General features: G+C 44.7%; 5 protein-coding genes across 6 annotated transcripts; 4 read left to right on the top strand and 1 right to left on the bottom strand.

Moving 5' to 3' along the window:
* The first annotated feature begins 864 nt into the window (after positions 1-864).
* adam12a (ADAM metallopeptidase domain 12a) lies at positions 865-82029 on the top strand. Its single transcript, XM_084566856.1, has 23 exons — positions 865-1240; positions 14873-14994; positions 17181-17254; positions 40629-40707; positions 43828-43904; positions 46396-46582; positions 52377-52442; positions 52928-52999; positions 53399-53568; positions 54451-54535; positions 56308-56456; positions 66206-66383; positions 68912-69001; positions 69109-69304; positions 69385-69493; positions 69933-70131; positions 72712-72789; positions 74887-74995; positions 75202-75337; positions 76046-76157; positions 77199-77465; positions 79706-79869; positions 79954-82029. The coding sequence occupies exons 1-23, from the start codon at positions 1135-1137 to the stop codon at positions 80021-80023; spliced, it is 2895 nt and encodes a 964-aa protein (XP_084422982.1). The 5' UTR covers positions 865-1134; the 3' UTR covers positions 80024-82029.
* Positions 82030-83285: 1256 nt separating this feature from the next.
* dhx32a (DEAH (Asp-Glu-Ala-His) box polypeptide 32a) lies at positions 83286-89747 on the top strand. Of its 2 annotated transcripts, XM_084567049.1 has the most exons (11): positions 83286-83786; positions 84560-84753; positions 85479-85851; positions 85954-86193; positions 86268-86361; positions 86639-86788; positions 87380-87571; positions 87656-87796; positions 88734-88924; positions 89017-89207; positions 89391-89747. In XM_084567049.1, the coding sequence occupies exons 1-11, from the start codon at positions 83532-83534 to the stop codon at positions 89587-89589; spliced, it is 2220 nt and encodes a 739-aa protein (XP_084423175.1). In that variant the 5' UTR covers positions 83286-83531; the 3' UTR covers positions 89590-89747. The 2 variants fall into 2 exon arrangements, with proteins under 2 accessions (XP_084423175.1, XP_084423176.1); XM_084567050.1 differs by lacking the exons at positions 87380-87571; positions 87656-87796.
* Positions 89748-90484: 737 nt separating this feature from the next.
* Positions 90485-93660, bottom strand: bccip (BRCA2 and CDKN1A interacting protein). The gene is made up of 7 exons (XM_084567053.1): positions 93500-93660; positions 93157-93231; positions 92993-93073; positions 92808-92894; positions 92523-92710; positions 91237-91405; positions 90485-91148 (listed from the first exon to the last, which is right to left on the bottom strand). The coding sequence occupies exons 1-7, from the start codon at positions 93641-93643 to the stop codon at positions 90978-90980; spliced, it is 915 nt and encodes a 304-aa protein (XP_084423179.1). The 5' UTR covers positions 93644-93660; the 3' UTR covers positions 90485-90977.
* A 200-nt stretch (positions 93661-93860) lies between these two features.
* On the top strand, positions 93861-97210 carry uros (uroporphyrinogen III synthase). Its single transcript, XM_084568017.1, has 9 exons — positions 93861-94630; positions 94710-94793; positions 94881-94977; positions 95105-95179; positions 96155-96229; positions 96340-96423; positions 96558-96643; positions 96715-96813; positions 96900-97210. Exons 1-9 carry the CDS (start codon positions 94472-94474, stop codon positions 97020-97022), a joined length of 882 nt encoding a protein of 293 aa, XP_084424143.1. The 5' UTR covers positions 93861-94471; the 3' UTR covers positions 97023-97210.
* A 183-nt stretch (positions 97211-97393) lies between these two features.
* On the top strand, positions 97394-101469 carry mmp21 (matrix metallopeptidase 21; the record flags this gene model as incomplete). The annotated part of the gene is made up of 7 exons (XM_084567151.1): positions 97394-97742; positions 97833-98712; positions 99409-99548; positions 99664-99805; positions 99925-100182; positions 100269-100441; positions 101164-101469. Exons 1-7 carry the CDS (start codon positions 97590-97592, stop codon positions 101467-101469), a joined length of 2052 nt encoding a protein of 683 aa, XP_084423277.1. The 5' UTR covers positions 97394-97589.
* Between the last annotated feature and the right edge of the window lie 10206 nt (positions 101470-111675).

The following is a 111675-nucleotide window of genomic DNA, read 5'->3' as shown; positions in this document are numbered from 1 at the left end:
AGTGTGCATAACTGTCACGCAGCGCTGCTCCCAGCTCACTCCGGCTGAATAACAACACGTAGCCTATCCATATTAACATCTGCGCGCGTTATTATGGATACAAATTGGCGAGGCAGCCACAGTGTGCTCCTAGATTGGTTCTCCGGGTGAAGCTGAGCACTGGATGGCGAGAAGAAAGGCGGAAGTTTGGTAGTTTGCCTTCAAAATAAAACGTCGACGCTAGTTCCCTGCACGTTGAAGACCTTTTTGAAGACAACAAACGCTGTCAACAAACACATTGGGTACATTAGCCATACGTAAGGTTGCAGGCGTTTGTGCAGACGTCCATATACAATCAAAAAAAAAATAATGTTTTATGTGAAGTTCTTACGCAAATAAGGTAAATGTGTGTTCAGAATCCAAAAGCATATGAGTTGTTTTGTTTTAGGCAACATAAAGCCTTAATTAAAAAAAACCGGAAGTCCTCATCATAGCTTTCCCCATGAGCCATCAAATGCATCGCAGTGCATCAATATTATTATTATTTTGCAAAAAATGCTTTAAAAAAACATAAAAATTGAAACCAGATGATGTAATTTAATGTTTCTGATTTCATACCCAGGTAATTTGTTTTAGGTTTCTGTCAAAACTCTCAATTTTATTTTGAAAGCTCGCACCGGAAGTCGCGCCTTTCTTCGCCTCTAACTTGACAGTTTCTCTCGGCTCGCTCAGGGCGCTGCGGGCGTCTTTAGGACCTCGCGGAGCGTTCGGTGGAAGCACATGTTCTCCACTCATAAGACAACACTTCTCGGAGGTAATTGCCCTGGAATTGATGTCATTCCAACGGGCGGCTGAGACAAGCAGCAGCTTTGTGCGCCTGTCACCGTTTTCCTCCTCGACCTCCTCCACATTTCTCACTTTTTTTTTTTGCTTTCTCCCGCACGAGGAAGCCCCTTCGCTTCTTTGAATGGGAGTTGGATCAGCTGTCACCGGTGGGATTTCCTAGCGCGCCGCTCGTGTGCTTGATCGCATTTCAGGAAGTCGTTCCTGCGCATCGGCTGCAGCGGGGCCGCCGTTGGTCGTGCGATGGTCGGCGGCGTAGCGCTGCAGTGAACGACGGTCGGCCGGTCCCGTCCGCGCTTCAGCCGAGGCATCATGAATCCCGAGAGCCGGAGCCTGAAGTTTGTTATTCTGACAGCACTTCAGGCTTTGACTGTCTCTTTGTCCGTGTGTGACAGCGCGCTCTCCGGATCTGCTGGAGGTAAGAGGTGCTTTTCCTCATCCATGTGTGCGTAAAGGGCAGATTCCTTGGTGGTTTCTATCCCTGGATGACACCTGTGTCACCAGGATGCATGGAGGAAGCTTTCATATCAACTGCTATTCTATTCCACTCTATTCTATTCTATTCTATTCTTTATTTTGGCTGTTTTGAGTGAATCATGTTTTATGAAAGCCTTTGTTACCATGCCAGACTTTCAGATCTGTAACACATGTTTGGGGGCTGAACAATGCATCTCCAGTGCAATTTTGCAAATTCAATAGATCCGTGTGAAAACAGCAAAGAGAATTTACTTTATTTATTTATTTTTGTATTTTTAGCTGGTAGTCCACAACCAGCATGCACCTCAGAGAAGAGAGGAGAAGCTGTATAATTGATGACTCCGCTGAAACTCTCTCTGGTAATCAGTGGTAGCACTTGAGGCGTTTTGCTGGTGCTTCAAACATGTTTCAGGGTTCCCAGGGTTACTTCAGTGTCATACGTGACACGAAAAGAAAAGAAAAAGAAAGTCTCATTGTCGGTTTGCCCGACATCTAAAAGGGATGAATGAAAAAGTGTTCAAATGTGTCTGCGTTGTTCCCCCGGCGTTGGGATTCTAACCCCTTTTGCTGGTGCTCGTGACACGACTGAGTCACCAGCATCCAGCTCAGGTCCCCCCCTCAGGTGAGATCCAACAACTGCAACGTGCTATTTGAAGCGGAGTCTGAGCCTGTACCAAAAAAAGAAAAGAGAAAGAGGGGAAAACACACTCGCTGTGGAATCCTGGGAATTAATTACCAGCGAGGGCGAATGTGTAAAAATAAAAAAACGGGACTGGAGCGTGAGGAAGTTGTTCATTTATTCATCAACAGTTCATCGCCATCAGACGTTCGCCTTGATGTGCCTGTCCCCGTGGGTTGAGGCTTGTCAAAAAAAAACCTTCGTTGCAGAGTTCATTGGTGCGTTTTTGCCGGGGTAGTCTGAGGCTATGTATACTGGCGGCATGTTTACCTGCTTCAGGGTCATCTGGATTGATAAATGCATGGTGTGAATGCATTTAATAATCATTAAAAACCCCCCCAAAAAATAGAGAAATACTAGGGATGGACCAAAAATTTGCTGCGGTTGTTGCTTGCACATGTTGTTTCGGCCGAAAATTTATCGCCGAAACAACACGGCCGAAACAACACGGCCGAAACAGGATGTTGTGTTGATGCAAGTAACAACCACAGCAATTTTCGGCCAAAAATTGCCCAAAAGTGCATTTTCGCTTTTTCGGCCGAAAATTTTTGGCGCATCCCTAAGAAATACCATGCATTTAGCGTTCAGCCAATCAAATGTGTGGCTTTGCAGCACAGTAGACCATTTCAAATTGAACACATTTGGGACTAGTATGGATATCACCTTGGAAGAGAGACTGTTTAAACATTTACTTGAGCATAATGAGTGGGAGTCAATAGTGCCCCCTTTTTTTTTTTTTCTTTTTTTTTCTCGAGTCTCTACTTTTGTCCACAGACTGTGCACTTCCATTGCTGCAGAGAAAAGTTGCAGCACTTCAGACCCGTGCAATGTCATGTTTGCATACATATTTCACGCCGCCGCCCTTTGAGCTTTCCCGACAGTTTCCCGCCCCTGTCTGTCCTGTGCGTGTCTCCGTCCTAGCCGGGGAATCATCTGTTGAATGATCCTCCCCCCGTGCTTGAGCTTGACACACTCGGTGTCAGCCAGCATGAGCCGTGAGCAGTGCGTGCCTCTTGCGTGCTGCACCCTCAGACAAATGAAAGTTGAGCTGCTGAATATATTTTTGGACTACAGTAAAACATTCCTTCGGCAAACAGTGTCCTCCCCTGGAGGGACATTATCAGCACGATGTGACCCATCTCAAGTCGGAGGCATTTAGTGTCTTTTCGCTATGAATGGATTCATATCTTCCAGATGAGTTGTTCGGGATATTTAAGACCCGGGGGACTGGTAAGAAGAGTTGGCTGGTGTGTGGCTGCGATTCAGGACAGATTGATCAACCAGTTGCTGTTGCGCAGTGGGGATATTTATATACAAGAAGGGAAGTAACTGGACTGTGCTGATGTTGCCTGACCCTACATGTGCTGCATTACTTTTTCTTTTTTTTCTTTTTTCCTAAAAATCTGCTTTCGACTTATTTGACCTCCCACCCTACAAAAGTTTAAATGAAACCCGAAGCTGGCTCTGGACTTTCTCACTGGGCTTTCACACCCAGACAGGTCAGAGTTGAGCTCGGCGCGTCCCTCCCCCGGCCAAGTTGACTCGGATATCTGTTGTCGGTATCAGATCTGTTTTGGGTTAAGGAATAGTTTCAGTCCACCAAATGATCAATTCTGCAGAGCATTTGACAATCAATAAGGTTCTACTTTTCACAAGTGAGGGTTCTAGTTTTTATTTATCAGTCGTCTTTACATATAGAGTAAATGAACTTCAGTTACATGCAAGCTCCTTCCATCAAGTTGACAGACTTGAGTTTTTAATCTGTTTTCCGTAGCAACAGTCCCAAACTACTATTGCAAAATAAAAAATTTAAAAAAAAGCAGACATATCTTACATCAACCAACAATGATTTGTTTGCTTCAGAGGGGAGCAACTGTAGCAATAGAAATGGAGTAGTTATGGATGTAACTCAAGTTCTATGAATTCCCCCTTATCTGGTTGTCAGGGAGAATGATACGGAGACTTGGAAGCTTTTAATGCTCTAAATAAGAATACAAAAAAGACACTCAGAGGAAGGATTACAGCCTTAAAGAGGCGATCAATGACGAGAACAAAAACAGATTACAACTGGTGTGGCTATTCGTCACTGGAGAGACCTGAAGGAGGAGAAGGGTTTTAAGGGCTGTGGGCGTACATCATTCACACGTGTCGTTGCCAGAAGACAAGGACAAAAGTTCTGCTCCGGAGCTTTAATGCAAATTGCACTCACAAAAAAAAATCTAATTATAATTTGGTATGACCGACCTTTGCTTTCAAAACAGCACCAGTTCTCCAATATACACTTGTGCACAGCTTTTCAACGTACCTGCCAGGCTTCGAGCACCTTGGAGAACTCGGCGTCCCCTCATGTAGTCTGAGACTGACTTAATGATGTTTTAGATCAGTCATGTTTTGGTCATAACATCTGGTGCAGCACTCCTTGTTCTGAGTGTAGGTGAACGTACACATCAGCCACAACATAATGACCACTGAATAACATCGACCATCTTGTGACAATGCAGCGTTCGACTGGGAAACTTTTGGACCTGGCATTAGCGTGGATGTTACTTAGACATGTACCATCCACCTAGACCAGACCAGACCACACCAGGCACCCCCACCCCATACCAATGACACAGCAGGATGCAGCCTGACACACACACAAAAACGTTTTAGGAACAACTCAAAAAAACAAGAAGAACAGCACAAGGTGTTGACCTGGCCTCCAAATTCTAGATCCCAAACTCATCAAGTGTGTGTGTGTGTGGGAACCACTGGAGCAAGCCTGATCCACAGAGCCCCCCCCCCCCCCCCCCCCCCCCCCCCCCCAACCCACTAACAACATTCTGTTGCCAGACACCACAGGACACCCTCAGAAGGCCCATGTCCATTCACTGATGGGTCAGAACTGTTTTAGAGGCACAAGGGAGACCTACACAATATTAGGAAGGTGGTCATAATGTTATGCCTGATCGGTGTAGTCCATTGCGACTCTGGCTGTATTATTAGCGGTCATTGTCTTGCCGCAGAAGAAGGAATCTGGGGCCGATCACTTGTCTCCCTCGTGGTGTTGCACAACGGATAAGAATCCAAACACGAAGAGCCTGAAGCGTTTTCACAGTGTACAGTGACAGCGCACTCAAACAATTGCATTACACTTCAGTTTGCATAATTTCCCAATGTATTGTTTTTATTAAAAGAGTCAGACAGTTCCTCGCTACACGAGAAGACGAAAAACAAACCCAAATCCATAATAAATATCTTTCACGACAGGAAAAGTGCGGCTGGTGAACAGTTTTGACTAGCGGTTCCAGGGTTTTCCTAGTCTGCATACCGGTTCACTGGACTCTTACTGGTACACTAAAGCATGGGTTGCACAAGTTTTGTTGGAAATTCATTGCCAAAACAACTGTCACTGGAACTTGGAGGTCATACCTGCATATACCTTTTTATATTGCTTGTAGCTTTTAGAAATACCAGCGAAAGGCTTTGAGCACTAATCGTTTCAAGAGAGCAGGACGCACTTCCAAGATGAACAAACTACACTGTAGGTGTTTAGGGGAACATGCCACAGCCTCAATAGATTCAATATGAATTCGCTGCCACCTTCCACTGTGATTTGAAACACAGATTTTTATATCTCAGGCCCAGATAATTTCACCTTCCAGCCTGACATCCTGCAGCCCGTTCAGATTCGACTCGACTATTCTGTGAGGAGAAGAAACTAGCCGCAATAAGGTTCCTAATGGGTACATGTGTTAACATTAACAAGACAGGTCGCCTCCCACCTGGGTGAGTTTCTAGCAAATTGGCCCCACTGAAGTTCCTCCGCTGAAAGTTCACTTTCTTTGTCCGTGTCTTTCTGTTTTTACGGCGACGAGCCCGTGATGTGTTTTATTTTTAGGTGAAGCGCATCAAATGGCTGAGGAGCCTTCGTTAAAAGTTTGGCTCAAGCTGACGCCTTAGACTTGTTTTCTCTGCCCACGGTTCAAAAACCAAAAAGATGAAAACCAAAAAATGAAGAAAAAGACAAGTAAAATTGTAATCTAAGCGCACCGCTCAACACTGTACTCATTACCACGAATTACTAACTCAAAAGCTTCCGTGACACCTCCCAGGTATGATGGACAGATGCAAAAAAGGTAAAAAGTTTAGATTAAAACAGCAATATTAATTCATGGCAGATAAATTAGATGAATTTCACGTTCCTTTTTTGGTGCATTTAATGCCCTATCCATTTATTTAGTGTGTCATTAATCTGCAAAGTGAGAAAAACCAATTAACACAATTTATATTAATTTCACAACTAGCTGTATATGAAAATTAAGTAACAGATGAGAGTGTCGGAGCTTTTTCAGCTTCATCAAACTCTCATATCAGGCTTTTGTTGATGTAATGCTCAACTTCTTTCGTGGGCTTTGAGCGTGTGCCAGGCATGTGTTTCCCATGACGGAGAGAACTTCCAGAGAGCTGGAAAAAAATAAAATAAAATAAAAAAATAAATCCATCATAGGAACCACATTAATGAGCTTTCGCACAGCTCTGCTTCTTTCTGACCTCCGTCGCTAAGGCGCGCAGGATCCAGGAGGGGCTGGGTGGGGAGGGCGTAACGGCGGTCGGTCACCCAGCCGGGGGGCGGGGGCGTAACGGCACCAGCCTCTCCGACGACGTTAACCTCCTGCTGAGCCAAGTGGAATTTGTGCTGCAGGACCATCTATTTCCCATTGAGTAATTATGTGCTGACATCAGGCTGGTGTGACAGTAAATGAGTTCAGTGTATGAGAGAGAGGGAGAGCACACAAAAGAGCTATTTACCAGTAGAGGGAGCCCAGTGTTAAACGGTTTGATTATGACCTTAAATCCCCCCCCCCCCCCACCCCGGCACCCCCCACAAAAAAAAATCCAACCATTAACAACTCAGTGTGGCTTTTGACACACAGCTACCTTATTAGATTTAATTTAAGGAGGCCTCGTTTCCAGTGCGCGCAGATTCCTATTACCATGATGTCACCTACAGGTTTCTGCGTTTCCTAATGCATCCCTCAGGGTGTTGACATAATGTCCCCCAGCTGGGTCAGATGTTGACGGTGGAGTCGAGCCAAGATTACCGGGCACTTTTCACCTCTGCACCTCCTTGTGAATCCTGCACCGGTGGCTCCAGTGACAAACTGCAGGTAATAAGGCGAGAATCAGTCAGCGAGGTGATCGATACGCCATTAGGACCCGCTTTTGAAATATGCTGCCTTTTGCTGTTTCGTGTCACTTGAGGCCACGAGTAATAATTATTTTCATTGTCGATCAATCTGAGGGTTACTTACTGGGGTGTTAGTTCTAATACTGATTATGCCCAGTTGCAGGAGCCCAAGGAGGAGCGCTTCTCTGCCTGACCTGTAGCTCCTGGCTTTGTCTTTTTGCACTGAAAAAGACAAACAGTCCTCACATTTGAAATGCTGGAATCTGCAAACTTTAAATCCATTAACTGAATACTTATACCTACACAGATTCCTTCTTCTGTAGAAGGACAATGACCCCTAAAAATACAGCCAGAGTCGCAATGGACTACACAGATCAGGCATAACATTATGACCGCCTTCCTGATATTGTGTAGGTCTCCCCTGTGCCTCCAAAACAGTTGTGACTCATCAGAGAATGGACATGGGCCTTGTGAGGGTGTCCTGTGTTGAATGTTGTTAGTGGGGGCCTTTGGGTCCTATGGGTTGAGGGGAGGGGCCTCTGTAGATCATCCCACAGATACTTGATCAGTTTGGGATCTAGTGAATTTGGAGGCCAGGTCAACACCTTGTGCTGTTCTTCATGTTTTTTTTTTTTTTTCATGTGTGTGCCTGTGTCAGGCTGCTGCCACCAAGGAGTGTCTTTGCTACAGGGTGGGGGGTGTCTGGTCTGGTCTCGGTGGTTGGTACATGTCTGGACCTGGCATTCGTGTACATCCACACGAATGCCAGGTCCAAAAGTTTCCGAGCAGAACATTGAATGGTCACAAGATGGTCAATGTTATTCACTTCTCCTGTCATAATGTTATGGCTGATCACTGTACTTGGATATGTTTGGATATCACGCTGTTAAAGGCAATTTGACGACGTCATCCTCAACCCTTGGAACATCAGATGGGCAATTGTCTATATGCTTTCACGTGATGCAGAATAAGTAATATTTAAGTTAAACAACTAAAAACCATCCTCCACAGAGCCATCAGTGATACACCAATGATTGATCACAGGTCTAGAGAATATTATTGAGCAGAAAAGAGATAAGGAAAGGCAGCCGAGTTCATTGCTTTTGTCTCCAAGGTCACATATGAAAGAGGATCTGCATGATGGGTCTTCCTCCCTATGTGTCATTCATCATTCTGTTCCCAATCACCATTCTCTTTGAATTAGCTTAATTTGCCCCCTCTGATTGGGGATAAATTGAGTTCGTGATACGCCTGCCAATCACTCATTAATAAATGAACAATAGCCATAAACATTAACCAAGTTTTCCCCCCCCTCGCCCCTCGTGGGCTAATGTCACAGCCAACTTATCTGGACTTCAAAACTTTTCTGGATCGTGTCTCCCGCCCCGGTCAGTGCTCTGATTAAAGCCATTAGGACACATGCTTGCCATGCGGATAAAGTCATCGTTTTATTAGATTTTCTTTATTAAAAACACTCGTCCATATGGAACCGATGAGATATTTTCTATTTCATGTGCCTTTTTTGTTACGTTGTGTCATAGCTCCGCTCGAAGCATAGGCCAACAAACTCATCACTCTCCTCTAATTAATTCCACATGCTCTAAGTTCACATCCATTTTGATTTAGAGGTTTGACTAGTAGCCTAAGTAACAGGGGTGGAAGACGCATTTAGGTCCTTTAAGTACCAATGGAGCTGCGTAAATCTACTCGGAGTCCGGCATTTTTAAATTACCGTACAAATTGCATAATTCAATCCCATTGCATCAACTGATAAGTCGCATTTTTGTCCAGTAGCTTCAAGTCGGAGTTCATTTTTAACCACCGATATACTGTTATGTACTTTAGCCTGGCAATTCCCTAACTAGGGCTTGCCCTCCATGACAAATTTAATGTTTAGACTCACGAATTGATTAATGAGGTAGGAAAGAATCATAGAGCATGTGAGCTGCTAATGGCGAGCTTAACCCTACGCAGACTCTACCCTCGTAGCCTGACGTGCACATCCCCAGATATGTAGCTATGCACCACGGCGACACAGACTGCGAGAGCTGTGATTGGTCCTGGGTGATAGCTTCTTTCCGACAACAGATTTAGTTTCAGATCGTTAAAGGTAACTACTGTTTTTTTACAACCATGACCTTATTTCTGGCATACAATATGATCGTTTACTCACCCATATAACTTTTGCGTAATTTGTAGTCGTTCGGGAGATATTTAGATCTATGTATATCCATATAGTGGGAGTGACTGGGGCACCGAAACGCGAAACTCGTTCATTTCACCAATATTTTGTTATCGTATACTAGTGCTATTCCCCGTTCAGTCCGGAGTTACCTGTTATCATCATCCAGGGTCTGTAGATTGACCGGGGAATAGCACTAGCGTACGATAACAAAATATTGGTGAAATGAACGAGTTTTGCGGCAGATATTGCATTATTTAGAGGCTGCGTTTCGGTGCCCCAGTCACTCCCACTATATGGATATACGCAGATCTAAATATCTCCCAAACGACTTCAAATGTCACAAAAGTTATATGGGTGAGTAAACGATTGTATTTTATGCCAGAAATAAGGTCCAGGTTGTAAAAAACACAAAAAACAAAAAAAACAGTAGTTCCCCTTTAAGTGTGACAGGTTTGATAGAGTTTAGCTGGCCACAGTTCAAAAAACAGGTATTAAAATGGACACAGGACACTATTTCCCAGTTTAAATTATTTGAATTGGTTACTGCTACGTGGTATAGCGGTTAGCAATGATGCCTCAAAACAAGAAGGTTCTGGGTTTGGACCCACTGGCCGACTAGGACCTTTCTGTGTAGAGTTTGCAAGTCTGCATGCTCTGCCTGTGCCTGTGTGGGTTCTCCTTGTCCAAAGACATGCTCATTAGGTTAATTGTTGATTCTAAATTGGCCGTAGGTGTGTCTCTTTGTATTTGACCCATCTGCGGTAATACCCCGCCTCTTCCCCAGTGACAGCTGGGATAGGCTCCAGCACACCCACGACCCTCTTGAGGACAAGAGGTCAAGGAAAATGAATCAATCAATCAATCAATCAATGCTGCTACATACACCTATAGGGGGATGTTGCGTTATCTTGCACAGTCACATGTTTCTTTGCTCAGTACAACACAATCTCATGGCAGCTAACATTGATTCGATTGTGTATCCGGCATGACACTGGCTATGAGTTGCGTGGGATGTCTCTAGTCAAACTCAGGACTTTATAAACGTAGGTTTTTACACATCATTTCACTTCATTTTTTTTGTCAGTTATGTCTCTTCAGTTGCTGCTGGGTTACGTTTAGTCAACAAAAACCCTGTATGGTTTAGGAAAAGATCACGGTTTGGGTTAACACACCTTCCAAAGGCATGCTCTGTGTCATTGAAAACATTTTTTAAAAAAGGGGAAAACTTGTGTCAAAGGACATGGATCACTTTATATTTTTTTTCCTGTGACTATTTCACAAAGTCTCTTGACACTGGGCTGGTCGGTAACAGGAAATCATAGACATTTGAAACATGACAAGAGACTGCAGCTAGTAACAAGTGACTATAACTGCCAGGTGTGCACTGGCATTAAGTGCAGCCCAAAAAAAAAAGTGGAGTGAACCTATAATATCCTTTATAATGTTGCAGAAAAAGCAAATAGTCAAGCAGAGTACTTGAAGGCAAAGCGTTCTTAGTTACTATCCATCCCCGGTTAACAGTGTCCACTTGTCTAAATCAATGCTCGAGGCATGTGTCCTCCGCACATGTTTTTATACTGTTCAAAGGATTTTACTTGTCAAAGAGTCTCCTTCACACTGCCAAAGGCGTTGTTTTTCATTTTGAATTCAACATCTTCGAGATCGGAGAGAATTGCCAGTAAAGTGACTTTGGAGGGTGTCCTTGCATGTCAATCATCAGGGTAAGAGTGACTGTCACTTGGAGTGCTATTCACTTCACTGATGCGTGCATCTGATGCCTGTATCTCACAGCGACAAATCATCAAACGTGCACATGAAAAGAACATAACGCTGTTTGTGCTGGGGGAAAAAAAGCAAAGATTATTGTGAATACATTATTATATGGCCGCCTGTCAAGGGGGGAGTTGTGGCTGGTTTGCGACAGAGAAGGCTCTGAGGTTATTAAAGGTTAGGCAGATGTTGATTTGTTGTGGTGGAACAGAATGAGGGGGAAAGGGGAAAGACTGTAGTTGGGAAAGGGCAGAGAGAAAAGACATCTTGAGGTCTGCAAATAACTGAGGAAGCTCAGCTGCTCCATGGGACCAACAGTTCATAAGCTTTGGAGAAGCATTGATTCAAGAGCGCTGGAAAAACCAGGAAGTATTTCTAAATGCCATGAGGAAACTGTAGTTTACCCAGCTAAACAGCCAGATGTTAAGGTTAAAGCTGAATCAAAAAGCATCTTTTTACCTCCATATCACCCAAAGAAGTACTTTCTGTGAGTGTTTGTGTGCTACAAAATCAAAATCAAACCCCGCGAGTTGCGACTCCCAAGGGACTCCAGGATTATCAACAGAGAATATTAGGAGAGCAAACAAAATTCTACTAAATTTTTGTAGTGAAGCATGACTTGGGGGATGAGAATGTAGGTCGGTGTGCTTATTGGATAGTCCGTTGGAATATGTCATTCACTGAGTTGATTATGCCTGTGATAGACTGGCGACCTGTCCGGGATGTGGCCATTGTATAACCGGCCTTTCGTACACCGTGACCCCTCTCCATGTACTTCAAGCAATTGGCGATGTCAAATGGTGATCAACTCATGTTGGCTTTGGAGCTAATAGATATTGAAATCATTGCATTCCCAGAGAAAAGTGAAAAGACATTTGAGTAGATGCGTTGGCCTGTCCAGCCAGTGACGTACATTGGCGGGTCATGGACGCGCCATAGCCTATGGTGCAAAGTACGGAGCTAAGCCATAACCCTAACCCTAACCCACATAGTCCGATGCAAGGTTGTCACCGATCCTGCAAGATATCTTAAAATCTATTGGATTGATTTGGTTTCTAGATGAAATATCCTACAGACTTTACAGATCCCATAAACTTTCTTTTAGCACTCCTACGACACTGACGCACTCAAAGTCCCAATAACATGGACTGGCAAAAACCAGTCCAAGGTGTTTTACTTCTTCTGAACTAATCATCCCTTGACAATTTTGCAACTGTCTACAAAAACCCTACTGGTTGAATTTTGCCCACTTTAGAAGCCGAGATGCCTTTTGACCTACAAATCACTTAATCCAGTGTCAAGCGAAGTCATAAAATTTAATTTTCTTAACAATGCTGCTAAAGAAAGCCAGAATTATCCGGTCACGGGTCTGGTATCACGTTTCCATCACTCACAAGCAAATACACAAAATCACATTTCAACACACACACATACACACAGAGACATACAATCCTCCCACCTAGCCTTTATTGGGGCAATATAAATGGCACAAGCTCTCCTTGTGTACATAGGAACATAAAGGGAGGTGATCATGACCAGAACACTGCTTTATTAAGACCTCTGTTTACACTCTCCTTTATTGGACATATAAATAAGACTTGGTGCCACTTTTTACCGCTCCCTCAATGCTTCTGGTGGTTCTTATAACATTCCAGCTAACAAAAGCCACTTACATGCTGCCTCGCGCCGCCGCGCTGCCACGTTCCAACTTTACCAAATGTTCCTCCCAGAGCATGTGGAAAAGAAATGAGCCTGCAGACTATTTCCACTAATATAACGCAATTTATAAGCAGGAATCAAACCTCATGGCGGACCACATTAACAAAATGGTTATTCGGTTGCAGACTTTGAAGTCAAGGAACCAAACTCTGCATGGCTGCGAACCCCATCTTCAAAGTTTGATGTGGAGCTCGCCACAGAAAAGGGGCGAAGGCCGTTCCGTCTGTGTGTTTTTTTGCCTCATAAACCACAACGTGAACTCGACCTTTCTCTGTCGAAAACCTCCCTCTGTTTTCCCCTCGTCTTTGTGTTGTGCTTATCCATCCGCGCTTTTCTCAGAGGTTGTCATGCATTCCCTTACTCAGCATGCCCACCTCCCCCGGACGGTGTGGTTTTCTGGGACTAATGAGGGCAGAAATCTTCTCCCCCGTTGTTGTGTGTTTCGATGCCGTCCCGTCCTTGTCAGAGAGCCTGCTTCTCATCATCAACCTGAAGCTGGAGATGAGGACTGCTGAGCTGGTCACCTCTGACTCTCTCCGCTATCAGCTGGAAAAGCTCTGTGATGAACCCCAGAGTGGTGGTTTCCTCGGAGGATAACCAGAACAAAGCTCAGCTGGGGAGCGTTGTGCCTGACTGGGGTTTTTAATGCTGGAGAATAAGCAGACTCAGCAATTTAAGTGGGTGAGTCACGTATAAAGAGACGGAGGCGATGTGAACCCTCGAAGGAAGAACCTCAAAGCTGCTGGTAATGATAATCAGCGATGAGCGCATTCCCTAGAGTGCGTTTTGTGTTTATCCGAGTGTAAACGCAAATCAGAAAATAAGATGGAGAAAAGTTTCAAGTTCAAAACGTGCCGTAAATTAAGCTCAGACCACACGCACGACTTCTCACAAGTTCACTGGCATCGCCCTCAAACTAAATCTGTTTCCCTGCTGTGTGGAAACGCTCGATGGAGCATCGGTGGGGGGAGGGGGGAAAAAAACTGAAAAAACAAGCAAACGTTTGATTTAGGATGTTTGCGCTGGAACAAATGGTGCTAACAACCCCTGCTGCTTTAGTAAGCTACAAAATAACTTCCCCACTGCGAGGAGCTGATTACTGCGTGAACCCTGTTAGCAACGTCCTCCAGCGACTCTTTGTTCGCTCATCATGCACCATTTAGAGAGATTGTCTGCGGCTGAAAGTAGCAAGTTTTGCCTGCTTTCCATTTTCCCGGCACCAGCACTCTCAGTATTGGATTCGGGGACGGATATGTTCTTTAAATGACTGGCAGCGCAGCAGAGCAGTAGCCATTCAGAGGCTCAGTTAACACCCTGTCAGAACAGAGAGAGAAGAGATAAAAGCGTGCTGGGAACAATGCCCCAAAGCTACGTCTAATCCCCGCACTGCATCCTGGACGCTAGCCTTGTGTTAGGAGTTATCGCAGCAGCGGCAGCAGCAAACCCCAAGCTCCTCTTTGCCCAAAACTCTCCACTCCTCAAGAACTGTGGAGATTTGTGCAGCTTGAGTGTCAGAGGGGGTGGTTACAGTTTAGCCACAGGCTAACGGTTCTCAAGTGTTTTGATGTCTGAGGGTGCTATTTACTGTGTTGTGCTCATGTTTTTATGGCAGGCCCCATTCTACTGATAGCCCCATAAAAAAAGGATAGAAACATATGCTCGGGAGCAGCTAGGATGTAATGCAAACGGCGTTTTGTCAAGAGAGATAGTTGTTAGCTGCGACGAAAAAATACATTCGGAGGGCATATTTTGTGCGATGTGACAGAAAAAAAGCCGTCATGTATACGAATGTTCTCTTTAAGTGACACTTTAGATCACAAGGCAGCACTTGTCGGGCTGATGTGCACAAGGCTCAGGATTTAAAAGCAGGGAGGGATTCATTATCAGAAATGTTAAAAAGAAAAACTGTTATTGTTTCTGTCCACAGTGGATGAATGGATGGATGGACATCGTCTGGTTTTTCAGATTCTGGGAGACTTAAAAGAGAAGAGCACTTTGAAGTTGGCCTCGTATCCTCACATGGTATTTATATTTCCTTTTTTTGCAGGCAATCTTTTGAATACAGCCTTTGGAGACAGACCAACGGCAAAGCAGAAACACTATGGGACGACGGTACCTCTGCAGCTTGTTGGGCAAGACTGGAGAACAATCGACGAGCTCAAATACCAGGTGGAGGACAATATTTTGCTCAGTTTATTTCATTTTGACATTAATTTCACCTTTGGTCTAGTGATGTCAAAATGTGCTTTAGCTAGGTGCAACCTTAAGGTTAAGACTTCCAGCACAAGAAACGTATAAATCTAGATGTGAGAGGTCTCTTCTCTCCAGTGGATGAAAGCCTCTTATTGTGGACCTTCTTGCACCAGAACTTTGCACATACAATACGACACTGGTAGGTGGTCCCCAGCCTCCCACTTGCTGTAGTTGCCTGCATATACACCAATCAGCCTTATCATTACGACCACTTTCAGGAGAAGCAAATAACATTGACCATCCTGTAACAATTGAAAGTTCTGCTGGGAAACTTTTGGACCTGGCATTCATTCAAGTGGATGTTACTTATTTCCCACCTCAAATGTTGAAGTAAGCAGAGCGTAAAAATATGGACAGAGCCATCTCTTCTTGCCGCCACCACTCTCTATTTGAAAAGCAAAACACTTCTCAACGCTCCTTCTGGGTTCACCCAACACTCCGCAGCGCGGTGAAAACTCTATGTTTGCATTATAAGTCTTGCATCATGTTAATCAGTAATCACTTAATCGCTACAAGTGTCCTCCTGTGTGTACAATATTCAGCTCCATCACTGGGAAGGTTGTAGGAATAACAAACAAGGCAGTTTCATTGTGCATTTTATCTTGGGCAGCTGCAGTAGCAGTACAGTTCAGAATTTATATTTGCACCTGGATTAAATGCTCAAGATTTCAAGTTTTATTTTCCATCTTGAATTTACAGCTAACCTACAGCATATCTAATCTCCAGCATTAGCCGTGAAAATGCAAGAATGTTGAGCCTTGTATTCATTAATTCAGTAACTTTTTCTGCAGCTATCCTGACTGCTGTGCTCATATTCTCTATTCATTATAACACCGCTGAAGCATTTCATGAATTTTTTCTTTAATGCAAACTGAAGTTAAAATCTTGCACCAAAAAATTTCACATTAGTCTTGCGGCTCACATATCAGGAGTTCGTCGGAGCACATGCGGCCATGCAGGAATGGCAGTCATTGTTTCTTTACTCCGAGTTCACATTTAAAGAGCAGGCAGCTGCACAATATCATCATCTCAGAGAGGAAGGAAACACTGGAACGTTAATGAAATGTAATTCATTAATGGGATCCTTGGCTCTCTTCTGTGTTATAATCCCAGACTTTATGAAAGCAAAACACAGGGCTGCCAGGCAGACATAAAAACGCAGCTTGAGCTTCCCGGTCGCGTTATTGACGAACTTCATTTCTCAATTAATTCGTTCTGGCTTAACCAAACAGACAAGGTGCCACGCGGGTCTGATACACTCAATAAACAAAAACAGACATGGGATCAGTAAATCAAGGAACAGTCACATGAAGGTGAAATTAATGCGGTGCATACATCTTAAGTTAATGGTTATAAACATGAAAACGGCAGAGAGTTGAATCCCACATGGCGGGCAATGATACCGCCTAAAACCTTAAGTGTCCCGCTGCCATATCCTCTTATGATCCTCACTTCTTCACAGGGGGGCGATGGATGACTTAACCCAGAGCGGTGCTTTTTGCCGCAGCTGACCCGGATTGAACTGCATGTGTCGAATGTGTTTGTGTGTGTGTTTGTGGTTGCCCAGCGATACGGAGAAAGTGAGACGGAGGAGGAGGAGGAGGAGGAGGAGGAGGATTTCTTTTTTGTGTGTGTGTGTGTTTGTGTGTGTTTCTCTGCCAGAGTGAGAGCACCGCGTGTTTGCGTGTGCAGATGTGTTTGTTGCACAGCATGTTTGACTGCAGTGATATATGAATATATATATGAATATATGACCCCGGTGTCACTTCATCTCACTAGAAGAGACGTACGGCCCCTGCGAACACTCATGGCTTTCTGCAGGATGAATGTCAAACGGAATAGAAACATAAAGCTAATCCTCTCAGCTCTTGTTCTGAGATACAAAGTAGCTTCATGAGTTTTTTTTTTTTCCAACTGTTCTCTTCATTTGAAAGCAGCGCTGGGTGGCTCAGTCTCTTATTGCCACACGCAGCAAATTAAATCGATTAGTTACAAAACGCTGCGACATTCGAACAACGGCCGTCTTTCCTCAATCACTGTCCCGTGCGACTTCTACGGGGATCTTTCTCACCTCTTCTCCTCTTTTTTTTTGTCTCCTCCAGAGTCACCCTGCATCTCTGAAGCTCCTGATTGAAGCGGAAGGTGAGCAGCTGCTCCTGTCCCTGGAGAAAAACGAGTAAGTGGCCCTCCTCTCTCTGCTTATACCTGAGCTCTTTCTCGAGTACAAATAGGTGACATATGCGGCGCCCAGGAGCCGGAGCTGGGGGATGTAGATGGGGATGGGGATGGAGGAAGGGAGGAAGTGTTTCTCTCTTTGGACTGTTACTGTGGGCATGGCCGTGCATCTCTGCTCTTTGTCTTTCTGCGCGCCGAAACAAAGGGCTTGAGAGACAGACTCCCCTGAATACATCAGCCAGACGTTGATGAAAACCGACATCTTCCTCCTTCTTCTTCTCTCCCCCCATCTTTTCATTTCATCTACTGGCATAACAAGGGGGAGATGAAGGATTTGTTTGAACTCAGCAGACACTCAGCACTCGGTGTATTAAGACACTGTCATCACATTGTCAGTCAGGAGGCTGGCGGGGAGGGGAGGACATCATTCGAAAGAGATCAGGTCATCAGCGTGGGTACAGTTTGACAGAGATGTACAGTAGCTCCGGACGCGTTCGGAGGAATATTTGTCATCTCTGCATTTTTACACGCGAGCGCCGGTTCAACGCGGGCCCCAGCCTCAGACAGTCTCGGCGTTGAGCGAGCTGCTGCTGCTGCTGCTGCTGAGAAGAATGGGCCGTGATTGATGGAGCAATATGTTTTCCATCCAGCTCCGCTGCCACACATGAGCAACCAGGAACACGCAGAGCTGTCTGTGTGATAGAGGGAAAGCAAAAGGGAGAGAGAGCAAATGTGTTTTTATGCTCCCGTCAGCCATGAATCTCACTTGTTTTCCCAGACTTAATATATGCAAATTCCACCTGCAAACCGTGGGACAAAGCTTTCAACACTGGCAATTTTATGGATTACTTACTCTGAAAATATTTTCATGGCAAATCACATTCATTCTTTCTGTTGAATATTCCTTCTTTGCACAGGTGGGGATTTCGCAAAGCTGACTTTGCAGATCGTCGTGCCGTATTCATGGCAGGGAATTACATTTTCTTGTCATTTCGGAACGGGGAGCTGAACTTTTTTCCCCCCGTAGTCGGCTGCGGTGGAAAACACCTTGCATTCCCACGCACGTAATCCTCACCCGGCGCGTCTGTCGTCGCCGTCCCGTAGCTTTAAATGTAAAGTCCACAGTTGAGCTCGGGAGCCCACGGCCAAGAGGAACAAACAGAGATGATGGAGAGGTGCAATCTACATCTGTCTTAATGAGCTTGACTATGATGGAAAGACTTTTTACTCAAACAAACCTCCACGCATTCCAAGTGCCAATATGTTAGAACGTACTGTCAACACGTGCAGCGAGTCTGCAGAATACGGCTTAATTGCAGGCAAAGTCTGCTCTGTAATGAGTCCAAATAACACTTCATCAGCATCGGAATAGATGCTACTTCATGCCATGTATGTTTGACATGATGAGACACGTGAAGGATGTGGATCGGAGGAGGATGTGCGCTGATGAGCGCGTCTGGCTCAGATCTTCGTCCCACAGCCAGAACTGAACCTGCTGTGCTGACATTCAGCGAAGGCTCTGGTCTGAGGTCGCTGGCAGACTGGCTGCGTGCCGCTGATGAAATCCAGTTGTTCAAACACGGCCGGCATCCGTACAGGAGGAGAGAGAGGGGGAGAGGAGAAAAAAAAAAAAAAAAAACGTCCCAGAGCGATATGATTGGGATTAAACGCACAGATTTGTTTTTGTTTTCTCAGGTCTCCTTTAATAAATATCGTTGGCAACGAAACATGCGGGAGGGAGGCGTGCTGCACGGCTGAACATGATTGCTTCAGTTGTACTGAGAGGTGAACATGGGAGCAGTAGACGCTGCATCAGAACGTCGAGGTGCTGGAAACAATTTTTGACAGTCTGCTTGAAAGGATTACATTTTTCATTTCTGTTTCCCAGAGAGGACTATTGCCTATTACTTGCCAAACTTAAGCCATATCTATTAAACTCATTGAACTCAAACTTTGTTAAATGTCTAGACTGAAATCCAGCCAAAACCACAAGAATCTAATGAGAACACAAAAGTTTAAAACCACAATCTTGAATATATTTGTCTTGTTCTCTTTGGCGACACCTATGGCGGTATGGGGTATTGCAGGCGTGTCACTTGGTGGAAATCGCAGACATGGCTGTAGGTCATTCTGGTTCTCAGTCTGCGTTTCTGCAATGCAAAGTAAGCTATCCCCAACTGCCTGATTAAGAAATGAACAGCTGTGCGGTGTCTGTGAAATCCGTGCTCTCATCACATGCAATCGGCAATTCTTCAATTCGCCGCACAGCTGCGTTTCTGGTCCTGCTAACGTTCTTGAATGTGTGCGTTTTTTCCAGACACATTAATCCTACAACTTTAGTGGGGCTCTGTTTTATGGAGTCACCATCTGAGAAAGGTTTCCCATTTTGGGCAATGAGTTGAGAACCTCAAAAAGTGGTTATTATACCAGTTTTTGTCATTATGTATAAGGGCGTATTGACCTTTGATACTGTTTTAAGGTAAATCAATGCATTTAGGAAAAATAGTCCAAAAATCGGACTTTACGTTCATCATATTTCTCCGTGGCTTTCCTTTGACCAACAAGTTCAATTTCAAAAGTAACGGGCGCTTTGTATTGCAAAAGTACTTTGAACCAATATGTGACCATTTCAGATGTCTGCGTTAAATAAATTCCTTTCTGTGATGGCAGCCTGTGTGGAGTCAGTGATGACATTTGGAAAGCCTGGAACATGATGAAAACTGTTTGCCATTCTTGAAATGTGAGCCGGCACGGAGCATTCTTCGGTGCGTCTTGCCATTAAGGCTCGGGGAAGCGGGAAACATAGGTTTCAGATATTCCTTCAACGCCCTCGCTGACAAAGCACCCCGTTGTCAGAATGGAAAGGGCGCCTGCAGCCTGGGGCAAAAAAAAAAAAAAAAAAAAAAAAGTCACTGTGTGTCAATGTGTGAACTGGCACTTCTAACTTTAGTTCAAAAAATGTCTGTTCTGAAAGAACTTCATGTAATCGTATAATAATGCGTCTCCAGATTAAAGTATTGCAATAGAAGCACTGCTTTGCTCTGGACGGCCACCCGGTCCCCTTAAATTAAATATTTTTTGTATCATCGTCATCATTTTTTATGGTGATCTAGGGGTGGGGGTGCATGGTCTGGTCTAGGTGGGTGCTACATGTCTAAGTAACATCCACATGAATGAATACCAGGTCCAAAAGCTTCCCAGCAGAACACTGAATTGTCACAAGATGGTCAATGTTATTTACTTCTCCCGTCAGTGGTTTTATTGTTGTGGCTGATTGATGTATACACTTATACAATCACAGTAAAGATTCAGATTCTTCAGAGTCAAGTCAGCTCGACAGTCGACAGTCGACAGTCGATGAAAACATCCTCCAGGTGTTGTTATGGGATACACACAGAAAATTGATTGCAGAATTGATTAGCGTGTGAACATCGCTGACTACAAATTACATTCCATACATCTTGTGAGATGCTGATATTAACATGAAAATGCTTATGACATGGAAACTGATTATGAAGACCCATGTATTTTGGTTGTTCGTCTTAAAGTGCACGTCTAGCACTTTACTTGAGGTGTGAATTTCAAGCCTCCTTGTATTCCAGTGTTTTCCTGGCTGGCAGTCCTGCTTACAGACTCGACGACGGTTTCAAACCAGAACCATCAATGCTAACCACCACACCAGTGTGCCGCCCCACTTGAGTTTCTTGTGAAGTATAAAAAGTCATTCGGATGATATTTAGATCCGTGTATATCCATATAGTGGGAGTGACTGGGGCACCGAAACGCAGCCTCTAAATAACGCATTATCTGCCGCGAAACTCGTTCATTTCACCAATATCTATCTATAGTCCCCAGATGATGATAATAGGTAACTCCGGGCTCAACGGGGAATGGCACTAGCGTATCATAGCAAAATATTGGTGAAAACAAGTTTTGCGGCAGAGAATGCGTTATTTAGAGTTTGCGTTTCGGTGCCCCACTCACTCCCACTATGTGGATATACGCGGATCTAAATATCATCCGAATGACTCCAAATGACACCAAAGCAGAAAATACGATCGTTTACTCACCCATATAAGTGAGTAAACGATCGTATTTTATGCCAAAAATAAGGTCCAGGTTGTAAAAATTGGTAATTCCCCTTTAACATTGTCGCTTGCAGTGTGAACATAGCACTAGATATACATGATGTACGTGATGTTGGAGCATTTACCATGAACAGGATAAAGTAACTCTGATCACTATCATTACCTGTGTTTCGTCTGAGGTCTAACGTGGCTCGTCTTGGATGAATTCGATTAGTAGATGACTGAAACTTCATGCGTGTTTTTATTACTTGAATGCGCTTTTCTTATGTGTTGAGCCAAAACCCATATGCCCTCAATGTGCAGGCTTCTGTAAACACTACATCGTTCTTCTTAGGTGAAGATATGCTATATACAGTATCCATTTACCATCGAATGCGCTGTAAGTGCATTAATTTCCTTCAACGCCAGTGGATGTATTCATTTAATCAGCTTCCTGCCTCTGTTAGGGTAGAGAGCCCTCAAGGCTTGGGCACATGTAGACGAGTGGGGACAGTTGCAGAGCTTTGACAACGGGCCATGGAGCCACTGCTCGCCAAGCTGTTGTAGCAATTCTCGCTGCCTTGTGGCTTTGAATGTGAAGCCTCCAGGCACATCTAGATGAGTCCCAAGCTAAGCAGGCAGCACGCTCTCCATCCGGATTTCCCTTTGTAATGGACTGCAGGATCACTGAAAGGAGGCCTGGGGCTAATCAGCTGGGTGGAGGATGTTTTTGGTTGCTTGCACTCGGGGTTTCTCCGTGCTCATCATGATGTTTGGCCTTAAGCATATGGCGCTCTGAGGGTCGTTATCCATCTTGTGTAGTCCTTTGTGCTGTGAGACAAACAGACACAAATGAGCGCACGCAGATGTATGTTTGCAAACTTTAATCTGGACAGAGGGCAGGCAGAGGAAGTGTTTCCTGGCTGCAGAAAGTCCTCTATCTGTCTGGTGTTTAGAAGAACAATAAAATTCAGCCTGGACAGAATCCAGACGCGGTTTGTCCCTGTTTGCATATTGGGTTTCTCAGACTGGACCGTGACCTGTTGATTCCTCTCAATGAAGATGTCCTCATGCCTGACTGAAAACACGCAGAGGAAGCAGCCTCTCCCGGGGAAGTGAACAAACACGAGGCTGAAGACACCGCACAAATAAGCAATCCTTTATGGAAAAAACACATCTCGGTGACCTCCTTTTTGGAGTTATTGTTCTCGGCTGCTGAGCCACACACAGATTGTTTAAGGAACATCAAACCTAAATACAGCCACGTCTAACAAATCCTTCCTCTTGTCATTAAGTCAGACATGAAGTTGGATCTTTGCTTCCATCGGGGCTTCTGCAGTATTCTACTTTTCTTGATGGTGATTTTTAGTTGTCGTCATTTGTTTTGTCTTTGGGAGCAATTTGTTAACTTAGCATTTCATTGTAGCATTGATATTCGGGCGACCATAGTTGGCTCTGACCCTGCTAGCTTTTCAGTTGTAGTCAGTTTTTGGTATTTATGTTAAATGAGTAATCACAGAGCAGATTTTAAAAATGTAAAATGCTTCTGTTTAAAGTTTTATACCAGTGTGACAAAGCCAACAATACATAGAACATTGTAGCACAAATACGTTTGAAACCCAGTAATTACCTTTCTTTGTGATCAGCGTGGAAGCTGAAACCTTCTCGTCAAAAACCCATTACTACGTTCCCATAGTTACCTACTACCCTTGTAATCAGTTTGAGCCAATCTAGGCTGTATCCTTCATGAAAACAGGTACGTTAGAAAGCCGTTCAGCTGTACCATCTTTCAATTGAACCCACTTTTCCAAACAAATACGAACAGATAACATTTAGCATGAAAAACAACACATTCTTCTTCTTCCCCCTCAAACATGATCGTTACCAGTGACGTTACTGCTTGAACGCATTTCTTCTCAATATGTTTTTTTCTTGTGTTCTCGTATTCTTGTGAAACGTCATCAGCTGCAGCCCAAGTACTGTTTCAGGCCAAAAATACGCATTGGACCAAGTGTAGTCGTAATGCAAGGATGTGCTCCTGCTTTACCCATTTTAATAGGGGACGCACTGGGAGGTAACTTGTGTTGTCTAGGGATAGCCAGGTTTTAAAGGCGATGCTAAAAATACACTATTGACATGCATACTTACACCAGTCAGCCACAACATTAAAAGCACTGACGGGAGCTGACCATCTTGAGACAATACAATGTTCTGTGTACCACCCACCTTGACCAGGCACCCCGACCGCATAGTAATGACACTCATTGATGGCAGCAGCCATCGCCAGCAGGACACACCTGACCTGATCAAGTATCTGTGGGATGCACTGGAACAAGCCTGATCCACAGAGGCCCCTCCCCTCAGTCCCAGTGGTCTATTAGGAAGGTGGTCATAATGTTATGCCAGATTAGAGTATATTACTATGTACATGGTAATGGTCTTGTATTCATATAGCGTCTTTCTACCTGTAGAATATGGCAATGTGAGGAAAAAAGGTGGACACACGGCATGCGTTGGCCTCCTCTCAAAGGAAGGACGAGAAGTTCAAGCTTCCAGGAGGGGGTGGAGATAAAGCTGGATTTGAAGTCTCCATCTACTAAGCCGTTACAGCTGAAAATGTGTGTGCCCTGTCTCTGCTGTGTGCTCCTGTAATCACCGTGGAGATGACATCTAATTACAGCCTCGCTCCACATGATCTTATCTGCAGCCAAGCGGTCACATCCAGCATCTGAAACCCATCGGTGCATAATCAAGCCCGTCCTCCGACCTATTAGCCGATCGTTCCCGGGGAAAAAGAGACACGTGGACAGGTAGATAGTGAGTGAATGAGCAGTTGGCTGGTGTTATAGTGAAAGTAGCTGAGCACACAAACAGTCACATGAACCAGCATACACGCAAAATTGGGTACGCTTTTGTAGGAATTCTCATTTATTCTCTTTCTTTTGTGGACAAACACACGTGAAGTTTCTTTCATCTGCAAAATTCAAACACACAAACACGTCGGTTGAAAATTCATTCCGAACCGCCGAACCTTATTTCCCGGCGAAGGATGCACTGCAGCTTAACTCTAGCCTTTGTACCTTTCTAGTTACCCTCACGCCTGCAAGGCCGTGATATACAGTGATTCATTAGTTTCAAAGACAAGCCTTGGAAATGTGCTCATCTCGTCCAGAGCCTGCACCTTTTAACTACTTCCTTCAAAAGGGAATTTTTTGGATGGAGCATTCCTCTTTTTGAATTACCTTCTCCGAGGCTCCAATTATTTTCGAGCTTAGAGCTGTAATTAATAAGTTGGACTCCGTGTGCCTAATTAATAAGGAGGGTTACGGTGGAAAAGGGCTCAGAACGGCGCGTCCCTCCTTTCAGGATGGAGAACGTTGACATGCATGGAAACCGTCCCGTGTTTGTGTTTCTTCATACATGACCATCCGTCAGCTCGCTTCAAAGCCCAGAGTGCAACAACTGGAACGATTTACCTGACGTAACTTTCTCTCTCATGTAGTTTTTTCTGCTCAGACGTAGCTGTAGTCAATTAGATTAATTCACTCTGAAATCATCTCATCTCATGTTTTCTCTTAAAGTTTCCTGACGTCTTTTTTTTTTTTTTTTTTTTTAAGAATACTCGCCTCTTAATGTCTCCAAGAGTTTTTCTTCAGCTTATTAAAAGAATAAAAGTTCGTTTCCAGTGTGTACATGGTGGAAGTTTCAAGTTTCCATATCCTTCCTGCATCCCATAAGATGCATTTCCACCAGTATTGGCTTCCAAGCTAATTCACATCTCATCGTCTTGAACTCGAATATAAGGGTAACATTCCTCCTGTAGAACTCTGCACACATCATTCAGTTGTATGCAGCTCATATATCCTTATGAACAACAATCAAACGCATTTAGAAGGGTAAAGTAAAAAAAAAAAAAAAAACAGGATTATGCTATCTAAGTTTGTTAAACACCATTTATTTTATTTTTTTTTAAGTGATAAGGGTCTTCTCCTCTCCAGCTTAAACCGTTTTCCAGACAGACCGCAGGGGTCTCAGGGCTGCAGCCGGTAGATCTATTCCACGGGCCTTCCTCCCTTCACCACACGGCCAACTGAAACCTGCAGAAAGCAGCAGGACAAGCAATCACTCACTACGTCCCTAAAGAGGTTGTGAAAGCTCCGTCAGAATTGAGATGCTCTCGATTTGCAATAATTGTTTTAATTTACAGTAGCTGGGTTTAATGTTTGCGCTTTTAGCGACAATGCATGTGCATTTGAAGATGCATATTCTGCAACTACTGGATGCATTTCATTACTTTTCTCTTTTAATAATCAATCAAACCCATCCCAGACTTTATCCAGTCGATCCAGTTATACTTTTAAAGCCCAGACTCACCAGTATCACAAAATAAGCAACTGTGGCGTCGTCGCATGTTGCCTGTATCTGGGCCAAAAAGTTGCATTTTGACCATAGACTGTATGTAAATATGGACTATGCGTCGCCACTTCCTTGCATTGGCCAAACTGACGCTATTATGCCGAGGATACGGGCGGCGCCATCTTGCAGCTTTGGAGCCAGAGTCTGCGCTGTACGGTCCGAGAGTGGAGCCACGATGTCGATGACCTGACCTCTCTTCCGCCAGACTCACTCGCATTTTAGTTTAATTAACACTGCTCTACCTCCACCAGTTACAAGGAAATGTCGGATTATACACTTTACTTATTTTATTTTACAATTATCACAGTCCCGCAGGATTGCCTTATGGAGTGGTTGGCGTGGCAACTGGTAGTCGCCATTATGTCACATCCTGTTTCTATATCGTATAACTAAATAACTAACCAAAACGAAACTTATCCAGACAAACGGCACTTGACCATGCATCAACATTATATTAACTACCTGAAATGACTGAAACCATCCTTGAAAAAAAAAATTTGATGTGTTTTTTAGTAGGGATGTCCCGATCAGGTTTTTTTGCCCCCGAGTCCGAGTCCGAGTCATTTGATTTTGAGTATCTGCCGATACCGAGTCCCGATCCGATACTTCTACAGTACATTAAAAAAAATGAAGAACAGCGAAGAAACAGATCAAGGATATCCCTGATTTTTTATTTTATCCTTCTATGATATCAACAATCGCGACATTTCTTTCATCAACTTTAAAATATCTCCACACCGCAGACATATTCGCGCCACTAGCTTGAAGTTGCTGCCGTGTTCTGCTTCCTTTACAGCACGCAGCAAAGTGACGTCATGCCGCATACGTTGTTTCTGTGTGGAGTTGAGACGGTCTGACTCTGTACCACCACATAACAGCAAATACTAAGCTGTTATTTTTCCCATTTGTTTTGAAATATTATAGATCTGATAAAAAAAAATAATGAGAATAAATATAAATATATATATATATATTCGATCCCTGATCGGGATGTAACGTCCGATTCCGATCGAGTCTGAAACCACGTGATCGGCCCCGATTTCCGATCACGTGATCGGATCGGGACATCCCTATTTTTTAGTGTTTTAGTTTGTCGCAGTTCCCGCCCACTAACATAGAGGGGGTGGAGCTTATGACCTATACTGCAGCCAGCCACCAGGGGGAGCTCTACTTGCTTTAGCTTCACTTTTGAGGAGTGTCCATCTTTATACACAGTCTATGCTTTTGAGACTCATGCTAAGACAGACATTGGCCAACTAGTAGGTACGCTATGTGCTTGTGTGAGAGGAAATACCCCTCCATATCAGCTGGTGGCAGCAGTTTTTATCGACTGCCGATTAAAAAAACGCTCAGTTGGCTGAAAACAGTCAAGAGCCACAGATGCTCACCACAAATTGTCAAATTTAGGAATAAATCGACTGCTTATTCTGTTTTTTTATGACTCATTTCTTAAAAGCTCTTTCTTCCATTGTTTGGTCTTAAACCTTGCATGCAAGATTTCAGAATTAAGAATTCAAAGCCTGAACAATATCCCATTATATTTTACCCTGTAAATGCCAACGTGCCTTTTTAAACAGGCTTCGGTTCCTCTGTTGGGATAAGAATGCATTAAAAGTTATGAGCGGAGGCGATTATAAAGGCATGTGTTTCATTTTCAGACACTTACGTGAATGCTGTCCAACGTTTAAGAGAGTATAATGTAATTTTGAACCTTTTCCAGGAAACTGATAAAGCATCCAACTCTTTATTTTATCTCGCATATGTGTGACGAGAAATACGATCGCCAAAATACGATCGCCCCCCCCCCCCCCCTTCCCATTTATTTTATTCCATGTCTAACTCAACCACAATAGTGTCTTTCTGGTTCCCTTAGAAAATAAGGGAAAAATCAAAGTTCTGCAGTTTCAGCGTGCCGTGGATTTGTTCATAATGTGTGATATCAATAACCAAACGTGGAGACCGTGAATCTATAACTACGCTTTCTGCCCAAAATGCCTACAATAATGCCACTGTTGTTTTATGCAGACATGGGGGAAATAAGCAACAAAATAAAACTGAATGCCTCTGGGCGCCTGTGAAATGCAGCTATGAAAGTGGAGCGTAAACATGAACCCTGTCTGTAGATATTTGATTTGTGTGCATAATGCATGTTTCTACACTCGGTAAACAGTAGCTAAAGTCTGAACCGCCCTATTAAAATATATTGAGCATTCTGTTGTGCAAAAGTTAGTATTTTTCTCAGCTAGCCGAGGCCCTCTCTGTCGTTTTTTCTCAGTTTTTCTGTCTTTTTCTGGCTCACAGTTTTTGCCTTTCACCCATTTAAGCAAACACTCTCCATAAATTCAAGTGAAATCTCATTTTCTCAAGGCTCTGGGGGTGCCAAAGAGAATAAACAAAAGCAGCCAAAGTTTTTGACCTCTGTGTCTGAAGACCGTGACGATAATCAGCCCAGACTCGTAGTCCTGGCTTCCATCCTCCCTCTGACAGACGGACAAATAGATTTTGCCGGAGTTACGGCGTGAGTCAATGTCAGCCGGGAGGGAATGCTCGCTCGTCGATTTGTCCTCCATCCTGTTCTGTGCGTTCCCACAGTCCGGTGACCTTCGTATGACCGGGCCTCACTTGTGTGTGGGGTCGCTGACTGAGCGAAGAAGCCGCGCGTGGTCACCAGTCAGGGCGCTCGGATTTGGGCTGAAGGAAGCCTGTCTCGTTTCGGCTGATCCGGGAGATGTTTTCCCCCTTCTGCTGCCCTACGCGTGCTTACGCAGAGCGCTGTCCTTGTGAAAAATGAATGCTGAAGGCGAAGCAAAAACGGCATCCGTTCCAGTTGACTAGCGCTGCAAAAAAACACCAACGGCAGTTTCCCCTCTTGTGTTTTTTTTCCCAAGCAAGTAGCACCTCTGCTGATGAACCTCTCCAGCGGAGATTTCATTGTCATAGTTTTTCCATTTTCTGTTGCTGCTTTTGACTCATTTAAAGCTTGAGATCTGCACAAGGTTCAATGGGAAAACCTGTGTAGGAGTTTAGAGTTCAGATGGCTCTTTCATCGCTAAATTTAACTTAGTGATAAAAGGAAATGGTGCAGAGAAAGTCAGGGACCTGGAGCACAGACTCTTCCCCTGCATACATGTCATGCAGAAAGCAGATGCTTTTGGTTTCCACTTCCCACTGGTCACTGAGGATATGACTCTGAGGCCCCGCATTGCTGAGATGGACACACAGGGAGTTAAAGAAGGTGGTGTGAGTGGATCGGAGGTTTCTGGTGTTTTTGCTTTGTCAAACTATGAAAGCAGTCACTCCCTCTCTCCTGTATACCAGCCTCCGCATCTCTCCCTCTGCACTTACTTTCTTGTCGTCAGCAACTTCTTTTAATTCCCCGGTGGGTTAAAGAACACGGTAGGGTCTCCTCTGGTTGGCCCCTGTACTCCTCCTCACTCACTCACACCTAATCCCTCCAGCACTGAGGACAGCAGTGAGCTGCCAACAACAATAGGAGCTGCCAGGGTTTGATAAAGAGGCTGTGGACTGCTGTGGGGTGAAGAGACCCAACGGAATCAAAGTCCGACTCCATGACACCGTTTCCTTAAAATCATAAAGCGAAGGGGTCACGGGCAGGTTTTAAATTCACAATCGGTTGAGCAGGAAGCCGCGCTTGGTTACTGATGTAGGAACATGTCTGCCACTGAGGACACTGAAAGGTTAAAGATTCAATCCATGCTCCGTGCTGGGACTTCCGCAATATGTTGATGAAAACATACAGAGGTATGAAATGCTGTTTCCCCCAGCCCCCCTCCCCCATGCTACATTAAAGCAGACATGACACAGACAACAAGTACTTCTTCTTCTTCTACTACCAAAACTACTACCACACTACTTGCACTAAAACATACACCGATCAGGCTTAACATTACGACCACTGACAGGAGAAGTGAATAACGTTGACCATCTTGTGATCAATTCAGTGTTCTGCTGAAACTTTTGGACCTGGCATTCATTCATGCGGATGTTACTTAGACATGTAGCACCCACCTAGACCAGACCAGGTACCACCACCCCATATCAATGACACTCCTTGATGGCAGGATGCAGCCTGACACAGGCCCACACACAAAAACAGTTTAGGAACAACTCAAAAAACATGAAGAACAGCAGAAGGTGTTGACCTGATCTCCAGATTCACTAGATCCCAAACTGATCAAGTATCTGTGGGATGATCCGCAGAGGCCCCTCATCTCAAAGGCCCCCACCAACAACATCCTGTTGCCAGACACCACAGGACACCCTCAGAAGGCCCATGTCCATTCTCTGATGAGTCACAACTGTTTTGGAGGCACAAGGGAGACCTGCACGATATTAGGAAGGTGGTCATAATGTTATGCCTGATTGATGTACACTGTACATCCCTCCTACAGTTAGTGGGGGTTTAGCAACATAGAGGGAGGTAAAACAATATATTTGCATTCAAGACATTACAGAACATCCAATACATTAACTGAAATAATGTAATATGAAAATTCTCATTATTAAATCCAATCTGAGGCATTTCATTGTGACTCCCGACCAGAATTTCTGCAAACCTTCCCGGCACAAAATGCAGATGAAAATCAATGAATGGATGTTTTGCATGCGGAGGCAGATCAGCTGCTCTCACCTTTTCTTTGTGCTCGGCCGGGGTCACCGGAGCTGTAAAAATGATGATTGAGGCCCAGCTGTGCGTTTCCATCTGCACGCTCTGATGCGCCGCGTGATGTTTGCAACCAGTCTCTTAGAGAAAGCCGATCGCGTTCCACTTCCACGGGTGCGTCGGCGGTACAAGAGGAGTTACATTCGCGGATGATCGATGACGGTGCATTATTATATAATCGGTCACCGGCTTTACAAACAGGGTGAACTGGTATTGAAAGCTGATTTTAAGGTCCGTGACACAGCAGAATGTTTTGTCGGTGGCTACTGCAGAAATCAGTTTGAAAGTGCTTAATAATTCCTTGTCTTGGAGGCCACACTCATCACAAATCATACTTTGACCTTGCACTTTACAAAATATTCATTTCATTTAAAGCATTCATTTTGTTATTTCGCCAACTTTTAATCTTGCGGCTTTTGCTTCTTGTCAGTCATCTCCTCAAGGAAACCGGGGGCTCGGGAAGCGTAACCAAACCTGCCTTAATACATCAAAGTCAGACTCTTACCAGAAGCAGTGAGGACATCTTCCTCACCGAAACAATCAGAGGGGCAAAGGGAGGGAGAGTACATTTGTATTCAGCTCTTAATTGTTTGATTTCCCTAAGGGAATAAAGGCAGGGGGAAGAGGGGCAGGAGAGGGATAGTGGGGAGGGTACAAGTACCGACAGGTTTAATTAATTGAAATGCTGCTTTTTTTTTATTACCTTGCACTTTTACCTCGTGAAAAGAATGATAGGCTTGATTGTTTGAAGTCCCCTCGTCGCTCATTAGTTAAAGCACAAGGCTGCGGTGAATATAGATGCATAAGCTTCGGGCCTTGGGCCAGTTCTTCGCAGAGCATTTGAATTAATGGGGGGGTGCAGAAAGCTGCTGCATTCGCGCGGGCCCGTCCTGAAAATGACTTGGCGTTACCTCCTCTCCTTCTCAGCCTTAACCCACATAATAAATAAATCTAAATAAAACAAAGCAAAGCAAAAATAAAAAAAACTGTATGACGCAATTAATTTTTCAAAGCTGCACATTAAGGTTTTGGTTTCCACTTGAATCCACAGAGGGAAATATGTATTAAATTTAGTCAATTTCCATCTGTGGGTGTTTAATTTTCCCTGATTTTGCAAAAGGCTGCAGGGCATGAATAGCGAAATATGTCTAAAGGGTTGTTTCACCTAAATTACAAAGCAGACATTTTCTTGTAGGGGTATCTACACACAGGGTTTTGAGATTGCAATTTCCCCCTCAATACAAAGAAGCCGAACAAGATCTTGTTTGTGGTTACCACGATATTGCAGAAAAACACATTTAAATTCGGCATTCTGTTTCTATGAATGTAGAAATGTAGTTTCAGTGAAAAGGTTTCACTGTAATTTCTGGCCCTTCTCAAATGTTGTTTCACAGAGTTTTGCAGAAACATTAAACTCCTTGTCTGATTTTTCTTTCAATGCAGGATGCACTGAGGGTTGATTAAGTGGTTTAGGATATCAGCCGGGGGAGTGTTGCGGTTTGCTGATAGCGTTGAGAGAAAAGAATGTGTTGCATGATCTATAAGCCATGAGCTCGCTCGGCGTGGAATACAAAACACAGTTCGTAGCTATGCATGAGTGCACACATAGACGCGTATAAATCGTCCTGAGCTACCAGCACATGCCGCACAAGCGGAGACGCGCTCTCTATCCCAGAATCCTGCACGCAGACGCGGCAACCGCATGCCGCCCTGGGGGAAATGAAGAGGCAGAGCAGGGGCCCCGCTTTCTACCACAGAGGAACAGAAGCCCCCGGGCAGATAGGAGTAGAAAGCAGGAGGATGAAGGATCTCCCCTCCAGTAATCCACAGCGACAAAGGCGATTGGAAAGGTTGCTGCTTTGGCAGCCGGAGTAATTAGTTTCAAATAACAATGTCACTGGACTTTGCTGGAGGGAAGAAACATCCCCCTTATGTTTTTGTTTTTTTTTTGTTAATTATTATTATTTTTTTGTCCTTGATGGTTATCGCTTTTTTTAATTGGAATCAGAAATGCTTCATATTTCTCTCGACCCGAAGTGCAGCATTTAAAGTTTGCACTGCGGAGATCGACTGCCTTTAATTACTCACATGTGATTACTTTTCCCAGGCCCTTGGGGATCAGTGATATCATTAGCAATAAAATGACTGTTTATGTCTCCTCAGAAGAAATAAGACGGGGCCCGCCTCGTTGTAAATCGCGAGTGAGCGGGCGATCGTAACGGCCGGGGTGACTGTTGTCATGGGCAACGTTTGTTCCATTTCAACGCGTGCATTGTGTACCTTTGGGCGACAGGCACCGTGGTGTAAGCGAAACAAATGAGAGCCAGATGAGATGTGATGGTACATGTCATCAGGTGACAACAAAGAAGAAAAAAGGTGTAAAAAAACATCCGCCTTTGTCTGAGTTGAAGCTTGAGAGTGGTTGTCCGTTAGTGGTTATGCTTTGGTTCTCTTTCTCTATTAGATTACAATTGAAATTGCTTTTTTTGTGCATCCACTCTGACTTCCTGTCCAAAAGCTTTGTAACACCTCTACCTCACTCTAATATTGTAGTCTTGCATAGCTTGACACACCTCCACAGCGCTGGAGAAAGGTCTAGCTGCACTCCTTATCATTCTGATACGCAGGAATTCACAATCAACTTGGGTGGCGTAAAACCCAGGTTGCAGCGCTTGAAGAAAAGTGTTGGGGATTTCCATTTCTAGATGAGCGCTATCATTAAAATGACCTAATTCTTTGCAAAAGAATCACAAAAACGGTAAAAGTACTGATATAAATGACAATCTGCGCCCTAGACGTGAAGCCTGCCTGGACATTAACTGTAGAGAAGCTCACTGCAATCGATGAAACCAAAGAAGATTTACCAGCTGCGGTGAACCCGAGCGTGGAAGTGGAACGGATCGATAAATTGGTGACGCGTGGCGCCCGCCAGAGTGAAAAGACGTGGCAAAACGACTGCGCCTGACAATGGATCATGCAAGAACGTCGCAGTTGGACAGCCAACATCGAGAAAGATATTCTCCGTGGAAGCATTTGCCAACGGAACCAAATGTTCTTGTCATTTTATTTTAGAATCCGAATCTCCAAGAAAGCTTGCTGTTTTCAGTGCAAAGGTTGCTAAATCAGTGGCTGTTGTAGTAGATTTGTATTACTGGGGGCGAGTTTAGGAAGGGTAAGCAAATGTAGACAGTGGAAGGGGCCCCACATGCCCCATGCGTACACCTCCTTTTGGAAAGCAGTGTTACCCACTTTAGCACTTAGAGAGTCATTATCCTCACAACTGCAAGAGCTCTCTTAATGGGAAACCATAAACACAATGTTTCTAAGCTTTTAAACAACTGGTCCACACAAGATGATTCCTGGTTATGCAAGGTCTATCTGTTCCCTCTTTGGGCTTTCTCTGTTTCTTAGTCTGGTGACCGCCTTGTGTGTGTTTAGCTGCATACTATGAGGCAAATGTACAGAGGGCTAGCTTCTTATTCTAGCCTCTAACTGCATGAGAAACAAGGCACATTTTGCACTGAGAATACCTTTTCTACGTTTACGAACAGACTTGTGGATCTCGGGTTTGGTCTGCATTGCTACTGTCACACTTTGTCAAAGATTAGTGTTGCATCTCTGTCCTAATTCCAATTATCTTATCCATTGTTGTGGTGGTATTCATCACCCCGTCGCTGTAATTGGGATCCTGTGGAGTAATCCATCATGCAGACATTGCTCATGGATGACACTTTATTGATTTCACGGGGCATGCCTGCGCTTAACCACATCAATCTCTCGGTGACAGTGACTGCAATAATTGCGTGCCACAGCTGCTAATGGCTATTCTGTTTGACCATCCTGCTGACCAATTAACCACTCCGCGATGCCACACAAGTGTATAGAATTATAATGAGGCTGTTATGAGTTGAAACCACCATAAAGACCTTATCAGTGTAAAACTTTGTATTTCTATTTGCCGTGTTTGCCGCCGCAGGAGTGTTTGGTTTTGAAGCCAAGGGCGCCACCGAGCTGCATGTCAGCTCGCTACTGAACATGGCAGCCTATATAAATAAAGTCAAAACCATCTGCTTTCCCCTTCCTCACTCCTCCTTTTGCAGGAGTCATTGGCTGGCATGCTCTAGCGGTTCTGTTCATGACATGCTTCATGAAGACTGGGAGTTGCATTGAGCGCAGGGTAAGCAGGGGGAATTCTGCTTCCCTGCTCTACTTGGCACTGGCCCGCAACTCTGCCTGATGTCAGACAGATCACAGCCAGAACGACTGGCCCTCTTCCCTCTCGCTCTTGGAAAAAACCTGTTTCTAACACTGGGACAAGGTTTTTTTTTTGGTTGTTTTTTTGGCTCGGATGGTTTTTCTGCACTACTGTAGGTTTTCATGCGCAGAATCCCACTTTTCCCTTCGCTTTTTCCAAGCGAAACTGGGTTCTTGCCACTTGCCACATAAAAGCAGAGGGACGTTATTACTACCACATTGCCTCACGAGTCTCCCAGTTGAAATGTAATGTACTAATTGGAACTCCTTGATTAAGTTTTACGAGAACCGTGTTTCTTTGATGATGATTTCATCTGCTCTAAATGTTTATCTTGACATCTGTTCTAAATAACTTTCCGTTAGAATACGGTAGAGAGCTACTTGCTCTTCGGAGACTTAGCATCCCATTTATCATAGTTAACTCCAGGATTTATCCAGAGATCCCTTATTAGGTTGTCTAAGCTTAATGAGGAGCCTTTGAGTCCAGATCCAGCTTGTGTTCCGACAATGGTAATGAAGGCTGCAGTGCAGTGGTCGCAGCTGTCAAGACGTGCAACGAGGAGAAGGGGAGCACCCAATTGCAAGACGAGGGAGAAGCCAGGAAAAGAAAACGAAACCCGTTTATTGGAACTCACTAAAAAGATAACAAGAAGCACTGCAGTCCAACAACACAAGTCCAACAAACGTTCCAATCTACAAAAGATAATCCAGCAGAGGAAGCGAAGTAATCCAAAAACCAAAGGGAGTCAAAAGGCATGAGAAGCAGAGGAACACAGGAAATAGCTGAAAAGCACAACAGGTACATCCAGAGTAATTGAACAGAACAACTGACAAGAGACAAAGAGTGAGGAAGGACTATATACACACACACATGCAGAACTAATCGCGAAACAAAACACACAAGGCAAGACAGTTGGGTGTAATCAAAGGGGCGGGAAAAGTCAAAGACCAGAAGTAAAACCGAAACAAACTGAATAGCAAAAAGGCACCGCACTAAAAGTCAATTGTGCATTCTGAAACAACCACTCAGAAAGTCCAAGAACATTGTGGTGCACAACTTGTGGAGCTGTTGATGCTATACATGTATATATGCAGTAACATGGCGGATGTGAGTAACCATAATCTAAACTTGGCGCGTGTTACGGTTCTGTCACTTGCAAGCTCCCTATCCATCCCTCAAATGCGCCTAACAAGCAAATACAGATGTTTTTATGGCATGCATATGTTTGAAATCATACATCATCCATTTCCTTTGTTCTTTGTTGTCTTGCAAGAGCTAGGAACAGCTACGAATGTCTTGTTTAAGTGCTTCAGGCAAAGAAATACCACTTGCATCCATGTTGCTTCCACATTGCAACTTCGGAGCACATGAAACACGGCAAAGTCGGAGAAGCAACTTCCCAACTTGGGGGAATGAGACCATCCGAGGAGTAGGACTAAAACTGACATTAATATATTCGACTCGTGACAAAATGCTTTCTGCACACATAGACATAGTGAGTGTCGGGATCCCACCGTTTTGCCCGTTCTTTGCTGTGATGCTTCACGTCTTATTGCCTGCATCCATATTGTCTCTTGCTCTCAGTTTTCCGATTCGGCAGTTTAATAAAACCTCTGGGTTCATTACCTTGTTGGTATTGCATCCCACCACACTCCAGCTTTTAGGCAATTTTTTGCTAGCCAACAAAAGTAACAACAATCCACTTTCATGCAAATACCTTTGCTCTACTATTGTGTAACTTTACTTCTTTGTCTTTAAGACACCTGATACCAGTTTTGCAGGGAAACCTTTCTTTCTCACAGTATTGTTTCTTTTTCCTCTCTGACTGTAGTCACACAATGAATTCTGCAATTGTTTGTCGTTCCTTCAAAATTTGATCAAAAGTGTCCCAAACAGTTTAAACTTTCCTCTTTGCTGCTCAGAATGTGTTCTTGCAGTTTGTGCATGAATTCAGCTCGACTCTCTTTGTGCCTGCTTACGTCTGTATTTGGGTATTACCATAAATGCCGTTCAATCGCGTTTCGTTAATGCAGACAGAAAACTGCTATTTAATTAGCATATAAAGGCTCAAAAACACTTTCTCCTGCATGATTGCCAGGTGGACTATTTGACATTCAGGACCTTTCTCTTTGGGTCATTTTCATCAATCACCTGCAAACGAGACTCCCCTCTTGCTGTTGACTGATTAGACTCTTATTCTCCAATTAATCAAGCCTGTTTCAGTTAATATATGTCGCACTCCTCTCCATTTACACCCCTCGCGTATGAGCAGAACAAACACTAACAATGAAGACCACATGCAAAACGATATTCCGTGATGAATAGAAGAAAAAGATAGATTTCCCGGGGTTAGCCCGGCCGTGTTTTCGCCATTAGAGCATTCACAACAGGGAGTGTGTTTGAACAGATAGCCCTGACATTTATTTCTCTTTGTGAATATATTCCATTTAGATAAGGCTTAGTTTAAATCCTGGTGTTTGCCCGTACAAAGACGGACAAGAAGTGGCTGACAATGCCGAACAGAGATACAGCAGGACAAATATGACAATTTAATGCGGGAAGAACAGAAGTGACATTTAGTTGTCGCCATTCAGGATTAGCTTGAAGTGATTTCATTGTCATTCTGTCTGCTTTGTCAAATCCACTGACAAGCAAATCCGCCACTTCCCTCACCTAATATATTTTCTTTCAGAAAGTTCTTCTGGAGGCAGAATGACAAGATGTAAACAATGAAACTGTGTGTACCTGTCTAACAGATGCAGAGAAGTTAACAAATAATCCTCGGTTTTCAGTGTATTGTATTGTGCAGCACTTGCACAAACTCGGTGAGATACTTTATCTTGTGTCACATTTGCAGCTTTCGTGGTTGTTGTTGGTGTCAGGCTGCCTACACTATCGGACCGAATCTGTGGCTTTAATAGCCATAACATTGTTGACTTATAGTGCCTCTCCTCCCAGTGCCACCTCCCTGTCAGTCAGACAGAGCCCCGCTCGAGGCCCGTCCTGTGGGTAATGCATTTTAAATGTGGGGGACACGACCCTCCGCCCCCTCCCTTTCCTATGCCTCATTAACTTCCCACTGATTGATAAACAGTGAGCTGCTGCAGCCTTGCGAGGCGAGCGGCTTGTGGAATTAGACACATGATGTAGCTGGCTGGTGGTTCGTTGCTCGGCACGGATGAGCTGCGCCCGTAAGTGTTGTCAGCTGGGTGACACGCAGTGGAAGATGTGTTTCTGCACTTTGATGACTCACTGCCGCAAATGGCATTCGTGTTTTCTTTTGTGTTCTCTTTTTTTTTTTATTTCATTATGTTCTGGTACGTTTGGATAGGTTTTTAAGTTGGCCTTAAAACAACATTCACATGCTCATGCTGAAACAGATTTCGCTTGTAATTATTAGTGATGCACCGAAATTTTTCGGCCGAAAACCGAAAATGCACTTTCGGGCCATTTTCGGCCAAGAATTTATCACCGAAACAACACAGCCGAAACAGGATGTTGTGATGATGCAAGCAACAACCGCAGTAATTTTCGGCCAAGAATTTATCGCCGAAACAACACGGCCGAAACAACACGGCTGAAACAGGATGTTATGATGGTGCAAGCAACAACCGCAGCAATTTTCTGCCAAGAATTTTTCGCCGAAACAACACTGCCGAAACAACACGGCCGAAACAAGATGTTGTGATGATGCAAGCAACAACCGCAGCAATTTTCGGCCAAGAATTTATCGCCGAAACAACGCGGCCGAAACAGGATGTTGTGATGATGCAAGCAACAACCGCAGCAATTTTCGGCCGAAAATGGCCCAAAAGTGCATTTTCGGTTTTCGGCTGAAAATTTTCGGTGCATCCCTACTAATTATTCCTCTTGTTTGTGGTTGCCATTAAAAATACCTTTATTGTTCTTTCACTCTCAGTGATGAGGGACAAGTAATCCATAGTCCTTGTTCATGCAGTAAACCTTTTTGCTTTCATTCCATCTTTGCCATCATTCCAGTTTTATGAACATCAGTTTATGTCAGCTGTTTTTCATTCATACCATAAACTGTTCAATAGTTTAGCTGAACTGCTAATGTGCAATTCATGGGACAGAGAGTTGCTGAGTTACCTTTTTTTTAGTCAAATGCCCATTAACTTGAATCAATCTACTGTATATCTAAATGGAACTGTGAGCAAGACCTCTTTTGAAGACTGTCCTTGCTGGTGTAGTCAAGCAGCCTCAGTCTTTGGAAGAGTCAGCTGAAATGAGCTGAGGTGCTGCCTCGAAAGCAAAAAAACTCTGGTAAAGAGATTTGTGACCTTGCTTAATATATTTCCTGTAATCCACTAAGATTTGATCAGACTCCCTGCAGGGACTGAAATTTTATAGGTTTTTATCCCTGCGTCTTTCTCTCTGTGTCCTTGAAGGAGACACTAAACCCTTCATGCTCGTTCGGTGACGGCCACAAGAAAGTAGCATATGGATGACACATGGGTGCCCACGCTCTAAAAGGCAAGCAGTGATGCAGACACACACTCACCACACTGGATTGTCTATTGTGGGCAGATGTTGAATCTCTGTGTCCAGCCGAGAGAGAGCAGACCTAATTAAGACTGAAGAAACACATCATTTTATTTGGCTCTCTCCACTTTTTGGCCTCGCTTTGATCCAATGATTATTACCAGCTCTTTGGCTCTGTAGAGGACTGGAGGGAGGGGAAGCATTGTGTCTCATGCTGACAGCTCCCAAACAAAATAACCCCCCTCCCCGGGTTGTTACAGCTGAAACTCCCAGCTGGGTTGTCAGCGGTGAGGTCAGTAAGAGAATCCAGCTGCCTGCTGAGGTTTGTTCCTCTGCTGTGGATTTGCACCAGTCAGCCATCTGCTGATGTCCTATTGTGTATAATGTACATGTGCTCGCTGTTTGTACAGTACACGGACACAAAAAGGAAAGTTACTGTCATTCTTGCTTGCACAAACCGTGCACACAAACACACATGCTGTAATAATCAACCCGTAGCTTTTCCGGATCATTTGTTGATTTCTTTCTGCTGTTGATTTACTGTCCCTCCAGCTGAGCGTCCTTCACTCCTCCAGAGAAAAGTGCAGCTCTGTTGCCGAGAAAGGCAGTTAAGTACATACACTGTCATGGTATAGAGGTTTTTGTCTTTGCAGTGACAGGACATCACAGGAAAACACAACTCAGAGGTTATTTGGTGTACCATAATTGTCCACTGTTGGCCAGCAGCCTGAAAGGTTTGCATGTTGCTGTTTCATGGAGCACTTAGACAATGGTTCTAGTGGATTCCAGCAATGACCGCCAGACCACAAACCCCCTCAAAACCAAATATTTTGCTTTGTTTCGAACATTTGTAGTTCAAACTGAATATAGCAAAAATCCTACAACATTGCCACCTGCAAGACAGTGCTTCTTTGAGCTAAATGCTAATAGCACTTCCAGAAAGTGTTGTCTTTGCTTACCTCGTTGTTTTTGCTTTCCCACAATGACTTCTGGGTGGATCAGGTCTCCAGGGTCTTGTGGTCCACCCACATCTCCAGGTCTCTGAGAACTCTACTGGCTGGCTCGCCAAAAACCATGACAATGCCAGACTAACTAAATACTAAGTCTCTACACTGTTTGCTATTTTAAGATGTGCAAGCTAATTTTCATTCAATTCTATCACATGGGACAAGTTATAGATTTATATTGAGTGGTTCTGCATGGTGCATTTAAGGGGTTTCTAAGAAAGAATCACTGCAGCCTGGTTTTAATCAGTTTTCTTTCTTTGTGCTTCGTTCAATTCATGTTAGTCTAAGAAAGAAAATATTTAAATTGCATCAGACTGTTTATCTTCCTCCGCAGGTCTAGCTTGGATGGAATGGCTGAAGACATTGTGATTGATTTTCTTTTTTTGGACGAAGGCCCTTAGGGTCACTCCTGACCATTTTCCGTCTTTGTTTATCCTCTCTAGGGGGCTGTTTGCAAGTAACTATACTGAAACCCATTACCTGGACGATGGCACTGCCGTGACAGGCCTTCACAACTTCACGGTAAGTTTCTGTTTTTTTATTTAAGGTGACACAGTAAACGGATGGTCTTGGACTTTTTTTTATGTTTTATTCTGTATTACCTACCCAGCAGCTCTTACAAACATTGGCCTTTTGTGACACTCTTCCTCTGGACGGGTCCTACTAATATTTGGGTCTGCAAAGAAAAAGTGATGTTGCAGTTAAACCCACTTTTAAAACATCACCTCCACATAAGGAAGGTTGTGTAGGTGAGCAAACCTATTTTGAGCCCACAGATTCATATTTTATGAACTAAAAGGCAGACAGAGGTCAGTGAATAGGCTCAGTTTTAGGAAGCGAGTCCTTTATAATGTATAAGCTTAAAACCATCTTCAAAAATGGTCTGTTACGCAGGTCTGCAGGAAAATATTGAGTTAGAGAACATCTAAGTGCACTTCCGACGTCACACTGTGAAATATTCAGCACCTATTATTACATTTATGGGCCTCATAAAGAGATAGCACATTTCCCTAAAATACATCTGTGACGTCTATCAAATTTTTCATCAACATCAAATCAAGATTGATGAACAGGGTTAACATAGAAAATTTGTTTTGGGGGCAAATTCAGCTCCACTTGCTTCATGTATTATATTATTCTTCCTTATATCTGCTTTATTTCTGTGATAAATGCTGCTCCTAAGCTTATGAGCCTATGCTTTTAAAACTTCTCTTTGAAAACACATCTTCCGCTGATCCATATATATCCCACAAATGGAGCATATCTATTTTGAGGTTCGGGGGGGGAAAGAAATGGCTATTATAATATGAAGTTTACCGTAATGAATGAGTTTGACGCGGCTGAACCATATGGAGCGTTTGCCTCATTTCAGGGATTTCATCATCCGCAGTTTGGAAAGCAATTAAACGCCAAATATCCCAAGAAAGCATAACAATCGACAGTCTTTGAGGGCAGTGTACAGAACGCCTAGCCGATTTATAGCACAAGAGAGGAGATTAATGTAATTCAATATTGTCCAAACCCACACAATAAAATGAACGATATTTTCCACTTGAGATTGCTGTCACACCAGAGCTGGGCCATCACTGGTGGGGCTTGGCCAGCTCATAATAACGGCCTCTTTTTCAGAGCATAAAGACAATGAAGGAGTTATAGCATCTCAGCTCAGGGTGGATCCTGAGATGCACAATAGCCACAGATATTTCATAAATAATTGAGGACATGTAATGTTTATTAAGAGATAACAATGACAGACAAAGCACTTCAAATTGATTATTCGAATTGAAATTATATAAAACGTCTCATCCTCACATGCGGAGGAACCATTTTGCTTCAAAGTTTCTCTGTAGCACCTAGGTGATTAACAGACTACAACATAAGGAGATCTTTAGACCTCCGTTCCTCCTCTCATTCCTCTCTCTTGGCCACAGCCAGCTCTTCATGGGAGGATCTTTTTACTGGAAACAACCAGATCTTTTGAGACTGATCCTTTAATTTATTTGTCCTGCCGGCAGGGAGGAGACTGATATAGTGATCTGGGCAAGGGATCTTGCGGGTTCAGTTCTGTGTCAAAAGGCAAGGTACTGCTGGGAGCGACTTCAGCATGAGTCAGCCCTCCCTCCGTTCCCTCTATCTCTTTAACACTCTCGGCTGTTTTCACTAAATCCACAATTGCACATACATTACGATAAATAAGTACCATGTGCTGTAACAAAAGCTATCTATTGGGAATATGAATCACTTCCATGGATATTAATATAAAATAATAAATGCATACTCATAATAAACAATGGTAACTTTCACACCCAGAGTCGCCTTCCACAATAATCCGAGTATTAGTTATTAATCTCCTACACACATATGAATGCATAAGCACTTTCCTTTCTCATTTCTTTCCGCAGAAACCTTAGAAACAAATCGTCTATTCATATCCCTTATATCGATGCATCACCGCCGTCATGATCTCATCAAAGAAACATGAGGTGGTAGCATTAACTCAGTGTACTAAATCCAGCACCGCTCCTCCGCACCAAACTAAAATTTCATATTTCATCTAATGTGCTGTTCCGTCTTTGTACCTTTTCTTTTTTTTCTCCCCCCACTGTAATGGATTGTTCTCGTTTAGTACACGGCCAGAAAGTGTCCAAAGCTTTCAAGAGTCCACTTCTTTGAATCTCGTGTCAAATATCTCTTCTCGGCTCTTTCATTATCAAACGGGAAAGATTTATTTTTTTTGGGCACTTTAAATGCTGCAGAACAACTTGCATTTGCATTAAGTCAAAGCGGTGTTTCTTGCTATTAATTCATTGGTGAGGCAATGAAACATGTAAGGTGCTAAGTGCGTTGTGTTTTTTTTCTCACATTTTCAATCACTCAGTCCATTTTACACCTTAAGAATATTCATAAATGCAGCTATTTTAACTTGATTCATAAGTTTGACCAAAGTTGATCAAACAAAGGGATTTTTAACAGTGTTAAATAGCTTGTCTCAGAAGTGAGAAAACCGTAACGTTACGAAATCACAGTAAAAAAAGTGCTGTGGTGCAAGATTAAGCAAGAAGCGTGTTGAGACATTGGACAAAATCAACAACCTCTGGAGGTTAGCCACCCTGAAGGAGGCCAGACATTTAAATTTACTGCCTGCACACTATATTTAGAGGCACTCAATGTGGAGTGGAAAACTCACATTTCCTTGCTTTCCAAGACAAGGTGGCTGAGAGGCTGCTGGTCGGACCTCACCTGAGCGAGGGCTAACTGTAGCAGAAGGCCTGTTTTCACTCTAAACCAGACACTTCCTCCCCGCCCTCTTGCTGCCAGGCCTCGTTCAATAAACACGAGCCTGACTCGCTTTCTTCACTCCCCGCTGCAGCTTGACAGGTGGTCCATGAAAGAGGGTACCTGGGAAAGCAAAGCCAGCGCTGGGAAATGTGAACTCATATTTCAGCCATCATTAGCCCGTGGTGATGGGCGGGAATGGCTTCTGCTCAGCTGGCTAAAGTCTGCTTCCCTTATAGTTAATTTATCCATATTTCACAGATTTGACCTGGAACTGATGCGGCTGAACTGTGCTCGTATTTTGCTCTACACTCACCCAATTCTTCCTGTTCTGAATTTTAAATCTTTTGATTTGTGCTCCCACAGGCAAATTGCTACTATCACGGCGAAGTGGAGGGTCATGTCAACTCAGATGTCAGCCTCAGTACTTGTGCTGGGATCAAGTAAGTATGTCAGAGGCTGTTTTCCATTTTATTCAGGGTCATGCTGCTGTTGTAAAGCCTGGCTGTCCCTGTACTTGGTGGAATTAATGCAGTAATACCAGATGTGTCTTTTGGGACAAGTCTATGTCAGCTAAAATCTCTTGTTATTGAAGAGAATTTTGGTACAACTACAAGTCTTTTGTTAAGACCACAATCTTTCAATGTTCAGACCTAGTAACTAAATATTACAATCAGCCTGGTTCTGCAATAACTGTGGCTGAAGGTATAGAAATCTGTCGTTAAAGGTCACTGTGACCTCGCAAAACACATTTTTCCGACATATTTAAAGAATCCTTATACTTATTATGACAAAATTTCACACAAATGAGAGAAAGAGGTACCGTAGGGTTGAAGTGCTTCGGTGGTATGCAAACTCTATTATTTTGCACAATTTGCACAAAAACTCATCAGTCCTAGCAACACGCTTTCATCCGATTCCTCCATTTTGGTAGCTGTTATATGTCTATGGTTAGCCGAGCTCTGACGTGTGCATCAGTGTAACCGGTGTACCAGGAAATCGTGCACTGATAAAAGTTCCGCGATGTTTGGAATGCAAACTGTGATTAGAGACAAGAGCCAATTAATAAAGTCACTCGCCACCAAGTGGTGAGGGGTGTGAATTGCAATCTGTCAAAATGACAGATGGCCTTCAGATTTTCCCGTCACAGTTTTAAAAAAAACGGTCAGTGACGGAAAATATTCGGTTAACGCGACCCCTGGTTATATGTATTGAGTGCCATAAACAAGTTACAGCCGTGGAAGCACTACAAATCGTTTTCACCACATAAAACAGTGGCACAAACTGCAGTACGAAGAGTGTGTGAAACTGTGGGCTGCAGAAGCCCCAGTCACAAGCCATCCACGACCCGAAAAAGCTCAATATCGGGAGCCTAAATCTATCGGGATATGACTGGATATGGCCCAGCCCTACCTTTAATGCAAGTACATACGTTTCTGGACAGAGAAGGGTGTAAACTGGCGCTTGACTAGGTTGGCATACAACCACTAGGCAGTAGCTGTTCTAGGATATTACCACGCGAACACTTGAGACTTGATTGTTTTGATTCTGTCGTGTCTCAACTGAGTCAAATGTCACAGCTGTCAGGTCCAAAGCTAAATTTATGCCTTCACTCTCTGCGTCAGATCTAGTTGCGTGTGCACCTCCCCAGAAATGTAACCGCACATCGTGGTGGTGCAGACGGCAACAGCTGCGATAAGTCCAAAAAGCATTTCCTTGTCCAAATTCTCTCAGTGGCTGGACGAGCATGGAAAATCTCTGTCTTTCCTTTTTTCTGCATTGCAGTAATTTCAGTAAAACTAAAAAAACTGTTAATTATCAGGTTTGGTCCAACTCCACCATGAGCAGCTTAGTTCCAATCACCATTGGCTGAAGTACACAGAGAAACTCAACACATCTGACTTGCCACCAAGTACCATTTTAGTGGTGTAATTACAGAACGATGCCAACCTACCAGTGGAATTGCAAGTGCAAATCCTTGCAACTGCTTAGGTCAGTAGTGTAGGTCACAACATAGCAACTGGATCTGCTGCAAGACTATAAACTCATCCTTTTCAGTCAGTCACAACTTCCTGGCTAATCTTTTTGCAATAGATAGATTGTTTCTTTGCCTTTGTTTTGATGTTTCAGATTATGGCTGACCAGTTTGCTTAAACCTTCTCTGGTTAGTAGAGCATGAGTCAGTGAATTGTGCTACGTATGTTGAGGAAGGGTTAGGGTTAGGGTTAGGGTTAAGATGACACCATAAAAATTTGTTAAACTGTACGGCTTCAGGCAAGAGAAATGTCAGTATTGGAAGCAGTTGGTTTGTAACTGTCAAAGAGGAGAAATGATTGGAGTGATTTCATTGGACACCATCAGGAATGTTTCCCTGAAACAGCCAAAAGTCTACGTACACCCTCTGCAGAATGATTTGCCCGTTTGTCTTAGTATTTATTTATTTCAGAAGATTAATTTATTGCACAAGGACAGATCAGCAGAGGTTTTTTTTTTTTTGATGGCGAACTAAACATTGTTTGACCTGCTCTCTGAGACAAATAGCGCCTGGTTTGGGTTGGCAGCGCTCAGGCTTGTGGGGGTGATTTAGTGGGAGTTCATGTGAATGTTGTGCAATGTTTAAGAGAATCTCACAGTTTTATCCACTCTTAACTCCATGAGAATGTCGGTTTTAATCACTGAGATTTCTGTCAAAAGGCGTGAGAAAAGTTGAAGAAGAAGAAAAAGGCTGCATCACTGGGAAAATAATAAATGTTAGTTGCCATGGGTGATGGGTACACTCATTACAAATGAGAACCTCCTTTTTCACTCAGCCAATTTTAAATCCACATTCTCGGTTGTTGCTGCTAATTATTTTCAGTTTTTTGTTTTTTTGTTTGTTTTTAAGACTCATAAACTACACTTCATACCCCTGAGAACCTCTTCCTCTTTTCGCAGGGGTTTTATATCTCTTGGAGGGAGATCATATGTACTGGAACCATGTGCTGATCACTCTAATGGGACTCACTGGATCTACTCAGCTGAACACCTCAATTTCACTCCTGGCAGCTGTGGCCATGGTTTCAACATCTCCTATCCCACTGCACACGAAGACAGCAGTCCGTTCAGGGCCTTCAGCACCAGGGTAAGGGCTTAAACTGTCTACATTTCACCTACAGCATCAAGTAAAGAGTCTATATTTACAATGCAATTAAAATATATACTTTTCTTTAAGAGAAGACTTCTTCTTTTGTGTCTTACTTTTCTTTCAGTACAACATCGTGCATCATGGTTAGGATCTTAAAGAATAATTCTGGTGCTATTTATCTTCTTGGGTGTAAATTGTTAATAGGGACAGAAATGTTTAGAATCAGTCCAGTATTGATCGAGGACAATTCATCTGGATCTGCAAAATAGCTGCAGTGTAATTAAACAGTGCATTTTTTTGGTTTGTTTTTGGATTTATCCTACTATGCATTTGTGTATGCTGATGCCACAAAAAAATTTTAGCCGATAAAATTCTGCAGCAGGTTTCTCCGCCCTTTGAACAGCATTTTTATTCAGGGAAAAGTGATTTAGCGTCGGATCTCTCCTCCTATTTTATTAATGGTAGTCATCCAGTTACAACTGGTCCCCAAACACGATGGTCTGCAAGGCGCATTACCCGGGCAGGGCTGTTTCATTCATTTCATGTCAATGAATAGTGTACGCTATTCAGATCTGCTCAAGCACAAACCAATCTTTTAGATTTCAGTAAGATTAGCTTTGTGTACTCCCACTCTGTAACCTTACTACGCTCTTTTTTCCGAATGGCTCTGTTTAACTAACAACTAACATCCCAAGAGATTTCATGGCGAGACTCCTCAATGAGCGAGGCTTCTGTTACACGTTAGACACGCTTATCTTTGTCTCGCCACTTGATTACGTTGCAGCTGTTTGGCAGTAGCTGGATATAGTGTTCTCCCTCAGTGTTGGACCCATCACAAACATTTTTATTATTTATGTCCGAAAAGGCATAAAAATAGGACAGAGGTTTAAAAATTATCCTCCGAGATGCCGACCTCGGCCCTCTGCATCGATCAGCCACAACATTAAAAACCACTGACAGGATAAGTAAGTAATATTGAGCATCTTGTGATAATCGCATGTTCTGCTGGGAAACTTTTGGACCTGGCATTCACATGGATGTTACTTAGACATGTAGCACCCACCTAGACCAGACCAGGCACCCCCACCCCATAGCAATGACACTCCTTGATGGCAGCAGCCGTCCCCAGCAGGATGCAGCCTGACACAGACACACACACAAAAACGGTTTAGGGACAACTCAAAAAACATGAAAAACAGCACAAGGTATTGACCTGGCCTCCAAATTCACTCGGTTCCAAACTGATCAAGAACCTATAGCCTTTAATGTAAGTTATGAAACCCTTTTTTAAATTCACTAGGTCTTCAACAGGTGGCATTGGTCAAACCTTGATCACGGGCACCTGAAAGTAAATTCATAAACTCACTTGAAACCCTTCAATGAGTATAACCAATTACCCCTTAGATGTATTGTGCAAATTGACGGTGTTGACATTGATGATTGATATATACATTGTCAATACAGCCGCATTAGTATGGTGGAAGACATGGAGCTGCTGTGGATACCACGGTCCCCCTCACGGGAAATTTTAATCCTACTCGATAAAACTCAACTTCTGTGGACTGAAGAAGCTTCAGTTTGAACGGGGTTTAGCGTCTTACCTCTGTTTTTTTTTGTTTTTTTTGACACTTATATGTATTTTTATTCCACTGCGCTCTGTGAAGGATTTGAAGCCCAGAAATTGTGCGTCAACCAGCCACCAAGTGAAAAATGTCTTCTTGAAGCCTGCATTCATAAGAAGAATATATATAAAAAATAATCGCTCGCCCCAACCCTCTTTACCGTGATGATTTGTAATGTAGATATTGGTAAGTGGCCCGCTATATATTCTTTTTTCTTGCTGAATTATTCACTCGTTCCGTCCAACTGATCTAACAGCGTCCATTAGCGCTCTGGAGTGTATGGAGAGCGGGGGTTGATGAACGCCTGTGGAAAGTACATCGCCCGTTAAGTGGCAGCTCTTGCTGTGAACACGAGATCAGATTGCGGGCCTGTATGTCAGGACCTGTCCATCCAGAATTAAACAGATTGCTTCTAAGCATCCCCCACCCCATCCCACTCCACGCTCACTCCCTTGCCTGGACCACTGAGCGTAGAGATAAATCATATGGGCCATGCATGGCACTGGGGGCGCCTTGAACCTTAGAGGGGATTTGGCTTTAAAGATGAGGAGCATTGATAAGTAAAAAAAACACATGACTTCAGTGATGCCTATCTTACTCGTTGACGAAAGGCAGGAGTGAACAAACATGGCTGGTTTACCCGACTACCACAAACAAATATACTGTAGATTTTGTAAAAGTTAAAACACAAGTGCAAGGACTAAACTAACATCGTACAATCGTGATGGACTATAAATATGAGGGACTTTCCGTTTAGTTTAAAACAGATTTTTTAATTTTGCAATCATTTCTTTAAAGGCACGTTGAGATCAATTTAGGACACAGGCCAGACACATGTTGGCCTAAAACATCCTGTTCTTTCCCATTATTTGCACTCCTTCACAGGGTATTTAATTTTTATTTTTTTCTGATGTTTTATTATACCGCTTGATTTCTGTAGATGATTATAGTGCTGGCTTCAGCCGCAGCCATTGTCTTGAGCGTTTAGAGATTCGCCGCAAATGATCAGCTCCTTAAAGGGGAACTACTGTTTTTTACAACCTGGACCTTATTTCTGGCATAAAATACGGTCGTTTACTCACCCATATAACTTTTGTGTAATTTGTATTCCTTCGGGAGATAATTAGATCGGCGTATATCCATGTAGTGGGAGTGACTGGGGCACCGAAACGCAGCCTCTAAATAACGAATTATCTGCCGTGAAACTCGTTCATTTCACTAATATTTTGTTATCGTACGCTAGTGCTATTCCCCGTTTGAGTCCAGAGTTAGCTGTTATCATCATCCGGGGTCTGTAGATTGACCTACAGATTGACAATTTGCTACTGCTATGGTTCGTCCACAACCTCAGAGTCAGAAAAATATTCAGCCAGGTCAATATACAGACCCCGAATGACGATAACAGCTAACTCCGGACTCAACGGGGAATAGCACTAGCGTACGATAACAAAATATTAGTGAAATAAATGAGTTTTGCTGCAGATAATGCGTTATTTAGAGGCTGCCTTTCGGTGCCCCAGTCACTCCCACTACATGAATATACATAGATCTAAATATCTCCCGAAGGAATACGAATTACACAAAAGCCATATGGGTGAGTAAACGACCGTATTTTATGCCAGAAATAAGGTCCAGGTTGTAAAAAACAGTAGTTCCCCTTTAAAAGCACAATGCGGAGGTTCCCGTCCAAGAGGAACGGAGGGATGAAAAGATGACAGGAAAGCGCATTATTCATGATTTACACCCGTGTGAAAGGATTCTCCTGCATTAGAGGTTTTATTTTGCACATATGATCAAGTCCCATACCCTCCTAACATGGCAAGTAAAAAAATATTTCAAGAAATGGAGGAGTGAGACTTCTTGTCACTGACAAAGAGCATATATATCAAATCTGATTTGCTGAACTTGGCGGCATGCAGGGAAGCTCATCTTAGCATGTTACACATTGGCAGCAAGGTTTGCGCTGCTGCTTTGATAAGCTCCAGCGTGCACCGCTTGAGGGTCCAAAGATGAAGTGGTATGTTGGCAGAGGGACCCTGGATGAAGACATGGTGTGGAGAAGGGTGTGGAGATAAGATGTCTCGCTGGCTGGATCTGAACATCATCCATCAGCATGAGCTCCTGCGAATCTGTATCATCTCAAGTTGTCAAACCTTAATACCCCATGCACACGCTACATGTTAACGGCCCGAATTCGAGCCTAAGCTAAATTGCAGAGCTTGACCGTGGGGGCTGACTGTTGTCTTGCTGGACAGTGCTATGTCAGGGGAAGAATATGGAATCGCAGTGAGACGGGGGTGACCTTGTGCTTGAAGGTAAAGATGCAGACCACATAAATAAAATGTCCTTATAGCTGCAGAGTCCCAGATGGCTGGAGCTTTACTGAATATAATTCATTTGCTTCCAACTTTTCCAATAGATTCAGTTTTGTTTTAATTCACACATGAGCCAGTTTCATTTTCTTAATGAAGCTCTGCCAAAACAGAAACCCTTGAATAAGAATGATTAATGATTTGATTGTGTTGTCGCCATTTCTGTTGAGTTTTACTCATTTAGTTAAATATTTAGAATTATATTAATTGTAGGTTTGTTATGCAAACCTACTGGGACTTGTAAATGCACTCCTATAGCTCTAACTCACTGGATCCTATCCAACAACAGGAATGCTCTTCGCTCTGTTAATTAAACACATGTTCACGTGTGTGTGTGTCTCCTCTCCAGTGGCCTCCCAGTAATCACCGTAGGGTGCATTTAGAGCACACTTGCCCATCCTGGGCTTATCTATGGAGGAGGCAGATAAGAGCAGAGAGAGGATCCGGGCTGCCAGGCCAAGGATAAAGAGGCTCAGGTTGAAAGAGGGCCACGGTGTGAAAGCAGAACCCTTAGCCAGCAGGATAGTATAGGATCTGTGAGCGAGCGAGTGGGTGGAAAGAGCGAGTCTTTGCGCATGCATGTTTGCGTGTGCAGGTGAAACAGCCTCTAGCTGTTGAGCGGCGAACGAGCAGCATGAGAGCAACATCTGCTCCGGGGCCGGGGGGCTGTATTTATCTCGATCTGGACGACCCCCATCCTCTGCATACTGCATGTTAACCCCTTTGTTTTGAACTGTCAGGTCAAAATCTTAATTTGTCCCTTATTTTAGATTAGATTAGATTAGATTCAACTCTATTGTCATTGCACACGCTCAAGTATAAGGCAACGAAATGCAGTTAGCATCCAACCAGATGTGCGGAAGCAGTGAGTACAGAGTATGAACATATGCACAAGATATACATATGGATAATTTAAAGTACACGGTGACTATAGACATCAGGATATGTGCAGATATTGCAGCAGGATATTGACTTTGGTTAACAGAAACTACGGCAATTACAGTATTTTGGTTTTATGACTAAAAACTATGACATTCCCATCAGTTTCAGCTGCACACTGTGTTTAGTACTAATTAGAAAACTTTGGCATGCACCACACTACAGCAAATTGGAAAACAAAAATTAAAACATTCCTCCTGTTTGGCATCCGCATTTTAGCGTGATTTTAGCTAAAAAAACAAAACAAAACATGCTATGCCAAAGTACAGTTGCCAGTATTGCGGCGGTCTTTTTAATTGCATCATTTGTATAATTGCTCGTTATCTTCCAATTCTATCTAGCACACTGTTTAACCTTTTTATCTTTTTTTTGGTTTGCCCTGTTTAAATGAAAATGTTCTATTTTTCATAATTCATACGACCCGCTTCCATGCGTGCCCCTCAGCGCAGGCGGCATTGTCCAAAAACAGTGATTTATTACCTAATAAGCCGTTTTCCTGTGGAGCGTTATCAGAGCGTGACCATAGCGGTTTCTCGCCGGGTCCGACGTGAGGAGCGTCTGATTGCTTTCTGCTGATTCTCATTTCTGGGGACCTTTCGTGCCGAGTGTAGCTCAGGTGAAAAGCCGTAGCCAGTGGTCACCTGCTGAATTTAGGCTGCCCTTTCTAGAAAGCAGCGGTTAAGTGCTCCCTACTAACGCCCGTCCTCTTCTCTCCGCTCTCTCTTCCTGCTCATTTTCATCTCCTCCTTTATCACTTCACCCTTTCCCGCTCGCTATTCCCTCCCTTTCTTGCATCCTCTCACCATTCTTTCATGTCTTTCTTCTGTCTACTGTCCGCTCCCTTTCGCTCACTTCCAGCATAAACGCCACGTCCAGACTACAACCAAGTACGTGGAGCTGATCATCGTGGCCGACAACAGAGAGGTAACACGATCTCAGCTACTTCACCTTCCTGCTCAGGCTCAGAGGTCATATGCAATCACTTTCCCTCCCCTCGAGACATAGATAAGATGGTTTCACCATTGCCTCGTTTTCACCCCCGATGTGTCCACATCATTTGACCATTTGACTCACAAATGAGACTTTTCCTTTCCGTGCGATCTGAATAATCTCATATCTTCGACTTAAGATCTTTGAGAGGGATAAGGAACTCTTCCTCACTGGAGTAACATATATAGGTCAACATCACATGCTTTAAATCCACAGGGGATGAATAAAGGATGGTTATAGTTTGACAAGAAGGTCAAGGTTACCTTAAGCCTACTCTCCGCTGAGGTGCTCTCTGCAGAAGAACAGTGGCGAGACGTGATACAATGTTAGCATGTCCCCAGTACTGTCTTTGATGATAATAAACATTCAAGAGCGCGGATCACCCCTCTTTCTCTCCTTGCTTCACTCTCTGTGTGTAGTTTCAGAAGCAAGGGAAGGACATGGAGAAGGTCAAGCAGCGGCTGGCTGAGATCGCAAATTACGTGGACAAGGTAACAATTGAATCAAAAGAGGCAACGCGGTGTCGGAATCTGATTTATTAGAGGTCACGTCAAGCTCGGCGAGAGTTAACCGACTCGCGAGCACGGGCTGATTGGATTAGGAATGGATGATCAATTCCGTAACTCGGCTGAGCGGTGTTGTAATGACGCCAGCGGAGCAGCGGGTGGGAGTTTAATAAAACACAAGCAAAAGATGATTTATTCATACGGAAAAGTGCTACGCTGATAAATGTTTAAGACTTGGTTCGGAGCCCCATCGTTATTTTTCAGTTAGTAACCGTTTTAGAAGGTTTGTGTGTTAATAGGTAATGTACAGTGACCATAAGCCCATATATTCTGAAACCAGATCTCTCTCTCCCCCTATCTCCATCAACTTCCCCCAACTTTCAGTTCTACAGGGCTCTGAATATCCGTGTGGCCCTGGTGGGCCTGGAGGTGTGGAGCGATGTGGATAAGTGTCCCATCACTCAGGACCCCTTCACAACGTTGCACGAGTTTCTGGACTGGAGGAAGGTCAAGCTGTTGCCTCAGAGGCCACATGACAACGCCCAGCTGATCAGGTGCTGTAGATGTGTTGTAGCGTTTAAACAGTTTTTAAACTTTAAATATGATGTTTTGTAGAACGGCTGATGTTGAGTGTTATTTTGAGCAAACCAAGGTGTGCAGGCAGTGTGGATATACATTCGTGTGGATGTTACTGAGACATGTAGCACCCACATAGACCAGACCAGGCACCCCCAACCCATAGCAAGGATGGAGGCACAAGGTGTTGACCTGGCCTCCAAATTCACTAGATGCCAAACTGATCAAGTATCTGTGGGATGACCCACAGAGGTCCCTCCCCTCAACCCATCTGTCTCTACCCGGCTGGAACTAGACAGATGGGTCCCTCCATATGAGCTGGGTTCTGCTCAAGGTTTCTTCCTGTTAAAAGGGAGTTTTTCCTTGCCACCGTCGCCTTCAGGCTTGTTCTGGGGGTTTCAGGCCGGGATTTGTAAAGCTTGAGACAATTTGTATTGTTATTGACGCTATATAAATAAAATTGAATTGAATTGAATAGGACCCAAAGGCCCGCCCACTAACCTGTTGCCAGACACCACAGGACACCCTCAGAAGGCCCATGTCCATTCTCTGATGAGTCTCACAACTGTTTTGGAGACACAAGGAAGACCTGCACAATATTAGGAAGGTGGTCATAATGTTATGCCTGATTGGTGTCTCACAGCTGACGCACGTGATTTTTGTCTGACCAGAATCAATTTAAGTTTCAACCGTGACAGGGCTGTCAATAATTTTGACACCCCTGTCTGGTTTGAAACGAGAAATTGTATGAAATTTTAAAATACACCAGCTTTGAAAAGCCTACCAGCTGCTAACGCACATTTGCATCAGCGGCGTGGCGATTCTGTGTGATATGGTAACGCGTGTCCTTCTCTTTTCAGCGGGGTGTATTTCCAGGGCACCACTATCGGCATGGCCCCCATCATGAGCATGTGCACGGCAGAGCAGTCGGGAGGAATTGTCATGGTACGTGCGCTAACAGTCAAACGCTAGACAGAATAAATGTTTGCTGCGCGTTGTGTTCTAGGAAGGGAGCCAGACTTGTTTCATCCTTTCTTACCTCTCCCCTTGCTTCGCTCTTTGGCCTCCATCCTGTCAGGCAAACCCTGAAATTTCTCTGTGTAGTCTCGCGTGGAAAGGATGAACTACGGGCTCTAGAGCTGATAATAACTTCTATTAACTTCACGGCACACATGCACACACAAGTCTTTTTCCAGAAAGGCGAAGTGAAGGGCACACATGCTAACCTCCACTTTGTTCTGATGAATCAGAGTGCGTATTGATTGCACGGGTGGAAATCTCTGCATCCTAATGAGGTGCTGCGAACGAGCGAATTGAAGGCCGCAAGCGTATCGCCGAACGCCTGAATGTGAAAGCCATGTACGGAAGTGTGCGCGAGTCGTGCTATTAATTTATACTCACGGGCTCCGAATTGACTGTCTACGGTCCGCGCTTGCTTTTAACGTTCGCAGCTTGTCCCCAGATGGTTCTTCGCTCTCGTCCTCCCAGATGGTAAAGGAGGAACTATGTAATTATGGTAGACCTATACACGCGAATGTACTTCGGGTTACAGACGAGAGGTATTAATCTCCAACCGCAGACTCTTCTGCTGGGCAAATCACGGCCCCGGAGTAAAAACTTTGAACTAAAACTAAACTCTCCCTCTGGGTCTCATTCTAGGGAGTACATCTGCGCTCTCTATTTACCTGAATGTTACACAAATGTTGACTGGTGTGGTGAAACGTAACACTAACAGTGGCATCAAGTGCCCTCCTAAGCTCCAGAAAGCAGAATCAGAGTATGCTTTTTGCATGAATTCAGGTTGCTGGATTGCAGAGCTGACAGCTGACCATTATTTTCCCAAGCCCCCAGCAGAGCAGTTCATCAGTCTGAGCTTGACTTGCACGGGGCTGCTGAATAATGCACGGTGACGGAGGACTCCAGAGGCGAGGTGCTCTGGCGCACAGCTCTGGCATCCACGAGGAGCTGATAGCTGCTGCCTCTACATTATTTATCCGGCCTCTTCATTTGTTCGTGTTTTACACACCTTGCAAGAAAATCCTCAGCCGACAGCAGCTTTCACTCAGCGAGCCGCTGTAGCTTCATCTCTACTCTCTGATACTCTGTGTTGTTAAAACTCTGTCATCTCTGCCGAATAGTACTCATCCTCCTTAGAGTTCTCCTCCGTCTTCCAGCGCAGTCGCTAGTTTTGTTCGCAGGATGTCTTCATTTCGGAGGATGACGCGGCGCATCTGGCCCTGTCAGAGTTTGCCGAGCGAGCTGAAGGTGACAGCCCAGCAGTCTGCTTTTGTTTTTCATTTCAGAGCCACAACGTCGAGCAGAGGAAACGCTCTGATAAGCACAGATCCAACAGAACTGTTTGTTTAATCTCGGCAGCGTGCAATTACACTCACTCGCTTTGAGTAATGTTTCTCCAGTGGGTCCTCTGGGGGATCAACATTTTGGCTTAGCGTTATTTTTTTTTATTATTATTATTTTTGGTATTTTCCTTGGAGTGTTTAATCAGGACTGTCTGTTCTTAATTAAGTATTGTACTGCCGCCGCAGCAGAACTGTGAGCGGAGCAAATTTTATTATGGCGCGTTGCTCCTGGCGTCATGTCTCGCCCAGAAGTACAGAGAGACAAATCTGACTCGTAAAGTAATCAGGTCTGTGAGTGGATTTGGGGAGGTGAAATGGCACGTTCGGTTTTTTAAGACTGATCTCCCTCTCTCGCAGGATCATTCAGACAACCCTCTGGGCGCCGCGGTTACCCTGGCCCACGAACTTGGACACAACTTCGGGATGAACCACGACACGCCAGAAAGGGGGTGCGGGTGCAGGGTGACGGCGGATCGCGGCGGCTGCATCATGACTCCCTCCACGGGGTGAGTCAAAGTGTATATCCTGAAAAATTCGATAATACATCATAAGAATAAAACATACAATGCAAAATAAATAAAAGTTGATTTAAAGAGTATATAGAAATGACATGAAAGGGAAAACAGGTTAAATGGAGCACACAGTTTTAAAAACGTCTGAGAAAAACGTCTGGATTTGAAGCATGTCAGAGAGTCTGTGTTTTAGATGTCAGGTGGGAGATGGTTCTAAAGGCTTGAGCAACTGAAAGCTCCAAAACCCAAGGGTGGACAATGGGGAATGTGGTGCAATAAGTTGGTGGGCCTGAGGACAATCGGACAGATATGATGGAGCTCAGTTGTGAAGGGCCTTAATATGGGATTTTATTGGAAGCCAGTGGAGCAGCTGAGGAACTGGGCTGACATGGTCCATGGAGGGAGTTCGGGTGATGATACGAGCTGTAGCGTTTTGGACCGGCTGATGTTAAAATCTTATTATTATTTGCAGCCACGTCTGATATTGTCTGAGTTTTATTTGTGCTTGTTTAACTCCAAACAATCATGTCAAGCCATCTTTAATTTTCAATGAATTTTTCAATGACTTGTTCATGCCTTTATAGGGCGAGGAACCATATTTGGTGACTTACGTTAAATTACGTCCCGGTGCCTCTCAGTGAGGTCGACAAGCATGCGGTTTTCACTCAGCCAATCAGCGAAGATCAAGGCAACATTCTTGGGTCAAATCAGGGTCCAGTGTGGTCTGCAAGGTCCAGCTCTGCATGAACGCTGAGCATAATTGCTTTATTAGGTACCACGAAGTGGCTTAATGTTGTGTTATGTGATAATGTGTCTGTTGACAAGTGCCTGAATCAGCACTTATGTTCTAATGCAGAGGTCCTCACAATGTTTTCCAGGCCAAGGACCCCCAAACTGATGGAGAGATGGAGTGGGGACCCCCTACTTATGTATATGTGTATTTAAGGACATTTAAATTTGTGGAAAAAGTAAAAAAATTACTAATCAAAACTTTCGCGACCCCCCCTGCAGTACCTCCGCGGACCCCCTGTTGAAGACCTCTGTTGTAATGGTCTAAATCATAGACTGTATATAAATATGGACAATGTGTCGCCACTTTTTCCTGGGAATATGGGCGGCGCCATCTTGCGATTTTGGACCCAGAGTCCAAAATTGCTCTCCCTCCACCAGTTACAAGGATATATTGGCTTATACACTGTGCTTGTTTTTATTTATTTCTTTTACAACTCTCACTGTCCCACAGGAAAGCTTTAGTAGTCGCCATTATATTACATCCTGTTATTTGACGTGTATTTTAGTGTTTTAGTTTGGCCCAAGTCCCATCTACAAACATGGAGGGGGTGGAGCTTATGACCTATACTGCAGCCAGCCACCAGGGGGAGCTCTACTTGCCTTGGCTTCACTTTTGAGGAGCAGTTCCGCCGTCCATATTTATATACAGTCTATGGTCTAAGTACGCGTTCACATTTGTTTACCACTTAAGGGCAAGGAACCATATATGGTAAATTCATTGACCTCGCTTTTCTTCGTGAAATTGAAAATTTATGAAAAATATCACAAAAGTAAAAAAAAAAAAGTCTTCTTATACCCTACAATAACACTCTAGAGTTGACATTTACCCTTTCCATGTATTTCATTGAGTGCCCTATAAAGGGTTAAGCGCGGCATGTGCCTCTCAAAGATCCAAATCTCCATTTTTTTTTTATTTTATTGTCTGTTCAGAGGTAAGCAAATGATGCCATTTTAACTGTTGGGCCCAATGTCTGTTGCTGATTCAACAGCTGTGCTAATGCCCCGAAGCAGTGTGACTCATTCAGAATTGGAAGTCATCGGTTCAGTGGCAACGCCTGGCCAGGACAGTACGGTTTCAGTGCATCGTTATTCACCAGTAGACTTAAGAAAACACAGGAAAAAAAGTGTCTATTGCACACCTGGGAGCAAAAACATGCTCCTGTAGCTGAGCCTGAGTGTTTGACTTGGATGTTGCGCTGAATGTATTGTACAGACGAAAACCGTAAAGTCGGCGTAATTGCATTGCATTTAACAGCATATCAAGTCTAAGTAGCAGTTATTAAATAGCGGCTCACCCCGGATCGTAATGTCGAACATCTTGCAGCAGACCCAGCAGAGGAGTAGCGGGGATGTTCTGGGTGGAAACACTGGGGCGTCCGTTCCAGCCAAGGCCTAGCCGTGTGTGTGTGGGAGCCGCCTCACACCGGTGTTTATGCTGGAAACATCCCTCCGTATTTAGTTTGGACAAGACCCATAAAAAACACAGTAAAGACCACTTATGATTATAGACGTAGAAAACAACACAGCAGTGAGATGTAGATTTATTTTTAACCCCGGCTGAGGGTATCCCTCTCCGAAGACTTTGCCAAAAATCACATCTAAATGAACATATATTTAAAGAAAAGCAGAAATGAAATGGTTCGGTGTTCCCATCGTTCTCTGCGTGCCTCGCTGTGGCTGTACGCGACTCTCCCCTTTTCACAGATCGAGCGATGCCATTCTTTTATATCCATGCAACTTTAATGTTGAAAAATCTCTCTGCAGCTCCAAATAAATAGTTAAACACCTCCGACTGTCTGTTACACACACACACATATACTCACGGAGGAAAAAACGAAATATCTCACCACGGCTACCGTAGACTATCTGAATCGGAGTTCACGTGTCGCAGCGATGAACCTCTCTAAATGCGAGAAGAGGCAGTTTGTACCAAACTTTAACTGGAGAGAAACAACGTAAGACAAGAATATTTTGTGTTTTGTTGTGTTCTCCACAGAAGCCGTTTTTTTTGTTGTTTTTTTTTCATTCCAGCAGAGAAAAGAAAGAAATGATCTACTCCTTGGTTTCGAAAAATAATCCCCTCTACGCCTCCTTGTTGCTCCATATTGCCGCTGTGCCTTTTAATCCAGGATTAAGGAAGCAATATATTTCAATAAGCATGTTTAGGAACTCCGTATTCCCCTCATTCGGCTTCTGCCGCTAATTCCGCCTCAGAACCGTACACTTCTCTCTGAAGCTGCGGCTCCCTCGAGGGTCCAGCTCGAGACCCTCAGATTTCCGTGCCATATGGCCACACACACAGGCTGCTCCAGTCACCTGAATGTTTTTTCATTGGCGAATACAGTGTTTTTCCAGTCAGGCAATTAGGTCTTTTCAAAGCCCGGTGTGATCATATAGAAGGCCTCTTCACAAGGCCAGGCATGCATGAGCTGCTATAAGCCCCAGTGATTATTAGCCTCTGCTTCCAATAACTGACAGTCAGTCAGGACCCCTTGTTATTTGTTTGTGCTATTTTAATTTATATGAAACATAGAGAGTAGGAATTTCTTCGTTACATTCACAGAGAGATACCTTTTAACCTCTCCTGGCCTCGCCGTGGCCCCAAGCACGAAGCGAACAAGATAATAAGATCCAGTTCATCATCATTATACTAGGGTGGGATGTTAGGGGTTGTTGTAGGGCGGGGGGGTGGGGTGGGGCGAGGCGGGGCAGTTAAACTTCAAGCTGTCCCAGTGCCAGCTGCACATCTGCACAGAGCGCTGCTTGTTTCCTGTTCGCACCGGTCACGGCCAATTGTGCTCTCCTCTCCGTCCGCCTCTCTAACCCGGCGTTAGCTCTAAATTAGAACAGGCTTCTCATCCTTTGAGATCGTATCTCCACACACGGGAACACACACACCACAAATGAACTCCTGCTGGCTGCCCTTCACGGACGCTGGAACACACACACATGTGACCAAACATAAACACGAGAAATCCATTCTCTGTGAAAGACTAATGCGGGAACTCCACATGTTCCTCAGCTTGGTCCACTTTTTATTTATTTCATCATGTCCCCTCTCTAGGTTTGATGATCCATTACTCTGATACATGGTGTTCTTCGTGGTGCTTTGTTTTTATGGCTTTTTTACTATTACTCATTGCCAAGACTTAAGTAAAATCATACACCAATCAGGCATAACATTATGACCTAATATTGTGTAGGTCTCCCTTGTGCCTCCAAAACAGTTGTGACTCATCAGAGAATGGACATGGGCCTTCTGAGGGTGTCCTGTGGTGTCTGGCAACAGGATGTTGTTAGTGGGGGGCCTTTGAGTCCTATGGGTTGAGGGGAGGGGCCTCTGGATCATCCCACAGATACCCGACCAGTTTGGGATCTAGTGAATTTGTGCTGTTCTTCATGTTTTTTGAGTTTGAGTTCCAAAACCATTTTTGTGTGTGCATCCATCATTGCTATGGGGTTGGGGAGCCTGGTCTGGTCTAGACGGTGGTTCATGTCCACATGAATGCCAAGGTCCAAACGTTTCCCAGCAGAACATTGAATTTTCACAAGATGGTCAATGTTATTTACTTCTCCTGTCAGTGGTCATAATGTTATGTCTGATTGGTGTATATATGATGGTGGAGATGAAACAGCTGTTGGGTTTCTTGAAGATTATTCACCGTTTAACCAAGTTCCTTTCTTCAGTTCTGAAGTTCAGAAGTTCTTTTTCAATTTTATTATCACCCGAATAACTGAGAACCTTCACAGACAGCACAACAGAAGGGAATAGGTTCTGGATTCTGACTGAACCACTACACGGCTCGGTGAAAGTAATACCAGACAGGCTGTTTATAGATTCAGACTAAATTAAGTGGGTTTCCAGGAGTATGCAGATGATGCTGTTATTTATGTATCTGGCTGAGCTCAGTTTACACAAAAAAGTCATGGGATTATACCGTAACGCAGCGTGGTTTAATTATTTACTTTCTAATCCAAACTGGTCTAATTAGTCATTTTTAAATGTTTATCCGATTCAGATACAAATAAAATCCCTTGCAATCAGGTCACAGTTGCTTGTGCACAGATACGGCCACGATGGGTCCTAACTTGGTGATTGCCGTGCAGAATCACCGTAGGACGGAGCATGATGAATTCCCCTTGTCATAAAATAATCAGGAATCACTGAGATTGAGTCCAAGGCATGCCATGGAAATGTGACCCATGCCCTGCTGAAGAACAGGAACTCTCTAGTAAGCCTTGTTTAATTGGGTCCATAGGGAAATCATTGTGAAAATGCTCTTCAGTATCTACAACACAGGCCAGACTGCCAGGCACCAAGAGCCAACAACAGATCATATCACCTAATGTCATCGCAGAGAGCTCAGAGGTTTGCGTGCACAAAGGAAATTGTAAAATTCATGCGCTGTGAAGTGACATTGTATGACAGGTGTAAAACCATAAGTTGTCATAATCAGGTTCGAATTAGCTTTATTCAGGGTCTTCCAAATTTTAATGCAACTGCAGTGATAGACAAGGACACGGTCAGTGTTTGCCCCTTTTTGTATTTTCTCTAAAAGATGTTCTCGGGGATGGTGGAAAATGTTTTTGTAGATGTGTCATAGCAGCATATCTGATTCACAGCCCAATCAGTGTTTTATGGCTGAAGAGATATGACATAAATTGCCTGTGTTGGGTTTTCTGGCATTCTCTGTGATCTGAACCACAAGGACACACCAGAGGAGGAGGAGGAGGAGGAGGAAGATGAGGAAGAGGAAGCCCTGCCCAGCTAAACTGAAGCTGTTTTAACTTTGCCTTTGTTGTATTCTAATCGTTGAGTAAATAAGGTTTGGTTTCATGCTCACAGTCTTGGACATGTGAGGTCTTAACAAGACATGTGTAGGAAAACTGCTGATCCCAAGAAGTTTAATTTAGCAGAAACCTTTTGAGCTCACAGTTTCTTTTCTTCTTTCAGTTTTAGGCCCAGTTCACACCTGGTTTTATGTGATCTTGTGTGATTGGATCAAATGTGGACACCTCTAGTAATTTCACACCAGCATTAGAATGTGTCTCATTTATCTGGACCTGTGGTGTCTGACAACAGAATGTTGTTAGTGGGGGGCCTTTGGGTCCTATGGGTTGAGGGGAGGGGCCTCTGTGGATCATCCCACAGATACTTAATCAGTTTGGGATCTAGTAAATTTGGAGGCCAGGTCAACACCTTGTGCTGTTCTTCATGTTTTTTAAGTTGTTCCTAAACCGTTTTTGTGTCATTGCTATGGGGTGGGGGGTGTCTGGTCTGGTCTAGGTGGGTGCTACATGTCTAAGTAACACGAATGCCAGGTCCAAAGGTTTCCCAGCAGAACATTGTATTGTCACAAGATACTCAGTGTTGTTTACTTCTCCATAATGTTGTGGCTGATCGGTATATGTGCATCCTATACCATTTTTGTTAGTTTCTAACCAGAATTTGCCGGAAATTTAAAAAAGCAGAAGTAAGAGCAATACAAACGGTGTCTATTCATTTATGTGTTCCCGACAAAACCAAATCGAGTCCAAGATGTTTGGCAGTCTCTCAGTGTTTCCCATGACACAGTTTTGCTAAAAGAACACGGGCAAATGTTGCACAGACCTCTTCAGACGCTGCTCTCAATTCATCCTCCGTGCCTCTTGGGCGCAATAACATCTGTACTCAGAGCTATCCATTTGTGATCTGATCTCCACAAAACATCTTAATGCCAGATGTGATCTAGGGTTTAGTGTGAAAGTGTTTTAGGATATGCAAGCTCAATTATTAGCTCAGTTGTGCCGGTCAGCCTCATAATAATAGACTGACTCCAACCGATACAGGAAGTATGGGGATTTTGAACGAGATTTTTGACAAAAGTAGGTAAGACAAAAAGCCTTTAAAATGACTTCCCTCTGACTGTCAAAAAGAAAAAAAAGTATATGAGATGTTTGAAAGTCTTAGTCAGCTCTGTAGTTTCATCACAACGTGGGCCAGATCTGGACAGGATTATTCATCACAGACCTCCCACGGAGCCATTAAAGCATTGTTCGGTTGTTGCCGAAGCCCTGTCCCTGTGATTGCTTTGTATTCTCTATCAACCATCAACTCCAGTCTCTCTGAAGCCTGGAAGCCAACTGCCAAACGATGACTGCAGGTTAGAGATGAGCGAAAACGTATGGATCACAAAAGAATTTAGTCCGTTTACGCAACTGGAGCATGACCAGGTGGAAAACAAGAGGGACAAAGGGAGATCTTCAAGACCTGACGAAGGTGAACGGAGCTCCTCTTAAACCAAGAACAGGATGAGAGCAACCTCAGACCTGATGGTTGTCTGCGGCGTTCGCTTCGCCACAATCTCCAGATGTGCCAACCATAACCGGCCCTGGCACCGCTTTACTAGCCCCGAGGACTGCAGCTGCTAAATGCCATCCACCGTAATTCGTCTGTGCCTCGGCCTTTTCATAGCCATTATTCCTCCTCCCACCCCCAGACTGTTGCAGGGTGGACCAATTATTTCTGTATTGCCTCTCATAAAGAACAGCTGGATCCCTGAGCTGCTCATGTATCTCAGAGTTACCAAAAAAAAAAAAAAAAACAAGGATGTGAGTGTTTGTCATGCATCGCAAGGGCTGGTAATTGAACAGGGCTGAGTTCATGGAAATTGAATGAATGCAGCAAAAGAGGGGGCGCAACTTGAGCAAGCAATTCTGGCTCAGGCTTTAGGGGCAAAGAGGAAATCAACAACAGCAGTTGCCAAGGAAGTGGGTTGCCTGTTGAACAGCAACCTTGACAGCTGTTCATCAGAGGCGAGGTGGGGGAGGGGGCTGCGTGGGGGGAGGGGGTGGCGAAGGCGCAATTACGGTTATTATTACAGCTTTCTTTATTATTCTTTCCTTTTGCCATTTCATTTCATTACAAATCCACTCTGATCCTTCGCTTTAATCCGCAGCGTCTGGAGATCTGCGCGGAGGTAAGGTGACCCACCTTCACCTGACACGACCCGTGGGTAGGGAGAGAGGGGGGGTCAGCGGCAACTGTTGATGTAAGCCGCCTCCGCACATGTCGGAAATCAAAGAGTGAGGCCGTGTCAAAACATCCAGGGTCGTGACATATTTAGAGCTGCGCTGGATTTGAAAATTCAATCAGAGGAAACGCAGTTTGAAAGAGTTGCCAAAAAAACGGAGCGGCATGGAAATACCTCATTCATCGAAGTCAGAAACTCAGAAGAGAAAGTTTTTATATTAATGCTGCCAGTGGCTCTGAGTTCGAGGCTCAGTCTTATAGCGACAACACCTTCACTGCATTTGCACTCGTTTATAACTGATATAAACATCTGAGTTGCTTTTACGGGGCTGTCGAGGACCTTTATACGTCTAGCAGCTCAGGGTTAAGAAGATTAATACTTTTATATACAGCCTTTTACATTTATGACACATTTCAAATTTCAAAATTACTTCGCAAACCTCACGTGCGCTGAATATATAGAATATGTTTGCTTATCCAAATTTCCTACGTTGCTCTGAAAATTGGCACATTTACATAAAAATACCGTCAACGACAAAGATTTGAGCGTCCAGTTTTTCCCGTGTCTCCTGACGTCCGGCTGTTAGGTATGTTGCAGCTGCTGTTGCTTGGGGGAGGGGGGGCCCGCTCAGTTTGTTTGTTATTCGCACTTAAGCGGAGTTGGCACGCCCACCGCTGTGATGGGAAAAGTCTCACCGACCCATGCAAAGGGAAAGGTAGCAGAGTTGCAGAGGCGCAGTTGATTGGAATGCTTTACTGTGTACATTTACACCGATCAGGCATAACATTATGACCACTTTTGTAATATTTTGTAGGTCTCCCTTGTGCCTCCAAAACAGTTGGGACTCATCAGAGAATGGACATGGGCCTTCTGAGGGTGTCCTGTGATGTCTGGCAACAGGATGTTGGGAGCTATGGGTTGAGGGGAGGGGCCTCTGTGGATCATTCCACAGATACTTGACCAGTTTGGGGTCTAGTGAAACACCTCATGCTGTTCTTCACGTTTTTTTGAGTTGTTCCTAAAGCGTTTTTGCCATCAAGGAGTGTCATTGCTATGGGGTGGGGGTGCCTGGTCTGGTCTAGGTGGGTGCTACATGTCTAAGTAACATCCAACATTGCATTGCCACAAGATGGTAAATGTTACTTACTTCTCGTGTCAGTCGTCGTAATGTTATGGCTGATCCTTCTTCTGATTCCTCCTTCATAGAACCCGTTGAAACAGACTTTTCGAGCACCGAACTATCTCCCATTCATTGTCTCATACATGCTCTTATCAGTGTGCACACAGATTCACCCATCCCCGCCTCGTTGAGCTGACTTTTATAGTGTCGATAGAGGTATTTAAAGCCTCATATTTCACTTTTTCATCAAGAGCCACCTAGAGATACAATCTGTACATTTTACACACTATCATCTGAGGCACTATATTATGACAGGAAAGCTCAATAAAGCCACATGAGGTCTTTAACAAAGCTTTTTTGGCAGACAGAGCCTCGGGCCGCGTGCTTTCCCCACGGAGCAGACCACCCTCTCTGTCCGTTCCAAAAACAATATTAAAAACACACACAGCCCCATCCTCTCCCAAATTTATGGGTGTTGCAAGTCTCGCAAAGGAAGCACTTTTTGGAGTCTGGCTCATAAAATATGCCTAATCAGATCTCCCTCTCTCGGAGGAGAGAGAAGTCACGGGGTCACCGGTGCTGCTCTCATGCTGATGGAGCTTCGGAGAGGTTGCTGAGCTCTAGTGGTTAATTGATTTTGTGATTAGTGGCAATTAGTGGTGATTACATGGGCCTGAAAAGGGCCCTTGTGGGGGATCGCCGTCGTCTTCCTCTTCTCTCTCTCTCTCTCTCTCTCTCTCTCTCTCACACTCTCTCTCTCTCTCTCACACTCTCTCACACTGCTTGTGTCACTCACAGAACGTTTCTTTCGCTCACAGGTATCCGTTCCCGACGGTGTTCAGCAGCTGCAGCAAAAAGGACCTCATGGCCAGTTTTGAAAAAGGCGTCGGGATGTGCCTGTTCAACATGCCGGAGGTCAAGGTGCTCTACGGTGGACAGAAATGTGGCAACGGCTACGTGGAGGAAGGAGAGGAGTGTGACTGTGGAGAGCTGGAGGTAGACTAATACATATGTATAGAATAATACATAATGTTTAATAAGGTTTCTCACTTAAGAAATGAAATACACAGATCAGCCATAACATTATGACCATTGAGAAGGAGAAGTGAATAACATTGACCATCTTGTGATAATTCAGTCTTCTGCTGGGAAACTTTTGGACCTGGCATTCATTCATGCGGATGTTACTTAGACATGTAGCACCCACCTAGACCAGACCAGACACCCCCACCCCATAGCAATGACACTCCTTGATAGCAGGATGCAGCCTGACACAGGCACACACAGAGAAACGCTTTAGGAACAACTCAAACAAACATGACAAACAGCAGAAGTTGTTGACCTGGCCTCCAAATTCACTAGATCCCAAACTGATTTGGGTCCCATAGGACCCACAGGCCCCCCACTAACAACATTCTGTTGCCAGACACCCTCAGAAGGCCCATGTCCATTCTCTGGTGAGTCACAACTGTTTTGGAGGCACAAGGGAGACCTACACAATATTAGGAATATTAGGTCGTAATGTTATGCCTGATCGGTGAAAGTAGACGTTTCCAAAGCCCATGACACAGACCAACAATAAATCACCTTGTTTCAAATATAACGACACGGAGCTTTTGTATTGCACACACATTCGTCAGAAAACGATGTTGAACATACTATGACTGTGTATTTATTCAATCTGTGCGCTGAGGGGGGTTGTCTTATTATGATGCGATTGACTGAGAGGAAACATTGCTGACAGTTTCACTCCGTCAACTAGTGAATTATGAATCTGCACTGGCGCGCACACACATAATGGCGGCACATGCTGCTATCGGTTCCGCATGCAGGATGATTAAACAGTTCAGTGCGACACAGCTGACAATTAGCAGAGGCAGGTTACCAAAAACAGACTCGGGCAGAATAAAGGAGACGTCCATTATGATTTGGAAGGATATTTCAAATTACATAATGGCCTAACTGAGAGAATGCCTTGTTGTCTTTTGTTTACACCTTTATCCCCAGCTTTTTTTTGTGAGCTGTTCAGGCCCTAGCCTGAAAGTGGCCTTGTCCTTAAAAACAAAGAACTAACATAAGCTCCTGGGCCTGATCCAGGAGCAATAATAAAGCTCTCCACAGAGCTGAGCAGCGTCATGCCAACCCGGGCCAGATCAGAGTGCTCAGACAGCACCTCGCTCCACCATTAAAAAAAAAAAAAAAAAGCCTCATTAAAAAGCCTGGGTCTTGTTCCTCACAATCACTGGCTACTTCTTTTCAGCGTCACTCCTCCGCTGCCTCTTTTGGCCCCAGAGACCATGGGAAAGGCCCTTAATGGGTTTCAGTCTGAAAGAAGTTCTGGAAGGCCCATCATGTCAGCCGTGTCCCCTGCCAGCTCCATCCGTCTGCTCCGCCCGGACTCTAACTGCACTCGGCTCTACAGTATATTCAGACTGTAATGGCAAGAAGGAGAGAGCTGACCTCACCGGGGGGGGTCCGGTCAACCTGCTTTTGTGAGAGAGATCATTTGCACAAGCAGACCTACTCACGTACATATCTTATCCGCCGAGCCTTGATTGAATTCTGGCTTCCTTGTGCATCAGAAGAGGCAGGGAGTCGCTGATTGGTACGGTGCATGGGTCATGATAAAGACTAACGTGAAACAGATGGCCCTCCGCGGTGAGACGGGATATGTTACAGGAGGTGGGAGGGTGCAGGGAACGTCTGTTTGTCTGCGATCCAAAAAAAAACAAAAAAAACAAGGGTTATTTTGGGATGATTATTTAAGAAAAAAATAATTAAATCAGTCACCCTGAAAACTGCAGTTATTAAAGTTTTTTTCAAGGTAATTGGTCTTGATTTTCTTTTAATTATATAAATATTCCGTGTGTTTTTTGGCTTCAGCTTATTAAGACAAAGGCATTGCTCGTTTAAAGAATCGGACTCAGATTCTTATAGAATATAGAGAATATCTGGGAAAGCTTTATTTTAAAACAGCATTGCATTTAAGCCTGTGATAGTTACACCTACTGAGATTTGTCGATATCTCTCTGTGCTACAGTCTGCTGGTGAAGCTGCTGGGCCTTCATACTAATCCATTGTTCTGCTCTTTGAATCGCTGACACAGACAACCTTCCATTTTCAGTTTTGTTCCTTCATTACTTTCTGCGGTCACATGGCGTCTGTTGTGGCGGCTTCTGTGATAGCCTTTTGCTCACCACACTGGCCCGTTTAATTTGTACCGGCCAATATCTTTATATTACGAAATATTTTGTTGGTCCTTTTGTTTCCCCCTCGTCATGCGGCTCGCGGTCTGAGCGGCTTTGTAAATCCTCTCGGACGGAAAGGATCCGTTGTTTTCTTTCCTCTGCAGTGTGTTTTTCTTAGTTGCCATGGAGCACGTCTTCCGAGAGCTTCATTCCCTCCGATAACAAAGTCTGAGCTTTTGCTCTGAGGTGAAATATGATCTCTTTGCGCTAACTTGATTTTTCTTTACCTTTGTTTCCCCCCCTTTCCTTTCCTTTTCTGTTCTTTTCTGTTTGAAGGAATGTATGAATCCCTGCTGCAATGCAACTACCTGCACTCTGAAAGGTGATGCCGTCTGTGCACACGGGCAGTGCTGCCAGGACTGTCAGGTAATGCATATGGCAGAGTAATTACACAGTATCTTGGTCACGTCATGTTCATCTAACCTTCCCTGTTGATCTTTGTCTTCGTGTCTCCTGCTCACATTTGACCGTAGCTGAAGCTGGCCGGCACTCCATGCCGCGAATCCAGCAACTCTTGTGACCTGCCGGAGTTCTGCACCGGAGCCGGCCCTCACTGCCCCTCCAACGTTTACCTCCACGACGGCCACGCCTGCCAAAACGTGGACGGCTACTGCTACAACGGCATTTGCCAGACTCACGAGCAGCAGTGCATCACGCTGTGGGGCCAAGGTGCGTGCAAGGTCCGCCCGCGCCACGGACGCTTCGTCAATGGTCGGCCCTTTTCTGTCACGTTTTACTGTGTCTTGTAGGAGCCAAGGCAGCCCCGGGGATCTGCTTCGAAAGGGTCAACTTGGCAGGAGACCCTTACGGCAACTGTGGCAAGGACTCAAAGGGCTCCTTCGCAAAATGTGACGCACGGTAAAACCTGATGTTCCCGTAGAAAAACCAATGAATGCATTTAAGTGCATGTCAGTTATGGAATGCAGTGAAGGGCAAACGCTGGACATAACTTATCTGAACACTGCTTTTTCAATGCCAGAGACTGAAATATAGTATGTGTTGAAGTGTTGAAGCAATCAGACTGAACTTAAAAACAATAGCAGACACAATGGAAATAATGCTTAGTTGCAGCCGTAACTGAGAGTTATTGAGTTATTTGGTGTAATGCAGCTCTGAAATCTCTCAGGTAGTGATTTGAAAACAACACACACACACAAAAAAAACTGAATGCTCTTCGGTTTCTTTAATTGGACAGCACGAGTGAGAAGAAAACTTAATTGCCCACATGCGCATCTGGGAAAACTGTGACATGTAATTCAATTACCACATTGTTATTCTTCTGGTTGTTCTTCTGCAGAGATGCTAAGTGTGGCAAAATCCAGTGTCAAGGAGGAGCTAACCGCCCCGTAATTGGCACCAATGCTGTTTCCATAGAAACAAACATACCGCTGAAGGAAGGGGGGAGGATACTGTGCAGGGGCACTCACGTCTACTTGGGCGACGACATGCCCGACCCGGGCCTGGTCCTGACGGGGACCAAGTGTGGAGATGGAATGGTGAGAGCTGAGGCCTGGGATGGTTAAATGCAGCCAGCATAGATAGACATGCAAAGACAGTTTTGATGTACGCTCTAAGGGAATATTTCTCTTTCTGCTCCACTGCACGCAAAACAAATGTTCTTCTTATTTATATGCAATACCTGAATGAATACTTATGTATTCATTTTTATATATTAGAAATGCATCATCTATAAAAGCACATCTCCTGTAGAGCAGGGGTGTCAATTAATTTTAGTTCAGGGGCCCTATACAGCCCAATTTGGTTTCAAGTGGGCCAGACTAGTAACTTAGCATAACCTCTAAATAATGACAACTCCAAACTTTTCCCTTTGTTTTAGTGGAAATGTGTAAAGGTGCATTATGGAAATGGATTATGCTTTTGCAAAACATTTTGTGTTTTTATTTTGAAACAACCTGAAATTTCTTAAGAAAATAAAGTGTAGTTGGCTGGCACAGTGGCGTGGTGGTTAGCACTGATGCCTCACAGCAATAAGCTTCCGGGTTTGAATCCATCGGCCGACTGGGGCCTTTCTGTGAGAGTTTGTGTGAGTTCTCTCCGGTACTCCAGCTTCCTCCCACCGTCCAAAGACATGCTGGTGGTTAGGTTAATTGGTGATTCTAAATTGGCCGTAGGTGTCAGTGTGAATGGTTGCCTGTCTCTCTGTGTTAGCCCTGTGATTGACTGGAGACCTGTTTATGTGTAACCAGTGAATTGTGGGAAAAAGGAAGTGCTGAAAAAGGTGTGTGTAAGAGGGTGACATTACAACTCCGCAAGCCAGGCACCTAAAAACAGTGTCTAGATAGACTCAGGGCTACAGGCCTAAAGTTCATGTGGTGACCGGCATTCCACTTCAGTCCTTCTTCTTCTCAAGCGGTGCCCAGACATTATACCCAGCATGTTACCAGCTAACCTATGAGCAACAAACAGAATAGATAAATACAGTAAAACAGTCGACAATTTAGGAGTAGCAGTTACTTTTAATGGAAGATTGCAGTTTAATGCCGCCGACCAGATTAGACCCTCTGGCGGGCCTGTTTTGGACCGCAGGCCCTATGTTTGACATCCCTGCTGTAGAGGGTTAGAGGGGCTAGAGCTTGTCCCCGCTGGTACAGGGCAAGAGGCAGGGTACCTCAGCAGTTCATCGCAGGGCTAACTCAGAGAAAGACAACCATGCATACATTTCAGTTTAGAAACCGGTGCGTGCACAGCTACACACACAGAATCCCGTAGGTTGAAATCCAGAACCTTCTGGCCGTGAGGCGACAGCTCTAACAACTGCAGCACGGTGTGACGAGACTTTAGTCTGTCAGTAATAAATAAACTCACTTGCCGAAACTTTAGGTGCACTAGTGAAAAAGAATGCTTTCTAATATAACAATCCTGCACTAAATCCTCCTTCGTGACTGTCCTAATGTTCAGTTTTATGTTGAAACGGCGTAAGAAAGGCAGTAATTCAGCTGCATGAATCCCATTTTGGAGGATGTAGTTTGTGGCGCTGTCAAACTTTATTGCACTGCACTTATTTAGCCCAAGCCCCCTGACTAAAATGGGGTTGTCAAAATAAAAGAAACCTGTGTGGCTACAACACAGTACGATTCAGTAGCGCGACCTACCGCAGCCTCCGCAATTAAAACACAGTATTTATTTTTCAGCGCAGGACAGGTTATATTAAAATGCATTTGTCTATGCTGGTCTCTAATGAACTTGCCAGTGAGCGTGAATACAAGTCTACGGTACATTTTGAGCAGCACCATAAAGGAATCAAATTAGCAACTCCGTTACGCCGCCTCAGCTACAGCTGCAATTGCTGGACAGTTAAAATACCAAAGAGGAAAAGGCCACGAGAAAAAAAAAGTCAAATCAATATTAACAAAGCACTGCAAGAGCACACAAAAGGACTCCATTTTACTCGGGACAATACGTCCGTTCGAATGCGAGACTTCAATTTAATATAGTCAGCCACTTGTAGCTGGTAATGATAGCTTTTAGAAAGGCTGTGCTGAGGCAGAACTTGAAGGCCGGAAAATAAGACTGGAAAAAATGAGCGCTGAACGAAAGGCCGTGATTAAGATGTTCTGAGAAGGGTGCGCCAGATTTGCATTGCTTAAATCGACTCACCGTTATTCAGTCCACTTGGCATGTACCCGTGGTCACTCCACTGATACTCCATTTAGTTTAATTTACTTCCCTATAAACCTCCGCCCATAAGGAGGATCCGTCCTCACCCTCATCTTCCAACGGCTCTGGCATTAAACCCCCTGTGCCCGCTGCTGCCAAGCTCATCCTCACATCCAGCCTTGACATATTTGGGTGTGGCGCCTCTGAGCGGCCTCTATGTAATAACTTAATCTTTGATGTGTTCTTGAAAATCGCGGCGACAATGTAATTATATTTCATGCTCCGCTGATCTACGGCTGGAGTGGATTGTCAGGGGCAAATTAAAAGAAATAGTAAGCTGCGGCGTCTGGTTGCTTTTTTTCCCCCCTTTCCCTTTAAAAGATTAAAAGGTCTGGGATATTACTGGCGCTGCTCTTTGAGCTCACAGTGTGAATTTTTCATGTCTTTGTCTGCTTCAGATGTGCCTGAATCGTCAGTGCCAGAACGTCAGCGTGTTCGGCGTGCACGAGTGTTCGGCCAAGTGCAGTGGTCGAGGGGTGAGTACGCTCGTGCCTTTCGTGGGATTTCAGAACATCTCAAACCCGCTCCCTCTCACAGAAGCTCACTTTGACCGTAATATGTTAAAAAATGCCCCGTGTACACTGGATGGGGTCATTACGATGCCTTGCAATCCATCATGTCGAATGCTGAAAGGCTCACTCAATTAGACATAACGATTTCAATTATGTTCAACTTCACTTGCCATTCATCATACTCCCGGGCAGTCGTCCTTGTCTCAAAAAATGTGTTGAAATCTGAAGGCCACGCTTTGTTTGGCCCAACGCTGCGAGCGCTGACACACAGTTTGACTTTGAGTTAGAGAGCGTATTGGATTTTGCTTCAAATGCCACCTATCATACGTCTTTGGGTGGTCCCTGTTTGAGATGGAATACGTGGCCTTTGTGTTAAATCACCGGTCGGGCCCCTCAGACGCTTTGCCTGCGTTGTCTCGTTGAGTTGTTCCCTCGCCGCTTTCGACTGCCTCTTAAAATGAAAAATCTCCGGCTATCGTTGCATCTGTTCGCGTAGCTCAAGTTGAGACGTATCTATAAAACTCTTAAGAATGTTTATCTCGCAGAAATTAAGAGGATGTTGCTCCTCTAGGAGACGAGGCACCCCCCGCTTGCGTAGATTAGATCAAGATGTTGCCTCGCGGAGAGGCCCTCACCTGTTCCTTATTAGCCAGATAGGGAATCCTCTCAGACTCCACCATTCCTGAGCTCCGCACGACAGGAAGACGAGAGAGATATTGTAAAAATGTGGTGTAACAGGAAGGGTCTGCTCTGTTTCTTAAACCAGACGTCCTCTTGTGGGGATCTGCTGCTTTTGTTTGATTTATAGCGGTGAATGCGAAATATTACAGTTTACGCCCTTATTCTATTAAACCGTTTATATGGGTAATGAAAATGAATGCTACGCCAGTTGAGTTGCAGCGGGACCTTTTTCGAAGTTTGACTTTGCAAAAACAGCCTCCCTGCGTCGTTCCTTCAAGCGCCTTCTGGAAAAGATCGTTATTATTATTTGTGCATTTCCAAAAACCTGTTGATATCCAAGTCTTGTATAATGTGGACCTTGTAGCCTTGTAAAAGGAGATCTAGTTGGTTTGAGTACAACCCTCAGAGTTAACAGTAAACGGGTAAAAGTCAGTGTGTGACAAACTGTGGTTAAATTTGCTGTACACATGTAAGGAAAAGCTACGGTCAGAATGAGACTTGATACGCTGATCAGGCAAAACATTAAAACCGCTGACAGGAGAAGTAAATAACTTTGACCATCTTGTGGCAATACAGTGTTCCGCTGGGAAACTTTTGGACCTGGCAATAATTCGTGTGGATGTAACTTAGACATGTGCCACCCACCTAGACCAGACCAAACCAGACCAGACACCCCCACCCCATAGCAATGACAGCCGCCATCCCCGGCAAGATGCAGCCACAACACCAGTTTAGGAACAACTCGAAAAAACATGCGGCACAGCACGAGGTGTTGACATGGCCTCCAAATTCACTAGATCCCAGACTGATCAAGTATCTGTGGGATGATCCACAGAGGCCTCCTCCCCTCAAAGGCCCCCCAACTAACAACATTGTGTTACCAGATGCCACAGAACACCCTCAGAAGGCCATCAGACACCATCAGGCTGTTTTGGAGACACAAGGGAGACCTACACAATATTGGGAAGGTGGTCGTAATGTTATGCCTGATCGGTGTATCAAGAATAATAGTGAAATGGAGGAAAATAAATTGACTTTAACCAAAATTTCTTTAGGTTTTTGATCGTTGATTTAACAAAACATGCCGTTCAAAGCAGGTCCCTTGAGCTCCTGAAACTGGACTTTCTTTGCATTATTTGATGTAATATTTAAAATATAACCGGTGGACTAAACGATATTTAAAATGGTCATTGGCTGCAGCCCGAGTTAAGTCGCTCAAGTTTGCATGTAACTCAGTGGACCTAGCTCATTTCACAGCTGGTAACAGGAACCTGCATATTAAAGGTGTGGAGTATTCTGCACACGCTCAAATGCCTGCCTGGAAAAGGATCCACTGGTGTGCTGGTCCAACCCTTTTCTTTTCCCTTTAATATGCTGCAGGTGTGCAACAACAACAAGAACTGCCACTGTGAGGCTCACTGGTCGCCTCCGTTCTGTGACAAGGCAGGTTTCGGGGGGAGTGTGGATAGTGGCCCCATCAGGCTGGCAGGTGAGTCGGCGGAAATTCAGTCACGTCAAATAACTGATTTATTGCAGCTCATATTACGTGTTTTTAAAGAAAATACTGGCATAAAATTTTAAGAATCCGTCAAAGTTTACAGTTTGCTGACGACGAAACAGTGAAAGGTTTAAAATCAGGTTTGAGGACTACTATCATGAGACTATGCTGTTTTCTCCGTATGTGTTTCTGAGCAGACAGCAGGAATCTGACCGTGGGCATCCTTGTGGCTCTCCTCACTTTCCTGGGAGCTGGTCTGATCATGTACATCAAGAGGAAAACTCTGCTGGGCCTGCTGTTCGCCAGTAAAAAGAACCCGATCGAGAAGCTCAGGTGCTTTTACAGGGCTGAAACCATCTATATGTACACCGATCAGGCTTAACATTATGACCACTGACAGGAGAAGTGAATAACATCGACCATCTTGTGACTCAATGTTCTGCTGGGAGACTTTTGGACATTCGTGTGGATGTTACTCAGACATGTAGCACCCACCTAGACCAGACCAGACCAGACCAGACACCCCCACCCCATAGCAATGACACTCCTTGATGGCAGCAGCCATCCCCAGCAGGATGCAACCACAAAAACGCTTTAGGAACAACTAAAAAAAAAATACGAAGAACAGCACAAGGTGTTGACCTGGCCTCCAAATTCACTAGATCTCAAACTGATCAAGCATCTGTAGGCCCCTCCCCTCAACCCATAGTACCCAAAGGCCCCCCACCAACAACATCCTGTTGCCAGACACCACAGGACACCCTCAGAAGGCCCATGTCCATTCTCTGATGAGTCACAACTGTTTTGGAGGCACAAGGGACACCTACAGAATATTAGGAAGGTGGTCATAATGTTATGCCTGATCGGTGTATGATACATTTTCATGCAGGAAAGTTTGCCACTGTTGCGTTTTCACAATTGGTCACACTGTGAAACCAATTACAGTGATTAATTTGTTTTGATTCCACAGTCTGAAATGAATTAACAACTGACGTATTAATAATGCAATAAAAAGGTTTAATTTATTTTTTTGTATTACAGATCTGTGAGCGCTTCAATCAGCGGACCGTCGGCTCCAAACCAGCCCCCCTCGGCGAGCACGTCTCCGTCTCGACCGGCCCCGCCCCTGCCGCACAGTGCCACTATCTTCAAGGCGAGTACACAAACACACACACAGGACTATTACACAGTTAGACCGGACGTCCCACACAGTGTCTGGGTCAGACGGACGGAGGATCGGCAACAGGCCTGACCTGAGCTGCGACGTTCTTCCTCTGGAAGGTGTTCCGTAGGCCATTCCTACAACCGGATTGACGTGTTGCTTCCACGCCAGTGGCAGCTCATTCAAATCCAATTAAATCATGTGGACATGTAGATGAGGTGGTGATAATGGAGTCTGTGGGGGAACGGCGGCGCGTCCGCGACACTTGAATACATTTCTTGTCATTAACAGCTGCTCGTTGCGGGAGAAATTGATTTATCTCCCACGTAAAGATAGTCCATGCGGCTGCTTACTTGACATCCAAAGGCGCCCTGTTGCTGTTAATCGCGAGGAGTGCATTTCGCTGTAATGACTCGTGTGAATACATCAGCTGTACGCCTTAACCGCTCCGCTGCTGCCCTGACACGGTTCGCGGCGGGAAGTGACCCCGTGATCGATCGAGTTGGGGTTTGTCGAGAGCGGCAGAGTCAGGAGGGGAGGCTTTTGCGTTGCGGGTTGGGGTGGAAAGCTGTTGTGCATTACCGTGAGATCAGTGTTTTCTGTTAGTAGCATGTGGTTTTCGTTTGGAGTAAAAGGTAAGGAGAGAAAGGATGTGAGGCCGTTTGATGTGAGGTCATTTTCCAGTTGTCGTGAGCAGCGATACACTGCCGCATGAGTGTATGCCTTTGTAGGTGTTGTGGTGTAAATATCAGGCAGGCTCTATTCCATGTCTGACGGGTCTCAGTGGCAGTGTGTGTGGGCTCTTTAGCTCTCTGAGTAGTTTATTACGGGACGGTCTCGGGGTTTCCCCGCATGTGAAGAGGTCGCCTTGCGGAATAGAGAGCAACCAAGTGGGAGTGCTTGATTTATAGATCTTTGACAACATCAAGAGGGAAGCTGGTGGAAGAGGGGGGGAGGTTAACGTGACCGTTTCTGACAGGAGGCAGACAACCAAGCTCTCGTGGCTCTGACTTTTCTCTTATCTTCCCGTAGGCTCCTCCTCACCGGGGGCCAGAGGCCGGGCTCTCTCCTGACCCCTACCCTGCTCACAGCCTGCGCAGACTGCCCCAGTGCCCTCCAGTTCACCTCAGTCACCCGGTCCCTTTGTCTCTCACCCTGTCGCTCTCCCCCGGCGGCCACGGGCAGCCGAGACCCCCCGCGCCTCCGCCTCACCGGGCCCCGCCGCCTCACATCCACGTCGCGCCGCGGGGGGCGTCGTTCCGCGCCCCGTCGCACCATAACTCCTGCAGGATGGTCATGGTAAGCGAGATGGAAACGTTTTTATTTGGTGATGTTACTTACTGTAATTTCCCCCGCTGTCTCAGTGGGGGCTTTCACTCGCTACTGTAGCTTGTCACACCCAACCAGGGAAACGACGATGTTCGCTGCACTTCCAAACCAGTGTTTTGATGTCGGCTGTTTTTAACGGTTCTTCTGAGCCCTGTAAAAGCGCAGGCGTGTTGACAGTTGCGCACAGCCTCGAAAAAAGTAACTCGGGAGCTGACGTCATCCAAGCGAGACTTGAATTCTACAACACGAACCGCCACATAAATATTGAAAACGGAGCCGCTCTTGCAGGGAGGATGAAACTCACGTGGGCCAAACTTGCCGCCGCTACTATTCAGTGGATTTTAGCTACGGCATTGCCGGCTCTCAGAGCTGAGGGGAAGAGAAAGCCATCGGTTCGTGCTGTTACCACTGAGTGATTCTCAAAGACGCTTATTTGCCTTTAATCTGGTTTGACTTGCACCCTTTGAGGCAGAGAGGCCCAAAGAGAGACGGCGATAAAGAGGAGGACACATATTTGAGACAATCAGTGCAAGAGTTTTCCAATTGCGTTTAGACTTTCCGAGGCATTTCTTCTGGCAGAAGCTGCAAACATTTGCTGGTTCCCTCCTCTCAGACTTGTGGGTTTTGTTGTGTTTGTTCTGTAAATTCAGCGAATATACTTTTTTTTATTTTTTTTTTGTTCTGGTGCGCTCGCCTGAGTCTGCAAATGTCACCTTGGCCCCTGGCAAAAAAAATTGTGGAGGTCGTGTTTTACATTTTTATTAATTAGCCGACATGAAGTGAAAGCAGCCCTAAAAAAGGAAAGTGCAAAGATCAGCCACAACATTAAAACCACTGACAGGAGGTCAGTGTCTGGCCTCATTATGTGTTTTGCCTTTGAATATATTGAACACATTCCAGGAAGCTTCAGTTTTATGAAGGTTGTTTTAAGGTTTTGTGTGCACCGTTCAACAGGTGGCACGCAGAAGCTCTTGGCAGTGTTTTGACTTTAGGAAGTGGAGCCTCCCAGCTGCTCCTATATAATGTTAACATGTCAAAGTGATTCCTGTAGACTCATCTTAAGCAGCTGTTTGGCAACTCCAAGATGTTGAATAAGACAGTCAGTCAGTCAGTCAGTCAGTCAGTCAGTAGGTAGTATCAGCAATGACCACAGTCCAGTTGTTTCCTCACAGGGAGGTGTTGTAGAGTCTTAAGACCTGAGGGACAAACAACCTCCTCAACCTGTCCATGGTGCAGAACAGAGACAGCAGCCTGTCACTGAAGGAGCTTCTCTGCCTGGCTATGGTGTCCTGCAGAGGGTGGTGGACATTGTTCATGATGGACCGGATTTTGTTCAAGGTCTTAGCATCTGCCACCGATGACAGGGACTCCAGCTCTGCCCCTACCACAGAGCCCACCTTCTGTATCAGCTTGTCCAGCTGAGAGGTGTCCTTCTCCACTGTGTAGAAGAGGACACTGGCAATGATAGTCTGGTAGAACATGTCCAGAAGCTTCCGGCAGATGTTAAATGACCATAGCCTCCTGAGAGAATAGAGACGGCTCTGACCTTTTTTGCATACCGAGTCTATGTCAGCCGACCAGTCCAGCTTGCGATCCAGCTGTAGACCCATACCTTACAGGTCTGAACCACCTCTACACACTCCCCGTTGATGGTTACGGCCTCCAGGTGGGGTCTGGACCTCTAGAAATCCACTACCATCTCCTTGGTTTTAGCTGTATTGATCAGAGCTTCACCTGATGGAGATGATATTTAGTTTTTTTAGACGGACTTTGGGTTCAGTTGAAGCCACCGTGTGATTTTGTGTCATGTGTTAATGACCCTATTAGACATCACCCTCATGCACCATTATGGACACATTTCTGCTTTTCGTACGAGCTGACCCTATTACATGACAGGATTCGGGGTCAATGGGATGAATAAGTGCAGCTCCACAATCCGAGGTTCGGCCCGGTGGATCGTTTCCCTTCGTGTAATTGTCCTCGGCGGCTGGACTACGGAGGAAGACAATGGAGACCAAATGGGGGCTAGGTAACAGCAGACCTTTGTCGTGACCTCGGTTGTCTAGATTAAAACCACATGATGGCTCTCATCATTAAGCCAATTGGACGGTGGTGCCGTGGAGCCTGATAGACCTGGCTTGTAATTGTCTGACTATGAGTGCCACCTGGTGGAGATACTTCACCATTTCTCTCTGACGTCCTTTTTACAGGAGTTGGAGAAACCAAGTCCTCCTCAAAAACCTCTACCTGCCGACCCGAGGAGCTCCCGTCTGGTGCGAAGCCCCTCCGTAGTCCAGCGGCCGTCTGCTGTTTGTGGCCCTGCACCTGTCCCCGGTGCACCCAGACCCGTTCGTCCTGTCCCACACCCCAACAGGTGAGCTCCACCACCAAAAAAAAAAAAAAAAGCTGATATGAGAGATAATTTGTTAATTTTTCTGTCACTTCCTCCCTCCTATAGGCCGAGTCTCAAGCAGCCTCCTACACTACCAAAGCCTTGCATAATTGCCAACATCAAATACAGCAGTTGAGACTTTGGCCAGAAGGGACACTGTTGTGAGAAGACACACACACACAAAAAAAAAAAAAAAAAAAATGACAAAAAAAAAAATGTTTTGCACTATAAAAACTTTTTAAACCTTAAAAAGATGGCGGCTTCTCTTGAGTTTTGAATCTGGAGACGTGCCGCCGTGTCCCTTTGGTGCTCTGCCTCTGAATGGTGCTACGAGTCTGAGCTCAGGTACATGTAAAGTATTTATATTGTGTATTTATTGCCACGCAGTGCACTGTGCCAGACACTTTTACTACACGGTAGCATCTTTGAATCTTTTAATAGTGGTTGTTTCATTTTTATTGTTTCCATTTTTTTTTTTTTATTCATATCACAACTGATATTTATGAAAAAGAGGAAAGAGAAAAGCCAATCTGTGAAATGAGGATTGCAGACGCGCTTTTTGGTGAAATGTGTTTTAAAGAAGGGAACCCTTTAGGTTGTGGTTTGTTCTCTACACTACATGATGAAAAAAAAATGTGCAATGACATGAGAACTTCAGACAAACATTTGCAGGTCATTTTGGAGCCCATCCACTGGGGTTTTTCTGGAAGGGTAACGCTCTCTGTAGCTCTCAGCTTTGAGCCAGTCTGAAAAAGGCTTGAAACAACGGCGGCGTTACTGCAACTGTTCCTCGATCAGGAAAGAGGAGCCGCTTTTTCACACGACGGTGTGTCTTCTTCATTTGTATTACGGGAATAAACCAAGTTGGACTGCGAAATGTCACTGATTTGCCATTTGATTTCCATTGACGAGACCCGAGAAGCTCCACTCAAGGAATATGGGTAGTGAGGTGTGAACTGAACACGGGAGAGGAAGGGATCCATCCCTCAGAGAGCACCTCCGAAATATCTGCTCCGCTAAAGGTCATGTGTGTTTTAGGTATTCCCCTCTTCGCCTGTCTGCACCAAGGACTCTGATTAAATCACTACAGACTTTCTCAAAGCTGCACTCACATGCGAACAGCTGCCGTCTGGCTGTAATGTTCCTGCAGTATTTTCAAATCATGTTGTTTTTTTTTTTTTATTACTATTATTCTCTCTGACAGGAAAGGACGGTTTCACTCAACAAGGACACACTTCTTGATTTCTTTCCGCCACTTTGAATGAGATGTAAAGGCTGTAAACCGAGGCACCGGTCACGGCTCATTTTCTAGTTTTTGTACCTTTTTGTTTCGGCGACTGAGCCACCGGATGTTTTAAATGAAGAATGCTTTTACCGTTTAAGGACGTACAGTTTCACGCTGAGCAACGTTTCCTTTAAGCACAGCTGGTCACAAATGTGTAGGCTGAAAACTGGATAGACTTTTCCTACTTTTGATACTGTAAGCTTTATAAACGATGCACTAGTTTCCATTGCTTTCTGTACTAATAGACAGCGTATGAGTCCAGTCACCTGCCTGTGCGTCTATGTGTTCCTATATGTTGTGTTACTGGTGAACACGTTTTCATGGGGAATGCTTCTTTCTTTTTTCTTTTAATATCTTCTTTTTTTTTTAATTTTTAATGATTGTTTGATACATCATACACTATGTAAAGAAAAAAAGTGTCATCGTCTGCTCATGGTATTTTGAACACTCAAGCAGTTACTAGTAAAAACTTGTTTTTCTGCAAACACAAAGGAACATTTGTCATTGATTTTTTATTTTTTATTTTTTTTTACAGCAGAGACCAGCACTGTGTGAAAAGGTCGGTAATAACAGAGGAGCCGCCGTGATTTCTGTGATAAAAGCTTTGGTAAATGTTAAAATTTAACACAAAAAAATAAAAAGAACAATGACATTTTCACTCCAGCAGCACTTCTATTCAGTGCAACTACAAATTTCACACAGGATCAAATTTAATATAGCATTTTAGAGCACTTTTTATTTTCCTGAAGGTCTAAGGCTTCACAATGGTTTTACTCTTCAACACTGACAGCTGTAACACTGCTAACAGGTTAGCTTGTTTTAGCAGCCTTTGTCTTAAAGCAATTTGACACCGTCTTCTTAGGAGATAAAAAAATATACTGCTTAATGGGCTGTGTGCGTTCGGTGTTGCCTATTGTCGAATTACTTGCATTGTTTGTGTGTAATTTAAAGGACGTTCAAAAGAAATCCTTTGCTAATGAAGAAATTCAGATCTGCACATTAACAAGGACACACAGTGTTGCTGATGAGAAGCTCCTGACGCCAGCCTGTGCCTGCATCATCTAATTACAGCTCCAGGTACATTTTATCCATCAGAAAGGCGGAAGACGTAAGAAAATTAGATGTGTAGGTAGTCTAAACATTGTGTTTCCAGTTTAACATTTGCACTCCGGATTGGAAAAATATGTGCATATATGTTTTTGGCTACCATCAGACGTGCTATTTGAAGTCGAGACATGCAGATTGGTCTGATTTCTAAGTGCTATGAAACTTGTTTCATTAATATTTAGAAGGCTGAGATAATGGTAACTGTGCAGTGAATGGCTGAACAGCTCCCTCTAGCGGAGAATCTGAAGATTGCTGAATGTGAACAGGTGGATTTGTGCAGGACAAGGGGGGCCAGACCAGTAACATAATAGCATAACAACATATAAATAACAACAATTTTTTCTATTTGTTTTAGTACAAAAAGTACAAGTATATTATGACAATGTTTGCTTTTAGAATAAGTGCAATTTCATTGCGTTGTTGCCATCTGCTGTTTATTTCTGGGTCTCAGTGTTCTGTTATGTCCGCACCTCTTACTAAAAGAGTGCAACCCTTAGTAGACATATTAAGAATAGCAGCTAATTTTATTGCAAAATTGCAGATAATGTCTTAAATGTAATTTTCGCACTTTGCAAATTCATCCGACTGGCCAGACTGGACCCTCTGGCGGACTGATTTAGGTCCACGGGACGTATGTTGGATAACCCTGGTGTAAAGAGGTTCTGGGAACTTTAAAATTCATTTTTAAAAAAGGAATCAACAATTAAAACAGCATCACTTATTGTTGTTTTTACCCATGTTACATCTGATCTCGAGAAAGTCTTGAATAATGAGATACAATTGGGATTTCTGAGATTGAAAGATTTATTTATTTATTTATTTTATTTTTTAACCAGCTTTCTCTGGAGATTACACTGCACTTCGGTGAAGGACATTCTTTAAATATATTCTCACTGATGGGAACATGCAGAGTCTGAGCGTCCTCGCCACTCCACACGTGATTATTTAGATAATATTCAGGCGATTATGACGAGCTCCTTTCTGGACAAAGCTCAATGGGGGTGGGGGGTGAATGCGAAGCCCTGCGTGCGCGTCAAAACACGTGTGGAGCCACGCTGAGGAGAAATTACGCACCGGTGCGCACTGCGCGTCAGCAAAGCTCCAAAGAAGTGGACAACTGGAAAACTTTTAGGGGCTTAGCAAATATAATTTGGAAGCCTAGGGTCGTTATTATTTGACATATGTGAAAATAGGATTTGTTGTTTGAGCCTATGGACCTGTAGCTGGGGTGGAAAAATACATATCTGCTGTCATGTCGGAGGAGAATAATTCGGTAGACGTTCACCCTGACGGTGAGGAATGTCCCGGAGAAGATTCATTTGGCTTCGGAGAGGATCTGGAGTTAAATCAGTTCGACGGGTTGCCCTTTTCCTCGCGTTACTATAAATTGCTAAAGGAGAGGAAGACCCTGCCAGTGTGGAAGGTCAGGTGCCAGTTTGAAGATGCGCTGGTGAACAACCAACTGATTGTTGTGTCTGGGACAGCAAAGACTGGGAGGAGTACACAGGTAAGGCCATATGATCAGTAATAATACCAGGGAATCACTTTAAGATAGATTTAAGAAAAGTTCACAATCTGCTTAGGTTTATTTTCAGGTCCAGTTCATCTGTGTAGTTGCATCGAATCTGGATTTGGAGCTTTGAGAACTTGAGATAAAGAAGTTTTAGTTCCCTAAAACCCTTCTCCATGTTCTACCTTGTTAAAGACATTTTCATTTCCTCCCTTCTGAACCAAAATACCGAAGAATAACCCATTTTATATAAATGCACATTGTTGCCACATGCTCGGTCCAAACTGTCCTGTCAAGAGGAGGAAAAAAAACAATACTTATTGCTTCAGTATGACTGAGAACTATTGTTTTTCCGTTGTTGTTTTCTTTGCCCAGCAATGCTGTGCTTGTGTAAAGAGAAGCTGCCCAGCTCAGCAGATGCTGTTGTGTCACTGTGAGGCTGTCCAAGCTCCTGCCTGACTGTCAGTCTGCACAAAGGCTCCAGCCGGGGTGTTAGGGGACCTCCTGCTGCTAAGCCCTGATCCACTGGAGCCGCCACATGCTGCCAAAGCAATTTTGCATTATGAACGATAATACCATAGGATATCTCCTGTCACTGTTTGTTTTGCTGTGCGCTTAAGCAAAAGCTGCTGGTATAATCCTAAAAGGAAGCTCTCGCTACTGAGAAAGCAAAGTTGCCGTGACAGAAGACGTCCTGTTTCATGTGGTATTATTACTTTCACGATGACAATTAAACGTGACAGGTGATTTATTTATTTTTTTCCTTTCAGATCCCTCAGTGGTGTGCAGAGTTCTGCTTGTCGGCCCAGTACCAGCACGGCATGGTAGTGTGCACACAGACCAGCAAACAGCAGGCCGTAGATCTGGCCTTGCGCGTGGCCGACGAAATGGATGTCAACATAGGCCATGAAGTCGGTTACACCATCCCTCTGGAGACCTGCTGCTCCTCTGACACTGTTTTGAGGTTTGTTGACAGGCTCTTAATCTGTCTTTTTCGCAGCCGGCAGCAGAGTGACACTTTAATATCTTCCGCAAACTATCTCTGTCACTCTTAATCGCTTCCTTGCCTGTGCTCCTCACTCATGCGTGCAGGCGCATTTGCTGATGGTACTCGCAGATTCCTTTGAAGATTCTCTGAGTAGCTGTAAAGTCGCAGGAAACTGTGCTCACATCCAAAGTCTCAGTGTACTGTCAGTCATTTATTGTCCAAAATGCGACACATTCACTGCTTTTAGCTCCCCAAACACAAAGGTTTTCTTCTTTTTTGTATTTTATATCATTCCACACTGAATGTCATTGGGGTTTAAAGCTTTTAATTAAACAAAACAAACCATTTAAAACATTATGATTGACTTTTGGAACTATACACAGTCCATAAACCGATAGATGGCAGCTAACTGGTAAACACAGTGTAGCATTTAGCAGCTAAAGAGCCAGACATAAAACTGAGCTAAAAGTTGATCTTGAAGTCACTGGTCGGACAGAGCTCCATAAAAACTGGCAATGTTGCTCTAGATGCTAGGTCTTGGTGTGCTACCTTTGAAGATTTGACTTAAATGATATTTGCTGCCCCCAAGTGGTCAAAAAAATAGTTATTGCAGCTTTAATCAACAGACTCCAGCAAAATCATGATAAATTGATCTATTCTCCACTATAATAGCTCCCCTCTGATGGCTTTTTATTTACCAGGTACCTCACTGATGATATGCTGCTGAGAGAAATGATGTCCGACCCTTTTCTGGAGCACTACGGGGTAATTATTATCGACCAGGCCCACGAGAGGACAGTCAGCACAGACATACTACTGGGCCTCCTCAAGGACATCCTGCTGCAGAGGCCTGAGCTCAGGGTGGTGGTGCTTGCCGTTCCGCCCACGACCGACAAGCTTCTGCGACACTACGGCAGCATCCCGCTCATCAGCATGGAGGCCTCCTGCCCTGCTGAGGTGGTTCACAGCAGCAGCACTAACAAAGACTACTTCTACTCGGCACTGAGGCTGGTGCTGGAGATTCATCGAACCAAAGAGAGTGGCGACATGGTCGTGTTTTTGGCCTCGGCCAAGGTGAGGGATTATTGCATTTTTACATCCGGTAGTTTAACTGGACCAATCCTTGCAGCTCTACATCTGGTTTAACAATTACTTTGCATGTAATCTCTTATGCAGGAAGTTCAGTCTGCCTACAGCATCCTCCAGAAAGAAGGCACCAGGCTGGGAGCAGACCTGGACCAATTGGTGCCCATAGCCTTGTGCACACGCCAAGGAGCACTGTTGCCTGTCCTGACCCACCAGCCAGGCTCCACAAAGTCCAGGAGGGTGTTTCTCTCCACCCAGCAGGGGGAGGATGTGTGGTGGCCTACAGAGTCTGTAAACTTTGTCATTGACACGGGAGTCCAGAAAAAAATGGTAAATTAGTATTACCTAAAAGGCATGGATTCAATGAGTATTTCGCCAACTCTCATTTGTACCTTTCTCCGTAGGTGTACAATCCTAGAGTAAGAGCTAACTCGGAGGTACTTCAACCCATCAGTCAGCGTCAGGCAGACATACGCAAGCAGCTGTCTGGACCAACAGGTATATGTTCTATTTAGCTTGCTCGGAAATACTTAAGGATTAGCGTCCTCTGGAAAACTTTCAGCAATATACAGTTGACTCAGCGGCTTCTAAGTTCAGGGAGTGCAACCCTCAGAGAGAAAAGACTGATTGACTTGCTTCTTTTCCAAGTCAGACCGAGAGATAGAGATGCGATCTTGACTTTAGTAATGAAAGATGAAACACTTTCCAAGATTAGGAAACTTAATCTGAAACCGCAATTAAGTACAAAAGGTATGACTGAACCTTTATCTCCCAGGTAGATGTTTCTGCTTGTATTCGGCGGAAAGCCTACCCCTCGCAGAGAACCCCCCACAGATCTTGGAATCCAACATTACACCAACAGTCCTTTTCCTAAAAAGGATGGAGATAGCTGGACTTGGACAGTGCCATTTCATCGACAGACCAGGTGAAGTGTCCTCCCAGAGAAGGTTGCCACTGAAACGTGATTCATTATGACAATTATTTTTGTGCTGCCAGATCCTACAAAATGGTATCCCTTTCTCTTCCAGTCCAAAACGTAATCAAAGAGGTGCATGTGAGGGATTTTTCTTTGGACAGGGGGGGAAGTACATATGAACTTGCTCTCTCTGTCTCTCTCTGTGTAGCTGTTTGGGTCCAGTCATCCATGATTTAGCCGAGCCGACAGCTCAGCTACTGACTATTGTCTGAGCTCCCCAACATGAACAGAACGGGGCTAAAAGAGGCCAGCTCATTAACGATTATACAACGTGTCTCGTTTAGTGCAGCGCCAGACAAGTACAATGAAGAGGAAATGCGGGCCAAATACACCGTAATATTCTTGAATTCTTTAAAAATGCCCCCAGTAGAAGCTCCAAAGTCAGGAACTTCCTAGTTCTTCACAACGTCTTCATAAAACCAGGACCATCTGGTCAAAGTGCCTACAGTGAGCAGTTACAAACGCTAAGCAAAAACCCAAATGGCAGTATTTCTTTACGTAATTTTATTATTTCTGGATGAACTTTGCTGTTCATGGCAGATCCTGAGGGTCTCATGCAGGCCTTGGAGGAGCTGGACTACCTCGCAGCTTTAGACGACGACGGCAACTTGTCTGAAATCGGCATCATAATGTCAGAAATCCCTCTGGACCCTCAGATGGCCAAAGCTCTGCTAGCATCCTGCGAGTTCGACTGCGTGAGCGAGATGCTGACCATCGCCGCCATGTTGACGGGTACGCCGTGGTTCCTCTTAAGAATCTGAACCAGACGGTTTTCGGTACGAGTGGACATTGACATTGTCGATTCTTCTCCTCTAGCGCCGTGCTGCTTCCTGGAGCCGTCTGCTGGCATGACCCACGATGCAGTGCTGTGCCACAGAAAGTTCCAGCACCCTGAAGGCGATCACTTCACCCTCATAAATATCTACAACGCCTTCAAACAAACCCAGAGAGAACAATGTGAGTTGGTAAACGAAACCGGCCGACTTCCAAGGACAGGCTCACATTTTTAAGTGAGCTGCGACATTGTGTCACACGTTAGCCTTGAATCTGTTCTGTGTATAAAAATAAAAATGGCAAAAAAAAACTAAGATGCTGTGAATACAGAGCCCAGTTCATGCACAACACATTAGGAAAATTAAACAACCGGGGAAAAAGGCGTACGCAAATTCACTATAGGTTTAAAGAAAGTATTTTGCATTATAAAATTATTACCACTAAATACTCGGACTGATTATGATTACATTCAGTATTTCCTTGATTCAGAGGTTTTAAGTAAACCCCACTGATCAGCCTAATATTGTGCAGGTCTCCCTTGTGCCTTCAAAACAGTTGCGACTCATCAGAGAATGGACATGGGCCTTCTGAGGGTGTCCTGTGGTGTCTGGCAACAGGATTTTGGGTTGTATGGGTTGAGGGGAGGGACCTCTGTGGATCATCCCACAGATACTTGATCAGTTTGGGATCTAGTGAATTTGGAGGCCAGGTCAACACCTTGTGCTGTTCTTCATGTTATTTTGAGTTGTTCCTAAACCGTTTTTGTGGCTGCATCCTGCTGGGGATGGTGGCTGCCATCAAGGAGTGTCATTGCTATGGGGTGGGGGTGCCTGGTCTGGTCTAGGTGGGTGTTACATATCATACACAAATGAATGCCAGGTCCAAAAGTTTCCCATCAGAACGTCGAATTGTCACAAGATGGTCGATGTTATTTATGTCACCTATCAGTGGTTTTAATGTTGTGGCTTACTGGTGTATATTAATATTTACTGGATTTTAATAATGTCATTAAGTAGAGGTTTATTTATAGCAGACAAAGACATCATGAAGCTATAACCTGTTTTAAATGGGGTTTCTTACAAGGTCCGTCCCATGACCATGTTTTTTCTTTATATTAAAGACTTGATTCCTGAAAAATGGTGCCAGGAATACTTCCTGGATCATTCCGCCCTAAAGACAGCCGACGCCATCCGATCAGAGCTGACCGACACTCTGAACAGGATCGAGCTCCCCATTTCTGAACCCTCCTTCGGAACCAAGACCAACACCCTCAGCATCAAAAGAGCTCTGCTGGCAGGGTTCTTCATGCAGGTATACAGTAAACACTACACGCCAGCATCGATGCATTCGACTCCTTCAGATTGGTTGTATTGAAATTCACCGCAGCACGTTTGATTCCTAAGATTGCTCGAGATGTGGACGGGTCGGGAAACTACTTCATTGTGACGCACAAGCACATGGCTCAGGTGCACCCTTTCTCCTGCTACGGAGCTCAGTCGCACAAGCTGGGACTGCCGGAATGGGTCGTTTTCAACGAGTACACGCTGTCGGACAACAACTGCATGAGGACGGTCTCTGAAATTTCCCCTCAAGTGTAAGTGGATTCCTATTTCATCTGTTGGATATGTTATGTAGAACATTCTTGTAGATTGTTTCCATGCGCAACAAAGATGAGACAAACATGTTTACACTGTTATTACTAAGGACTAAGCCGTTTGGCGACACTTTATTAATCTTTTCAATCCTATGTTTTTACACATCTCATTTCTGTTTTAAGCTTCATTCAGATGGCGCCGCTGTACTTCTTCTACAACCTGCCCCCCAGCGAAAGCAAAGATCTACTGCAAGACATGCTGGAGCCGGAGAGAACCAGGAACTGCAAAGCCAATAAACGACAGACCGCGACAATCGGCAGCGACGCCAGCAGCGGCTGCGCTCTGGTGGCGCAGACGTACGACAGATGCGCGATTCAATGAACTTGAAGTCAGAAAACCTAGGCTGAACTCTCACGGCCCAACGCAATGACGCACATAAGATGTCTGTATCCACCGCGTAGATTTAAAACGGTCCCGTGTACTGACTTGTCTAGTGAGTTGACGAATTGTAAGAAGTAGTAAATACATCTTGAACTCCTTTTGTCAATTGTGGCGTAGTGCATCAGATGAATACTTTCGAGTGTTCTTCTCTTCCTATGAAAGTGTGTACACTGATCAGCCATAACATTATGACCTAATATTTCTAATATTGTGTAGGTCTCCCTTGTGCCTCCAAAACAGTTGGGACTCATCAGAGAATTTACATGGTCCTTCTGAGGGTGTCCTGTGGTGTCTGGCAACAGGATATTGTTAGTGGGGGGGCCTTTGGGTCCTATGGGTTGAGGGGAGGGGCCTCTGTGGATCATCCCACAGATACTTGATCAGTTTGGGATCTAGTGAATTTGGAGGCCAGGTCAACACCTTGTGCTGTTCATGTTTTGTTGAGTTGTTCCTTTTTGTGTGTGTGTGTGTCTATGTCAGGCTGCAGCCATCAAGGAGTGTCATTGGTGTGGGAAGGGGGTGCCTGGTACATGCACATGAATGAATGCCAAGTCCAAAAGTTTCCCAGCAGAACACTGAATTGTCACAAGATGGTCAATGTTCTTAACTTCTCCTGTCAGTGGTTTTAATGTTGTGGCTGATCAATGTATGACGTAACTGGGCAGCAGATGGATTCTTTCTGCTTCTGTTCTTTAAAGGGAGACGATCACACCGTGCATTTCCTGTCTACTTAACCGGGAACATGTTGATGTGTGTAGTCCCTTGTGACTAATTCAAGGATCCGGTTCAAAGACTAAGACATGATGTATAAACCAACTCGCTGCCAGATCATGAAAGCATGCAGAGGTATCATTTATTAATAATCAGTGGCAGTTGATCTACATAAAGACCTGATTAAGGGTGTCATCTGAATGTACGTTTCTCCATTTGCCGTCAAGAGAAATCGGGACCTGCTCCGAGCTGAAATACATCTGGACGGGTGAAAATTGTTTTTGTAAAATCTAAATGTATAGAGAGTTACCATTCACTAATTTGATACCAAACGTTATACAAGTCTTTATATAATCACATCAGTCATATTTCTTTTCATAGATGCATCACTTCTGTGTATTTTCTTTGCAGTATTATGCGATTTCCTTCTTGATTATGTAAAGTGAAGAAGGAATTTGTAAAAACAGCTTCTCTAAAAAGTCAGATTTACAACACTGACACTACTGTGGCTTATAGTACCAAAACATTTCCTCTTGTATTAACAGAACCGTCGCACTGAATCGTTTCCATGAGTCTGAACGTCTCCGAGCGTGTGCACAGGTGGTTTATTGCGAGCTTCACACAGTTAGGTATTCTTTGAGTTTGTCCATAATGGCAGGCATCCTGTCCGTGGGAATCAGCATCACAGTCCTGAAAGGCTTCATGGGGACGTCGTCAAACGACCACCTGCCGCTCAAACACGAGTCTGCCTCTTCCTGGACCGAGTAGTGGAACTTCAGGATGGCTTCCTGCGAGGGGAATAAAGACGGTTTAATAACAACAAAACTAGATTATCAGATGGGAAGTGAAAGAAACAGGGTTCCTGTACATTATTACCTCGTAAAAGAATTCCTCCTCTGCATTGACGAACAGGTATTCCTCTTTGGGAGCTCCTCCCCTGGCTGGGATCGTCTTGGTCGCCTCTTTGCAGGTCTTGCTGATCATCAGGCAGTAGTGACACTTCCCACTGGGCTTGTTCGTCCTCTGAGCTTCAGCTATTTCATCCCTGCAAGACGGCATTCATTTCATTAATCACAGTGCTCGCTGTGTGATATTAGAATCACAGGTAAATATTTAAAATGTAATGGGAAATGTGTACAGCAGCTTATGCGGTCCCTGGATGTACTGCATCGGCATACACTGATCAATCACAACATTCAAGTAAGTGCATACACCTGATTATCTTATTGCAATGAAATTTGGCATTTATGTGCTACCACCTGGATATTGCTGCAGACCTAGCGCACCCCCATGGCAATGGCAAGGGGGTCCTCCTTGCATCCTGGTGCTATATGTTCCCCATCCAATGTGATGCATCCGACCAGGACACTGTTCTATTGCTCAGTGGTCCAGCTCTGCTGCTAATGTGCCCACTGTGTGTGCACAGGGGTCAGCGTGGACACATTGACAGGTTTGTGGCTATGCAGCGTTATATATTTATACAATCATTAGGGATGCACCGAAAATGCACTTCCGGGCCATTTTCGGCCAAAAATTGCTCCGGTTGTTGCTCACACGTGTTGTTTCGGCGATAAAAGTCTGAATTTTTTCAGCCGAAAACCGAAAATCCACTTTCGGCAGAAAATTTATCGCCGAAACAACACGGCCGAAACAGTATTATGTGATGATGCAAGCAACAACCGCAGGAATTTTAGGCCGAAAATGGCCCAAAAGTGCATTTTCGGTGCATCCCTGACAATTATATAACTTAAATATCTTTCATAACTGTTTCTGTGTAATGACGCTACTGGACAGCGAATTTCTCACGGGATAAATAAAGTATCATCTGTTGGAACAGACACAGCACCCCACATGCATCAATAAGCCATAAACCTGTCGCCCTTTGATGAGTGCTGATCATAGCTGCAGACCAACATGAAAAACAGTTTTGGAGATGTTCTGGCTCAGTTGTCTAGCCATCACAACTTAAAATCCTTGCACAAGACCATTTTTCCAATTCTATTTCCCAACCTGGCAGCTGCCACGGTAATGAAATAATCAGTGTTATTCACTTGTCCAGCGTTTCCGAACATTTCCCTATATGTTTCCGACTGATCGCACAGACTTCTCAAAAGCCACCCTGACAATGTCCTCCGAGAAAAGGCAGACAAAGTAGGACTCACTGGAGCTGTTTGTGCAGCGGAAGGGCGATCTGCGGCGGCACGTTGATGAAGCGCTCGCTCACCAGCAGCCCCACGGGCTTGCTGGTGTCGCCGAGGATGTGCTCGAGCTGCTCCGTCACACTGTGGCCTGAGCTCTTCTCACACTGATCCACGATCAGCTCCTTCACCTCCTCGACGCACTGCACGCCCTGCCCAAAGCGGCATCAGACACACGCACAGTTAGAAAGTCACACAACTCCCAGCGCTGTTAACGGTCTGCGATGCTTCATCTTCCGGCGGCGTTACCTTCCGCTCTGTAAGGTTGAGCATGCTGATGAAGCCCAACACTTCGTCTGGGTCGTCGTCGTCGCTGTCCTCTGGAACCTCGGCTTGCTGGAGGAAAAGTGAAGGGACGAGAGAATGAATGGGTCGAGCTGAAGCTGGAGAAAATTCACCTGTAAATTTTGAGGTTAAACTACTTCAATATTCACCTTGATGACACTCCCTATGTGATTCTGTTGGATGATGATGTCTGTCATCTCTGATATATTTACATGAGCCTTCAGGAAGAGCTGTAGACAAACACAAGGGACATCTGTGATTAAAGGTGCTTTTTATTCACTGCGTGTGAACATATGAGAATAATGTGCCAAACCTGTTGCAGCAGTTTCTTAATGCCATTAAAGTCGTTGCCTGATATGGCGTGGGCTTCAAAATCAACAAGGACCTCCTGAAAGTGTACAAAACAGAAAGGAGTTAGCAAGAAATAACCTCCCAGTGTGGCTCAGCCGCATTTGCGACTGCTTAAGTATAGAATTGCGTCTATTAACCAAAGCAGCGTCATAATTTATATAGCAAAGCCATTTATTTAAAATATTTTTAACATAAAAAGTAGATAGTGTTCGTGTTTTCCTGTTAGCATGAGCCGTCACTTGAGCTAGCTAGCTAGCTAGCTGGCTAGCAAGGCCATGCCGTACAGTCGCAAAAGGTTAGTTTACCTCATTGATTTCCTCCTCTGACGCCTCGCTGTCATCCTCCCCGGAGTCGTCGTCGTCCTCCTCCGGATTCTCATCGGAGCTGTTGTCACTTTCCTCTGGATTTTCACCCAAACCGACCGCTCTTCTCTTCGCCGACGAAGCCATGCTGCAAACACTGTACACTCGTGTCAACCAAGTGGGCGGGGCAAAGGTCACAGTTCAGCGACAGCACGGAAATTAGGAAGCTTGGGCTCTTGAGCCGCCATTACGGCTCAAAATGTCCATGGTTTTCCGCTTGTCGCCGCAACCGTCGGAGCCGCAATGTCGGCTGGCGAAGTGGAATAAACCATTTTATGAAATGGGGGTGGCAGTTATTTAAACTGTGTATAAACTCTGTGCTATGCTCTGTCTGAACGCATATTTGTTTTATAAACGGTAATTATTTAGTGTATATTTTGGAAATACAATATAAAATGTGATTATAATTCGATTTTTTGAGAAGTGAGCCAAATGCACGATATGTTGTCTCCCCTTCTTAACAGTGGATTATGTCGCCGGCATGAACGACTTGAAGGTACATTAGTTTTGTGCAATATCTGTCCCTTTTCACTTAATTTTGTCGTTCTAATAATTGTGCTTTTCATGCCAAATAATTAAGTCGCTTACTGTCGCTAAACCTCACGGGTTGGTTCTATTATTGGGGCGGTTGCTGTCGCTGTCACCTTCCGTTTTCTTGCTAATGTAAACAATAACACTGAACAGGAGACATTAGCTATAAAGGGTTAAGGTAGCATATCTAGCTAGCTACTTTAAAGCTGAATTGTGGCTTTATTGTTTATTATTTTATTAGGATATTCATATACAGTCCAATAATCGCGGCTCGACAGCGGTGTTATCAGGAGGTTACATGTGACAGTTTTAGGGTGTAGCTTAGCTTCGTGTGCCCTCACACCCACTGTCCTGTCTCAGTGTTTTGGCAGTTTCTGACTTTGCATGTTTGACAGCCGTGCTCATATTTCGGCTTGGTTTGATCTGCGACGTTATTCCCTGTTGATTTTCTTGTTCCTGTGTTTGCAAGACATTGCCAAGATGCACGTACTGCTGCTCAAAGAGCCAAGAGATGGAGAATCTGGACCTGATCCTTACATTAAGGTACATGCACGTTTCTTTAATCCACCAGTAGTATCATCAACAATATCATCTAAATTGCTTTGTTGTTTTGATTCTGAAGGAGCTGGCATCACATGGACACAAAGCAACCCTGATCCCTGTGCTGTCCTTTAAGTTTGTCTCATTAAACACCTTGTCAGATAAGGTAAATCCAAGTGTTGCAGAATCAAATTTGTTTTACTTCATCAGCATATGTGAAGCTTTATGAGTTTAAGACATCTGCTTGTTTCAGCTTTTCCAACCAGACAAGCACGGTGGCCTTGTGTTTACCAGCCCAAGAGCAGTGGAGGCTGTGAAGATGTGTTTAGAAGCGGAAGAGAGAAGGGAAGGTGGGAAAATATAAAGATATAATATAGTATAACAAGCCATTTTTTAAGCTGCTGTCAGGTCTGTGTAGCGGATTTCTTGATCTCAGACTTGAAATGACATCCGTTGTGTCATGTCTTAACCATTCAGAGTGGACCAGGTCGGTGAAAGATAAATGGAACACAAAGTCCATCTACGTAGTTGGGAAAGCGACAGCTGCATTAGGTGAGTTATGATATTTCTCTTAAAGTGATTTCTCTAAAAATCCTTCTTTGTGCTCCTCATAACAAAGTGTGTCCGGCACCTGGCGCTCGCAGAGATGTGAGAAGTGGTTTGACTACCTTGAGTCATTTGTTGTGCACAAGTCACAGTTTGCTCTGACACACAGTGAGCGTATTTGGTCTAAAGCGAGGGGGTGCAACACCTTCCTGACAGTGATTGTAACCCCTCTTTTATTCTCAGTGTTTTATGACTTGGTTGACTTGCTTGAACTGGTCATTAACAACTCCAGGACATACAGCACATCACAGCACAGCCCAGAACCCTACCTATATCAGTAATGAAACTGTTGAGATGGTGGACTGCTTCAAGTATCTTGGACTCTGGACAATAACCGGAACTTTGAAGAACGCACCGCTGATATCCACAAACGCTGGATCAGCCACAAAGCACTTTCCGTTGCCCGCCACCTTCTGTTTTTGCTTTACGAAAGTGTAATTCAAACCATATTTACGCCCAATGCCTCCAAAATTATTGGCCTCCCCCCGCCCAACATCTCAGACCTCAACAACAAAGCCATTGCACGCAGAGCTCGCACCGTAACACATGACGCCGGGCACCTCCTCTACCCATTCTCCGCACTGCTCCTATCTGGTTGCAAGATCCATGGCTTGGAAACGTTCCCTCTGCCACAGCGACACCAAAAAAATACCCTGTTAACTGTGCTATCTTGTATATAGGTGTATGTGTGTATAAATGTGTATATGTTGTGGATGTTCTCTGGATATATGTATTCATGTGAGGCTCTGTACAGACTGTGGCAACACATTTTCTTAAAGAACAATTAAGAATCTGTCTATTTTTTTATTTTTTTAATTGAATTAGCTGAAATTAATTCAACACTTAGCTTTGCCGTGATTTGATATCAACGTTAAGTGCATAATATTAATTCCAATCCTTTTTCTGATTTATCTCCTGTAGTGCAAAATCTGGGTCTGAACCCTTTGGGAGAGGACACGGGGACGGCGGAGGTCCTGTCACGTGTTATCATCGAACGTACGGTGGAACGATATATTCTCCGTCTGCTCACAATTTAATTTAATCGAAAACCGACGCGGTCGCTCTGATAATATAATTCATAATCTCATGTTCAATTCCCATCACAGGAGAGGACACAAATATTCCACCTCTTTTCTTCCCCTGTGGTTCAATCAAAAGAGAAGTCTTGCCCACGGCTTTGAGGGACAATGGTGAGCATTTCCCCTTATTGCGCCTCGCGGTTAAAACTCAAGGTGATAAAAGTCCCGCTGGGGGTTACATCAATTATCAAAAAAAATAATTGCGCTGTCTTTATCACTGTGGGGATCCGTTTCTTTGTTTCCAGGAGTTCCTCTAGAGACGCTGACTGTCTATCAAACTGCTGAACATCCCGATCTGGAGAAGAATCTAAAGAACTACTTCACAGAGCAGGTAAAACAACTTCTGTATTTTTATTTATTTATTTTTATAAATGTGCATTTACGATTATCCTGCATTTACAGGGAACCCCAGCAAGCATCGCCTTCTTCAGTCCGTCAGGGGTGAAGTTTTGCCTGGAGGTGGTGCGGAGGCTGTCAGGTGAACAGCTGACTCAGATAAAGGTACTGCCTCCTCATAGTGTCACACAAATGATTATGAATGCTTCATCAGTCTGGCAGCCGCTCACAGTAAACGCCTTTGTTCGCAGTTTGCCGCCATAGGGCCTACGACACGAGACGCTATGGCGGCAGAGGGCCTGTGTGTCGGCTGCACTGCAGAAAAGCCGACACCGGAACATCTGGCGGCAGCGATAGCTAAGGCTCTGCAGTGACCACCCGCGGGCCTCGGCTCTTAAATCCATCCACTTCATCTTATTGCTTTATTCTATATGCATTGTGATGTGTCTCTTTTAATTTACTGCTTGTCGACAGCTATTTTGCACTGAGAAAATTTGGCTTTTTGTGCCATAGAAGCTAAGAAACTGATAAATGACAAATCTGTTTATATTAAATCTGTTTAAGGAAGTAAATGTCGTGTTTATTTTCAAAAATAAACTTCTATGTGTGTGTTAAGGAAGTCTTTGTCCGTGGTTGTGCTCTGTAAAACACGAGTGTGTGTCCCATTCAGACCAGGTGTTGGCAGAAGTCATGAAAGTGAGGGTTTCGAAGTCAACGACAGGCTATTAAGACCGCCGGAGCATGTACAACACATCCATGGTCAAATAGAGCAAACAGTAAAAGCGAGGTTTACCTTTCACGCCGAAGTGGTGAAAGTGGGTCACCTTTGGAAGATCACACCTTCAGGTGGGTGTGGAGAAGCTCGGGATGTCCCTATAAAGCAGCGTCGCTCCCTGCTTGAAGTCGTCCCGTATGTAGCGTAGCGAACCGACGGCGCCACGATGCTGACTTTTCTCCAGCTGATCATTTTGTTTTTTTCGACGAGCATTAGCTCAACTGATGCAGAGAAACTTTTCCACAATCGGGATCACTCGGATGTGCAGATCCTTGACTCGCGCCAAGCTGAGGTTATAACGGACAAGTACACAGCAGAGGTGAAAGCATGTTTACTATATATTCAAGTATTGAAGACACTTGGCTAATTTTAGATGCTGTGTAATATAACTACATATGTCTTGTTTTAGGTCTTTCTCTCTAGATACGGATTCTTCAAGCCAGTTAACTGGGAAGAAATCCAGTTTGAGGATTCAGACCCCTCTTTGCAGGCCGACTTTCCGGATGATCTTCAAGCCACAATCCAGGAGGGGAACTCTGCGTCTCATTCAAGGGACGCTCGTCAAGGTGGTGACGGCGGTCAAACAGATTATCAAGCATTTATTTCAGCACTTGAAGAGTTTCAGAGGGTGTCAGGTCTACCCGTTACGGGAGTGTTTGATGAGGCCACCAAGGAGGCAATGAACAAACCGAGGTGTGGAGTCCCTGACAAGGAGATTGACCTGAAAGCCCCGGTAGGATCCGAGGACAGTAGTGGCTCAGATATTGAAAACAGTCCCGGTGATACTTTTAATGAGATTGGCAGTAATAACACAGCAGGTAACCTAATCACTGGTGCTGCAAATTCCTCTGAGGACTACATTTTCAATTTCAATGACACAGAAAGGGTTCTCACAAGCCTTTCTAATGATACCAGCGTGAACTATACAAATGACTTTTTCAGTGCAACTTCTCCAAACAGCTCACATGGCATCAGCCACACAGTAAACAACAGCACGGACGCGCAGCAGAGCGAAGGGGCGAGGCGCAGAAAGCGTCACCTCGCCGCCATCGTGTCCAAAAGCAGGCGGAAGAGGGATCTGAGCGACGCCGGTTACATGGCCTTCACCAAGAGGGTGCTGAAATGGAGGCTGATCGGGGAAGGATACAGCAGCCAGCTGACCATAGAGGACCAGAGGTACATCTTCAGGCTGGCCTTCAGGATGTGGAGCGAGGTGTCGCCACTGGAGTTTGTGGAGGACACGAAGTCGCCGTTGGAGGAGATTGATATCAAGCTGGGCTTCGGCACAGGTCGGTTGATACAACGGAAACTTCCTACAGCGTTGTATTCTTTAAACAAATTACATTCTTTTTTTTGTTCTTTTTTTTTTTTTTTTTTACAATGGAGCTTTATATACCAATCAGGCTTAACATTATGACCACCTGCTTAATATTGTGTAGGTCTTCCTTGTGCCTCCAAAACAGTTGTGACTAATCAAAGAATGGACATGGGCCTTCTGAGGGTGTCCTGTGGTGTCTGGTAACAGAATGTTGTTAGTGTGGGTCCTATGGGTTGAGGGGAGGGTCTAGTGATCTGGGGTCTAGTGAATTTGGAGTTCCAGGTCAACACCTTGTGCTGTTCTTCATGTTTTTTTGAGTTGTTCTTGAAGAATTTTTGTGTGACTGCCTGTATCAGGCTGCATCCTGCTGGGGATGGCTCCTGCCATCAAGTAATGTCATTGCTATGGGGTGGGGGTACCTGGTCTGGTCTAGGTGGGTGCTACATGTCTAAGTAACATCCACACGAATGAATGCCAGGTCCAGAAGTTTCCCAGCAGAACATTGCATTGTCACATGATGGTCAATGTTCTCCTCACTCACTTCTCCTGTCGGTGGTCATAATGTTATGCCTGATCGGTGTAGGTCTTTTCTGCAAAACTTTTTCTGCTTCATTGAGAAATCAGTGGAGCTTTCTTTTAACCGTGTGCATTGCTATGTTCCTGACAGGAAGACATCTAGGATGCAATCAGAAGTTTGATGGCACTGGTCAAGAGTTTGCCCACGCCTGGTTCCTGGGCGATATTCACTTTGATGATGACGAGCATTTCACTGCTCCCAATGCGGGCAGTGGAATTAGCCTCCTCAAAGTAAGCACTGCAGCACCATCCAAGCAAGCATCAGTTGTTAATGTTCCAAAGATTAATTACAGATCCAGTAAAAGCTTACTCATTCTGATTGAATTCTCTATTTTTTACCTGCTAGGTAGCTGTTCATGAGATAGGCCATGTCTTGGGTCTACCTCACATCTACAGAACTGGATCTATAATGCAGCCCAGCTATCTGCCCCAGGAGTCAGGCTTCGAGATGGACTGGATGGACAGAAAAGCCATACAGCATCTTTATGGTACGGCACCATCTAGTGGATGCACACGGATACAAAGAAATTGGATGCAGGGTTTTAGTTGCATGGCTATACTGTAGAGACAAACAGCAGTTCTCTAATGCGCTTGTGTTTGACTCCAGGGGGCTGTAAAGGTCGCTTCAACACAGTGTTCGACTGGATCAGGAAGGAGAAGACCCTCTACGGGGAGGTGGTCATCCGCTTCAACACCTATTTCATGAGAGACGGCTGGTACTGGCTGTATGAGAACAGAAACAACAGAACGCGCTTCGGCGACCCCGTCGCTCTGCAGATTGGCTGGAATGGGATTCCCATGGACGGAGTGGACGCGCATGTGCACGTGTGGTCCAGAAAAAGAGACGCAGTTTACTTCTTCAAAGGTAGATAGGAAGTTTGCTAACATGAAATCAGTGCAGATTTATTTATAGCATTGCTTTGAGCAGACTTTTTTTTTTTTTCAAAACAGGCACTCAGTTCTGGAGGTATGATAATGAGAACGACCGGGCGCTCACGCAGGACTCGGAGGGGCACCGCTATCCCAGGCTAATCTCTGAAGGGTTCCCCGGGGTGTCCGGCCCCATCGACACGGCCTTCTACGACCGGAGGAACGCTCACATCTACTTCTTCAAAAACGCTCTTGTAAGAATGACACGTCGAATTGGTCAAATAAAAATGGAACATATACTTAGGATGGAGAATATTAGTTCATTTGTCTGAAAGAAGGCAGATGAGGTTACCAAATGAGCAAAAATGTGCAAATGCTACAGATCCCAGGCTCTGCAAAAGCCCAAAAGAAAAGCATGATTTATTTGGCAGTTAATTGTATTAATTTACACCAAACGTTTGTTCTTGTAGCATTGCTTTGGTTCCCGTGGTTTTAATTCCTAAATAATCAAAGTGTCAGAAACTGCAAACTAACACAGAGCAGCCTGCAGCAAAAGAATATTATTCAAGCATAACAGCACTGTTTTCCTATTGAGTTTTGGAGCATATGATAAAGCTGACATGCGTATATGCCATGTGCTGCAGTATTGTGTGGAAACATGGAGGCACATGGGCGCATATGTACAGACGGCGGCGGTCTCAGTAGGGGGGGGGCAACTGCTCATTTTCGCATTTAAACTTTAAATCTGGCCTTGGCTCAACTGTCTTTCCAGCTCCTGCTTCCATGCGTGTTTTATAATCTTACAGTTTGTAGAACAAGTAATGTTTTTGGAGGAAGCCCAAGCTAATTAATTGTTTCCCAGCGCTATGAGAGAATGCGCTCGAGCAAACAAGTGTTCAGCGCTTCCTCTGTGATTTGTTTGCGTGCTGCATTTCAATCTCTATATGAGAGAGGGAACGATTATCTGTTCAAACAGGTGTACGCGTTCGATGTGGAAGCCAACAGCCTGGCGAGAGGCTTCCCCAAAAACATCAGAGCGGTTTTCCCTCCAGTGGTGAGCCGAGACCATCCAGATGGCAACATCGACGCTGCCTACTTCTCCTACACCCACAACGCCATCTTTCTACTCAAGGGCACGCGCTTCTGGCAAGTGGCGGGCAGCCGCGATCGCTGGCGCCGGCCCTCCCTGCCGCGGAACGGCCTGCTGCCGCACAAGGAGGTGGATCAGACCTGGTATGACATCTGCAACGTTCATCCCACTGCACTCAAACTAACCCGCTGAGGGCGCTGCTGCAGAGGCGTCACACGGCTGCAGACGTCCATTATCTACATGTTTTTTGTGTAATTTCTCCGACAGACAAAAACAACTCTGAATCTTGTTAGCTAATTTCCACCGAGCCTTGTTACTAATGTATGTAACAGCTGCTCTTTCTTTCTTTCTTTCTTTCACTTAGAGGTGCTGAATGCATTTTTGGCCCTAATGCAAACCCGACCTAACTTGTGATTTTTAGAGCGATCGTGAGAATAAACCTATGTATAGAATATGTACTTGTTCTTTCCACAGACGCAGAGTGTTACTCATAGACTTCCTGTGCATTATAATGCTTCTGAGTGGCTTCTCATGTCAGACACAATCATTTTCATTTGAAGAGTAAAGGCATCTAACTCCAGTACCTCACAAAAACTCAATTATCAGAGGGAAAGTCCAAAATGCAGAAAGCTGTGTCGTGTGTCAAACAAACTGCAAAACTGTACACCGATCAGGCATAACATTATGACCACCTTCTTAATATTGTGTAGGCCTCCCTTGTGGGCCTTCTGAGGGTGTCCTGTGGTGTCTGGCTACAGAATGTTGTTGGGGGGGGGGGGGGGGGGGCTCTGTGGATCATCCCACAGATACTTGATCAGTTTGGGATCTAGTGAATTTGGAGGCCAGGTCAACGCCTTGTGCTGTTCTTCATGTTTGTTTGCTTTTTTTGCTCCTAAAGCATTTTTGTGTGCGTGCCTGTGTCAGGCTGCATCCTACTGGGGATGGGTGCTGCCGTTGTCGAAGAAAAATGCAAGGTTACCGTTCAGGGCCAGTTGTAGCCTGTACCTCTTTACTTCAACACGTAATCTAGGTTCTTGGAGTCTGCCGGTATCTAGAATATCTTCAGAGTCAAAAAGAATCACTGGAGGAGTCAAAGTTTGATGCAGAGTTTATTCTTAAAAATATTCTGGGCGCCATGCGAGTTCAGACTGATTTCATGGTGTCGCGCATCTGTTTCTATAGTGTGTGGTTTGGTAAATGTGGTTTATTAACACATTTACCAAAAATATGGTACTTTTGCTCTGTAAATAACCGTGTCTTCCTGTACCAGGTTCGCTCTTTCTGCTGACAATAATTGTGTCTAGAGTACATTGTTATCCATCATTTGTCACAATTGTCTTTGCTCACGATCTTATTGTGTACATTTTTAAAAAAGAATAACAATTCCGTATATGGTCCGATTGGCTCCGTGTGCTGCTCTTTTATATCAATTAGTTGCCAGATGGCTGTGTCCAGTTCCCTATGACGTGGTTTATCTAATTATGGCATCTAGTATCATAAGCAAGAGGTTGCACAATAGTCAAAAACTTTCACCAGTCAATACTTTCACTTCTGATTTCTCTCAACACCATCAAGGAGTGTTATGGGGGTCGGGGTGCCTGGTCTGGTCTAGGTGGGTGCTACATGTTGCTACAACCTGGACCTTATTTCTGGCATAAAATACGATCGTTTACGCACCCAGTGCTGAGTCCGGAGTTACCTGTTACCTATTCGCGGACAGGCAGCAGTTTGTTGTTCTTTGGCCAGCTGTTCCACTCTCTGTCTCCGCATCCTCCTTTCAACAGGTAACTCCGGACTCAACGAGGAATAGCACTAGTGTATCATAATAAAATATTGGTGAAATGAACGAGTTTCACGGCAGATAATGCGTTATTTAGAGGCTGCATTTCGGTGCCCCATTCACTCCCACTATATGGATATACGTGGATGTAAATATCGTCCGAATGACTCCAAATGACACCAAAGTTATATGGGTGAGTAAACGATCGTATTTTATGCTAGAAATAAGGTCCAGGTTGTAAAAAAACGGTAGTTCCCCTTTAACACGGTCAAATAATGGAGTATTTCTGCGTTGCTGGTTTGGTACTTTTTAAGAAAAGTTCTTGTAATCCTACATAAAAAGAAGTTTCTTATTCGTCCAACATGTGTCGAGAGGTTTCCATTAATCTCTTGATGATGGTCGGTGTTTAGATATACTACTTCTCACTGGCCTGACGGTTGAAACTGATTCCATGAAACTACTGCTACCCTATAAAAAACACCTGCAGAAACTCAAATCCATATCTCCCAGCAGGCATGAAAGAACATCCAGTGACCTGGAAACTACAAACCACCTCTTCCACGTTCCGCTACGATTCCTCCAAGTCCAACTTGGGCTTATTTAAAGAGAATAAAACAAGCTTCATCAATAGCTTCCTGGAGGTGGCGGAAAACAGCTCTCTAGCGATCCGTTCCTCTGTATTCTTCCCCGTTGATAAGTTAAAGATTCACACATTGCTAATCATAAGAGAGCTCGTGGAGATTTAGATCGCAGCAAAGCGGTTGGGAAAAAAAAAAGGCGCTCGTCTTTGTGCTTAATGCCGTCACATTTTATAGCAATCATTTGAGCATGATGCAACGCAACCTCCATTGATTCTGCAATCAATATGTTACTTGAACACTCTTATTAATTCAGCTCATCTTAGGAGATTAAGCTCCTGGTGGGCCCCAGATAACTAGCGTTGCGCTTCAGGCGCTCCATAGGCTATATTAATAAATTGAAGTAGAAATCAATTACAGGCAAAGGAACAAAATGTCATGGCAAGAGGAGCTACAGAGAGGGATGTCAGGAGACGATGCTCGCACGTTTACAGGGGGAGCTAGTCTTTGTATGAAGGCATTAACGGCGTATAAATAAATGTCTCTGCTGAAGGTTTCTTGTAGCGTGTTATTTATTTTAGGCTTTTTTACCGAATAAATGCGAGTGGGCATCATTTCTGGCTGCAGTGGTTTGCAAATCCCACTTCTAAGAATTTGAGATTATCACTAAACGTACAGGGACCTCTAAAGGGAACTAATGAAGATTCTGTCATTCAGAATGAAGGCAGTTTGCTTGTTGCTCCAGCACGCCGCTGCCTCGTTGACATCCCAGCAGGAATTATTGACAGACTAATATTGAATCCAGTGCATAAGCAGATGCAGTGCAGTGGAATGCTTTTGATCTTTTTGTTTATCCCATTACGAACCACCGTGCATCTCCTGCACCCCGGAGTCCCTCATATAGCAAAAATCCTAAACACAAACTGTTCTCCGTCTCCTCACTGATCTGTGTTTTTTTTTTTTTTTTCCTTCTTCTTCACTACTGCCGCTGAAAAAACTCCCTTCCCCGGCTCCTCGGGCCTCTTTGGATGCGACTAGGATAAATGAGATCAGTCATGCTGATGGAGCACGAGGCGCCGCCGCCGCAGCCCCAGAGAAATACAAAAACCTGTGTCATGGCAAAGGAATCCACATGGGAGGCACTTTAGAAACTGGAAGAATGGGGATGAAACTCCTGCAGTACATTCTTGTAACAAAAAAAAAAAACACCCCCCCTTCTAAGATGTGAAAATAACTTGCAGTGCTGTTGCCTCATTTCTTTGTCAAGGTGCTGTGGAAAACATTTCAAGCATTGTCTCAATTTAAGAGTCCCGGGGTAAAGTGTTTTCGCATTCGTCAGGGGATTAGTTCGACAAACTGCTGCGTGTAGGAAGTGCGTCGCATTTGAATGTAAAGATTTATGTCGGTGGGCTCGAGATTTCCCCCATGCGAGGGGAATGATGGCGTTTCTGCTCCTGTCACACCTCGTGGGAAGGAGGCTGAGCTAAACATTTTTTTTTGCCTTACAATGATATTCACACAGAGCTGTGAGAATCTTTCACTCCCAGTCCACCGTCTTTCCGTGCCGAACTGAAGCAAGTGGAAAAGAATTCCATTGCTTGAATTATCGATCACTGGAAATACACCGATCAGCCACAACATTATGACCACTGACAGGAGAAGTGAACAACATTTTTGTGACACATACGCGCAGTCTCTTCACGTGGGCCAGTGATTTGTGCTGGGATGTGTGCATTTGTTCTTTGATCATATTCAGCTCTGAGAAATACAGTGTACGCTGATCAGCCACAACATTAAAACCACTGACAGGAGTGAAGTGAATAAAATTGACCATCTTGTGACAATACAGAGTTCTGCAGGGAAACTTTTGGACCTGGCATTCATTCGTGTGGACTTAGACATGTAGCACCCACCTAGACCAGACCAGGCACCCCCACCCCATAGCAATGACACTCCTTGATGGCAGCAGCCATCCCCAGCAGGATGCAGCCTGGCACAGGCACGCACACAAAAACAACAAACGTGAAGAACAGCACAAGGTGTTGACCTGGCCTCCAAATTCACTAGATCCCAAACTGATCAAGTATCTGTGGGATGATCCACAGAGGCCCCTCCCCTCAAAGGCCCCCCCACTAACATCATTCTGTCGCCAGACACCACAGGACACCCTCAGAAGGCCCTTGTCCATTATCTGGTGAGTCACAACTGTTTTGGAGGCACAAGAGAGACCTACACAGTATTAAGCAGGTGGTCATAATGTTATGCCTGATCGGTGTAGATTTTATTTACTTAATCTCAAAGTCGGAATAAAGTTATTTTCTTCATACCACAAGAAGGTCACACACAGACTGAGCGGTACTCTTGTTGATTAGTAAACTAACCTTGACGCCACAATCAGCGCAGCGCCTCTTCTCTTATAGATTATTTCCATTTAATAACAACCAAGCTTACAATAAAACTAATCCAGTCTTTACATTATTGCGCTTCCACATGAGCTCTTCCGTGGGCATCCATATTTACACGCGGCGGCGTTTTATTTCATTTATTTTCTTTCCCCCCATCAAACCGCTCTGCACCTTTTGCCATAGATTAACACCTGCTGTGAAGTCTGGTGTAAGTGGTATATTAAAATGTAAATCCGGGATTTAAAATTGTGCCTCGAAGCAGGTAAACTTATCTTGACTGCTACAAAAAAAAAACAACTGGGCCAGCAGAGGGCAACCTGGACACACAGTGAGCTCCCGGAGCCGCCGTGTGAAGTTTTTCCTGTATGTTTGTTGGTGAATCTTTGCAGTGGATGGCTGTGCTGCAGCTCTTTTGAATGAATGTGCAGGTGCGGGTAGTCAGAGAGCTACTGGGGAAATGTGTGTGAGGTTGGGCCATGAAAATGACAGGTTATGGAAATGCATTCGCCCGGGTGTACCACTCACTACGTGCTATGTTTCCCTACGTTTGAAAGGGAATTTGTAGTCGCTGCCAAGAGATTGTTGCCACCACACCGAGGTAAAGCGCGGCTCAGCATTTATTCCTCAGTAATAAGCGTGGAATTCAGACTTTTCCTGAAAAGCGGATTTGAGCTGAAAGTTGTTTTGAGCGTTAACTCTGAGTGGCATCGTTAACAAGGCTCTGGCTTGTTTGCAGTGGCTCAGAAATCAAGCCGTCTCCCGCCTCACTCAAAACACACACACACACGGTTCTGCACGCGCTCTTCTCACAAACATGCAAACGCCCATCTGTAAATGCATGCACATGTGCAGTTACACCCTCATGAGTACCACAGTCGCACGCCTCCCTTCCCCTCCCTTCCCCTCCCCTCCCGTCCTTTCCTTGCCGCTTCTCTCCGTGCCCCCTAGATGAAGAAGTTTGGATTAAAAGGGAGAAACAGTGACAGAAGCCTTCACGACTGCCTCTCAATTTCACATTCAAATCAGTATTTCAAAAGCTCCCTCATCAAATAGTTTCGAGCGCCGCGCTCCTCGCCGAGGATCTTTAATGTTGCGGAGAGGTAAATAGGATTTGGAATTCACAAACCCGAGCTTTCATGCTGTCATTATACCGTGAAGAAGGCGAAACTCTCTTTGCGTGAGTGTGTGAGTCTCGCAGTGAAAGCAGTTTTTTTAGACGACAGAACAAGTATTTTATTTCTTTTTTGACTTCGTGTCCCTTCTTGGTTTTACATGTAAACAGGAGTTCCTACACCAAATGAAAATAGTACAGTAATTACACGTCTTCTCTTGAGAATAGCCAGAGTATCAAACAGCCTAATTTGAATGAGGAATCCAAATCATGCAAGTGTAATTAAGCATTGTGCGGCCTCATGCATAATGCAACATTTAGGTATTGACTAAATACCTGATAAAACAAATATAGCCTGTGTGCGTGGAGGAGGACATGTTTGTCGTACCACGAGCGATCCGCCCAATAAACGCGACCGGGCCACTAATTTGCCCCCGTATGTGGTCGGAGGACTCTCTCCCGCCCGCTGCCAGCTGAACCTTGACCTTTGCCTAAGGACGAGTTTCAGAGACAAAACAAGGGGCTTTCTGGGGATGTCAATCTGAGTGGCAACTGCGGGTCAAGGGGGGAGGGCGTGAGGGGCGACGCTGTCCCACGCATGGCCACACAGAAGTGACTAACCCCGCTGCCACTGCCGCCGCCGCCGCCTCCTTTTTGAGCCTGGGAAAGTGACAGGAGACGTATGGCGGGCTTTGGCCGGCTCGGAGAAGAAAATGGCAGACAGGAACGTCGTTATCTCCGAGCCTCGTTGTTCAGTCGACGTTGTCAGTTGCACATTTGCAATTCGGCGAGAGCTGGCCCCTGAAGTCACAGATTAGCGCTTCCACCGCGCGCCTTTTGATTATTACATCAGCGGCAGCCTTTTATTCAGTTCCGACTGTCTCAGCGTCACGCCGACCTGTCAAAAGAATTGTCCCCGGTCCTTTTATTCCTCTTCTGAGCCGCGGGGACACACCTGCTTGTGACGCTGCTCGCGCATTCGGGAGCGCCGAAACAAGCAATTTGTCAAGTGGCCGAGCTCCGGGTTTTTGGCCTCCTTTCCTCTTCTTTGCCTCCTTCACAGCCGTCATCGTCAGCTGTCTCCCTCCCTCCCTCCTTCCCCGTCACCTGCACCTCCTCCTGCTCCATGTCTCCCTTGATCCCACCCTGATTTTCTCCTCACCTCAAGCGTCCTCCCTCCCTCCTCCCTCCTCGCTATTCCGACTGAGGAACAGATGGGGCTGAAGTCGGGGAAGGGGTGGGGCGGCTGGGAGGGGGGCCGATGGTTGGGTTTGAAAGGTCTCTTACTTAACTGTGGGTGGGTGGGGGGAGTTGCCACACTTTGTGCTGCATGCCAGTCTGCTTGTTTGTGTGTCCAAGTTTCACTTTAAGCCTAAAAAATTGTCTGTTGGATTAGCTAAGGAAAGAAAAAGACCCCAAAGCACCCCCAAAAAAAAGGAAAAGAATTAAGATTCGGCCTATTATTAGACGAGTAAAAATACACTCCTGTAACAGTGATTACTGCAACTTCCTGCTTGTTCGTCTGAGCTGCAAAAAACAAAACAAAAAACAGAACTAATAAGAGAAATGACAGCCCTCTTCATTACGCATCCGCACAAACCCGGCCTTACTTAATGGCGGATGCTGAACTTCACTCTTCATCCGGCTTCTGATATCACATACGCTGACTCACTGTCACCCTGTCACGGCTTCCTCGGACACTCGAGCACCAGAACAACTCCTGTTATTGGCAACAGCTGTGCTTCATTTGCTGTGACAAAGTCAAAAATGTGTGGAATGCCGTTGGAAAGGCCTGGCTGCTGCTTCTAGCTGTCGAACGACGCTGCCGCGATCTCAGCCGTTCACCTGGTTGGAGCGACGTTGCCGGGGGCCGATTGGAAAAAAAAAAGAAAAAAAGATCATTGCCAGAGAAACAAGGCCTGGTGTGGGGCTTTCCGAGCCGCCTGCAGGACCCCCCTCCCCGGTGCTTGCTACCCTTAATGAGGCCCCCCTAGCCCACACGGAGTAGCCTGCCCTTTCTCGGCGGACACGCTGAACGACTGCCACTTTCCATCCTGCAATAAAAAATATCACAAAACACCTTCCTGTAAAATCTCGCTGTGGTGTGAAGCATCTATTTTTTAGCTTGTCAATAAGGCTGCAGACAAATCATTATCTCTTCCTTCCTTCCTTCCTGAAATTTATATATATATATATACATACACACGTGTTTTTCTTAAACATACATGTTACAGCATCCTGTCCTCATGAAAGATGCATTGCAGCCGTCTCTCCGTGCAACCCAAACAGCGGGGTAGTTGTTTTGCAGCGCTGCAGCTGAAACCTATTTGAAAATAGACCTCGGAGTTCTCCAAACAGCTGACATTATTCATGAGTGTCAGCTTAGGAATGTATTTCATGTGTCAGTGTCAGAGAGATTATATTATGTTACAACCCCTGGCTTTTTTTTTTTTTTTTTATTTTTTTTTAAATGTACCAAACAGTGCATCAGTAAAATAAATATTGCATGCTTTTCGCCTTGAAGGATGCGGTATGTATTCCAACCTATGCTCCGGGAAGAGTTGTGCGTCTGCCATGAGAGAATTATGTCTTTAAAGGAGAAGCTCTCCCCTCCTTAATGTTCGTGCGTTGCATTTTCGGGAACGCTCGGTACGCAGGGATCTAGCTGGGAGCTGGAGTTCAGGATCTGGCTCCCTCCCATGTAGGTCACACCTTATTATGGCAAATTTTAAAAAAAAAACTTCTTGCCATGACTCTCTGTTTAGAAAATGAGAAGGAGGTCCCCTGTGTGCATGTGTGTCACGGATTTAAACGGTACCGCTTCACCTCCTTTCTGGAGTGTTTTGTTTGATCTAAATGAGAATTCGGAGAAAGTGGAGCAGCTTGTTGAAGGAGCGGTGAGAAATTGAGACTGACGTTGCCACCTCATAGCCCTGAAATTGTGCAGAGTAGTTGTGCCAGTCTCTTTGTTTGGAGATTAATGTTGCGTCAGTCACATTCTTTGTACGAGGGACACTCGCCAAGCCGCATGGTGAAATCTAGCTACATCAAAAACACCCATTCTGATGCGGAGGAAAATGGGAGAGCGGCTTTTGGAGGGAATCATAAATTTATCTGACATGCATGGGCTCCCGCTGTTATGAGGTATTGATATTCTGCCAGTCAAAGCTTGCCATTCGTGGCATCATCAACCTCTGTGTTTTAACTTTGTGTGTGTCTTTGTATGTAGGTGGAACATTGCAGGATTTTTGTTGTGCCTTGTGCACACACGGCACTGAATTAGGAGGCCCCTCTTTCTCTATGTTTTTTTTATTTTTTCGTCTTTTCTGCAGGCTTTGCTCAGGGGCATGACACATTTCTGGGGGGCTTTGGATCCACTGGCCTGATAATTCCTTCAATTATTAAATGGCTGGCTGGCAGATGAAGCGAGGCCATGAATAAAGCAAATCTGTTGGCACACGGGCTCTGACAATACAAACACACTATTAGCGCTCATTTCCTCTGCTCGTCCTTGAAGGTACGCCGCGGCAAATGGTACCGGTGATCGCGCAGGTCTGCTTGTGCGCTCACCACCTGCACGTTCGAGCTCAAATAACAAAGTTAGGAGGAGGAGGATGGGGGGAGGGGAGGGGGGCAGAAAGCCGCGCTGAATCTCAGCCAAACTCCTGCAGGAGTGAGCTTATTGCTGCTTGTCAGGTCAGCTTCGGGTGTCTGTTTCCTTCTCTTTCTGCGCGGGTCTTTGTGAAATCAGGCGCTACAGCAGACTATATCAGATTATAGCTCTTTTCTTGCGGGTCGGTGCGAGGAAGGGGGACCACACCGGTGACAGAGCCGCGCCTTGTAATAAAAGGCCCGATCCTCGCGGACACCCTATCCTCCTCCAACTTAGCGCAGTCAAGTGTAGGACAAAGGCAAAAAGAAGGGGTGCCGAGCTCCACCCTAATGAAGTTGTAGGTCTTGTTCCTCGCTGCGCTCTGTTGGAGAAACAAAGCTAATCATAGTGAGAGCAGCCCCAGACTGCTACAACAGAGAGGCCAGGTGCTTGTTCTTTTTTTTTTCCTCCATCTTCTTGTTTTCTTTTTTTTTTTTTTCTCTCCCTCACCGAGCACCTGCCTTTAACCATCTGCACCTGCTGTCTGTAATAAGACAAGGGTGCAGCACTCACAGCACTCCCTGGATGTGCGGCAGGATGGCGCATTTCGCTGTGATGATGCCTCAAAGGCGCACGGAACACATCTCTTATCTCCTCCTGTGAACCCTCGAGCGAGAGAGGGGGGGATAAAAAAGGTTGACTCAACGCTGACCCTCTTTGTCGACCCGACGGAAGGAAAACGCACCGAGAAGCGGAGATTCGGCCTCTTCCGTGCACGTTCGACTGAGCCGCGGCTGCGTGCGGGCAAAACAGTCGGGCGGCGTTGTATCGGTGTTGCACGCATACGAAAAGCCCCGGCCCTTTTCACTCCTGCAGCGCCTCATTGTTGCATGATTTCTAATCCCCTCAGCAACAGACTCCTGACGTATCTG

The sequence above is a fragment of the Chelon labrosus genome, assembly GCF_963514085.1.
Source record: "Chelon labrosus genome assembly, chromosome: 19".
Classification (NCBI taxonomy): domain Eukaryota; kingdom Metazoa; phylum Chordata; class Actinopteri; order Mugiliformes; family Mugilidae; genus Chelon; species Chelon labrosus.
This window is presented reverse-complemented; position numbering and strand designations above follow the sequence as displayed.

What these genes read in the sequence shown, in the direction of transcription:
- adam12a (XM_084566856.1), top strand. Translation starts at nt 1,135, where the DNA reads ATGAATCCCGAGAGCCGGAGCCTGAAGTTTGTTATTCTGACAGCACTT. An exon ending in CAGGCCTTCACAACTTCACG is followed by an intron (nt 40,708 to 43,827) that starts GTAAGTTTCTGT and finishes GTGCTCCCACAG; the next exon opens with GCAAATTGCTACTATCACGG. An exon ending in CCTGTCCCACACCCCAACAG is followed by an intron (nt 79,870 to 79,953) that starts GTGAGCTCCACC and finishes TCCCTCCTATAG; the next exon opens with GCCGAGTCTCAAGCAGCCTC.
- dhx32a (XM_084567049.1), top strand. Translation starts at nt 83,532, where the DNA reads ATGTCGGAGGAGAATAATTCGGTAGACGTTCACCCTGACGGTGAGGAA. An exon ending in CATCGCCGCCATGTTGACGG is followed by an intron (nt 87,572 to 87,655) that starts GTACGCCGTGGT and finishes CTTCTCCTCTAG; the next exon opens with CGCCGTGCTGCTTCCTGGAG. An exon ending in ACAAACCCAGAGAGAACAAT is followed by an intron (nt 87,797 to 88,733) that starts GTGAGTTGGTAA and finishes TTTATATTAAAG; the next exon opens with ACTTGATTCCTGAAAAATGG.
- bccip (XM_084567053.1), bottom strand. Translation starts at nt 93,643, where the DNA reads ATGGCTTCGTCGGCGAAGAGAAGAGCGGTCGGTTTGGGTGAAAATCCA. An exon ending in TTAAGAAACTGCTGCAACAG is followed by an intron (nt 93,074 to 93,156) that starts GTTTGGCACATT and finishes GTTTGTCTACAG; the next exon opens with CTCTTCCTGAAGGCTCATGT. An exon ending in ACATAGGGAGTGTCATCAAG is followed by an intron (nt 92,895 to 92,992) that starts GTGAATATTGAA and finishes CTTTTCCTCCAG; the next exon opens with CAAGCCGAGGTTCCAGAGGA.
- uros (XM_084568017.1), top strand. Translation starts at nt 94,472, where the DNA reads ATGTTTGACAGCCGTGCTCATATTTCGGCTTGGTTTGATCTGCGACGT. An exon ending in TAAACACCTTGTCAGATAAG is followed by an intron (nt 94,794 to 94,880) that starts GTAAATCCAAGT and finishes TGCTTGTTTCAG; the next exon opens with CTTTTCCAACCAGACAAGCA. An exon ending in CACGGCTTTGAGGGACAATG is followed by an intron (nt 96,424 to 96,557) that starts GTGAGCATTTCC and finishes CTTTGTTTCCAG; the next exon opens with GAGTTCCTCTAGAGACGCTG.